The sequence below is a fragment of the Acanthochromis polyacanthus genome, chromosome 19, assembly GCF_021347895.1.
Source record: "Acanthochromis polyacanthus isolate Apoly-LR-REF ecotype Palm Island chromosome 19, KAUST_Apoly_ChrSc, whole genome shotgun sequence".
NCBI classification, from domain to species: domain Eukaryota; kingdom Metazoa; phylum Chordata; class Actinopteri; family Pomacentridae; genus Acanthochromis; species Acanthochromis polyacanthus.
The window spans coordinates 14456478-14575309 of NC_067131.1; the positions used below are offsets into that span (position 1 = coordinate 14456478).

At 40.0% G+C, this 118832-nt stretch overlaps 8 protein-coding genes and 1 long non-coding RNA gene across 13 annotated transcripts; 6 read left to right on the plus strand and 3 right to left on the minus strand.

Annotated features, from left to right (window-relative positions):
- Positions 1-4766: 4766 nt before the first annotated feature.
- On the minus strand, positions 4767-27737 carry LOC110970061 (alpha-1,6-mannosylglycoprotein 6-beta-N-acetylglucosaminyltransferase B-like). Its single transcript, XM_051939860.1, has 18 exons — positions 27344-27737; positions 26832-26887; positions 23787-23902; positions 20150-20279; positions 19257-19405; positions 14635-14699; positions 13066-13239; positions 12802-12969; positions 12482-12651; positions 12089-12220; positions 11860-11993; positions 9970-10112; positions 9648-9803; positions 8573-8719; positions 8337-8453; positions 8141-8215; positions 7575-7735; positions 4767-6788 (listed from the first exon to the last, which is right to left on the minus strand). Exons 2-18 carry the CDS (start codon positions 26855-26857, stop codon positions 6590-6592), a joined length of 2262 nt encoding a protein of 753 aa, XP_051795820.1. The 5' UTR covers positions 26858-26887; positions 27344-27737; the 3' UTR covers positions 4767-6589.
- A 3048-nt stretch (positions 27738-30785) lies between these two features.
- On the plus strand, positions 30786-43835 carry tbc1d24 (TBC1 domain family, member 24). The gene is made up of 7 exons (XM_022220286.2): positions 30786-30895; positions 33336-34449; positions 35490-35648; positions 35928-35991; positions 38394-38489; positions 42047-42293; positions 42569-43835. The coding sequence occupies exons 2-7, from the start codon at positions 33461-33463 to the stop codon at positions 42721-42723; spliced, it is 1710 nt and encodes a 569-aa protein (XP_022075978.2). The 5' UTR covers positions 30786-30895; positions 33336-33460; the 3' UTR covers positions 42724-43835.
- Positions 43836-48238: 4403 nt separating this feature from the next.
- Positions 48239-56750, plus strand: atp6v0cb (ATPase H+ transporting V0 subunit cb). The gene is made up of 3 exons (XM_022220309.2): positions 48239-48529; positions 54001-54184; positions 55235-56750. The coding sequence occupies exons 1-3, from the start codon at positions 48460-48462 to the stop codon at positions 55440-55442; spliced, it is 462 nt and encodes a 153-aa protein (XP_022076001.1). The 5' UTR covers positions 48239-48459; the 3' UTR covers positions 55443-56750.
- A 271-nt stretch (positions 56751-57021) lies between these two features.
- Positions 57022-63122, minus strand: nubp2 (nucleotide binding protein 2 (MinD homolog, E. coli)). Its single transcript, XM_022220297.2, has 7 exons — positions 63042-63122; positions 61647-61762; positions 59483-59681; positions 58784-58938; positions 57952-58062; positions 57742-57811; positions 57022-57260 (listed from the first exon to the last, which is right to left on the minus strand). Exons 1-7 carry the CDS (start codon positions 63055-63057, stop codon positions 57121-57123), a joined length of 807 nt encoding a protein of 268 aa, XP_022075989.1. The 5' UTR covers positions 63058-63122; the 3' UTR covers positions 57022-57120.
- spsb3b (splA/ryanodine receptor domain and SOCS box containing 3b) lies at positions 63096-73361 on the plus strand. Its single transcript, XM_022220320.2, is given in 9 exon segments — positions 63096-63146; positions 66518-66558; positions 68519-68624; positions 68626-68655; positions 69296-69476; positions 71523-71710; positions 71864-71966; positions 72055-72180; positions 72269-73361. Coding segments are annotated over 9 exon segments (1374 nt in total). The 3' UTR covers positions 72817-73361.
- LOC110970111 (probable crossover junction endonuclease EME2) lies at positions 73360-77442 on the minus strand. 2 transcript variants are annotated; one of them, XM_022220337.2, is made up of 8 exons: positions 76904-77442; positions 76070-76191; positions 75741-75833; positions 75223-75347; positions 74986-75064; positions 74159-74274; positions 73896-74085; positions 73360-73821 (listed from the first exon to the last, which is right to left on the minus strand). In XM_022220337.2, exons 1-8 carry the CDS (start codon positions 77328-77330, stop codon positions 73666-73668), a joined length of 1308 nt encoding a protein of 435 aa, XP_022076029.2. In that variant the 5' UTR covers positions 77331-77442; the 3' UTR covers positions 73360-73665. The 2 variants fall into 2 exon arrangements, with proteins under 2 accessions (XP_022076029.2, XP_022076023.2); XM_022220331.2 differs by having other exon boundaries at positions 75741-75836; positions 76904-77441.
- A 3581-nt stretch (positions 77443-81023) lies between these two features.
- On the plus strand, positions 81024-86248 carry mfsd1l (major facilitator superfamily domain containing 1-like). The gene is made up of 13 exons (XM_022220347.2): positions 81024-81209; positions 82538-82638; positions 82811-82920; positions 83016-83071; positions 83165-83308; positions 83394-83552; positions 83651-83766; positions 83878-83978; positions 84940-85051; positions 85149-85286; positions 85576-85715; positions 85814-85925; positions 86023-86248. Exons 1-13 carry the CDS (start codon positions 81188-81190, stop codon positions 86164-86166), a joined length of 1455 nt encoding a protein of 484 aa, XP_022076039.2. The 5' UTR covers positions 81024-81187; the 3' UTR covers positions 86167-86248.
- Positions 86249-91441: 5193 nt separating this feature from the next.
- On the plus strand, positions 91442-113349 carry LOC110970139 (actin-binding LIM protein 1-like). 4 transcript variants are annotated; one of them, XM_051939731.1, is made up of 18 exons: positions 91442-91551; positions 92011-92141; positions 95754-95897; positions 100412-100595; positions 100692-100801; positions 101397-101523; positions 101667-101760; positions 102220-102307; positions 105671-105729; positions 107323-107400; positions 108196-108366; positions 108974-109003; positions 110228-110351; positions 110505-110594; positions 112016-112066; positions 112560-112624; positions 112803-112842; positions 112965-113349. In XM_051939731.1, coding segments are annotated over exons 2-18 (1482 nt in total). In that variant the 5' UTR covers positions 91442-91551; positions 92011-92140; the 3' UTR covers positions 112991-113349. The 4 variants fall into 4 exon arrangements, with proteins under 4 accessions (XP_051795691.1, XP_051795690.1, XP_051795692.1 ...); XM_051939730.1 differs by lacking the exon at positions 92011-92141 and having other exon boundaries at positions 91446-91551; XM_051939732.1 differs by lacking the exons at positions 92011-92141; positions 110505-110594 and having other exon boundaries at positions 91446-91551.
- Positions 113350-114473: 1124 nt separating this feature from the next.
- Positions 114474-117075, plus strand: LOC127531140 (uncharacterized). Its single transcript, XR_007938118.1, has 2 exons — positions 114474-114560; positions 114877-117075. It is a non-coding gene; the product is annotated as an uncharacterized LOC127531140 (long non-coding RNA).
- The last annotated feature ends 1757 nt before the right edge of the window (positions 117076-118832 follow it).

The window sequence follows — 118832 nt, forward strand, 5'->3', positions numbered from 1 at the left end:
AGCTTGTTGAATCACAAACTTAAAAATCTTAAAAATAACTAGCTGTCAAATAACTGTAGAGTAGAAAGTAGAATTACACTCAACAAAAATATAAGCGCAACACTTTTGTTTTTGCTCCCATTTTTTATGAGATGAACTCAAAGATGTAAAACTTTTTCCACATACACAATATCAGCATTTCTCTAAAATATTGTTGACAAATCTGTCTAAATCTGTGATAGTGAGCACTTCTCCTTTGCTGAGATAATCCATCCCACCTCACAGGTGTGCCATATCAAGATGCTGATTAGACACCATGATTAGTGCACAGGTGTACCTTAGATTGCCCACAATAAAAGGACACTCTGAAAGGTACAGTTATGTTTTTTTTTTTTTTGGGGGGGGGGGGGGGAGGGGGTGTCACACCAGATACTGACTGGTTTCTGAGTCCTGAGTCCTGAGTCCCGAGTCCCCAGACACCCCCCCCCCCCAGTAAAACAAAACTGCACCTTTCAGAGTGGCGTTTATTGTGGGCAGTCTAATGCACACCTGTGCACTAATCATGGTGTCTAATCAGCATCTTGATATGGCACACCTGTGAGGTGGGATGGATTATCTCAGCAAGTGTCACTTGTCACTTATCCTCTCCAGACAGAAAAAACATTACCGGTTAAAAAAGATGATCCGTGTTATTCACTTCACCTGTCGCTGGTTAGAATGTTGTGGCTGTGTATGTTGGCCAGTTTGGCCTGTCACAGATATTGCCGTATTTATTGTTGCTGTTTATTAAAATCCAGAACGCAGGGCCGAAATAAAAGTGGTTATCTAGAAATTGTTGCAATATGCAGTTTGTCCAAAAGACTCCATGCTTTACTCTCAGTACTGTTTGCAGCACATGCAGCAGAGTAAAACACACACGGAGTTGCTAATTGTTTGTGAAATGCATTCCTGGAAACTTATAAGCACCCTACAGTAAGATCCCATCATTTGTCAGTTTCACCAATGCTCTGACACATATATTTAAATATCTAACAATAATAGTGGATCACATATTTAAATTACAGAATATTTTACTCTGCAATTAAAAATCTGTATTGGCCCCAAAAAATCCAGTATCGGTCAGACTTTATAAACAAGCACAAGTACCTCAAAATTGTACTCAAGTATAATATGGGAGTAAAAGTGCTTTCCATTATTGCTTACACAAGGCACTGGCAAATGAAACTGTTTATACCAAGACTATCACTTCTCCTTGTCACCAACACTTCAGTAATTAAAAGATTTTTTAAAAACTGCAGGTTGGCAAAGTTGCTTTTAAAACACAAAAATTAAGAGTGAAGCCTGGAAAATGTCAAAATCCATTGTCACATGGGAAAATAATAAGAACAAAGATGCAATGAAGAAGAAGAGACGAGCATAAGAGCCAAAGAGATGTGAAGAAAAGTGGGCAGAAGAAAAAAAAAGTAAAACACGAGAAAGAGGAGGTATTCATTCAGTCTGAAGTGGTGTTTGACTGGACGCCATAATAGTGCTGCAAAATACATGAAGTGTAAACCGTGTGATTGATGGTACACAATCATACAAATATAATACAGCAATAAAATCTTGGCAGTTACAACGTTTTCCAGTAACTCTCAGGAATAAAAAGAAACATGTAAAAGTCCTGTGTATAATGTCTTTCTGGTTATGCAGCTTGAATTGATATTGACCCTGATACAGTGTATTTATTTTGGACAAAATGTAAATTTATTTCTAATTTTGCACTTTGCGATTCATAACTCAAATTAATTATGTGAGGGACATAATAAAATCTTTCTAAAAAGAGGAAATTATCCCAGTTCTTTACAGCATGTGCTTTCTCAGAATAAATATTTCTCTCGTATAGAAACACAGGTGTGACAAAGGTTGAAAGTTTGAATCAAAGTGAAATTCTCCCGCATTGCTTTCTTCTGTAAGATCTTTCATTTTTCTTGGCAGTGAAGTCTGAATTGCCACCACATTCCACAGTTAAAAGGTAAAGGAGAAAGAGTCCCTGTGTGACTAAGGAGTTCCTGTCTCTCATGTAAAATTAAAAAGCACTCAGATAAACATTATTGAATCTCTACTGGAGCATGAACATTCCATGATGTCTTACTGACCCTGACACAGGTTCATGTTTCCTCTCTACGTTTCTCTGGAGGGGTTCATTTTTTTTTCTTTCTTCTCCATCAATCATCCCTTATTTTATTTTCGAACCGTCTAATCCTTATTTTAATGGGAAGAGGTGGCATGCGGCAGGCAAGTGCAGAGTCCAACGGGTGGTCAAGCACTTGTGTGAATGTGGGAACAAGCAAGTGGTAGTAGTGCAATTTCAAGGTAATTGTGTTTTACTTGAGTATTTCCATTTTATCCAGTTTTATACTTATATTGCGCTGCATTTGTCTGACAGCTTTAGTTTCAATTTACTCTTCAGATTTCAGTTTATCATACTCCTCCTGTCCAAACCAAATGTTTTAGTCAAATCCAAATGTGTCCAAATTTGGTGAAATTCTCAACCCACAAAGTAACACTTAATCCTTCAGTTTATCACAATGTCTCATTTCTTAAGCTAAATAAACTATTTAATAACTCTCTTGGATTAGTTGAAGATATATTATCACAAAGATGAGAGCATGACTGCTTTTCTGAGCTCATGGAAAACTGACTTTTTGGTTCGGAATGGGAAGTCACACTTAAAATGTATGATGAGCTGAATATGATGCATGGCTGTAGACTGAACTACTGAACAGTATATAAAGTATAGCTCAACCTGAAATATCTACAGCAGCAAATGGCATCATCCATCCATCCATCATCTATACACCCCTTAATCCTCATTAGGGTCGTGTCAGGGCTGGAGTCTATCCTGACTTAGGGTGAAGGCAAGGGACACCCTGGACATGTCACCAGTCCATCACAGGACTACATACAGAGACAAACAATCACACTCATATTCACACCTATGGACAATTTAGAATGTAGGAGGAGTGCCCAAAGAAAACCCACCCATGCACAGGGAAAACATGCAAACTCCATGCAGAAAGATCCCAGGATGTGAACCGGGGATCTTGTAACGACAGTGCTAACCACTGAGCCACTGTGGAGTCCGCTGAATTGCAGATAACACCGACAGAGACCATTTTACTCACTTCGTTTTCACGATTACATACTCATAAGTACTTTTTGCTGAAAAGTTGCATGACTTCTACTTCTAGTGCAATATTTTCATGATGTGGTATTACTACTAAAGTAAAGGATCTGAGTGCATCTTTCACTGCTGCAACCCATTTATTTTTAGGTTTTAAAACCAGTGATTTGCAGAGTCAGTCTATTTGTTTGTTCAAAACTGTGGTCTGTCAGTAGTCGGTGAAAAATACCAGAATTTCTCTGAAAAATGTCTGCATTTTTCTGATCCTTACGCCATTCATTATCCATACTAAGGATCTTTATAGACGTTGTTAAATGCTGTACAGACTGTATATAAATGAACTTGACTTGACCTGATCCTGTATGACTTCAGGACCACCAGCGCAGCCTGTGGGGATGAGCACACGGTTGTCAAAAATTGTAGTTTCTCAAAAGTGAGTAGACGCTCATGAAAACTCCATGGTGAAAATGTTAACAGAAATAAACATGTTTTCAGCCTGGTACAAACGTGCCTTTGGTCTCTGTAGCTGATTTCCTATTAATGACAACTGTACAAGGGATAGATTTTTATTTGCCTCACTGGTTTAAAGTTATGCATAATTAAGAGCGTGGCTACTTAATTATGGCTAGTTAATGTTGTCAAAAGACAGTCCATGGCCTGCCTCAGCTTTATTTATGCTTCAACCTCTTCACTTCTTTTTGGATTAGCCAGGAGTTAGGAGGAGTCAGGTACTGCCGAAATGCTGGCCGCCAATGCCGACACTGTCCTTCAAAAGCTTTGAAACTTTGGGGTGACATCACAGGCGGTTCATCCATCTCTATGTTAAGCCTATGTTGCCACCGCGAGCTTGATATTTGAGGCTTTCAATGAAATGTCTAAACTTTTGGATGCATTATGAAGAAATTTTGTACAAGCATTTATGTTTCAAGTGAGCTTTAATCGGTTTGCTGATATGCTCAGTGCCAACATTATCGTAACTTTAACATATACTTAGGTTTATGATTGAATTCCTGTAAAATAGTTGACATTCTCATTAACTTAGGTTTGAAACTTGTGCAAAGAATTACAGAGCTGCTGTGCAGATTGCAAGATTTTTAGTCATCCATCATGTGAATCCATAGTGCCAGCAACAGCCACAGTAAAGGCCCAACAACATCAATCATGGTTTGTGGTGAGTCCAATTAAAGCGAACAAATTATCAACTTACTTGTCTTCAATCTCGAAATTGAACTCGAGGTATGAAACAGCAATAACCACTGACCCCAAATGACTACAATTACATAGATGATCCAAATCACTGTCGTCTCAAACCCTATCACGCTGCCTATCACCTTCAAATGGGCTTCTGACAAACATATGGACCTTGTCAATTCGGCACTCACATTCAGCATGAGGTCAGTAGGCAGTCGTGTGGAACACTAAAACCTTTGTCCACATTCGCACATTTGCTCCATATATACTCGGGCCTGTTTTTGAACCCTTAGTTTGAACCCTCTGCTATCAGCCCCCTGGGAAGTGAGTGACAGCTTTTATATGCCATAACATATGTAACTGATAAGAATTAATGTGACTCATCCAGAAATGACACATCAGTTTCCAGAAAATTGTTTCAGCAACGTCCCTTTGTGTCAAAAGCAGCCTTTATTTTCTTTCGTTCCGAAAAGCTTCTTTGACATCAACACAAGTTCATTTCCATCATCTTTGGACCATTCAGTTGCCAATCAAGCAAAAGTCCCATTCGACGGAGCCAAATGAATTCACCAAAATCCACCAAAGTCATCACAAATGTTGTTTTCATGGACCATTTCACAGCCATTTACTAGTCAATCACATTGTCAGCCGGTCTTGTTGTCGCAGCCCTGAGCGGTCTGTTCCCTGAGTGACAACATGTTCTGGTCGCATGGAGTGTATTGAGGCAGAAACGGTCTCTTTTTCTGCCAGTGAACATTTACCGGTGTATCGCTTCCAAGAAAAACGGTCACATCAATCAAATTCAGAGTAGCAGCTTGTTGCCGTTGTTGGAGCTATCTTCGCTAACAGCTGTGCCACGTAAGTGCAGCACCCCATCACTGACACCACCGACTGTGGACTGTAGTTTGGCCTTTAGTTGTTATCATTTCTTTCACATGTTGTTGTGCAGGAGGGGGATGACGAGATAAGCCTGTGTGATTCTTTGAGGTTTCCAAAGTGGAAATGTAAAACCTCTCCAAATCACTATGTATACCGTATGTAAAGTTTCCACTTTTGCTCATATCAACCTGAGTTGCAAAATACCCTTGAGGGGGGTAGGGGGGCTCTGCACAATCTGTAGTACATGAGGCAATCAGAGAATACTGTAATACTGGAGCAAAACACAGGAACTCTGGGCAAAATGAGTCATTTGTTATGATCAAAACCATTTTAAGGTGTTATTTCTAGTAAAATATCTCAAGAAAACACAATTAATCCCGTCTTCTGTGCCTTTTTTCCCCGCTCTAAATGACGCAAAATATGTGTTTGAAAGACAAACAATGAGGTTCTGCGTATACTGGTGGGGGGCATGGATTTTAACAGAGCGGCGGGGGTTTCCAAAGTCAAAGACGGTTGGGAACCAATGGTTTATATGACAGTATAATCATGGTCATATGGCTGTGACCTCCCAATGGGATTCAAAGGTTATCCATGATTCACTCAGATAATGAGCCTCATCACTTAGGCTGTCACCCACTCTCCTTTGAGGCCCGGGCTAATATTTGCAGCCAGCAAAGCATTAAGGAACTACATGAGTTGCAATCCCATGCAACACTGACCAGTGTGATATATTACTGTAATGCAATGAATAATTAGCTAATTATTTAGCATAATGCTGAAGTTCACTGTGCTGTGTGTGATCTGGAGAAGGAGAAGAGAAGCTAAACACTGTGAACTGAACCGCTTCAAACTCACTGTTGCCAATTCCCAACTAATTTAAATACATCTAAAGGAATTTTCCCTAAAGTGCATCATAGCTATTGTTAATGACTATTTGCTTAAGGGATCAAGAAAAAGCTGCAGGCAACAAGAGGGATTTCATTTGGCCTGGCCTTGAATTCATCAACCTTCAACATTTCAAATACTTCTGAAATGAAAATCAATCATATTTGCTTCCTGAGTAATGAACGTCATTTTTAAAAAAAACAAAAAACAAACAAACTATTGTCCAAACAATTGCATAGGACAACTCTAGCAATGCAAAAAGTAAAAATAATTGTTGCGGGTGCTGAGTGAAAGGATTTAAATTTCTGCATGTGAATATAATTAAAGTATCTTCAACTTTATGACATCCACAAACAAGCTTTCATTAGCTTTGGCAGGACAGCTGGCTCCCTTTGGCTGAGAATCTTTACCTGTACAGTATGCACTGCAGATGGTGCTCTTTGGTGCCGTCTTTACCTATTTTCTCCCTGAGTTCTTACGTGATGTTGCTTAGAGGCAGTCAGGGCAGAGTGCCACCTGTCCAGGTAGGTGTGCTCTGCAGGGACACAGTCTACGGTGTAAAGGGTCAGAACCAGCACAACTGAACAGCAGAGGCTCCTGTTGAAGGCCACAGTGACGACCCCAGGGGCTGTAGGAAGGAAACAGGTGGTTGACCTCCTGCACCGTGCTGGAGCATCCAAGTCCCAGACTGCAAAATGGAAAATAGCGATAGTTTTATTTGCATAGAGTGCATCTGTGAATTTACCAGAGCATCTTGTAGTATTTGCCTAACATTCAGGACCACTGGATGCAGCAAGGGCACCCAATTCTCAGACCAAAACAAACAAGGAAAGGAGTGGACTGGTGTGGAACATAAACTGTATTGTAAGGAAACAGATACATAAAGACAGAAGTAGAAAGGACAAAGCGAAGCAGAGGAGATCCACTAACAGCAGAGAAAACTTACACACTGAGCTGAAGTTAAAGTACATTTAAGTTAGCTAAGTGAACATTAATGCATGTGAGTTCCTCCATTTCAAATTGCTTACCCTCCTGGCACTAATAATGCGGTCTAGGGGTGCAAGCTGAACACTGGATTGCACTTTCGCTTTTATGATGCAGTGTGGGAGGTCACTCTTGGCTTGTTTAAGCTTGAGAAGGGCACAAAGTTTCAAAGTGAGGGACTCACATGCACTAATATTTAAGCATGGCCAAAACAGCTATCAAAACATAGAAAAGAAAAACTCATAACACAAATGGTGGGAGAGTGACTTTCCTCTGCCTCTGTTTTTGCATAGCTGAAAGTAGCTTACTGCTATATTAATGCTATATTTATGTTCAGATCTTGCATCCTGCACCTTTAACCACCAACGCTCCTATCTATGACCCTAAAGTAAAGACAATATGCTGTTTATGTCTTCTTCTTGGCCTCTCTCCAGATGGGAACATGTATGGTGTATAATGTGTCTGCAGTAGGTGTATGCCGACTTCTCACCTGGTAAACGCAGCTAGAGTGTTGAGGTGGTGAAACAGAGCGGGTTCACACAACAGGGAGGAGCGTCGACACACACTCACACAGGACTGACCCAGTGGACCCAGGTGCACCCTGAGAGCACTTTCCGGCGGCCAAGTCGGGGCAGATTTACTGCAGAAGTTCTTGAGCAATTTATAAGAAAAAGAAAGTCAACCATGATAAGAGTTTGAACTGAATTGTTTCGCTTATATCTAAGGAGTACAGCAGACTGTAAATGCCGTGAGTCAGATATGGTAATTTTTTTTTATCTTAATGTAACTATTACATACTGTACACATTTACCTTTGGAATAAAGAATTATAAAACTATAGCTGCTGCAAATTTAATTAGAGGTGTAGTCCAGGATTAGCATTCATCATACCATTTTAGAGGTTCATAACACGTTTCATAAAATGCTAATACCAAACTATTGCACTGGTAAAACTTCACATTACACACTTCATTGCAGTTTGCATAAAACGTGACTCAAATTTAGCAGGGAGCACCCAGTCGGTAATATTATGCCAGCTTTCCCTAGTTCTCTGTACCTGGTGAGTGATGTAACCATGAACCCGCTCCAACATTCCCATACAAGTGAACTCTTGAGGAGTGAAAGACTTCACCTGCAAAAACATTCACAAACACTTTTATTCAGTGCTACTGTAAGTGGAATCTGGGGAAAATGAGGTGTGTGCCTGCATTTCTACAGTTGAGCTGTAATTCTGTTTGTTCAGTGGAATCTACCTCGGTGCTTAGAATAGCTCTGACTGCCTCCCGTATATCGGTGCTGTTGGTCACATCTACTGTCCACACATACGGTTTACCAATGAACTCTTCAGCATAAGGGTGCTGTGAGGAGATCTAAGACACAAAATTATTTGCAGTAATTCAGATTGCACATTCAATAATATTGCTTCTAATGTGCAACATTTATTTTTAATTCCCATGCAGCTTTTTTTTCAGTTTAAGGAGTGGCCTACCTGTCTCGTCGTGGGCTTCCCTTTGTAGAAGTCATTGTTCTCTGATGAGTGTGGAGGGTCAAATCGTGGCTGAAGGAAGATGCACCCTAGAGCTATTGCTTCAATAGGAGCTGGACCCTCATAGGGAAACCCAAGACCCACAAACAGCTGCAAGGATAGAGGGAAGATGTGGTATTTACTTAAAGGTCCCATATTGTGTTCCTTTTCAGTACCTCACTGAAAGATTTTCATGTTCCCAGAAGTCTTTTTTTTAAGCTAAAACTACTGCAAGGATGGTACATTTTACCATGACTGCATAACCCCTGTTTTTACTACGGCTCTAAACAGGCTGCTTCAGTATCTGTTGCTTTGAATGTAGGTAAGCTGCTAAAATCCACGCCCCGTTCAGGAAGAAGACTCTCTCTGCGTCTGCGATTGATAGTGCGGAGCAAAACTGTTGACCATATTACAACCAACACAGATTTCAAAGGACGCATTCTATCACTCCTAACTTTCTCTATGAGTGATAACGTTACATAAAAATACTGACACAATGAGAGCACAGCCACTGTTTTTAACTTATGTTTTGCCAGACAACTTTCCGGTCATAAAATTAATATTTTAGCAGTGCAGAGCAGCAGCTGGGAAAATTCTGACTCTTAAGTCACTGCTAGTTAACATGTAGTGTGAATTGCTGCATTTCAGTCACCATTTCATGCTCATACTGTTGTCTGACAACAGAAACAGAAAAAGACATACATTAGGGCAGCTTTGTTGGATATCTGGTTGTATTAAAATGCACAGAGCAAAAGAGAAGCAAAAGGATGTAAAAGACTGGCAGAAAGTGAGTCTATCTTAAGGCAAAATGAAAGCGCAGTAACCCACCTGGTCCTTGTTTGTTACTTTAAAATGTGTCTTAAGATTTCCATATGGGACCTTTAATGAGGTCCTATCATTAAAATCTGAACAAAATATGCAGTAATAATGATCCATAATTCTCCTTCTTCACATTCTCTGCAAAAATTTAAACACAGTTAGTGCACTTTAGTGATTTTCTGGCTTCCCAGTATTATTCTGTGATTGACTCCTGTCTGACCTTAGCCCTGCGGAGAAGTCGTAGGAAGTGTTCCTGAGTCAGCAGTCCGTGGTTTCTGATGAAACTGGGCAGATTTGAGGCGTGTCCTGGTGGCTGGTAGACTGTGGCATGAGTCTCCAGTTCCTCGCTGATCACCTTCACATATTCAGATTTACCCTGTCAACCACAAACAGAATACTGAGTATGTGGACTTTCATTCACAAAAACTCTACTATTTTAGTAAAATCTTTAACGTGATTGTACAACAGTGGTTTTTTGACATGTAAATAACAAACTTGCAGTCTTTCTGCACACATGCTCATTTCTGTTTTGGCCATTATACCTGCCACATGTAGTCCTGTTTTCCATACACGACTGCTATCCTTTCTTTCCTGTCGCTCTCTGGCTCAAGCTCATCCTCCCTCACCTCCTTTCTCACTGCCTCTTCACTCACAAAGCCCAGGAAGGAATTATCAGGAGTATGAGCTGGAAACAACAGAACATATCAAAGTTAGATTATATGTAAAAAATAACTAGCAACCATTCACAACGGGGGCTAAAATTAAAGTGGCAAGTGTGTGCACATTTAGATTTTTTGTGGATTTTTCTCTTGTAACTTGTGTCGTTAATTGACTACTTTTTTACCAAGCCATGATTAAAAATGGTGAACACCACTGAAGACAACATTAAAAAATACACTGAGTGCAGAAAACGCGATTGAGGGATCGCAAAATGACATTTGGCCACCAGTACCGACAACACATACCAAGACTGCAGACGAATAACAGCTTATAATAAAAATTCTGTGAGAGAGGAAAAACATAGTGGGCTGTATAAATCATCTTGTAAAGGAAATGAGGACTCTACATATATGAGAGGGCTTAGCTGTTTGGATAGGCAGCTGCCACCCTGCTGCCCTCTGACACCCTGAGGAAGGTGTGAGAGATGAGTATTTACTTTAGTAGGAATGTGCCGGCAAAGGTGTGTGTTCAAGCATCGATTTGAGTTCTGTAACATGTGTGTGTATGTGTGTGTTGTGCTCTCTCCTTCTCAAGGTAGTTGTTTAAAAGACTTTTGCCAAATCTCCTCTTATTCACCCCGGACAGAATTTCCTGCTGGCTCCTTTTCAGCTCCACTCGTCTCCGACGCCTGTCTAGGTTCACCACTTCACACACCTATCAGATTAGCAGTGACACGCGATGAAACACTGGCGTGATCATGCAGCATCTGCAGCTTTGGGGAAAAGCTAAGAATTGATGAAGTATCTTTAGTTTCTTGGATACAGTTTTTGCAGCTCTGCTCCATCTGCTTGTCTGTTAACTCAATCCCTTAGTCGACTGTCTTCCTGTGCTGCTTTGCAAAACAGGAGCATAAACACTCGCCCGTTCTTTTCTCAAGCTTCTCTCTTTCTTCCTGAGTCTTTCTTTGGTTTTGTTTCCTATCTTTCTTTTTCCTTCTCACATCCTCAACTAACAGCCGTCTCTCTCTTTCTCCCCACAGCAGGACAAATAAACAGTGTTCCAGGCTGAGGGATGAAGAGTGGCTCCCGGCCCAGTGCTTCCAGCTTGTCTCCATCTCCCGGCAGGGTGGGAAAGATGACAGGGAGAGGTGTTGGAATGAAAGCTCTGTCTGGGCACCAAGTTCATTTACGCTCAGCTATTAATCCTCTCACTGTGGGGACACTTACAGGGGTGTGCGTGAAAGATACATATATATGTATACACAGGCACAATATTAAAACCACAGACAGGTCAAGTGAATAACATCGATCATCTTGCTACATCTCAGCCTTGCAATGTTGGGTTTAGAAGACTGTACTGTAGCAACATGAGCATACAATTTAGTGCATGTAAAAGCTATTTTGTCTTTATGCAAAAACAGAACTTGAGGAACATGATCAAGAGCCAAAAGTGTTGACTCGACCTCCAAACTCCAATTGAGCATCAGTGGAGTGTGCCAGAACAAGCTGGGTCCTTGAAGGCCCGACCCCACAAGGTGCAGAAATCAGAGGGTCAACTGTCAATGTCCCAATGTCAGACATCACAGGACACCCCCAGAGGTTGAATGTCTGTATTCTGATGGGTCACAGCTGTTTTGGACAAGGGGGGCCTCCACAATATTGGGCAGGTTGTGGATGATTCTTATGTATGCGTATTCTGTCTATGAGACACACATGCATAGAAACACACATACAAATAGATACAAATTCACACATACACACACTTAGACTTACGGAACATGGTCATGTACTGCAGAGGTTGGAGACCCCAGCTGCCCCACAGTGTTTTATATCCGTGGCTACGGGCATAACTCGCCAAGTTGAAGACTGGTTCGGTGCCAAACGAGTCCAAGATTCTGAAGCGGCACCTGGAGTGAATTTTTGTACTATTTTACCATAACATTTCTGATACATTCCTGAGACCATTTAGGCATAATTATGTATTAGAAAACTGTGGTCGTACTGGTAATGCTGGAAAGCGAGTCCCATGGCTCCCTGGAGGTGAGCAAGGCCATGGTAGTCGGTGTAGACGAGGTCAAAGGTGATGGGCCTTTGGATTGGACAACTGCCTCGACCTGGGGCAGCACCTATCAGGCTGGGCCAGTTACAGAAAACACACAACAGGTTCAAGAAAGAGCACCATGAATTCTGTCTGCGTTGCTCACCACTGCGATATAAAGTGACAGACCAGCTGGTTAGATAAATTATAATAAACAGAGTTGCCAACAAACATGTACACACTGGCTTTATCACCAACTAATATATTAGATATCAGTGTGGTCACACAATCTAATTATCTAGTGAAATATTGTCCAAAACAACATAATGGTTGGTGGTTCAAGACAGTGGTAGTAACCTGTAGAGTTGGCGCTGTGAGGTGCTGAAGGTCACGTTGTGGCCCAGGATTGTCAAACAGGCACTAAGGTCGGCCCACTGGACCAGCTCTCCCAGAGGACCTCCTCTCTCCACCATGGCTTCAAAACGTTGGCCAACACTACCAGCTAGAGCCCCGGGGTAAAGCAGCACCTAAAGGACAGGAGTTTGTAACAACATGTAACCTGGCAAACACAGGCAAATCACAAAAGGTTGTGATTTGGTCAAAGTTCTGTAGACTATGATGCAAGGTGTAAAAATCTAATTTACTAACTATTTATTGACGTTGTGAGCGTAAAATACCCTAAGCTGGGCTGAGATGGTTCTGTTGCTGCTCTGCTTCATTCTCACACCAGCCTGTGTCCACCGTTCAGACATTCTTTCCACTCTGGACCGGATGAACTTCATTGCCGACCCGCTGTTGTTGCTGATCGCCTCATAGAGTGGCCTCAGAGTTGTACGTATCTCAGCCTGTGTGCGAGCATAGAGTGAGATCCTAGAAGACTAAAACTCGAACTGAATCATTCTACAGTAATAACAACAACATAGTCACAGTCAAGAAGATACCTTTTGTGTATAAGAGGGAGGTTTCTGATGCCATGGCAGAGCAGTGTGGTTCCTTCCAAGACGAGGGGGGCAGAAGTCTTCTACTTGGCTGAGGTAAGTCAAGATGGAGCAAATGGTGCCATCCACCCCATAAAAAGCATAGCATGGATCTGACTGCCAACGAGCCTGAAGGAACTGCCAGAAAAACCAACAAGTCCTCAAATTCATACAACCGCATCGGCCGATTGCACCGTGCACCGGAATACGACCTATGCGGTCGTATGAACGTTTGCGCCCCTACAGGGAAAACGAACGTATTACGGGATTTAATTCGCGAAATGGCTTTTCCGTCGCAAAACAGCTTTTTTCTCACTTTCCCAACACATTTTTAGGGTTATGGTTAAGGTTAGGGTTAGGGATAGGGACGGGGATCGTGTTAGATAAAAGTTTGTTCATGATGATGTTTCACCTGCGACTCCAGAGTGTCGATATTTACTCAACCGCTAGAGGTCGCATACGTCAAAACGTAACACTGGGTCATAATACGGGCGTGTACAGACGACCTATGTGGTCGTTTTTTGTTTGAGGACAGGCTGGAAAAACGAATGTCTGATTAACTCACTATTCCCAAATCCCACTGGCAGGTATGGAAAGCATGGCATCTTTAGAAAAATAGCAAAAATTACATGATTTATCAGAGCCACAACTTTTCAGCTTTCTGACGGTCCCTAAAGTAATGGAGCAGTTTCATTGGAAAAACTAACTAATCTGCATTATCTGAACTAATCTGAACTTAAACCTGTGATATTTCATCAAAATAACTTTCTATGTGCCTCATTCAAAGATTAAACATTTACACTACTTAGAATCTGTAAAAACACAATAAACATTTAGGATTTCTCAGCACAACCAAAAAGCTGTTTGTGACTGAACTGCAACCAACAGTCACATGGAAAAAAAGTGTAGGGCCTTCTCAGTTTAACTGCAGGCTGTGTTTATACATAACAGATGGGAAACACGTATGAAATAAAAAATGTAAGCAGTAAAATATCTTCAACATGTAGAGATTTCAGTTTTTTCCCCAGTGTTGATAATACCATGGACACTTAGAAAAACGGTATGCATGGTACAGGTATTAAAGGTTTTTTTTTTTTAATTTTGTAAAGCAAATAATCAAAGAAATTCCCCTTGTTTTTTTTTTTTTAATAGAATGGTTTATGTCATTATAACTTCATCATAGAGAGCTTTGATTTTTCTCTACTTCTAATCATGTTTGTGCTTTTTCCATTATATATATTGCAATGAAAAATGAGCAGTGAGTAAAAATGTATCAAGAGCAGAAAACACCGAAACTGCTCGAGGATCAAATTGTTTAAGCGACGATCTTTTGGTTACATAAACTAACTAATTACGCAGATTAGCTCAGAGACTCTACAATAAAGTGCACATACTATACTGTATTTCCACACCCACCTCCAACTCCCTCATATACTTGGAAATACTAAACTTAAAACTTTAAATCAAGGTAAGTACTTCAATGCAACCATAACCATGAGGTTTATGCTACCACACACACTTTCACTTTCTCACCTCCACCTTCTGTGCACACACAGGATATGCAGGATCCATTGGCACCTCACACTTCTCACTGGGCCCTGTGGGTAAGATATTAACCGCCCGTCACACAGTTTTTCTTTGTGTGGCCGCTTTTAATGCATCATTATTTTACAATTCGGTAACAAGAAGTACATTCAACACAGTTAATGAAGAACAGTGGACAATAACTTTGATATATGGCCTCTCGACTGCAATGTGCACGATGAATAGCAGCTACCAGCGTGGTGTGTAGTGCTGCCGAGCCTGGACAGACTAGAGGCAGTGTGTTCTCAGAGGCCCTTTCCCGTAAGCCCCCCCACCATCTCTAGCCAATGTCAATCAACTGGAATGAACACACACACACACACCTGACCGGCCTGCCTCCTACCAAACATTCTCATTTACAATGCCAGCCCTTGCCAAAATACACAGTCCTTAACTGTGTAAAACAACCTAGTAAAAAGGGGAAAGAGAGAGGGGAAAAAAAGATAAGAAAACTGCAAGCGGTGCAGAGGTGTGAACGGCTAAAAGCAGCGATATGCTATAGGAGCACAGCAAAAAAGAAAAACAAGTTCTGCAAAAACAAGAGTATGAGTAGACAAGCTGGTGAAAGGACTCCTGGGTAATTCAGTCGTATTTTATGGGTGTGAGGTAATGTGAGAGGAAGAGGGTGAGGGGCGAGTGGGCTGGTGATGGGGAAGTGTGTGTTTGCATGCAGGCGGGTGGCATGTGTGTACGAACTGTATGTGCCTGCATGTCCGCGAGTGTGTGTATGCGCACATGCATGGGGAGATGTCTGTGTGGCCCAGACGTTATGAATTCCCTTTTTCAAATATGGCACACCTACTCATCTACACACGCAGAAACACACACAAACAAGGCCTCGCGTGCCAACCAGTGTGCGTAACCCGACTCTCACCTGACACCTCACAGGAGGGTCAGAGCGTGGATGTCAACTTTTTTTCCTCCCGGTTGATCGGCTCTGGCTCTGTGGGACTTGTTAAACCCCTATTCAAGGACTTCATCCCCCATAACCACCTGTACCCACTGCCCTTTAACCCCCCTATTCACACCCTCTATTATCACAGCTTGTTAATTTCACTGTGTGGTTAACCTTTACTAAGACTATGAACCGTGCTTTTGGCTTGGAGTATCACACTACCGCAGCAGGCAACCGCAGAGAAGTTTGCAACCAGTCAATTATAGGAGCTGGCGACATGCAGGGAGGAATATATGGTGTAGGGCGAATGTAAAAGCGCATTCTATTCGCAGCAAACCCTAAAATCTTCGCTTAACTTGAAGAATGAGCTGCTTTAAGCAAAAGTTAATTGGAAAATTAACCCTTTGATGCCTGAATTTCTTTACAATTATTTAAAAACTATAATGATTTGTGTTTTTGCTTTCCAGCTGATGCTAAATTAAGTGGAGATTGTTATTCGTCTATTACACATGAACAGCCATCCATTTTCTATACACCGCTTTATCTTCACTAGGGTCGCGAAGGGTGCTGGAGCCTATCCCAGCTGACTTGGGCGAAGGCAGGGGACACCCTGGACAGGTCGCCAGTCTGTCGCAGGGCTACATATACAGACAAACAATCACACTCACATTCACACCTATGGGCAATTTAGAGTCATCAATTAAGCTCAGCATATTTTTGGACTGTGGGAGGAAGCCGGAGTACCCAGAGAAAACCCGCGCATGCACAGGGAGAACATGCAAACTCCATGCAGAAAGATCCCAGGCCCAGGCAGGGATTTGAACCGGGGATCTTCTTGCTGCCAGGCAAAGTGCTCACCACTACCCCACTGTGCAGCCCACACATAGAACAGATATATAATAATAACAGCATATAATAATTCAGGTCCCACTCTAAGCAGTCCTACAAGAAACCAGTGCTTGCAAAAGGTTCTGAGGTATGTATTGAATACACTCAAAACATGCTATCTCGGCTGCAGTCTGAATGAAAGTGGTATGATGCGAATTCACGACAATAGGCGTCAAGGGGTTAAAGCTAAGCTCTATTTGTAACTCTCCACTTCTGTCTGCCTAAATCTCACTGAACACAGTCTGCTGGCATCAAATTTTTTGCTAAAAGAGGCAAATGAAGTTATTATTATTAGTAGTAGCATTTTTATTTTTTTAGCAGGTAAAATTCTTTGTATTCTCTATTTAGTCATTTTTCCTATTATTCCATGGAAGTTGCTTCAACTTCTGAGCTAATTTTAGGTATTGACCAGCCGATTATGGCTGATTCGATGCCAGTCAGATTCAGCAGTCTTCTGGTTATCTGTATTGTTTTTTTTTAAAAATTCTCAATAAAGGAAATCAATTAAAAACACCACTACTTTTACTCTCTATATTTAGTCAACTGATTGGTTACACGTTGCAAATAATGCCCTACCAGTTACTGCAGAATAAAATGTTGAAAAGTTCTTTTTTGATTAAATATACATTACACATAAATGAACAAAGCAGTTTGTGTTATTCTAAATTTTGACACAAAGATTTTTTTCATTGCAAATATAGGTCAGCTCCAAATATCTGCCTCCTTGATTACTAACAATTGATATTAGTATTGAACCTGAAAGAACCATCTATGTAGAGTCCTAGTTGTTGTGTTTTCTGCACATGCAGCATGTTTAAAACCTCATGCCAGGTTTCCAATATTGTTAAAGTGAGGGAACTGTGGGGGACATACTAAAAGCTTCAGTTTGAAGTAGTTCATGTTTCTTGTGCCACTGGGCTCCACCACATACTAAACAGTTGGTGAGGTATTATTTTCATCTGCAATTCTGCTCCTTTTTTTTTTTTTTTATCCAAACATACTTTTGGTGATTGTGGCCAAAGAGTTCAATTTGAACTTCATCCGTCCACAACATTTGTGACTCTGATTTGTCCAAATGTTGTTTTACAGTGTTCAGACTTTTGTAATGAGGTTTTAGATACAGTTTATTTCTGAGGATTCTTGTGTGCGCCCAGCTAGCAGGGAATGTTCTGACACCATCGATTAACATCACCTACAAGTTGGAAACAGCACTCTAAAGTTTCAACCAAGTGTTTAAAGAATGTTTTTAAGGATATTACTTTTTTCAAACAATGTTCCTACAAGATTAAAAGTTAACTAAGACACTGCATTTCACAGGATGTTTGGAAGAAGTTGTCAGGACCACAGATTATGTTACATAATCACAATAGAAAAAAACTTTTAAGTCAAAATTCAGAAAGTTGTCCACATGTAATTGAAGCTGTAAATGATTTTGTTGTTTTTTTTCAGTCAAATGTTTCCTGTAATGTGATATATTAACAATGGTGGAACTTTATTCCCGCAAAATTTGGATTGTGTTTCGAGGATGTTGTTGAGGTAACACACTGCAGAATGTTCTACTGTAAAACATACCCACAATGTGTCAATGCAACATTTAGAAAACATTTTAAGAATGTTAGAGCGGAAACATCTAACAATCTTATCAGCAAGAATTTGTTAAAATGTCTTCAATTAAGAAGAACCTTTAGGGAGTACATTTTGGGAACTATGAAAAAAATTCCCACTACAAACTTTACAGAAACCTTTAAATTTGTGACATTTCTTCACAATCACTTTATTCTACAGTTTTCTCCAACTAGATTCTGTACAAAACTAAAAATCAGTTCTCCTGGGTGCAATAGTGAAGCCATTAGTGACTCAGCTGCAACCAGCTGTTGGGATTTTTAGCTGAACTGCAGGCTGTGTAGTCATATAATATAAGCAGTAGAATATCTATTGATTGTAGAGTCACCATTCTTATTTCCAGTTTGCTAGCACCTGTTCATGTCAAAAATATAGCCTGTGATGATTCCCATTTTTTAAAAGTAATTCTTGCAAAATAAAAACTGAACTATCTTTCTTTGTTCTCGCTTATACAACAAATACATTCTAGCTGGGTTCGCTTTCTCTTTATGCTCAGCAGAAGTGCAGATTTGTCTTCCAGATCTTGTCTTGACTACCACATTTCCTAATGAAATTGCACACACGGGAAGTTGCAAGTTGGAAGCCCGTTTTTTTTAGAGACTCTACATGCTTTGCAGGCAATTGCTTCATTTTCACATCCTCATTCAGCTGCTTAGAGGAGCCAACAGTCACCACAAAGTTTGAAGAGTCTGAGAATGTATCAGCTTTGAAACTGCCATTAGCTGACAGTTCCAAATGACAAGTATTGGGGCCTCTTCAGTGCAGTTATACTTTTGAGCTCAATTTAAATGTCAGATTTATTAAAAATGTGGTGCCCAAACTCCTAAAGGTTAACACCTACAGAAAATTAAAAATGCAAACCAAAGAGTGAAACTGAAAAAAGTTTCACCTTTTTCATTTCCTTCATATCATACATCAGGTTTGGTAATTACTGAATAATACAGTTCAGATTCCTCTGACATAAACACGGTTAAAGTTTTGAAAATGTGTACTCTAAGATGGAATACCACAGTTGTTCTCACCATTTACTCATTTAACATGATGTCATGAGTCCTCTTGGACAAATCAAGTGAGTCCTAACAAGGTAAAACCAATCCAGATCCTCAAAAAGTAACAACACCAGTCAGTTAAGACAAATTACATCTGATAAAAGTCTGGGCTTCACCTGTGTGTGGTCTCTGGTCGTCATGTGGTGTTGGTGTTTGAGGCTGATGGTGATGGTGGTGATGACGGCTGAGCTGATCAAGCCTCTGGGACACTCTCTTCAGCTCTCTTTCTACCAGGTGGGCCAGGCCTTGCTGGTCCTGTCTAAAGCTGGAAGACAAACAGAAACCCACATGTAGCCACACTCTGTATACGCGAAATCGTATCGGTATTCAACCCTCTGAACCGAAAAATGTGCTAGCTGGTTTGAAAGGAATTGGAAAACAATTTATCATAGACAGGAAATCAGATTTTGAATTCAAGCTAAAACTCCACAAAAGCTCATGAACATATTATCTGTAAAATTCAGTCCCATAAGGAAAATTAATCAAAGCTAACTTTATATTCATGCTATTTCTTCAAAGTCATTTTATTCTAGATGTTTTGCTGTTTGCTTTAATTAGATTCTGGAAAAAAACAAACAAAAGCAAAATCAGTTCTTCTTGGCGCAATGGTGAAGCCATTAGTGACTCAGCTGCTACCAGGCGTTGGGATTTATGGCTAAACTGGGCTGAACTGCAGGCTGTGTAGTAGTGTAATACAGTGTAAGCAGTAAAATATCTATGGAATGTGGAATCATTTTCTTTTCAGTTTTGTTCGCACCGGTAGGCAATTATAAAATACAGTACATCTTGGTTCTATTTTTTTATATAATAAATAAAGAAATTCAACTTACTTTTTTTTCTTTTTTTAATGATTTATGGCTTTATAACTTTGTTCCACTACTCAAGGCATTTTCGAGTTTCTTCTACTTCAAGCCATGGCTACCCTGTTTCCGTACACGTGCAGGTGCTTTAGTTCAGAGGGTTAAATACGCTGAGATCCACTTATGGTAAAACAACATCGACTGAATACCTCTGCAGTATCAAGCTGAGATCATTTCTGGTCAGCTGGGTGAAATCTCTCTCTTTGCTCAGCCTCTGCACCTGAGTACTCAGAGCCTCCAAGCGAAGAGCCAATCTTCGAAAGCCAAGACCACGCTGACCTGTGACATAAAATATGATATGTATGGTATGTTATACCTCCTGTCAGAATGCTTTAGTGGCAATAATGTAGTCCTGAAATAGAAATCTGTGTATCATGAAACAGCAGCTCTTGTTCTTAATGTGATGTGCGACAGATGAAGCAATGATTTTGGTCATGCAAATTTTCCAAAATCTCCATCTAATCATGTCTACTGAGGTGGATTTCCATGAAGGACAACTTTACAAAAGATAGAGATGGCAGTGAGTCATAATTGCTGACAGCCAAATATTTATAAGTGTAACTGGACCTTTGCGGTCATGTCACGTTGCTTTGAAGGTTTCCAAAGGGCCCACACACGCGCTCATATAGACATGCTGTATGCATGTGTTTTTCTGAATGTTTCCACCTTCACGGTTGGAGGTACGCTCATAACGCTGACCTCATATGTTGTGGAAAAGTCATTTAAAGGTCATATTTCAACATGTTCTCCCAAATGAGGTGAAGCATTGTTTAGTCGGTGTGCATCCATTGACCCAGTGCTTCCTGTGCACTCCGGCTTTTGAAAAAAAAAACCCTGCAAAACAATGCCATGTGCCTCCTCACGACATGAATTTTGAGCATTTCAAACAAAAAGCATTTTTTTTCTCAACCAGAAAACCATGGGGAAATCATAATTTTATGTTAGAAATCCTATTCTGTTATTGATCTTTTGACTCTTCAGATTTATCTCAGGTTGGAAACCAAAAAAATCTAAATAAAAAATTTCAGAAGAATGAGACTTGAAACACACAAGAAGTACAATGACAATAAATTATTATAGTTTTTTTTTTTACAGAAACAAATAAAACTTAAATATGAAACCTCTCTTTTGTTTACTCTGTTGGACTATGAATCAGCAGCGGTCACGGTTAAGACCGCGTGTGTTTTTTAAGTTTGCTGGTGAAGGTTAAAGGGCTTATTTGAGAGGGCAGATTGAGGATGTCTTGACTGAATCATTTGTATACGAAGGTGGGATCAGTGTTAAAAGAGCCGTGCTGGCAGTAGGATGAGGAATATTGAGTGTTATATTGGATGCTGTCAGGATTAGGATCTCCCTGGAGATGGAGTGTTTAATATACCATAAAATCCAACAGAAAGGTGATGTCATTTCAACACTGTTTGCTCAGCTGACTGTCAACATGTCACCACCTGCAGGGGTTCACAGGGGCACAGGGGCAATGAAAGACGAATGGGAGAGAAGATGTGGGATCTTGCAAGTTACTATGTGTGATTACTACATGACTGCATCATGCCAAAACCTTGTTAAGTTGCTTCCGTTCAGCTTAAAAATCTATATGTTTGGGGATGCATATATGTATGTATGCTCACCACTAACTTGTAAGTCATAGGCATAGGCACTTTTCAAAATCAAAACAGCCACATGGAATTTAAAGGCTTATGTAGATAGTTTTATATAACAGGAAGTAATAATGGTCTACTGATATAGATTGCCTTGGCGTAAGAGTAAACAAATTTCTTTTAAGATCAAGAAAAAATGCCAGTGTAATGAGATTTGGTCATCATTGTATATCATTTCCTTCAAGTTCTTAAAGAAAAAAAAAAAAGCAGGTTATACAGGGATCGTGAGTGAACGGCCCTTTTCAAGTCCTGCCACAAATACTTGACTGCACTGAGATCTGGACTCTGACTTGGCCACATTCACCTTGTTGTCTTTAACCCATTTCTGGGTAGCTTTGGCTGTATGCTTTGGGTCATTGTCTTCACATTTTTTTCTTAAAATCTTCCCCCAAATCTCAGTTCTCAACTACATCATATGTCCTCCAGGATTTCTTTATACTTTGCTGCATTCATTTTACCGTCCAGGGCCTGCTGTAAAGAAGCATCGCCACATCATGATGCTGCCACCACCATGAATACTGTAATGATGGATAGTATTGAGTCCGACTGGCAAAAAGTTCAATTTTAGTCTCATCAGACTTCAGTTGACATCAGTCTCTCACATGCCTTCTGGTGAACTCTGATCAAGATTTAATATGAGATTCTTTTTAACTGTGGTTTTCTCTTTGTCACTCTCCTATAAACCTTTGACTGGTGAAGAACAGGCAACAGTTTTTGTATATACAGTCTTTCCCATGTCAGTCACTGAAATGTATAACTTCTTCAGAGAGCTGTCTTGGTGGCGTCCCTCACCAGTGTCTTTCTAGTAACTCAGGTTTTTGAGCACCACTTGTTTAAGCCAGATTTGCACATTTGTCATAGGTGAATACTTTTTCTGTATGTTAAGAAAATGTGCTTTTGTAATACAAGTTTTGTGAAAGTTAATGTTTACATATGTAAATGAGGTATAGATATACATTTTATATGTGCTAATTTGCAACAAAGTCCAAAAGACAAAGAAAACAAATGCTAAGAGACTATGAGACTGAAAAAAGACCTATTATGGAGCCAAAATTTCAAAATTGGCCAATGCACGGGGAAGAAAAAAGCAAAAAACAAAGAAACAAAAGAGATGTCTCGCCTTAATTGTATGCGCTCGACAACAGCCTCTCATGTTTTCCAGCACAACCACTGCTGGGTCGCTCTCTGTACACAAGTTGTGGTGGGTCCTGCAGAGCACAAAGCAATTGTGGCTGAGCGTGTCTGTGACTGAGATGCACCGGTGGGTTACATGTCTGCTAAAAACAATTTTCCTGGAATCGGAGACGAAAAGGATTGGAATGTTTGGACAAAATGTCATCTTCTGTTAATACGTTCTGAAACTGATTCACTGGTATCCACGTCGTCCAAGTTTTGAGTTTGCTCTGTCTCAAGATGAAGCCGTGTATCTGATTATTAATCTTCACAAGAGGGTTATTTTTATCAACTGTGGAATTATGTGTTGTGCAAAAATGGGTTCCTATATATGGAATCACCCACTTTTATATAACTAGCATTTGTATCTGATAAACATTTTTGTCAGGGTTAAGACTTTTGACAAAAGCACCAAAATAGAACTACTGAACTGTAAACAGAGACCTCTTGAACACTAAGTCTATTAGCAAATAGCACAGACGCACTGCCAAAATATGCTAATTTAATCATCGGGAGACGAAAAACAAAAAATATCTCCAGAGTAGACTGTTGACAACATTTGTCTCTTCCGTGTAAACCGAAAAGAAAGATTTTGCCCAAACAACCTTGTCCACCCCCCCTTTAAATGCCCTCCTTTAGAGAAACAATTTAGCAAGACAAATGAGCTTGGGTACATCTTGGTCACAAACCCACAACTGTCAGACACAAGGCAGGACCCACCGCGAATTGTGTACAAATATTCATCTAACACCAGGAAGATGGTCAGATCAGGTCTTAATCCCTGGACACAAAGAGCAGCTCTGCTCAGTGTCTACTGTTGCATAATTTGACTTGAAATTTACAGTGTTGCCTAAAACTGTGGGATGTGAATATATATATTTCACCCTATTTGGGAACTAAAAAATCTTTCATTCCAAAAAATGCACATCTAAACAAGATTGTGTTTGAATGTTACCTTGCTCCTCAGGTGATCTCCCGGCAGGTTCGTCCCTTGTCATCTCAAGTGGCACCCAGAGGCTCTGCAGTAGAAGGGTGACCACAGACAGGCACAGACAGAGCACCAGGCAACCACTAGAGGGCACAATACACAGAGAAAACCCTTTATATGGTGGAGGAAAAGACACAACAACCCAACAACCCTACCAGATGGACTCATGGACCCCATGGCACTGTCACGTCCCAAATCTGTTTATGTAAAACTTTATGTTACTTAGCATTACTTTTGTATATATTTAAGTGGGCATCCAGACCTTAGAGTGCCCAAAGCTGAACATTACACCTATTTATCCAAAACTTTTACTTTAATGTTATTCTCAGCTAACTGTTTTAAACACTTTTCCAGTACTTTTACTTATTTCAACAATTCATCCATCAATTCTACTTGCAATCTACATATTTAAGCTCTGTATTTATGACAATAAGATTCAATATTATGTGTCTGCAGCCGAGGATGCTACAATTTTCAGGACTCCAGTTGTAGGACTCCACTTCTAGGACCCTTGTTTTTATAGACAGCAACACCTACTGAACTGGATGATTCCGAAAAGGCCCAAATTATAATGTTAAAGGTTTGTTCCACCGAAATATTGGTTTTCTGTCCAAGCACTTATTGCGTCAAATGCTTATTCCACTCAAATAGCATTTTGTAATTAACAAGTTATGGTTTTAAAGGTTTATTCCACCCAAGATACAAAATTCTGTCCTGAAGTTTAGCTTGGTTGCTCAGAGCTGAACAGTTTGCGTAATTAGAAAGATACTTCTCTCTTCTGCTTCTTTCTTTGGGCCCACACAGACAGCAGTCTAGAAATGCGGTCTTACAGCTGTTGTGCTGAAACTGCAGCCTCCTATACTGCAGCTACATTCAATGTTTTGCTTCTTTTCTTTTTAAACCCAGTGTGTGAACTACAAAGGAGCCCAGGCGAACTGGTCTCCTGTAAAATGACCTGACTCCCCTAGAAAACATAATTTGTGAATTGAATTGAACATGAATGAAGGTGATTAATCTCTCATTTATTTTAATGAGGCACAGATGCTGTTCTTGCCATCATCACCATCGAAGCTTTGTGGCGCAGTGTCATAAACTCAGAGATCAAGAAGGAGAACTTTTTTTGATGCCAACTACAGCAAAACAAAAGTCAAGAGCAAATTTAATCCTCTGCAGTGCTGAAAATAGGCAGCAGTGGCGTCCTTTCATCTGTTTTCTTGATATTTTAATTTAAATTTTTAGTAATAACACAAATGACAAATGAGAGCTAAATGAAGTGTTTTATAATGTTTGACCTGTGTCATCTAACCTTGAAAAAGTGGGGAAAGGTGAGCTCCTAAAAACCATGCTGTAGTTTCAACTCTGTTTTACAATTAATTTTTGCTTGCTCATTACTTTTAGCTGACAGTTCCAAAATGTATCTGTTTTGACTAAGAGGGACTACATGGAAATGTACAAGTATATTTTCTCATCAAATTATAATTTCTTTTTCTTAAATCCATTGAGCTGCAGTCTTTCCATGTGACTCCTAATGACTGACGATTAACCCAGTAGAAATTCTTTGGTTAAAAAGCACAAAGATATGCAAAGAAAGGGTCTGAAAAGGGAAGATCAAGGCCAGTTTTTGCAGCAGGGCAAAGCACTCCAAATGGGTGATGGTTATATTTTCTTTTGCATGTATTTGACATGACATAAAAGACTGCTTTATCATTTGTGCCAGAACCAACCAGGTTAAATCTCTCACTTTATAGATTTGATTTTAATAGTAGCCTTGATGCAATAAAAACTCACAGTCTGGCTGTGCCTCCCATTAAATACATTCAGAGAATGTGGAACTAAATTCTTCCATGACTTCAAGTGGTGTGTCAAAACAAGCATCTGAAGCCTGATACGTTATAGCATGCTGCTCACATAAGCTATGAACTTCAGGTTAACTGGGGCAGTGAGAGTCGTCATTTCTCTCACACTTTCATCAGGCCAGTAAAGCCATCAGGCCTTTACCCAAAGCAACACAGTACAGCTAGGCTCAAGTACATGTACAAACATGTGCAAGGATCTCCAAGTGCCTATAAAGCCCCAGATCCAGATCAAGATAAAATTATTTCCATTCAGTCGTATTAGTCTGCATTTCATCAAAGTTGTCAGAGCAATCATCGCTACATCTCATGTCTTTGGGTGACGGCACATACAGGATGGAAAAGTGCAGGCAGGTGACAAATTAAAGGAAAAACCTGAACTCTTGCAGTGTGGAGGGGATCTGATGGCTCCATTATGCTATTGGGTTTTTTTTTTAGCTGGCATAGTTTGGCTCTATTTGTCATTGCAGATCACTACAAAGTTGTTCTGAGTGATCAAATTAATAACTGAATCTGGAATTGAGTTTTCTCTGTCTTCCAAGATGTCAATTCCATAATCCACAGAGCACATGGGCTCACTGAATGCTTTGCTGAGCATCAAAATTGTGTGAACCGTATGCTATGGCCCCTTGTATTCAGCATGTGTCAGTCCAACTGAACACATTTCACAGCTTTTTGACCGACATTTTAGATGGAACTCTCCACCATCATCATCAAAACACCAAAAGAGGCAATATCTTTCAGAAGGATGGTGCTTCACCAATCCAGTAAAGTTCCAGAGTCTTACAGAGTCAATCAATAAGAAGCGTTGAGGCAGATTTGGTGCCATGTGGTGGCCCTACAACTTACTAAGACATTTTGTACTGGCTATTCCTTTAGTTTGTCACCCATCTGTCGGTATAAAGGTGCACTGGAGAACTCATGCTAAAACAGATTACTGTGTGGTAGCTGGGCTGAGGTTGTATGCCAGGGAGATCCCATGCCACATCAAAGGAAAAATCTTTTAATTATTTGATATGCTGTGCTTTAAAAATGAAAATCACAATTTCACTGTTAAAGCTCGCATGTATAGATAAGGTTAGGTGCATTTGTCGGTTTCAACCTACATTTCTGCTTATTCTTGGCTGCTAATTAGTCATCTAATGAAACTAAGTCTTACCTTCGAGGCCGCAGTGGAACACGCATGGCCCTCTGTTTACAGGGTGCAGGATCTCACTGTCAAAACATTAAAAATATCAGTAAATGCAACATGCTGAGCAATAATTGTATAGCTATATGTTGGGCAGAGCAAAACTGCACTGCTCTATTGTTACAGTTGCATTCCCCATTCTCTTACTTGGGCTTAAGCGCCAATGATTCATTGTAGCTTCTTTTCAAATTGCAACTGAATGGTCACACGTTCCACATGAACTGCATCAATAACGTTTGTCGGCATAAATAGATGTGAGAGTAATGCTATTGCCAGCATGACTGGCCATGAAAGCCTTTTCAGTCGGTGCTCTTTCTGTGTTTGTGTTTGAACATGTTCATTAGACTGAAAAAAAACACCAAACAGAAATATAACAAAACTGCTGTCACTAACCTGTTATTGTGGGAAACAGGCACAGAGATGTGTCAACAAAACAAGCCAGCACAGGCACAACTCACACACACACGTACACACATCCTCACCTCCTTGGGTCGTCGTCCCAACCCACTGGCAACCATCAGACCAGTTTCCAAAACACAAAAACTTGAAAAAGGAAATAAAGTTGGGGCTGGGAAGTATCTTGCCTCCTTTTTTATCTCTTTTCGCTCTCTTTCCCTCCTTCTCTGGCCCAGCCTTTTCTCTGTCGCAGGGCCTATGGGTAGGCATCCTGTGGTTGTCAAGGTAACCTGACTCCCCTTTAAAGAAAACAATACCCAGAGCGCTACTTAGGCCTTTCACAGATACAATGGAGCCCACGCTATTGGATGACAGCTTCTTTCAGTCTCACCGGCTAGACTTAAGCCGTGGTTGTGAATTGATACTCAAGCAGGGAGCTCATTTAAATAGCTTAACTGGTGCAAACCTTTGGCACTGAATAGAATTATACAGACACGAGACGGAAGAAACTTAATGACAGTAATAATAGTAATGATACTGAGAGACAAAAAGAAAATGCCCTGTGTAAAGTGTATGAAGAACAAATACACGACATGCTGTTATTCTGTCTTATAGTGCTACTTACTTGCAATTCTCAAACAATTCTGGCAAAAATCAATCTACAGTATATATAAATATCTTATTTGGTTGAATACACTGTAAGTGCTAGAATGTAAATATATGAAGTTACCTAAAGGTCTTATATTGTGAAGGACAAGTACATTTCACAAAGACTTGATAGCAAATATTTTTGTCAAATTACATATCTTCATATCTTACAATGTAATGTTCAATATGTGTAAGTTGGGGTTGCAGCGAGACATTTGCAGCACTTCAGTCTAAAGACAAATTTTCCCATGGGAAGAATGAATTACACTAAACAAAAATCTAAACGCAACACTTTTGTTTTTGCTCCCATTTTTTATGAGATGAACTCAAAGATCTAAAACTTTTTCCACATACACAATATCACCATTTCTCTCAAATATTGTTTACAAATCTGTCTAAATCTGTGATAGTGAGCACTTCTCCTTTGCTGAGATAATCCATCCCACCTCACAGGTGTGCCACATCAAGATGCTGATTAGACACCATGATTAGTGCACAGGTGTGCCTTAGACTGTCCACAATAAAAGGCCACAGTATTTTTCATGTTTTCTTGGAAGCATCCACTGTAATATGTGTCACATGTAAGTACATAAAATTCTGAACTCGCAAACATTCCTGTCAAGATTGGCCTCTTTAGAAGACTAATTAGTGATTCAGTCATGATTCAAAGCACATGAACTCTACAGTGGTATTGAAATTTATTTAAAATTTGCTCATGAAAACTGTGATCATGAGAATGAAGATGAAACAGCAGTTTAGGGGGACTACAGATCACAGAACTGTGCAGTGGGCCAAAAGTTTTCACACCATTTAACTAATCACCAGCATGGCATTTTGTCAGAGACAGATCAGGCACATTATGTCACTTGGAAAATGATTTTCTGATACTACAGTTTGGAAGCATATCAACGTCTTACACATTCAGCTATTAACACAATTAGCAGTACGAGTCTGTCATGAGAGGTAAACCTGGCGAGTTTTCCAGTGATGATACCAGATCAAGGGCATGCAGAAGACACTGAGCGCATCTAACAACAAATGCTGGGAAATCAGTGCATCTACAATTAGATACTATAATTCATCTGTCATTTATAATGAGTCATCTGTGACTACTGGAGATTTCAGTTTAAGCTATACACCAGGAGATGCAAAGCAGGGTGAAATTTCAAAGCAACAGCACAGAATAGACAGCTCCAGCAAACAATTATGTCAATGGCATTATTATCTATATTAAAACTAGTCAATTGTTCTATCAAATATCATTCCCTCTATGTTTGCATTTTTTTTAACCTAACCACACTGCAATTTGTTCATTTGTCTAACCAATACTGAAAAATTGAACACTAAACAAACACCAGAGGCTGTCACTGGCTGATAGGATGAATGGATTAGCAAAATTAGCATCCAGTCGTTTTTTGTGCAGCTGAAACTGTTTGCACAAGGACAGGTGTGGAGAAGCAGCACAATTGCACATTTGCGTGTACATGTGAGGTCGAGCAGAGTAGGAGGGGCCTGGACGACGGGGAAGCAAATGAATGATGTCACGCACAGTGTCAGGGCGGAAGGATCTGATGAGCATAAACCTCCATAAGCTGAAGACCTAAAGGCTTACTGGCTTTCTACCCATCTGTCTCTCTCTCTCTTATTCACTCACCCAGTCAGTCAGTTACTCATACAAACACAAACACCTACTGACATTCATCCTCACCTTTCTATGATTTTTCCTTAATTTATTGCGTAGTCACAGCCAAACATGTACATCCACACAGGAATAAGAACATAACCGATGTATACGCACACACTGCCTGTCTGTACTGTACATGCATCTCTGAGTTTGACCCAAATGTTTCAGATTGTGCATCCAAATGAAATATGAAATCATCATAATGTCACTGTCTTCATGCAGATTAAGTTGCTCTGCCTGCCTCATGTGACATGGTGTCTTTTGCCAAATAGATCAGCTATTCTGGACACCACTTTGCCTTTGTTTGACTTCAAAAGACTCAAAATACAGTCAGTGTAATCAAAACTGTGCAATGTAATGTATTCTTTGTTGGAAAATTAAATTGAGCTCAAATCCTTGGCTGAGATAATCTGTCCTGTTCTCTCAATCACGTGAGACCAGCTAACATGTGAGTGTTTAATTCTACTTGCAGTATATGTCGAAAGAGGACAAGAACTGAGGCATAAACAAGTGTAAGCACTGTTGCAGCTGACCTTAATATTAAAATTTTCACTCTTCCCTCAGTGCTAAAGTGAAAAGAAGCTCAAACCAAACGAGGACATGAAAACATCAGCTGCGTTTACACTCAGCCAAACCACATTTTACCTTGAGTCCTTCTGGAAAGCAGTGATGGTTCCGTAAATTTAATTATCAGTAATAACTGTCATGTGTTGGGGCGGTTGTGTTTTGGTGGTTGCTTTGAGTCCTGGACAAAGGCAGGGTTTGTTGCCCCTTGCAAGGGAACTTCCTGTCCTTTCCCGTCCCAGTTCTATCATTCATTTGACACAGCAAGTCTGCAAGTAAACAGGACAAATCAGATTCTAGAATCTACTGGAATCTGCCATGCAACCTCTGCATGGCCACAGCAGTGGAACTTGACTTATAAAAGTAAGCCAGAAAAGCAATAGAGAATAGGCCATTATTTATTTTAAGTTACGTTCTGGTGCAGATCAGAATATTATAGTGTTTATTATTGAGACCCTATGGTATTTCTGGATTTATGTGTAATCCATGGATTGCACAAATATGTGCATGTGAAGTGAATGTATATTTGTCTGTAGTTGGTTTCTGACATTTCTAGTCTTAAAATACTTCATTCTTCTGAATTAACATACAGAAGAGGGGCATTTGACAGTGTATACTTACCCAGCCCACCTGAGCCCCTCTCTGCAGCTGCATGCTCGGTGACCAGGATCTGAGGAACTGCGCATGCTCGAGGCAACTTAATATGAATGCTGCCTGACGTCTCAAGACATCTCACGTCCAGGTAGGAAACCGTCTTTTTATTTACTATCAGCCGATTATCATTTGCTTACCAGTCTTCGTCGTGTGCAGCAGTGGTGCGTCTCATTCCTGTCGCCGGTTTTGTCTAAATGAATCGCTTTTCTAACACAAAACAAGCTAAACGCTCCTCATACAACAAACTCCAAGACAGCCAAATTAATTTGGGGTTGGCAACATCCATGCAGCAGCGTTAGCATAACGTTTTACCTGGTTGGGTTAATGTGTCTATATACTTGCATGGTTTCCTGTCTGTTTTGCACGCTTTGTTGTCGGACAGTTAGTTATGCGTGTCGGGTTAAGCTTTCGTTAGCTGCTTGCATGAACTGACAGCAGCAGCTTGGGGCTAGCTAGCGCTAGCATTGCTAACTTGGCAACTGTGAATGGAAACGCGTCTATCAGATTTACTCCAGCGGCAACGTTAAATACCCGCTGACCTGTGGCCTCTTCAGCCGTGGTAGCTACGCTCACCTAACGTTCAAAGGTTATACGACTAAAAATATATGTCGTTTAGGCAGCTTTGCGTGCATTTGCAGCTGCGTTGAAACGATATATTGTAGTGTTTAGCCATTTCTGTGCATTTGCTACTGAGCCTCCAAGATGCAACCGAGAGCCTTTAATCGTCTACAGTAACGCTGCCTAACCTGGTCTGTCCAGTTTTTTGAGGTGCAGTGTAATAGATCAGCTCTCCTTTAAGACGAGCAGGCAGATTCTTTTTCCTATGAGCGCCTTTAAATGTCAATTTGCTGTAGAATAGTCATCTTAGAATAAAGAACATACAGCCTCAGAAACATGCACTTGCAGATTTTTTTTAGATGTATACATGAACACATGCTGATGAGAGCTGTTAGAGTACGTTCAGTGAAAAATGCATATATAATGTATGTGCCACCCCACTGTCATGTCTCACCGTCATCTGTTGGCTGGCAACACTGCTGAGTGTGCAGCAATATGGCCAAATCATATCAGTTAGTCATATTATGGCAAATGCAGTAATTATCTAAGACAGCCTTGAGGGCCAAGCCAGAATTCAGCAAGGATCTCTAATAAACCTTTCGGAGTGGGCGTAGTCCCTGCCGAGGAAACCTTAGAATACCAAATTTAGAAAATATACCTTTAAAATGGTACATGTGTAGGAATCCTTTGAATTTCAGTGTTCAGTATAAAAATCAGGAACTTTCAGACTAAACACCTGCTGTTTTTTCAGCCTGTCATTGAGGTCTCAGTCTGTGAGATATTTGGCTTTATGTTCTCAACCAAAACTCAGGACAGCTGCTTTATAAATCATGATACACAACATACATGTTTATGTAGATTCATATGAAACGTGTTGTCAACATGAGCTAATTTAAACTGAAATTATCAGCAGTAAGACATGAGGACTGACCTCTGGAACCAAATGACAGCTATGCTACTTGGCACTTTATTCAGCAGCATTTTAAATGATTTTAGCTAAAAGGCCACATCCTTTACATGTGTTCACGGAACTGATGATGTACAGAGAACTTCTGGAGAGCCTTTACAATTCTTTTGTTTGGTAAATTCAATTCCGTCTTTGTTCAGTTACAGCCAATTTCAATAGTTAAATGTCAGCATTATGGTAAGCATGCCAAACAAGTATGAGAATTAATATTTTACAGACTCACCATAAACACTTACAGTTGTACACCTAGTAATTTTTTGGTGTCACCACCATGTGACTTGTTGCACAGCATTGTGAAATGATCGGATGATTTTATGGCTGTTGTTTTCAATGTATTGCAAGTAATCTTTGGACGTGAGTCTTCATGTGACATGTTGAGAAAAAAAATCGGTGTGAAACGATGGGTACTTTAACCATTCCTAGTTTAATATAAAGTGGAAATTATCTTGAGACTTGCATCTCTGTCTGTCTTGTGAGCAAGCACGGGTTAGTGTCCTAATCAGTCAGTTTGGTGCACTTTTACAGTTTTACTTGCAAATAGTTTGTATTTCCCTCGCCACCAGAGATTCCAGTAGCTAGTTCAATCTGTCCAAGATATATTTGAGCATAAAGGTAATCTGAAATTGTTTTGTGGCTTATCCTCTCACCAAGGTAGCCTTTCACTTCCTTCATTACATGGTTGGTTTACACTTTACCACACGTTTGAAATGAATTATATTTGTGCGTTTTTCTATCTTAAGATCTCGACAAGCATGAATCTGATTACTCAAATTGGCTAATGTTGTTTCACGGTACTGATTTACTGTGGCCATGCTGTAGTCAGAGTTTCTAATGAAAACAGGTATACATAAGCATATCTATTCATCCCAAGTTTATTTATCATCCTCATCTAATTAATATGCTTTCTTTAAGTAGTAGCTTAGAAATGATGTAGTTGGCAGCTTTTGGTAATACTATGAGGACGCACATTAATGTTTTCTGTCTTCCTCTGTGTGTTTTCCAGTGACCATCATGGGCAGGTAGTAAAAATACATTTGTCATCTATTGTGTGGAGGTCAGAAGGTTAGGAATACCTCAGAGCGTACCTCCTCTGTTCCCACTTGGGCTGTCCAGCAAGTTTCCAGCATCATGGCTGAAGAAGAATATGGCAGCTTTGTGGACTGGAACCAGATGGGGGACCTGGCCAAGAGCAGCGGGCCCACCAAAGTAGACTGCAAAGACCTGAAAGAGTTCAAACAAATGGCTCGACAAGGTTACTGGGCCAAGAACCACAAACTACGGGCGCAAGTCTACCAGCAGCTCATCAAAGCCATTCCCTGTCGCACAGTTACACCAGATGCTGAAGTATATCGTGATATTATGGGAAATGCAGCCACAAAGAAGCCCTCCTCCCACATCCCACTACCAGAGTTCGTGGATGGAAATCCTGTGCCACAGTATTGTCTGAAGGCGGAGGGAGTAGCCTCAGCCCATAAGATCATCAACTGTTTGGCTGGACAGTTTCCAGATATCTCCCACTGCCCAGCACTTCCAGCCATGACTTCATTGCTCCTGCACTTCAGCGTAGACGAAGCTCAATGTTTTGAGCATGTCAGCCGCATACTGGCTTGCAATGAGCCAGGCAAGCGACTGCTAGACCAGACTTTCCTGGCCTATGAGTCCAGCTGCATGACTTTCGGTGACCTGGCCAACAAGTACTGCCCGGCTGCTCACAAACTAATTGTGGCCACAGCTCAGGATGTACTGGAGGTCTATTCAGACTGGCAGCGCTGGGTGCTCGGTGACCTGCCGTTCAGCCATATGGTTAGAGTCCTGGATGTCTACCTAGTAGAGGGCTACAAGATTCTCTACCGTGTAGCTATAGCCCTGCTCAGGTTCTATCGTAAGCATAAAGCAGCCAGCCAGGGAGGCCAAGGGAGCCCACAACAACAAGATTCAAGCAAAATCAAGGCAGACATTCAAGCGTTTGTCAAAGGAGTTGCCTCCACTGTAACACCTGACAAGTTGCTTGAGAAGGCCTTTTCCCTCCGTCTGTTTAGCCGCAAGGAGATCACCCTGCTGCAGCTCACAAATGAAAAGTCCCTGCAGCAGAAAGGAATCACTGTCAAACAGAAGCGGTAAAGTCAATAGTACGATTTTTAGTGGGTGTATTGTGAGCGTCTTTTTGTTCATCTTTGTTTCCAAACCAGGCTGCTTCTAGTCGGTGTATTTGACTGTAGATATCTCACGTATTTTCTTTATCAAGTCCATGGCATTATCCGATTTGAGAAGTATTTAGTTGCTTAACTTTTTCCCAAATTTTGCAGTGGAGTATTACATAATTTTGATTCTAAACTGAAGCAAATATCTTGCCAGGAATCCATATTGGTAATTAGGTACAATGAAGCACATTAATCAACTAATATATTGGTATAAGGCCTCATAAAGACACCTTTTACGATTTATAATTCCATTTAGTTTGTCTACCCAGCCAATCTTCTGCTCCAGTTAGAATGAACATTCTTGGACTTGATCAAATAAACAACACAGTGCCTGGACCTAAAATCAAATCACAGCAGTATGCACAGAATGAGTGGCATGCGGTGTCCAAAAGTACCGAACCAGCTTAGACTGTACATTTAGCACAATCTCAATCTATGAAGTCCTCAAGCTTTTCTTTCATTGGCAGATATGTCCTGTTCTTTTACGCTAAATATTCTGGCATGCTTTGGGGTATGGTTTAAGTTGCTTTTTCCTACCTTTTCTCACTGTCTGTTCTTGTTTCCTTTTTGTTCGTCTGTGCCACCATATTCCATACACCATCCTCTGTTTCATCCGCACTCCACCCCTGTGTTCACTACATTGGTTCTTTTACAGTTCTAGGTGGGTTCTCTTCTCTGTGCTGCACTTCAGATCCATTTCTGTTGCTCATTTACACTCTGAAAATATTAGTGTTTGAATTGCAGGTTTTCGTACACTCTGATATATCAAATGTTTCTTCATTAAAACCAGACTCTCAAGTATATGCATGCTCTCCTTCACTATACCCGCTTTAGATTACTTTTAGGCTTTAAAATGTGCGCATCCCCAGCTGCGTAGTCTCGTCTTCCCTGTATGAGCCTCTAATTTTTGAACCTGTCTATCTCTTCATATGTCCAACTTCCTGGGGCGTCTCCAGGCGGAATGTGCAGCTGGCACTTAACCCTGACACATTCTCCTCTGAGATCGTCAGTGCCAAGGAGATGCGAGACATCTGGTCATGGATCCCTGAGCGCTTTGCCCTGTGCCAACCTCAACTCCTATTCACCACCTCCAACCATGGCTGCAGCCTGAACAGGTACGCTTTCCAGTGCTTGCATGAATACGGTAATCCCCACTTTTAGCTGCGGTTCACAATTTTCATTTCAAGCCTTGTTTACACAGTATTTATAGCCAAAGGTTTGAAAAGAATATAAAGATGATGTAAACATATAAAGCATAAAACATATGTCAGAAACAAACAATAAATTGCACGCTTTCAAAAATTATCGAAATATGTGATTTTTAGTTGTGTCTGTGAATATATTGTCTTATTTGGCTTTTTTTTTTTTTTTCCAACTTGTCCGTTTTTCTCCAGATTCTACCAACATTGTGAAGGCTATGAACCCACTCTGCTGCTCATCCGGACCACAGATGGCGATGTAAGCAACACGAACTTAGAGTCCCTATATTATCAGAGTATCGACATGACGGGTCCAAAAAATTTTGATCATGTGATCTATGGGCGCCATTTTGTTTCCTATTCATGAACGCCGGGTTTTCCTGTTAACGTTGTTTACACCGCAGAGAGTAATTCTAGGTCCTTTTCCGCTTCCTAAATACCTGAAAAATGACAGGCTGTTGTGCCTTTGGGTGCACAAATCGATCGGAGAAGGGATTACACGTTTAGATTTCCCAGTAATATTGAAAGAAGGAAACTGTGGGAAAATAAAGTCCGGAGAGTGGGATGGAAACCGACTTCATCATCGTTTTTGTGCCAGGTTAGTCCCATGTATGTACTTTCATGTTATGATGTATGGGTGAATGACAGATAGAAAAGTTTGATGTGATTTTAGGCAGTTGTGGTTATTTTGACTTTGATCATTTTCATGCATGGAGATGCATGAAATACGGGCGCTGAAGTTTAACGGGTTACCCCGTTAAACTTCAGCAGCCCGTATGTGCAAACATATTTTGCTAAATTGACCAAAGCTGCAAACTCAATGATAGAAACATTATACACCCATGGAAAGCTTAGATTCTCATGAATCCGCCGGTATAAACCACTTTCAGATGTGATTACCACAGCGGGTAATATAAACACATTTGTCCAACAAACAGCAAATAACGTAAACAGCACAACTCACTTTTGAAGGCTCAAAACTAGTCACAGATGAAAATATTACACAAAAAACTGCCATAATCTAACCTTGGACATCCAGACAAAACAAGCCAGTAAAATATTTTGTCCAAAACATGTCTTGAAATCAGTAAGCAATCCACAAACAGCTATTTTTCGTGAATGTGCACCTCGCGCTGCGCGTCCCATATTGAGTGAATGGAAACAAAATGGCGTCAAATCCCCAGTTGTCGCTAATCTGATAATACAGGGACTCTACACGAACTCACTCACATTTTTCCTTCTCGCATAAAATTTTAGGAGGATTTTGTTGGAGGAATCAAGGGATTGATATATCATCAGATATTTTGTCAGGATCAACACAGCTTAGATCAGTATTCAGAGTTTTTCCTCCCAGCTGTTATGGGTATCCAAATATAGTGTTAAAAGTTTTGTAACTCTTGCATGTTCTCAGTCTAATTAAGGCAGAATTATTTGAATGTCATTCTTTGGAAATTGCCTTATAAACACTTGCTCAAAAATGGGAAGGTTGTATATATTTTGCAAGAAATGCATAATAAAAACTCATGAAATACTGAGGCACAGAGTTTAGAGTCCTCCTAGAACACAGTGGATGATGTCACGCGGTTGTGAGGTTAGCTTAGCGAGCGATGTATACAACTACCAGAGTAGAGCAGATGTGGCTGCATGGCTAGCAGTTTAATATGCAGACCTGTTCTTTCATGCTAATAAAAGCAGCAAGCCTTCTGCCTCTTTCTTTCCAACACTCTCCGATCCATTCTTGTCTGCCCAAATCATCTGAACACATCAGTGGTAATGATGGAGTTTGGCATAATCCCTGTAGCCATGCTTCTGTGAAACACACCAGTACACTCATAGACGTGCCTCCAGTTGTCACCAAACGTGCTTTATTTATTCATTCATTCATTCATTCATTCATTCATTCATTGTCCTAGGATTTTAAACTTAATCCATGATGATTGAAGGAAGAAGCTGCTTAAATCTCTTTCTTGTCAATTTATTCCTCTTCCTCCACATCCTCCTTCTAATCACTTCAGCAGAAATCAGACAACCAGAGATGACCCAGCTCAAAAAGGGTCACCAGCAATAATCCAGGCAATTGTAACAAAAAATAAATAAAATACTATGGGACCAAATTGGACAACTTTAATAGGCTGCAAGCACACTCATGACAACATGCGAAGGGAATATTCCTACAATCGTCTAACTAGATTCTGCCTTCGTCACTTCCTATTTCAAATGCTTTTGGACATGAGTCAAATGGAGAAAGTAAATGTTTTTGAGTTTTTTTGTTGATAGCAGCTATGTTTATGTTAGACCTGTAAATTCCATCCTTACACTGACTATATGTGGTGCATGCTACAAATATCCCTGTACTCACTATGCATGGCAAATAGTCAGTCAGTGTTTTTCAGAGTAGCTCTCTACGTTTCAAAATAGACTCTTGTTTGTCCTCTGGGCTCTGTAAGCTAGTGTCAAAGGTTCTGATTATACAGGTGTCGCAATATTGGATTATGTTGCTCCTGAGGAATCCTGGCATGAACTTTGGCTTCTTACAGATGTCAGTGTTTCACTGGCAAGAATTTTCAAGTATTTTAGAGACCAAAGCAAATGAAGGTGAGCAAATCAAACAGAAAAATCCTAGTCATGTCATGTCATGTCATGTTGTGTGTCATCCTTCAGGTATGTGGAGCCTTTCTGTCCACAGACTGGGAGGAGCGGAAGAGAGGAGGCAACAAATTGAGCTTCTTTGGCACAGGGGAGTGTTTTGTCTTCAAGGTGAGTTCACTTTCAGTATCTTGACAAATCTACTGTATACTATTAAGTTTGTAATTTTTCGGAATCATTAGGAGGAAGGCTGTCTGTATTTTGAGCAGTGCCACACTATTTCCACCAGAGGGTACCATTCACCCTGGTTTTATTTTACATAGTCTCGATCTCGGTGTCATTGGCCTCATTCATAGAAAAGAAGCAGACATGGTCTGAACAGTGAAGGCAGTAGCAAAACGCCATATATCAGCATCCGTTTCAAACCTAGCAACTCTCCAGGCTCCAAAAAGGTCAGATTGTATGAAAGTGAATGAGAAAATGTTCCTACTTTTAATGATTTTCCTGATAAATGTATCATCTCATTTCTTCAATACAGCATGCTGTTCATTGAATAAATTATGGTTCAATTTAGAGTGAAATGGATGATAGAGGAAGATATGCTTTAAGGCTGCCTCGTGATTGTGATGAACAGTTGTTCTTTGGGTCTCAGTCAGACTCAGATCCCATCTGTCACTCTTCCTCAGCTCCACCCTCCTGTCCAAATATGGTCACCTCTGGCTCTAAAAGGGTGGAGATGGTCAAAAAGCCAAATTTGATGTTTTAAAATACCAGTCCACAAAGGTTCTAGACGCAGCCTGCACTTCTTTCATACATAACCCCAGTTGACCTGTCAGGCTCTCATTTGGAAAAGCCTGCCTAGTAGGTCAGACATTGCCATGTTTTCCTCTGCAAAAACAACTAGACATCATATACTCACACGCAAAAGAAACGCAAGTTTCTTTCACCCGATGAAAAATTAAATTTGGTTTCCCAAAACAAAAATGCATTTGGTACTTTGTGGTAGCCTAGCCGCGCTAGACAACCCACGGCAACGAATTTAATTCTCTGCCAGGGTGGGTCTAGTTACCCTCCATAAGGCTCGAGGCTGGATTCTCCTAAAACTGGCCGGACCAATCACCATGAAGTGTAGAGTCAGAAGGCGGGCGTAACGAAGTGACGACAGAGGCGTGACGATTCTGACAGAAACAACCGGCGCACAATAAACAGTTATCTTTCGACTCGGCTTTGGCCACAGCCCTTAAAGTTTTGAAGCTAAAATTCAACTTGAAAGATAAACAAAGGACGGCATTTAAGTGTTTCATTGAGAAGAAAGACGTATTTGGACTTATGCCGGCGGGATATGGCAAATCCTTAATATACCAGTTGGCTCCGCTGGTTGGGAAGCTAATGGGACTTAGCCACAATCCGCCGGTGCTCTCGGAACTACGTCAGCCTATTCGTTGCGTTGATTGGTTGTATACCTACCCAATTGCTGCAGAGTGATTTGATAGACAACCTTTTAGCTCGCCTCCCTCCCTGTCGAGCGGTCCTAGACCCTTGTGCCGTCAGAAACATGGGTATAGCATGGCTAGGCTAACTTTGTGGTGCATGGTGTGTTCTTAACATTTTCTGTTGCATTTTGTAAGGTTGGTGTGAAAACCGAAAACGGAAAACAAATCGTCGTCATACACCAGTGCATTGATGATGTGGAAATGATTCACACTTTGCACGTGCAATTGAATATGCACGATTTATCGACACCTTCAGTGGGTATAAATTTCATTCAAGATCATAGGCATTTCACTTGCTGTTTAACTATGCCACGCTTAAACCAAATTGAGAGGAACCAAGCCATCGGACGTCTGCAAGCTGGAGAGTCTGTCCGCTTCGGGGAAGGTCATTGGTGCTGTGTGTGGTGTTGTATCAACGCTGGAGACTGTAAATGGTGGTGATGTTGACTTTAAAGTGACGGGCAATGTCTCGGACAGACTCTCCAGCTTGCAGACGTCCGATGGCTTGGTTCCTCTCAATTTGGTTTAAGCGTGGCATAGTTAAACAGCAAGTGAAATGCCTATGAGCTTGAATGAAATTTATACCCACTGAAGGTGTCGATAAATCGTGCATATTCAATTGCACGTGCAAAGTGTGAATCATGTCCACATCATCAATGCATTGGTGTATTGCGACGATTCGTTTTCGGTTTTCACACCAACCTTACAAAATGCAACAGAAAATGTTAAGAACACACCATGCACCACAAAGTACCAAATGCGTTTTTGTTTTGGGAAACCAAATTTAATTTTTCATCGGGTTAAAGAAACTTGCGTTTCTTTTGCGTGTGAGTATATTATTATGGTGGCAAATGCGCATCTTCATACCACCTGAGGTAGAAATGAAAGGACAAATCAGTCTCTAATGCCTTCTGTATGAATTATTTACTTCTCTGTGTTGATGCACAGCTGTCTGAGACTAGACTCTAGCAAAACACCATCATCTCAAACACTAATACTTAAGCACACACAGATCGGAAACTCCTGTAACCTGATCCAGTAGTATCTGACCTGGTCCTCACCCGACACCACACCTGACACACATGAGGAGCAGTGAGCAGGGACTGATGTCTGTCAGATGCACTGTGAGAGTTGGAGACATAGAGGAGAAAGAGAGAGGAAGGAATCAATAGCATAGAGTCCAGACTTGGGCAGTGTCCCTCTTTTGCTCTTCTGCAGGCTCTGTACTTCACCACATTGAATCAGAAATGAGCTAATGGATGCTACATATGAGTAGGTTTACATTAGTATTAAACTGTCCAGAAGATTTATTTATTTTAACGTGTGGCACTCAAATGCCGCATGCGTAAAAGTTAAAAAAAAAAAAAAAAAGTGCGGTTACACTTTAGAAAAGCAGAAAAGATGTTTATTTAGATGGAGAGCACTGAACCTGGGTGACAAATTCATTGTAACTATTCAAATTCTTTTGGTCTTACTTTGCTAAAGGAAAATGCAAACTTAAAGGCATTATGGAGGATGTTTTTTTTTTTTGTTTAATTTGTCTGATTCACATAAATTGAATATACTGACCTTTAGTGGACTTGTATGTATGGTCTCTAAAAGAATAAAAAATTTAAAAAAATAACTGTGGACATGGCAGGACCTGAAAAACATCAGCCAATCAATGCGCTCGGACCGAGGCGTTTGGTTTGCTCCCTTTCCTGTCAATCAAAAATCTTCCGGCTCAGGCCTAGTTACGTAGATTACGTACGCCTTGGACTTGCGTGTTTTGTGTGTGTGTTGCTTTGGTATACTTTGTAGCTTCGTAGTTAGCTGGCGACTTGTTTTGCTAATCTTTTTTTACATAATGGCAGATAAAGATCCAGGGGGACCCAGCCGTAAAAGACAACTTCACAAGTCTTATGCAAGTTTCTGGAGGGGGGCATTTCTTCGTAAATGTTAAGAGGGGGAGGTTAGAGGGGGGTGTGGGAGAGGTTGTATGTGCGCATGCTACGTTCAAAGTCGTAGGAAATTAAATCTCCTCTAATGCCTTTAATGCATATGTGATTCTTTGTGTAAAGAGTCATCACATTGGTTGGATATGAAATAGTTTCATTCTGCACCATGTATATGTGCATTACTGTGAAAAAAAAATGGTATTTTATGTTACACAACGTAAAATACCATGTTTTCTCTGTTGTGTAATTGATGATGAATGCCTCATAGCCGCTGCCACTCCTTTGTTTGTTTTAATAGCTGAAGCCAGAGATGGAGCGCTACGAGTGGGTGGTGATCGGCCACCCTGAGCTCGCATCCTCCATCAAGACCCAGGTTCAGGAGGACACAGCGTCGTCTGAGGGCCAGAATGAAGACAACAACAGTTTACCGCAGCCAGAGAAACTTGCTGGAAATTTGTCACCATTTCTGTCTGCCCGCCACTTCAACCTCAACTCCAAGAATACTTCCATGTTCATGGCTGGAAACTTTGACTCCATCATTGTCGGTGGGTGGATTATTATGTATGCTGTTGCTGTGTGCGTCTCATTTCTGGACCCTTTTATGGTAGTGCTTTTCTTTAGCCGTGACGATTTGAGTTACACACACAGTGGAGCTGACAGGGGAATTATTCAACATTTTAAACATGGGATTTTAGTGTTCGTATTTCACAATGTTGAACGCTACTTGTTAACAGCATTGTAAGTAAAAGCCATGTGAAAGAAAAGTGGAGCATTTGTACTTGATGGCTTACATTGACCCTGTAATCTTGTGTTTGACCAGGGGGAGGTGATGGCAACGCGCTCTACATTGACGCTGAGCTGAACCGCGGACGCACTGGCAGGTGTACCACCTTTGACAACCCGCCCCTGTGCGCAGAGACCTTCCAGGTTTCACTGCTAGAAGTGTGGGGCTTCCAGGACACTATGGCCTCTTAATGCTGTACACGTAAACACACACTGCACCTGCTTACAAGTGCATCCATACATCATACAGACATGTAGGCAAATGAAGCACACACATTTTAACATACAGCACTTTCTCCACTTACACTTAAACGCATTAAAGCATAACTTCATGTCATATGAGTGAAACAAAGTCTTAAAATATAAAGTCAAGTGTATTAGGTAGAAAACACAGATATGCAAACAGAACAACATCCGTCCTCCAAATTTAGTTATAATTTACTATTTTTTATTTATTAATGCAGTTTCTCCAAATTTCAGCGTATGAACAAAATGAGATTTTTTTTATTGTTTTCTGTTTATTTTTGTATTTACAGCTATGTATAATGGTGTACTAATTGTGTGAAAGTGGAAATGTTAAGGATCAACTGTGTGTCCATGTTCCTGTTGAGCTAAAGCTAAAATGTAATAATTGTAATTCTAAATGTAAATTCTGTATTTTATGTTCTCTGGTTTTTCTCTCTCTGCCAAATTCATGACATGGCTTGCTCTGCAGGCCCTAGCAAATATTATTTACCAGGTCATGTTGATAAACTGAGGTTTACAACCTTAGGTGAGAAGTCAATTCTTTATCGCTCAGTAAATGTTGAAAGAACATAAAAACAAAGTAGTAAAATTGCACCAGGTCAGCTAGAACCGAAGCAGGCCTGTCACATTTTCACACACTTTTGGGTTTATTGTACACAGGTGGGAGATTTGATCAATGAAATAATCAAGTAAATGTTTGTGAATTAGTAGTGACTTCACCATTTTGCACTCCGTCAAAGCTTTCTTTTGGAATCTGTGACTGTTGCTCCTTTGTATAGTGAATGAACATTCATGTGAAAAGCAGTGCAAGCATGTTAAAAGGTAAAGGTGTTTTTTGTTTACAAGTAATGAAGATCAATGCAGTTTGTGCAACATTTTCCCTGTTACTTCCGTCCTTTACAGTATAGTAACAAAGAAAAGAGGTCGAAAATAATCTGCTGTTGGCAAAGTGTTGTTGGGATTACACATCTCGTCTCTGCGTTATGTTGCTCCAGTGAAGTGTCAGTTGGGTAACTGCAAATGTGTTGTACATGTGGAAATACAGCATTACACTTTCAGCTGAATCTCTGTTTTTTTGTTGTGTTGCTTTTATTCCTTCCAAATCTGTCACATCTGGCTTCCTGCAGAGAGGGTTACATTTTTGAGGCTGTCACAGAAATGTTTCAGATGCCTTTTAACCACAGCTGACCATGAATTTAACTACAAGATCGCCATGTTCTTGGGTTTTGCTCTGTTCTGCTAATAGCATTCTGGTTTTTTTCTGTTCCCAAAGTAATGCATCGGTTAACAAAGCTAACAAAAATTGCAAATTTAGTTTTAAGTATTGTTAAACTCGTGCCGCACAAATATTATCCTTCCTTCTGTTCACCTTTTTAGCACCAACAAGTTAGAATCATAGATTTCTTTCACATGGTTGCAACATGAAAACCACAAGGGAAATCATAATTAAAATTTTAAGATTATTTTGTTAAAATACATTTTATTACTGTGTCACAAACTGCATATCTGTACTACAGACTTTGGTCTAAACTACTAAAAATATGACTCAGACGTGCTTCTTCATGCACATGGTCTATTTTTATTTGGATGTCTCCTTTGTGGAAGCTGACAATGAACTGCATGACTGGAAAATATTCAGCAGAAATGAGTCACATATACTCATAAATATATCTGTTAAAGCTGTCTGCCTTAAATATTCAGCTGTGTTGCAGAATTCAGTTCATTGAAGTTACAATTAATAGAGACCTGGGCAATGCTCACAGGCACTGTACTTGCATTACACAATGCAGTTTCTTTTTTGTCAGATGTTTTATTAAATAGTGTGAGAATATCAATCGATGTCAGTGTATTATAGCTCCGTAGGAGCATACAGCCAATTCATTTGCAGTGGATGTGTCTCGGCCAAATGCATCTGGAGAAATGCAGCGTCTTAAATGGCAAAGTGGTGGAGTAATTCCTTTACAGTAAGTGGCATTGACTCCGTCTTGCCAAGAGTGTGCTTTTCATTCAGGATTCACACTCAGCTAATCGCACATGCACTGTTATATTTAGCTGCTCCTTTGGGTGTTGGTCTGGCGCGTCTCCTGAAAACCACGCTTTCCAGCCTCGAGGAGTAAGATGCTTAAGTGTTTAACTCTACACTGAGACTGGTCTCTCCTTGACCACCACCATCAACACCCCGCCCCCGATTTAGCAAGGGGCTGAGGACAGGGGATTAAGAGGAAGCCTAAGGAGGTCCCAAGAAATGTGGTTTTATTCCGCAAACTGGGTGTTACAGTGCGGTTATCGAGAGGGACAAGGGATTTCCACAGAATAGCTACTCGGAATACATTTTATCTGCAAAATTAGAGTCTTAAAGAGCTGATCTCACCAAACGAAGCAGCTTTACAGGATTTTAACACTGACACAATCTGATGTACGTGTCACGGCTGACTCTCATTGGCTCTGCAAGATCGTTAACGTGGATAATTTGTGACATACATTTCTGTGTCACAAAATTTTCTTCAATGCACACTTAACCTTTACACTATGTATTTACATTTTTATTTTTCTTAGAACACTGCACATTTTGCATTTTATGCTTATTCTTGTTCTATTTAAGATAATATTTTTAAAAAATATTTTTCTATTTATGTTTTTCTGTACATTTTTAGTAGCTTAAATTTTGAAGACATTGAATGGGAACAATTGCCATGTAAGCAATATCCCCTCAGGATTAAATGAAGTCTACAATTCTACAACTACAATTCTACAATTTCATTTAGCAGACGCTTTTGTCCAAAGCGACGTACAACACAAGCAAGAATTCAGACATAAGGAAAAACCTGTAGTAAGTGCAAAAAGTGCAAAAAGTGCGATTGGTCAAAGGTGTTGACCAATCCCCCCCTTTTTTTTTAATCTTTGTCAGCACTAAATAAATGCTGGGTTTTGGACCACCTGACTTATTCTACCCCTAAGGTGAAGTCAGATTAAGTGCCAAGGTGTTCTCTAAACAATTGAGTCTTCAATTGTCTCTTAAAAGTAGAAAGGGACTCAGCAGAACGCACAAAGTTTGGTAGTTTGTTCCACCATTTGAGAACAACAGAGGAAAAGAGTCTGGCTAGAGATATCGAGCCGCGCTGGGCTGGAAGCACCAGGCGTCTCTCACATGCAGAGCGAAGTGGGCGTGAAGGGGAGTAGACCTGGATCAGGGAATCCAGGTAGGCTGGGGCCGTTCTTGTAAATGTTTTGAAGTATTTCTGATTTAGATTTTTTATGTGAATCACCTATTAGAATACAAGAGAATAGAATGCAGTTTTATTGTCATTTGCAGTACAGGTAAATTGAATTTTTTTGTAATTGGAATAAAGTAAAATAAGATAATGAATAAAAAATAAATACATATATACATTATAAAAATATGAAAGATTATGAAAAGAGCACTTTATATTAATATTTAAAAAAATACATACCCATGCAAAGTAATAAAAAATTAAAGCCTGTTAATTTGCCTTGGCTAAGACACTCTCTAAAATAGACTCTTAATCTCACTAAAAATTTTCCCGTATAATTAATGAAAATATATCCTTCTAAACAATTAACGTGTTTTATTAGTTTTACATCTATCTTATTGTCGTACTGAAATCAGAGATTTCGTATTTGATGAAGAGTATTGTTCCCCAGATTCTTACTATTCTTTACTATTTTTTAAATGATTTGAAAATGACCAAGTTCTTCATCTTAGTAAGAATGAAAGAAGCTGAGTTACGCTTTCGGTAACATATGGGAACAATCCCAAATCTGAGACTAGTTTCACTCAGCAACTTCTTTTTTTTTTCAAAGAGAGGGACTGTATGTAGAAAAATATACTGGTGTAATAACATATACAGCACCAAAAAGATGAAGGACCTACAAATGTATTTAGGATTACATCATAGTATATCCCGACAATTGGAAGTTTTTGCTTTATGATGTTTCTTGGAAAGCATCTCAATTAAATCATGCCCAAGTGAGGATTTTTCACAGTCCCCCTTTCTTGAACAGCAGCTCAAAGATCAGCCACTGAAGCATGGTGTATTTCTGTCCTCTCTTTATTATTTCCACTCAAGGACAAGAGGATTCACCCAAAACAAACGTAAAACAGCGCTGTGAAGGTACATATGCTATCATATTACTGCATGCTGTTAAATGAGCTGGTTGCAAATGACCACTGCTGAGTATGCATCAGTACTCGCAACAGAAAGGCTACATCCTCAGTAAGTGTTCAGTCAGTCACCAGAGAAAGATGTGAAAATCATCTATCTGATTCACACTGACCTTTTATGTTATCGCTGCTCAGTGCTCACTAACATCATCCCTGCCTCAAAATGATTTATTCTCGGTTCACAATGCAGCTGGAGGAAGATGCTGGCCGTGTATGAAAGGAAGGAGGCCTGTGATGCTTGTGGAGAAATTGCATCACGAGTGATGGGCCTTTACAGTGATACTGGGGGAGGGGCCCTGTAGTGCTGCCTTGACAAGGCAATGCAGAGGGAGCAGGATGGAGGGATGGATGGAGGAAGAAGAGGAGGAGAAGGAGGTGGAGGCATGGGGCCTGCACGAGCTCTCTCTGAGTCACACACAGACACATTCTTCATCTTTCCCACAGGGTTTTTTGACCCTCTCCAACCCCTCCCACTTTCTGGATCTGTGAGTTTGTACTTGCTTGGGAGCTAAGAAAGTGGAATAGGGGATTCTCGGCTCCATCCCCCACCCCACACACACCGAATGATGCACACTCAGCCTCAAATTCTCTCACTCTCACGCGTCACGTAGCTGCATATCACAGTTGACTGTAAGCCTCCCTCTGCTGCATGGTAGATTCCTGGTGCAAGGTGCAGAAATGTGTTTTACCATATGACAATATGGAGGTGTCACAATCTGGAGGGGTCACTCACATCAATTAAGGGGTTCCTACTGGAGCATAGCATTAATATTACATATAATACGTTTTATATGGTTATGCCCTTAGAATTGTAAAAAAAAATAAATATATATATATATATATATATATATATATATATATATATATATATATATATATATATATATATTTATTTTGTTTATTTTTTTGTTTTATAGCTATGATATCAAAAATACTATTTATTTTCTACCAGCACTGTCTCCACACCCTCCTGCTCATCCCCATCATTTCATCCTCCTGCTTCTGAAGGGTGAATGCGTAGATATCAAAGGGAAAGCCTGCAGCGGAGCGCACCAAAGTGATGCCTGATAGGGGTGACCTTAAAAAAACAATGAATAAAAAAACACAAATTTGAGCACTTTCTTTTTACGAGATAAGTATCTTATTATTTGAAAATAATACGTCTCATTTCTTTAATGCTTTGCGAGGCACAGTACTTCTTAAATGAACTTTGTTTTACTGACTTCCCCATACCCCGTCAGTGATAGGTTTTACCGTACGGCCAGTCAGGTGACATTTTCCGCTTCGCCATTTTGTGCTGCTGCGCCGGGTATTTATCACAAGAGTCGTGACTGTTCGTTTACATTGCTAGTTAGGTGGTCAGACGGTTCTTTGTATACTCGGTCTTGCGTTGGACGCCCGTGGCCTTCGATAGGTTTCGTCAAGTGCGATTTTTTTGACTCACCAGAAATAATTAATTTTGTATATTTAGTTTATTTTTATACGTTGTGTGAGAAAGAATGGCCGGAGCTCCCGAATACGCCCCGTTCTTCGCAGTGATGGGCGCCTCTTCGGCTATGGTGTTCAGCGGTAAATATCACACCTTTTCCTATTTAATCTTTTCTTAGCTACAAAATATTCGCATGTTCGCATTCACTGCTAACCCAAATGGCTGAGACGTCTACCATGGTGCTCGCCTTGTGGCTCACTTATGAAAGACGTCCGCTAGCCTTGCTAACGTCGCAATGCTAATCTTGTGCTGTCATTTCTTTAGATTTAGCTGAGGCAGGTAATGACTTTGGATTAATGGTAACATGTCAATATCTAGGTAGTGTTTGTTATTACAGTTATAACTTCTAGCATTTATGTGAAAGCGTCAACCAGCAAAAACTAGTGGGGTCTAGTTAGCAAGGTGATGACGACTACATAAGTTAGCTTTGACGTTAGCCTCTTTCGATTTCCCAGTGTGCTTTATCTGAAGCGAGAAAGACAGGGCGGAAATTGCTCCTAAATTATCAAAAAATGTGAATTTTCCTGTTAAAGCGATGCTTTTATTGGTAACAGTAGTCTTCAGTCTTACAGTATTATAATATACTTCGTTCACAACCGACACAGCTACTCGTTAGCTTGCTGCATTTAGCAGAAGTCAGCTAAGGTTAATTCCCACCTTTCCTACAGAATACCACACGACTGCACGAAAGGTTTAAGAGTGTTAAATAATAGGTGGTTAGTTGAATACTAAATTATGTAATCCCTGAAAGCGGAGAGCTTTAACCAGTGACATTAATGTAAATAATTAAATTGATGTCGTCCTACGCAAACTGTTTGCACCTGTCAAATCAGTGGTCTTAGGTTGAAAACCACACTTTGTTAAAACTTAAATGGCAACTGGAAAGCAGGAACAGCTGGTTAACTTCCTTATTCCTCAAAGGAATGACACAAGGTCACATGATTATCACATGATGAGACTTCTGACTTGGGATTGCCATCTGGTTACTGATCTGTTAATGTTAACTAAACTCTAAAGATAATGACTTTGTAATGCATTTCTCTTTTGAGAAGTAAATCTAGTATTTTTACTGAAGATATCGGCTCAGCTGTTGTGGTATTTGGATTCAATGAAGGAAGTGATACAGAAAGTGAACTTTGAAACGGGCTCGTTTCATAATTGCTGGTGCTCATTTAATGGATTTTTTTTCTAGTTTTCTTTTTTATAGCAAGAGGTGCGTCATATGCTAGTGGTATAGCCACATGTGACTAGAATGATTACTATAATAGATGCAGCTGCAATGTAAAATCAACAAAGTAGTAATTGAAAATCTACAGAAGGCTTAACCTGCTGTGGTTAGAGGCCTTCGGCAGAACTAGCTTGTTTACTGTAATGGGTGGCACCTAGTTTTTAATGACAGGCACTGCAAATCATTGGCTATGGTGTAAGATCTTAATCTATGTAGAGGTAGCTTTTCAGACATTTTCAAATCCCAGCTTTTCAGCTTGAGATTTCGACTACTTGATCAGATCTAGTAGTAAGTGCTGTTTTAAGGCAGCACAACAAGGTAATACAAATAGTGTTATGTCCCATGGTACAACTGCAGTTTTTTTACATTAGTTTTTATGTTGTTCAACCTACCTGGAAATGAGCAGTAGCAGGATGCCAAAGCTGGCCCTGCTGGTATGATAGATCAAGTTTAATGTGTAGTGATAGGAAAGGGCAGCGTGGTGGTGGTGGCCGCCTTTGAGGCTAGACGTAATACTAGTCTGTGGTGGTGGTGGAGTGACAGCTGGGGAATTAGCTAGTAGGGAGGGGATCATGCTGGTACAAAGACGGGATGGGGTAGTGGTGGGACAAACAGGGACACTTGACGATTCGGTCTTCAGCTTACTGTGTGTTGTGGAGTCTGTGACAAGAAATTGTAGCTTGTGCTTCTTTGATGTCATACTCTGCAGCGCACACAAGGTGGAAGACTGTGGCTGCACTTAAAGTTTTTAGTGATTGACAGTCAGTGTTTCATATTTTTGGGGTCTTGATCAAACTTCCAGGCTGTAGAATATTGAAAACGATGACCCATTACTGTCACAAGTTCATTACAATGAATGGATGGATTAAAAAAAAACTCGCTTATAATCATCAAGTGAAAAGTTTTCATTTACAGTAATAGACTATTTTCTAGAACAGGATGTAAGTTGCTGTGACTCCTGGTGTCAGGTGATGTTATGTTTTTTATTAGTCTGGTGATGGTTGAGAGGACAGCCTTTAGTGATTCCTGCCTCAAAGCAGGTGACACTCACAAGGTGTCATTATCCATGGGTGTAATACCACGACTCCAGTTGATGGCTTTGCTGTGGTAACTTTTCTTTGACTTCCCTCATGACAAAAGCAATTCAAATATAATGTAGATTTATGTCCCCAACAAGTTGATTTATCAATCGGGCCAATACAAGGTTAATACATCAGCTTAGTGAGCTGATCACAAGGTAAGCAGGGCTCCAGATTTGTTTTTTTCAATGGCAGCACCAGTGCAACCAACTTTCTTGTTTGATCACACTGGGATCTTTTTTATGATCATTGCAAAAGAAGACCGCATTTTTAAGCATAAATACCACAATACGCCAAAGTATGGTGGTTATCATAGTAGCTGCCTGCACCAGTTAGTCACACCAGTACAGCTTAGTGATCAATGGGATCACTTGAAATTTTAACTGGTTCACTCTCAAAAAATTGCAATTTTAACCTTTTTGGTCGCAGTCTGGAGCCCATTTAAGATACATGTTTGCTGCTTGAAACAGCATCTTTTGCTTTGCAGTAAAGCGCCTAATCCAATATCCCGTGCAGTGGCAGGCACCCATGTCCCTCATAGCATAGCCTGCAAACAATTTGTCATCAATTCTGTATTCATTTTTTGCTTAACCACTATTAAATAGTACATCTAGTTACTTGACCTTTAATTCACATTCACATTTCTTGCTCTCCTTTTTCAATGGAAAGGTGTAACTGGTGATGGCAGCATATGTACTCAAGACATATACCAGTTTCTAATGCAATAGATTGGTCCGCGAGTATCTTAATTTCTACAGTCAATCTCATATCTTGACATATTGCACAGCTACAGTTTTGTTAACCTGGCAAATAGTTTTACAGCTACTCGTAAATGACACTATCTGCCTGATATTGTCTTTGTTTCCAATGATATTTGTTCCTTATAACCAGCGTGTCCCCATTTACCCGTCATTCAGAGCAGACCAATCTGCTGTATGTTGTGTGGGCATTTTGCATGCAAGATCATCCCTGGCTAGAGGCACCTCCTGCTCTGACATCACAAGACATCACAAGGGCATCCCATATATGAAATATTCTGCAGGGAGGAAAAAAGAAAAGGGGCAAAGCTCTCTACCTAAGCTGTGGGGATTAGGATTAAAACCCAGAGGTTGTGCCACACCGCTGTAGAAACTGCCCTGCCACACATCAGACCTTTAATCATCAGGACAGAATGACAGTGAATAAGGATTCCAGTGTTTCTCTATCAAGCCTCACCTGTCACACCTCAGTGAGGCCGAGCTCTTCAACAAGGAAGGAGTCGAAGGGTAGCATTACTGATGGTGACTTATTACACTCACCGTCAATGGATGGCTGGGTGGTTAAAAGAAACAGATGCTCAGAGGGAGACTTCTGTGTTTCTGCATATTGTCTTAGTTGTTTTCTGTATCAAAATTACAATTTGTTTGGATGAAATATCTTAACTGGGTCTTCCATATTACTCAGTTTTTATAATGAACTGCTCCAGTAGGCATAGTTTGTGTTGGATTTAAATAATTTAGTTCACCAGCAAAAATACGAAAATCTTTCTTTGGTTTTTTGGGGCTTGCGAAAATAGTGTCCAGTTGCACTTAGACACATCTCCATAGATGGACAAGAGTGATTTAACCTTTACTGATAGCATCAGTCCGGTGATAAATCAGTATGAGCAGTTGGGAACGTGGCTGGCTGCCATGAGCACATTTGAAGATTGTCCTGCATCTTTTCTCCTGTCTGCAAGATCCACTTGCCAGAAAGCCTCACAGCAAGTCTTGGAGTTAACGGGTATCGTCCGTCTCCAGGCACACTGAACACAAGAAATGAGAAAACGCGGAGGTTTAGTACGGGGCACCTCAGGCTGTATGCATAAGGCTGCCATGAGACTTTTCAGGTTTAATCATCAGTATGTTGGCTATGAAGAGCCAAAAAAATGACACTGCCAAGCATTGCCTTGTTTACACACCAATAACACGACAAGGTCAGCTTAAGATCATAGGGATCCACATAAATAGAAGGATGCAGTTTTGCACTTTACTTGTTGATATTGTCTCACATGAATGTTTTAGTTTCAGTTGCACTGGATTTACTTACAATTAGGAGTCCATGATGACTATTGTTTATAAGTAACATAGTAACAGCTGCATATGAGGACAAAGGTAATATGTAGACTTAAAGTAGCATCTGTAAATCTGAAAGTAGATGTGCTAAATAACATGTCAATATGTTCAATATTACTGCATAGTTGAAGTGAGGAAAATGATGGCCCATGTATTAGCCACGTATGCAGCAATATATCGTGCATACATGATGATGTTTCATTTTGCTGTGTGAGTGTTCACATTAATGCACAAGTGCATAGACACACCTCTGATATGAGGAAGTGTTGTCAACAGCCTGTCTCTGATTTAGGACGTGCTGCCCTGCTCTGACGGGCTTTGTTGCATATTACAAATGACTCACTCATCTCACCTGCAAGTTGTTTGTTTCTTTGTTGTCTAGCAGAATTACAACCAGCTGTTAATGGACGCCTGCTGTTCTGTCGTCCTTTTTATATTATGGTTTCTAATTTTAGAACTGTAGAATTATTGATTTTCTCTTTCACTGTTGCTCCTGCCAACAGACTTGGCTGTGTGACGCAGGTGGCACTGTGCTTTCTCCTCAGTGTCACAGACCGATGGAGCTAAAGTTGCTGATGAAGCTCTTAGTTCTCCTCCTCTTCCCCCATTTCATTACAGTGATGCTAGACACAGACTAGTATGGGCTGGATATAGCACATCCCCGGTTCCCATCCTGCACTGGTACTGTCTCTGGAGACAATCTGGTATTCTGTTTCTTTCTTGACAGCAGTTCCTGTATACTAAAACCTAATGATTTTTTTTTTTTTCAATCAGAGAGTGATTTCCAATTCTGCAGCTGTCTGGCAGAGTTAACTGAATCAGTCTGAGATGAGAGGAAGCGTGTGAAAAAGCCGCTTTTGGGTTGCCTGGCTTCTGCATGAATAGAAAGCAGCGTGACCCATTATTTCCCTTTAAACACAATAAGAATTTCCCAGGTGAAGCCATATTGGATTTTCAAGGGGAATTGAAACTGTAACAGTTGTGTCGTATTGTTGCTCCATCTCTTATTTCACTTCTGCTTCATTATTCAGTTGTGCCCTCTGGTTTCCGTCATCAGTCTGCTAGCCTATTGTAACTTGCATTGCAGCATGTGCTGTCCAGTTTGCCGTCTTGTTTAGTTAACTAATTATCTTCTCTGTTTTTCCCTCCAGCCTTGGGAGCTGCCTATGGCACAGCTAAGAGCGGTACAGGTATTGCTGCCATGTCTGTGATGAGGCCGGAGCTCATCATGAAGTCAATCATCCCTGTCGTCATGGCGGGTATTATAGCCATCTACGGCCTGGTAGTAGCAGTGCTGATTGCTAACAACACCCCAGTAGACATCTCCCTGTACAAGTGAGTTCAAATGACCACAGTCATATTTTCACACATTTCCCCTTTGTTGGTTGACACATCTCGAAAGCAACTTTTATATTTTTGGGCAATAGTGAGAAAGAGAATGTCATTTAGTCTGTTCTAAACAGTGATTTGGTCTTGCCATGTGTCAGGCTTGTCATAAGCCATTTAAAAAAAGACAAAACAATTGCACAAATGTTCAGATGACTTTACTGTTTTAATTTCAACAAATCCCCTCCACTGACCAGTACCTTTCTTTTTTCTCTACTAAAATGTTTAGTTTCTGCACTCATGGTTCTCATGTAGCTCCACTGTAAGATGGGCACATTGATCATCAACTAATAAACTAATGACAGTCATACTGATAAAATAAAATTAAAAAAAAATGTAGTTTTCATACATTACACACCAGCTGCAATTCAGTCTTGCCTCATCACCTCAGACACTCAGGATGTGGTTCCTGTGTTGGCACTGATATGCAATGCAGTCAAATAAACTTACCATCACATTGTAGCAAGCGAATAAAGGAAGTTTCATATTGGTGCCATATGAAGTCGTTGATTATCGACAGAGACGTGCAATAACACCAGTCTCATTCCTTTAACATCTTACTTCCATTTAATTTAAGAATAGGAGCACATCTGGGTATCCCGATAGCCAAGGGATTATCGATGCATACACATAGGTGCAAAGCCAGTGAGTCCCCAGTTTGATTCTCGGCCAGCTGGACATCACTGCGCATCACTTCCCTGCTCCCTCCCATATTTGTTGTATATCTTCCTGCAATAATATAGGCAACAGAACTCCATAGAAAGAGCAGCATTGCTTGGATGAGATGTTCGGTTTCTCTCTAGCAGATGTCACACAGATTCAATTAAAAGCAAGCTGCAGACTCGTTACAGCTGGAGAGCTTTTCTACACAGCTCGTTACATTCATGCATCATAGTCTCCGATTGTAGATGCTCTGTCTTTCAAATATCGTCCCTGGTTTGAATTGTTAACTGTGACTACTTGATCAAGTGTTCATCAACATCTCCGTGTTTTGTGTAGGAGCTTCCTCCACCTGGGAGCAGGGCTGAGCGTGGGCCTCAGCGGGCTGGCAGCAGGCTTCGCAATCGGCATTGTCGGCGACGCAGGCGTGAGGGGGACAGCTCAACAGCCAAGGCTTTTCGTGGGCATGATCCTCATCTTGATTTTCGCTGAGGTCTTGGGTCTCTACGGGCTCATTGTTGCCCTCATCCTCTCCACGAAGGGTTAGGGTTAACACCCAAACATCTCCACTACAAGATCAGTCCTTTATGTTGCTGCTGGAGAAAAAGTGTAAAACGAAGGGGGAAAGAAAAAAAAAAAGAGAAAAATTTCTGCCACGCAAGATGAAAGAAGTGAAGGCGGGGAAAAAATGAATTAAAATGGCTCCATAAATATGGTCTTATCTCAACAATGTGTACAGTCGTCCCAGTTTGATAGTCAACTTGTAAATGCGCAATGTAGTGATTTGTCTGTCTTTTGTGTGCGTGTGTGTGTGTGTGTGTGCGCGCGCGCGTGTGTTTAAAAACAGTTGTATGATGAAGATTCCTTTTTTCCCTCCACTTATTCAGGCTTTGAGGCCAGCTGAGGCAGCTTGGTCTCTGGTCTTAGAGAGCTGACCAAAGGGCCGCACAGCTTTTTCTCCTCCCATATCGACTCGGGAGTTGACACAATTTCTGCATTAATCTTGAGGATCTATTTGTAAAGAGAAATGTATGGACTAAAGCTTTTTTCCAACTGATTTTATTTATAGGAAATTGTTCATTGAACTGTTTAATGCAGCAAAAGTCTCTAATTCCCCGGTTATATATAAATTATATATATATACAGACATATAAATATCTATATAGATAGATTTAATGCACTGTGGGTTAATTGTGATAAGTGGTTGGATTTCCTCTGGATGTAATTCTTGGTTTAATAAGACTGCCTTTAGTATGTTGCTGGTGGAGTGGGAGTTTTGTGTGTAGCTGTATTCTAATCATTACGCAAACATTCTCAAACTTCAGTGTTTTTCCTGTAGTACTGCTGTTTGCATTAAAGGTGTGTGCGCCCCGTGTTGGGTCTCACAAGTGTAATTTTCCACATTTCATCTCCTCTCCATCTTATTCCACCCCGTCCTCTTTCATCTGTGGCTGTACTTCATCTCTTCCACATTCCAGGCATTCAAATCCTGCATGGGTTTCAGTGTTTTGTTGCTGTTGGAATATGAACCTGAAGAGCAGGCTAGTTTCAGAAGATTTAATCCAGATCCAAAAACAGTTTTGTCACATATGCCCTCCAAAAAAAATTGACACTATGGAACATATTGTTTGTAGCATGCAGTAGGAATCCAGGGAGATTAGTATGCAAGTTTGGCCTAGTTTCATGGAAGGACTGGTCCAATTTGATCTGGAGTTTATTTTCTGAAAATGGAACTGCTGCTGACGCATTTTACTGAAGCGCCAATCTACAATCCTGTATTACCACTGGTATTGAAATTATCCTGATGTGTCGACGTGAATGCTTTCACAACTGAATTAAAGAAGATTCCAACTTAGATTTGACTGGCTTCTAAACACACCAGATGTAGCATTTTCAGTGCTGTGACATTTTAAATGTCATGCAGAGAGGAGAGCATGACGTACCATTTTATTACAAAATTACAAGGAAAGATTAGCAGAGTTGCTGTTTCACTGTATTCCTCTGTCCCTGTTCCATTCTGTGGTGAGCTGACAATCTTCACAAGAACTGCAACTGCAGCACTAAAAGACAACCGCACACACAGTCTATTGTGTTATGGGGAGCGACTCATTACAACATACTCAGTAAACGGTTTTATATGATGTTTATCTATACAGGTAAAAATGCGACACATCTACAATATGACATCATTCTGCATTATGATACAAAAACAAAATAATCCTGCCTCAAGCTGTTTGGAGGCTGCTGAGCAGAGTCTGAGAAATGCTGCTAATGGCGCTGAAGGTGGCACTGTCAGGAAACGACTGTATAAAATCTTTGCCTTCTTCTATGCTGGTGCTGAGAAGAGGATCCAAGGGCACTGAACCTGAAATGAGAAGACACAGAAGGCTGTCAGATAATATCACACTTCCTACACGTCACTGGTGCCTTAAAGTAGCAGTCAAAACAGTAGAGGAGTCATGTGACTGTTCAGGGTCGCTGACTTATCAAATACAATGCTTCAAACTGATTGCTGAATGTGGTTTTCTTTGCAAGCTACAGCTGCACAGACAGTTGCCTTCTCACTGCCACGGGGTAAACTGAATTAACTGCATCATTAATCAAAACACAGATCCCCACACAAAGCGGATAAACACTCAATGATATATTCATTTAGGCATGAATTATTGATTTTTGCATATCGTAGCTTCCAACTAAACCTGACGCTGCACTGAAATCTGGATCGACCATTTTAGCAGCATGGCGGTGAAGTAAATGCCCCCAGAATAATGAATGGCTCGGGAGTGATGTGACACCTTGTGGCTGCAAGCAAACATTACAAATAAATTCACTGCCATCGAACTCGCCTAGGAATACTGATCCGGTCAGTTTAGCCAGCTCCTCACCACCACCCTTGGAGAACACGTTGCTGCATTCCTGAAAGAGAGGGTAAATTATTAAAACATACACATTCTGGCCACATTAAACTGAAAAATGAGTATTTTAGTCCATCTACAATTTCATTAGGATGTGTTCAATGACTGAAACATCCAAACATTAGCATTACAGATACTCACAGAGCAGTGTGGACAAACAAAGCCACTCATGTTCTCTATAATGCCGAGGATCCGCACTCCTGTCTTCTTACAGAAGGTGATCTCTCTTCTCACATCGCCAGTCGATACTGCCTGTAGCCAAGAAAGACACGTTTTTACAGATTTTCATGCATCTTGAAGGGGTTTCTTGCTTGTGTGTGTGTGTGTGTGTGTGTGTGTGTGTGTGTGTGTGTGTGTGTGTGTGTGTGTGTGTGTGTGTGTGTAAAACATTAAGAAGTGGTCAATCTCAGCAATTTTGAGCTGCAAAAATGAGGATTTAAACGTATCAACATCATTCAAGTAAGTGTGTTCTGGTTTTAGTCACAGCATTGTACAATTTCCTCCTTCACCTTGCTACACAAGGCAAAAGCTACAGTTATGAGCGTATTTGTCAGTGTAACAACATACTCTAGTTCCACCTTTGTTCTACTGTACATACACTACCGTTCAAAAGTTTGGAGTCACTTAGAAATGTCTTTATTTTTGAAAGAAAAGCAGTTTTTGTTAATGACGCTAACATTAAATAAATCAGAAACACAGTCCAGACATTGTTAATGTGGTAAATGACTATTCTAGCTGGAAACGCCTGACATAGGGGTACAGAGGAACATTTCCAGCAACCATCACTCCTGTGTTCTAATGCTACATTGTGTTAGCTAATGGTGTTGAAAGGCTAATTGGTGATAAGAAAACCCTTGTGCAGTTATGTTAGCACATGGATAAAAGCGTGAGTTTTCACGGAAAACATGAAATTGCCTGGCTGACCCCAGACTTTTGAACGGCAGTGTGTGTGCACTTGAGCTGCAGTGTGTACCTGAGGTGTTGTGACCAAAATGGCTCCGTCCACTCTGTGCTTTTTAAGGTTTTCCAGTACAGCCAAATGCTCGTCGGACGTCCCAGGCGGCGTGTCCACCAGCAGCACGTCCAGCTCTCCCCACGCTACATCTGACACAAACTGGCTGATCATAGCTGGAGGACAGAATATTGGGTGGAAGAATATGAGAACATGCAGGGTTTGTAGTGATGCAAACCTATATCACGATTTTTTTTAAACATTTGTATTACCTGGTGACTCTAAAATAATTTGCGAATATGCACAGATGCAGCAGAACATTCCAAACACTCACAGATGAAGGGAATAGCGTGGATTATTTTGTCAGATATGGCTCATGTTACCTTCTGGGATATGCTAGAAGGCGAGGCTTATGGGGTGGTCTGAAAGGTTCTGCTGCTACAATCTTGGTGCCAGACAGCGCACCTTTAGAGGTCTTGTGTAGCTCAGGTCTTTAAGGGTCAGAGCTTTTTTGGCAGCACATGGAGGCTCAATGGCATATTAAGCAGTAGGAGTTGTGTGTGTGTGTGTGTGTGTGTGTGTGTGTGTGTGTGTGTGTGTGTGTGTGTGTGTGTGTGTGTGTGTGTGTGTGTGTGTGTGTGTGTACCAGCACAGAACCGACCAATGCGGACATGTTAGATCTATTAAATACAGGCACAGATGAGTAGTGGATGCGTGTACCTGTTTTCTTGGGCCCCCTCCACACCACTGCTTCATCTGGGTCCTCCAGTAGGAAGCCAATGGACATGAGGGCCAGACTCTTCTGGGCGTCAGTGTAAACCGGCACCCACCCAGAGTCACACTGGTGCACGTCGGTCTGACCCACATTCAGCATGCGAGGAATACTGGGTCCACATAGATCAACATCCAGGATACCGACCTGATGAACATGAATACAAATGAAAAATACAGCATTTATTTATATTCTATCCATTCGTTCTAACACAGGGGGATAAGTATTTGTTGTTCAGATTCACAGCTTCTCTACACCAGATTGGATGTCTTGAAAGTAAAGCTGTGAAATAAGTTATGGGACATTTGGTAGACAGGATCACATAATGTCAGATTTATATAGACATGTCCACTCAGAGCATCATGTGGCAGATTATGTGTCGTACCATGTTGTCATAAACGACTTCCTAGACAACAAATGATGGTGTCTGGTTACAGCACGGACCGACACGTCAGCATCCAGCAGCCAACAGTGCATTCTCATCTTTCTGTTGTTATCTGTGGCATCGTGACATTTGACTATAGCTGCATTTTGAGGTGGCTTTTCATAGTCCTGGGTCAAAGGAGGGTTTGCATGCTGGTTAGCTTTCTGATTTAAAACCACACCGAAGTGGGGTGTGGACTAATTCAATGGTTGAAGACTTGGAACCAGTTGCACGGCTCAAAACGTTTTTGTACAGATTTCGGAGCATTTAACCCTTTTCTAACCAAAAGAGTAACATTTTACCTTTTTCCTTAGCCTAGCCGCGCTAGACAACCCACGGCAACAAATTTAATTCTCTGCCAGGGTGGGTCTAGTTACCCTCCATAAGGCTCAAGGCTGGATTCTCCTAAAACTGGCCGGACCAATCACCATGAAGTGTAGAGTCAGAAGGCGGGCGTAACGAAGTGACGACAGAGGCGTGACGAGTCTGACAGAAACAACCGGCGCACAATAAACAGTTATCTTTCGACTCGGCTTTGGCCACAGCCCTTAAAGATGTGAAGCTAAAATTCAACTTGAAAGATAAACAAAGGACGGCACTGAAGTGTTTCATTGAGAAGAAAGACGTATTTGGACTTATGCCGACGGGATATGGCAAATCCTTAATATACCAGTTGGCTCCGCTGGTTGGGAAGCTAATGGGACTTAGCCACAATCCGCTGGCGCTCTAGGAACTACGTCACCCTATTCGTTGCACTGATTGGTTGTATACCTACCCAATTGCTGCAGAGTGATTTGATAGACAACCTTTTAGCCCGCCTCCCTCCCTGTCCAGCGGCCCTAGACCCTTGTGCCTTCAGAAACATGGGTCTAGCGCGGCTAGGCTACTTTTTCCTCTAAATCAGGGAAGAACACCATTTGAATTTAGTGTTTATGTTTTTATTCAGGGTAAATTATTTATCCTCCTAAGAACTGGTGTCCACATATGCTGGCATCAAAGAGCGTATTGTTCATAATAATGATAATAATAAAAATAACAACAATATAGATGTAATATTAATATAATATGAACATAATGAAATATACACTCGACAAAAATATAAACGCAACACTTTTGTTTTTTCTCCCATTTTTTATGAGATGAACTCAAAGATCTAAAACTTTTTCCACATACACAATACCACCATTTCTCTCAAATATTGTTGACAAATCTGTCTAAATCTGTGACAGTGAGCACTTCTCCTTTGCTGAGATAATCCATTCCACCTCACAGGTGTGCCATATCAAGATGCTGATTAGACACCATGATTAGTGCACAGGTGTGCCCTTACCTTTATCAGAAAACTGCAGCTTCTGGATTGTGGATATCGCACTTATATATCACTATATTGTGATTTCAATAATATAGCGGTCTATTAATTGTTAAGCAGTGGTATGGAGGGTAACAAATCTGACAAAATCTGACAATAACAATGACTGTGACTGCTGCTGCAGCTGCTTCATAGTAAGCAACACATTGACTGTTTAATGCATGTTCTAAAGTCACGGATTTACACATGGATTACAGTCAGGTACATCTCTGTACTAATGTCCCTGTATGTTTTAATCGGATAACAGCATGTTAGCACACACTGACGCCATGCTGTGTTCTGCTGCAGGTAGAAACAACTATTCATTCACTGAGCTCACCTTCTTCCCAGCATGCCGGAGAGCCAGAGCAAGTTCTGTGGTGATGGTGCTCTTTCCAACACCTCCCTTCCCTGACAACACCAGCACAACATGCTGGACCTGGGACAAGTTTCCGTCTTGTATATATAAAAAAAGAGGAAAAAATGTGTTAAATCACCATTAGCACAACAGATAAAAAGAAAAGCTACCTATAAAGTTTAAACCTTGGTGGATTAGGACACAGCTGTCAGAAGCATAGTGGATTTCAACCTTCAAAGTAACTTAGAAGTAAGGTTCCAACCAGTGGTATTGTTAGACATGGGCACCAGAGGCTGTGGATCTACAGTCTTCTGTTTGTTTATTTTTTACATCGCTAAAAATGATTTAAAAAAAATAACAGCTCTAGATTGATTCATCTGGCATTCCAAACATGCATTAACACTCTTAAAAAATGTGATGCAGCATTTTACTGTTCAGAAAATGCAATCAAATATTGTTAACATTAAATATCTTTCTGTCATATTGAACGTTTTATTAGAGAGATTTTTCAGTGTCACAGCAGGATATATGCAGCAGTGACATTACGGTGGAAATGGATGCTTCCCACAACTACATATAGTCCGTGACCTATTTCATCCAAAGAGTAACTCTCAATATACAGAAAACAGGTAGTCAAGTAACAATGAAAACGCATATTATTGTTTTTTGTTCCTACAGTAAGATGATTAATGACTTGGCTATTAACCTTTCTTGTATTTACATAAACAGTTCAGCTCTGCATATTACCAATTATTATGTTATGGGACTTGAACTTTCTCTCCTCACCAAGACTATTTAAAAGTCACCAAAGTCACTCTCAAATAAAGTATTTCCAGGGTACACCTTTACATATAACTATAGCTGTAAGTCATCATAAATAAAAGCAGTTTGTGCCTGTGTGTTACTGAAGAAAGTGGCATGATGTAACTTCGTCTAGAGCAGTGTCTCATATTTTAAATTCATTTTACTCGGAAATATGCTGAAAATGGTTCCACTGTCAGGTTTAAAATGTAAAAACTGCTGAGTCAACCCCCCAAGTGATGACGGTCAACTTTCATCAGCCGAGGTCACAAGTTCATCATAAGTGCGTAACGGATAATTATCTAATTTAATTTTCTTACTTCTCTAAAGTTCTGAGAAACTTTAGATCAGCTACAAAGGATACTTCCATTCCTAAACGATATTAGCCTTTTAGCAGGTGACAGACTTGAATATGCCACAAAACTTAAGCAGTTAGCTTCTACTAACGAGTTAGCTCAGCCCACTGTCAGCTGCCAGCTCTTAGCTTGAAGAAGCACAGCTCACGTAAGAATTAACAACCTACAAGTAATAACAAATCCTCTGTAAGAACATTGCTGACCAGTATCTTCGACTTACCATTGCTTTGGTCCATATTTGGATTCAGGGATACAGCATGCACCCTGCGCAGGGATGAACAACTGCCGCTATCGTCACATATCACCTACCAATCACACAACACAAGTCGGATCTAAGTCCCGCCTCTCTTGTAGTGCAACCAATAGGCTATCGAAACGAATCACGGTGCATTCAAGTACACCGCCAGAAGTTAAAGGTATGTGTGAAGGTTAATGTGTGTTTGTCTTTGAGATGGTTTAATAATCATATTATTATTTAAAAATGTAAAAGATAATTAAATTGCTTAATTTAAAACAGCTTGTTCATAGGTAATCTTTGGATTGTTGAGTTTTCATGATTTTTTTTTGTCAGGTTATAACTTTAGTTCTGAATTACTCAGGTTTGTCTAATTCACATATGTCAAACTCAAGGCCCGCGGACCATATCTGGCCCGTAATGCAATTATATCCGGCCCGCGAGATTATTTTACATTGATTTATTAATATTGTTATTTATGGCCCGACGATATGAAGCGCTGACAACACACAAACTACAGATCCATAATGCAGCGCAACAGCTGCCTTGCCGAATGATAGGTTAGCTGGGAACATTTCCGTGTCATTTAAGTCAAGCGTCTGTTGTCTGCAACCCAACTGTAACGTCAAAGCTAGCCCTTTAACAATGGCGAAAAGAAAAGTTGATTCTGAAAACAGAGCTTTTCAAAGCGATGGGAGGCTGAGTTTTATGCTGTCACAGGAGTGCCAAATCAAAACATAAATAAATAAATAAATGTGGAAATATAAGATAAATAAATAAATAAATAAATAAATAAAAGGAAAAACAGAAAAGGTAAAAGCAAAGACAAAAATTTCCTTTTATTCATTAATTTATTTGTTTATCTTATATTTCCACATTTATATATTATGTATTTATTTCTCTTTATATTTCCACATTTATTTATTTATTTATTTATTTATTTATTTATTTATTTATTTCTCTTTATATTTCCACATTTATTTATTTATTTATTATATTTTGATTTGGCACTCCTGTGACTCCATAGCGTTTATGTACACTCAACAAAAATATAAACGCAACACTTTTGTTTTTGCTCCCATTTTTATGAGATGAACTCAAAGATCTAAAACTTTTTCCACATACACACATATCACCATTTCTCTCAAATATTGTTGACAAATCTGTCTAAATCTGTGATAGTGCGCACTTCTCCTTTGCTGAGATAATCCATCCCACCTCACAGGTGTGCCATATCAAGATGCTGATTAGACACCATGATTAGTGCACAGGTGTGCCTTAGACTGCCCACAATAAAAGGCCACTCTGAAATGTGCAGTTTGGTTTTATTGGGGGGTTCCACTCCTCTTCAAATGGCTGTGCGAAGTTGCTGGATATTGGCAGGAAAACTGGTACATGCTGTCGTATACGCAGATCCAGTGCATCCCAAACATGCTCAATGGGTGACATGTCCGGTGAGTATGCTGGCCATTCAAGAACTGGGCGTTTTCAGCTTCCAAGAATTGTGTACAGATCCTTCCAACATGGGGCCGTGCATTATCCTGCTGCTACATGAGGTGATGTTTCTTGGATGTATGGCAACAACAATGGGCCTCAGGATCTCGTCACGGTATCTCTGTGCATTCAAACGCATCAATAAAATGCACCCGTGTTCTTCGTCCATAACAGACGCCATCGAATATGAGCATTTGCCCTCTCAAGTTGGTTACGACGACGAACTGCAGTCAGGTCGAGACCCGATGAGGACGACGAGCATGCAGATGAGCTTCCCTGACACGGTTTCTGACAGTTTGTGCAGAAATTTCTTTGGTTATGCAAACAGATTGTTTTCAGCAGCTGTCCGAGTGGCTGGTCTCAGACATCTTGGAGGTGAACATGTGGATGTGGAGGTCCTGGCTGGTGTGGTTACACGTGGTCTGTGGTTGTGAGCTGGTTGGATGTACTGCCAAATTCTCTGAAACGCCTTTGGAGATGGTTAATGGTAGAGAAATGAACATTCGATACACCAGCAACACCTCTGGTTGACATTCCTGCTGTCAGCATGCCAATTGTGGAGCTATCTAAGATGGCACTTTGAGACAAAACATCAGGACAAGCTGAAAAAACCTGCATGCTGACCAGAAGGTACAGAAAGAAGCGTTAAAGAAGAATCTGACATCTCAGCAGATGGTTTTTCACCAGTGCGGAAACAAAGTGAAGCTTCTATGAAAGCAAGCTTTATTGTGGCAGAAGAGGGAGCCAAATCAGGCCATTTACTGAGGGAGAGTTTCTGAAGAACTGTATGCTGAAGGTGTCAACACAAAAAGCAGATGTTGGCAAATGTAAGCCTGAGTAGAAATGCAGTTGCTGATCGGGTTTGTCAGATGGCCACTGATTTAACCCATAAGAACCCATGGTGATACCAGTGTAACAAGCATTTTGAGTGCCCCAGTCTCTTCCTATTAAAGCTTTATGTCTAACCTTAACTCATTTAGTCCTTTAAGGAAAATTGGGTCTGGGTTCTTATAGGTTGAAAACACAGTTGACCGAAAGAAGCAAAAAGTTTATTGCATGTAAGTTTACTGGTCCGGCCCCTTTGAGGTCAAATTAGGCCGTATAGAGCCCCTGGACCAAAGTGAGTTTGACACCCCTGGTCTAATTAAGATCAGTAAGTGACCACTTCTAATGCTTCCTGAGCTCACATGGTGTATTATTGCATTCATCAGCTTTTGCTTACCATGGTCCTCCTGATGTCACCTTCAGTTCTTTATTTCTCAACTTTTTTTATTTTTAATTTCTAATTTTCAACCTTCAGTCTTATTCTTTAACTTTGAAACTGCCTAATTCCTTTGTCTGATATGCATCCTAATCTACCTAACTATTCAGTTAACATATTATCATTTTTACTGATTATTTTAATGTCATCTACGTTTGTCTTGTTTGCATGTTTTGACTGTCAAAGCACCTTGTGAATGCTGTTAAGACTGCTATATAAATAAAGTATTATTATTTATAATGCCAATCTTATTTCTCTACTGGAAAGCACTTTTGCTCAAAGGCTGTTACTTTAAATGGGCCTGTGTAATACTATGCAGTTTGTCTAATTATTTCAAAATATTAAGATTTCACAAAGTCATTAACAGTTAAAACACTGATGTCAATATGCATAAAATGTTTTAGGTCTCTTAAATATCACCAAATACTAATTGTTTTATGATGGCTCATCGTGTTAATAAGTCAGCAAACTTCACATGATGCCTCATTTGGAAATAGGCCAGAGTTATGATCCCATTTACCCCCAACTACGTAGGTAAAGGTAACTAAGCAAATTAACATAAACTCCTCCTCTGCACAGGTCTTATCCAATAAGCACAGGATGGAGGCGTGGAGAGGTAATGTTTACGTCTATCTGGCCTGGAAGTGGGACAGAGTGCAAACTGCAGCTGTCAGCCAGTCGGATATAGAGGCACACTGACATTCAGATGAGCCACTGCAAGACAGTGTACAGGAAGACTGCTGTAAGGTAAGAGCACAATTATTGGTAACTTTGATATAAGCTTTTTATATGGTCTGTGTAATAATGTGTCAGGATGAAGCAATAGCAAAGCAAAGTTTGGGGAACTGTAGTGGAACATTTGCTGAACATACAAACTGGAGTTGCTCAGAGGTTTACGTATCTATAAGATAATATAATCTAGAATGACTCACCGTGAGAATTACAGATGGTCTTACTACGCTGACAGTGTGAGTAGAGGAGGAGATTCTGCTGCAAGAGAATCTCAGGACACAATCAATGGTTTGATTGTACAACAGAGAGATTTGAAACATTTTTTTATTTATCAATCATAATTCATATTGCTCTCACAGTTCAATGGCAAATGCATTCTTGTCATATCCCTCAGCACCAATGGCTGATAAACTTATTCCTCGACTACTCCTTACTCCAGATGATGCAGTTACAGTATGTAGGGTAAGGCCCAATTAAAATGAGACTAGCTCCAGACTAATCTAAATTAATGGCAGTCACCTCCTGTACCTGCTTGCAAAGCAGCAACCAGCTGCTGCGTTCAGTTCTGGCATTAACCAAAATGTGTTATCAGGTCGAAATGCCATATGTTAAGGAAATAAAGACTGTAAAATAGTAAGCAGTTAAACAATGATTGGATTTTTTAAGCGTACATGTTGGCAGTTGTGCTTTTTGTCAATAAATCGGGAATGAAACCTAGAAGATGTGGCGGAGTCCCAAAAATGCCCAGCTGGGAATTAAAATAATGTCCTTGCATCAACTTTACAGTCATGAACATGCACTTTGTAGGCATGTGTTGCACTGTGTCATGATAGAACCAGCTTAACAATACTGCTTTTATTCTGAAATCTATAAGAATAATCCTAACTTTTTCTGTCACATGCTATTAAAGCAGGGTATGACATTAAAGTCAGTGGTACACATTGCAGTGAGCAAGTCAGGTGACCTTATTTGTGTCTATCTGCTGCTCAGGCTCACTGATAGACAAGCTGCCACAGTGGCCAAGCAGAGGGTTGGGTTAAAGGTGGAACAAGTCTATGCAAACACTCCCCGCTGCCAATTGCAGCATATGGGGCTGATAGAAACAGGAACGCTAACGCTCAAGGTGGGTAGAAATGTTTCCTGACAAGGATATTTTGTTGCTTCGTGCAGCGCTGAATGTTAAAGTCACTGAACTCTGCTGAGCTGACAAAAAGGCTGCAGTGAGTGTTGGCATTCACAGTTTTCGCTGACCTCAATTTCACTTGAAAGAAAAGTGGCAGCAGTGTGAGGTCCCCTTTTCTAAGTGCCTTCACAGAAAATGGAAATGCAAGGGGTTTTCATATTTTCATGTTTCTTTAAAAAAAAAGTATTGCACTGTAAAAGTAATCAGTTAAAGCTACCAACATGAAATAAGACATTCAATTTGCTCTGATGTAATTACTTTGAGACCTTATTTTGTCATATTTAGCTAAATCAGAATGCTGTTAATTCCCAGAAAACCCTCTTTAGTCTAGAATAGAATCCTCCTGTTGGATTTCTTTTTTACGCTATCAAATCAAATCAATATTTATTGTCATCATATCAGATGAGATAGTGTTCCTCCAGTATCCAAAACCAGATCAGCAGTTTAATACTCTGACTTCTTGTGGTATGAAGCTGTGTATCAGTCTGGTGGTTTGTCCTTTGATGCTCCTGAAACGTTTGCCTGGTGGCAGCAGTTCAAGTATGGTCTGGTGGAAGGCCTTCACATTACTATATAAATGCCCTGAGATGACTTACTGTTGTAAATTGGTGCTATATAAATATAACTGATCGAACTAAATTGGATATAACTTGATCAGACTGTGTCAAAAATGAATGTGATCAGATGTGAACTAGGGGTTTAACGCTGACCTTACTTGACATAAATGAACGGTGAACGGCCTCCTGTGCAGATGCAACCTGCTCATCCGGTGTTTGTGCTGTCTGTCCACAGAGCTGCCATGCTGAGGAGAGGCAGAAATGGGCGGCCTGTGCATTTGGCCTGGAGTGAACCACGGCAAGGGACAGATGCCATGGCGGCGATCCAGACGTCAGACCACAGAAGAGTGGGAGGGACAGACGAGGCCACAGGTGAGACACTGGGGTGCCTAGAGTGCAACAAATAGAAGAAAATGGGGCAAATATTAATAGCTGAAGGGAGATAGCGTCATGATAAAATGGATATGTGGTGGGACTGTGGAATGATCCACTTATTAGCACCACTTGACTGATGTTGGACAATTTAAAGAATGGTTGAATCCTGTGTTGAGACAATCAAAGAGAAGTGCGTCCATATGAAAAGGTCGTATTTGTACCTGGGTGCCAGTAGTTTTCCACTGGGACCATCCTGAATCTGAAAAGGCTGTGTGCAAGACAGGGTCAGCTCTCCAGTATTTTTGGAAGGCTTCTAATTTTACTTACTTACACATGACTTCTCTCACCAATAACACATGTGGACCTTCTAGGGGTGAGGCTATCTAGCTGAAACATGGCATACAGGCTCTCATTTGGCTCTCAAGACTGTAGAGTGCAACACGGCAAAACTGTGATTTTTTCAATCCAGACTTGGCAACGCACACTTTGGCTGCCGTTTATGAAAGGCGGAAGGGCATCACGGCTGCCAGTGGAATTGCGAAATTATTATAATACAAGCTCCTCCACTGGATCTAATTCCTACCCCTGGACCATGGCCACGTCTGTGGGCTTACACGCTGCTGTTTGTGTCAACCAGATCAGTTACTTGGAGCCTGAGGTGGATTACTTGACCGGTTCCCCGGCTGTCTCTGAGGCGGCAGCCCTGCCCGGTACCGTACCGGTGATGGGGGAGTCTTTCTGCACCTGTGACCAGCCGGAAGAGCTCAACCCAGGTTTTGGTGTCATCAGTGACTGCCTGTGTGGGGAGGAGGATGAGGGTGAGCAGAAGCTGACGAATACAATAATACACCATGTGAAAACAGCAGGGTGAATTACAAATGGGGCACAAGTGGAGTGTTCAGGCTGCAAAGACTTATAATAACATCAGGCCTTCACAGCGTTATCACAGTACATTGTACAGACTTTGTGTTTCTAAGCCAATAGCTACACATTCAGTAATAATAGCAATTTATCAGTTATCCGAGTGAAAGGGATGAACTCACATAAAAGTGACAGTACAAATGTTACCCCAAACTCAATTATTCTAACTTGCTGACAGTGGTGGAAAGTAACTAAGAACTTTTACTGTTCATAAGCGTAACTTTGAGGTAGTTGAGTATTCCTGTTTTGTTGTACTTCTCTCTTCCACTACAAATCAGAGAGAAATATTGTACTCTCTCTTACTTTTACTTTTAGGATGAAGATCTTACACAGTGGATTATATGTCAAACTAATTACAGTACATTGTAAACACTAAGCCAGTAGTTTCCAACATTTTTGGTGTGCAGTCAGAGTTACATTTCAGATGTCTGTGAGATGTTAGCAGCTCCACCAAATAGCAGTTTATCCCTCTAAACTTCTCACATGGCTTCATTTCAGTGAACTAATGCTGTATCACCAAAAATCAAAGATCAGAGAAAAAGTACAAAACCTGGAAACAGATTTGTGTATCAGATTTTTCTTCTTTCTTGTTCCATTAATCATCTTTTGACTGCTCAGCTTTATCTGCCGTCCCTGTACATACAACTGTAGTTGAAACCTGCAGCAGCTGCAACAGTAACATGCTACTGACACACTGTTGCTTTAATATTAATAATTGAATTATGTCATACATAATGATAAATGAATCAGATGAGCCTAACCAGCATGTTTACTTTACACTGTAAAAACATTTTGCTGCTAATAGTTATCCGCTTGTGCACAAGTAGATGTTTTATGCAGGACCTTACATCTAATGCAGTATTTTAACATTGCTGTATTGCTATATTTTACTAAAGTAAAGAATCTGAAGTAACGCAAAGGATCTTCCACCACTGCTTGCTGTACATGTGAAGACTTGATTTGTTTTACAACAAGCTGACTTGAATTCTTTACCCAGCAAACATCTCAGTTTCATCATGCTTGACAAACAAGTTCTGCTGATTCTATGGAAAAGGTAGTAGTAGATCGAAAGATCAACCAAAAGTCAAATGAGGTATCCTGATAACAGACATAGAAACAGGATAGACTGAGTTTCTGCAGCCACACACCAGTGATTTTAGCTAAATCCAAAAATACATACACATCAAAAAACCTCACATGCTCATGATAAGCAGATGCAATATTTACCATGAATAAGGGCTGAATGATTTGAGGAAAACATCAAACTGTGGCTTGATTTTCACCATATATATATATAATCAAAGTCACTATCAGAAATGAGATTGCCACACAAGGAGGATAGCATAAATTTGTAAAACCACTGACAGTAGTTTAAACCCCAAGTCCAACACGCTGCTCAACGTATGTTCTATATTGTAGTCTTTGCACTTTGCAAATTGCATTGCTCTGAACTGTAATCGGCTAATTGCTCAGGGTGGCATGTACAGCATTGTAATTTACTGTATTACTGCTGCACCATTAGCTAATTAGTACAGAATACAAAGTGCAGGTTGGGCTGCTGACGGTGCCATTAGGATTGATGGTATGCGGTCAAAACGAGATATTTTGACCTGATTATGGAGTTACATGAAAGTCAGAGATTCACTAACATTACTGCAATCATTCTGATAAGTTGATAACAACAACTACAAAGGTCAGCCTAATGATGGCCGTAGATGAAAAGTCATGGAATCACTAAAGTCAGTATTCATCATCCTCTGCAGGACGATAAAGTATGTGCCAAATTACATGGAAATCCATCCAGTGGTTAAGATATTTCAGTTCAGAACACAGAGCTGGACTGATTAACAACCAGAACCAGCAGTGCTTTGCTGCCAGCATATTACATATTTTAAAATCATCACCGTAGAGCTCATATAGCTATTGCTGTATGGTGTGTTCAGGTTTTGACTGGGTGTGGGACGAACACTGTAAGTCCTCTGGAGCCTTCCTCAGCTGTGACAACAGGAAGGTGAGCTTTCACTCCGACTACAGCTGTGGCACTGCTGCCATCCGCGGCACCAAGGAGCTCACAGATGGACAACACTACTGGGAGGTCAAGATGACTTCTCCCGTCTATGGAACCGACATGGTGCGTAATAGTCCTAATGATTTCTAATGATTAGTTAGAACTGGTCCAAATCTGAATGTGTCTGAAGTGATGGATGTTAAGCACACTGTAATTAAGTGAAGAGCTTTAAAAATGATCTTTTCTTGTGGTTTTGTTGTTGTTTTCCTGATGTAGATGGTGGGAATTGGAACTTCAGAGCTGAACCTGGAGAAGTTCAAATACAACTTTGGCAGCCTGCTGGGCCATGATGGAGACAGCTGGGGACTCTCCTACACAGGTTACAGCTTAAATTGTCAGAAAAATGTCTAACACTGAACGTTTTGACCTTGATAATCAACAGAAAATGTGCATTTGTGTATTTGAAGGTCTTCTCCAGCACAAAGGGGACAAAGTGAAGTTCTCCCCTCGCTTTGGTCAAGGCTCAATCATAGGAGTTCATCTGGATACGTGGCACGGTACCCTGACCTTCTACAAGAATCGCCACTGCATAGGTGTGTGTTGAACAGAAATTTAAACTTGAATTTATAGGCTGCATAAAATCCTGAAGGGTTTTCATCCTGTCACCTCTCCTGCTCACAGGTGTCGCTGCCACCACGCTGCAGAACAAGAAGTTCTACCCCATGGTTTGCTCCACAGCAGCCAAGAGCAGTATGAAGGTGATCCGTGCCTGCTGCACCCCCACCTCTCTGCAGTATCTTTGCTGTGCCCAGCTTCGCCAAACGTTACCCTCCTGTCCGGACGTACTAAACGCCCTGGAGCTGCCCCCGGGCCTGCGGGTGCTCCTCCAGTCACAGCTGGGCTGGGTCTTCACCCTCAGCAGCAGCGGCCCTGAAACCTCAGAGCAGCAGGAACACTTGCCTGAGGATTTCCAGGAGGAGATGAGCCTGCCACCAAGCCCCAGTCCGAGCCCCATCCCCAGCCCTGTATCCACCCTGAGTGCCTGCGCCTCCCCCAGCCCCTGCACCAGCCCGATTCCTGACACCGTCTCATACTGTTGCGCCTGTCAGATGTCATCTCAGACTCATTCCGGCACCTGCCATTGCCCTCCGACTCCTCCCAGCAGCGACTACGACAGCTGCTGCTCCGAGCCAGAGGATTATAAATGCAAAAGATGCCGCTGGACATGACGGCTGTTCTCTTGTTGCCATCAGTGTCAAGGGCAATCTTATCTTTTAGCCAATATTTGAATGGGTCAATGCTTCTCTTTTTTTAACCTAGCAATTTTGTTATCATCCAAATGAATGTGGAGAAAGGACTGAATATGTAGTGTGAGACTTTTAATGCAATTAGGATGAAATCTGGGCCCTTTATTTCTCAAACTCGCCTAACAAGAGTTTTTTCTGATTGTTTCATTATTAAAATGTCAGTCAGTGTCTTTGCAAGGCCAACAATATGAGCAAACTAGACTGACCAAAAAAAAAAGAATATGACTGGAAAACTTGTGAAAGTGTGCACTTGTTTTCTCAGGGATAAACTCCAGGAGGACAGGAGCTACTTTTTGATACTGTGAAACTAACTTTTTGTAAATGTAATTTTGTAATTTTGTTTGAATATCAACAGTGGTTGTGTGATTTACTACTCAGCAGTGTTTTTTTTTTTATTCACAGTTATGTTTTTGGTATTGAACTTTCTTACTAGGCAATTCCATAAAATAAAAGACAAATGAACAGTTCTGTTGCAGAATATTTTATACACCAGGTTCATACATATACAAATCTCTTATTTATTTATACTTAAAATAACAACTGTCAAGTAATTCTTTATTTTACAAAATATATCCTATGATTTATACTCTCTTCTTGCATCTGCTCAAGATCAGGTGATAAATAATGCTTTCCTGGAAAGAGAACATGATCTCTAAGATATATTTTTAGCTTGTAAACATCTACATATTAGCAGCTAAGTGGTGACCAAGTGTCATTAGAAACTGTGATTCATCCTCACTGACATCCATCCATCATTCTCAAGCACACAGATTAGTCCAGGACCAGCTGGGGGTTCTGGGCCATGAAGCAGCGGTAAACTCTGGCTGATATCTCCGGTCCAATGCGTCTCTCTTTGCCTCCACTTTTCACTAAGAGACCAGCCAGCAGCCTCTTCCTCTCCTCCTCTGACGCCAAGCTCTGGTAAGCCTGAAATCAACAGGAAAATTCAACAGTTATTGCCAGGAATGATTCTGCTCTAGTAAAGGTGCAGTCAGATCTACCTGCAGCAGCAGCTGAGGAGACGGGTAGGATGCCGTCACAGCGGAGGCCACAGCAGGGCTCACTCTGTTCAGCTGCTGGATCTGCTTGCTCCAGACCTCAGTCAGCCCTGATCCGTCCCTCTCCACCCGAACCCCACTGGCCCAGGAACCGTCCACGCAGAAAGGCAGCTCTGCTCGCTCTGTCAGGAGTCTGCAGCGAGAGGGAAAACAGTCAAGGCTTCATAGGAGACTGGCAAGTCATAGAGAATGTAATATGTACATACTTGAAAGGTCGTTTTGACAAAGCCTTGGTGAGAGCACAAACATGATCAGTGACGTCCTGCCAGCCGTCCAGGAAGACCAGTGAGATGTTTTTGCAGAGCTGTAGATACACAAGGACCTGGAAAGAAATGGAGAGTTTAAAGCGGAGGACTTAAATCCGTAAAAATCAAGTTTTCTACCTTGATAACACATGGTGGTTTTTATATGCTAGACTACATATCCTGAGCAAAAACCGCAACCAATGCTACTTTGAAATTTCAGTGTACTGACAACAGATTAAAAAACACTGATTCAGATTTCTGAATTTGTGTTTTTGTACTGAGCAATCCTCAACTGCCAATCCTGTCAGCGTACAGGGTGGGACTTCCTGTATCATTATTTTCCTCCAGAATCGGTTTCTGCTTTGAACGTGTGGCTGGATTACTGTAATATTACTTGCTACTGTATAGTGTAGAGAAGTTTTGGAGCGTTTGAACAGAGTAGCAGGTGAGCTGGTGGGGTCAAGTTGCAGCGAATGGGGAGGAATGAGTGGAGAGAGGCAGGTAGTTTGCATAATGAAGATACAGTGATGGTGTGGACTAACATCTGAGACCTTTTGATTCAGGAAGGGATCATTTTCATGCAAATATATAACTATGTATTCTGTTGCTACTTTCAAAATTGGAGTTACAAAATGGTTTACAAAAAAAGAACAATCAAGCATTAAAAGGAATTTAAGACAATTTGAGCTATCTGCTACTATCAGCCTTCTAAAATATGCGACTGAGAGGTCAAACATCTACAAAATGATCATGTATAATCGACGAGCCCTCAGACAAAGTAAACTGACCTCCTCAATGTCCAGATTCTTCAGCCCCAATTTGGATTGTGACGTCTCATCTAGTAGAGGCTCGCCACAAGCATTTGTCCTGTTGATAAAGCAAAATAATATGTTAGTCCACAATGTTGACATGAAAGCTAGCACTGCATAGAATAATCAATTAGAAGAATGAAGTACGTAATCAAAGAAGGAGCTGTGTGTTTGTGAATGAACTCTCTGTCCATCATAGGCCACAGATACACTGACCTGTAGTTGAGCTCGGAGTCGGTCACTAACAGAGTGACCACCTTCTTGGCATCACGGTTGAGACACTCCAGAAGAGGACTCAGGGAAGATCCCGTCTCCGTCTCCTCCCCTTCACTGTCTAACATCTGCAGTGGAAGAAGTACTGAGATGTTGTCATAAAAGTACAAATGCTGCAGTAGAGAAATACTCAGTTACAAGTAATGCATTGAAAGTATTAGCATCAAAAGATACCGAAAATGGTGATTATGCAGAATGCTCCATTGAAAAATAATGCATATTATATTACTGGATTCTAATTACCGATGCATTAAAACGTTCAGCACTTTAATGTTGCAGGTGGGAAAGGTGAAGTTTGTAACTAGATAGATAGATAGATAGATAGATCGATAGATGAGTAACTGACCGGTAGTGCAATGGAGACTGAGTGCAATAAAACACATGTAATTAGGCAGACTACCACTATAACGACACAGTCTATAAAGAGAACATCATGTTGTTACTACAGCTATGCTACCTACTTTTCTCACAGAGATCACTATGTCCATGAAGTCAGCCACACTCAGGACCAGAACCACCTGCTCCTCCTCCACAGAGACGGCGCCATCTTCTCCCTGCTGAGGTCAAAGCAGTAATGATTCACTGGAAAAATCTGAATATGTCATCAGAAGTACACTGAATCAAAACATCCCATTCCACTCGATCGCAAGACATGTACTCCACATATGTAAGGGAGAAGTCCAAGCTTGGATGCTAACTGTATTTAGCTTACAGATGCTGGTAACACATGGAAGAAGCAGACATTCAGCTAAATCAGGCTGCTCCGGTTTCCGAGGCTTGAACTGCTTACCTGAGGTAAGTCTCTGGACCAGGTGATGCTGTGAGAGAGCTGCTGACTCTCAATACTAAACCTCCACTCAAAGGTAGCTAAGGTGTCCAGCAAGACGTCTGATCCATCCTGCTGCAGAAGAGCTGAAGAAATAGACAGAGGAGCCTGCAGATGAACAAATCTGTGTTTGCATATGCATCGTTTTGGGATATCGTCATTATTGTGGAAGTTATAATTGGGTCAGATGAGGATTTTAGATAATAGCTCATACTTTCTGCAAACAGGACTGCAGTCACTGAAGAACAAAATGAACCCAAGCTAGCCGCTGCTCAATAACTTCTGTTGGATGGTGTTTGATTTTAAAATCTGAGTAGCAAAAGTGCCAAAAGCTGAATTTTTATTTTTGCCAGTTGCTGTTTATGTTTCAAGCTACTTGTTAATGTTTCAGCACATCAGTCTCTGTTACACTCTGTTATATATACATCAAATATCTGTACTTTGTAAATTATGTTTTTCTTTTATCTTATTTATATGCATTAAAATTATAGATTTTACAAATATCATCTTATATTTTTTATTGGTTTGACAGTTTTTGCACGCTAGAGTATTTGACTAATTTTTTAAATTAATTTTATCTAGTGCAGTTGCTGCCAAATTTTCAATTGTTTTTACAATTTTTTTGCAATGTGAATAGTTGTATTTAATCAATACATCCTTTTGTCATTTTGTTGTGATACTGCGATGTGTATGCCGTTAGTATAAAAAAAAATCAATAGTCCCAAATTGTTGACGAGTTGTCCTTTGATAATACATGAATGCAGAAATTCCGAGTGCCCCTGAAGGCAGCAGAGCTACCTGGATCTATGCGGACGGTGAGACATTTCAGGCAGTTTTCGGGCCGCAGACTCTTGAGGTTCTCGGCTTCTTCTCTCCTCCTGAGCTGCTCCTGCCTCCTCTCCTCCTTCTCGTGGGCTCTCGCTGCTCTCTGCCTCTCCCTCTCCTCCTTTCTCTCTTTAGCTTTCTGTCTGTCCGCCTCTACCTCCTCCTTTGTGCGGCGTTTTCTTCCAGGACTCGGTGTTCCTGATCCTTGTGGTCGTGGAGTACTCAGAGTTTGACCAAACTCCCTCTTTGTTGCTGTCACAGTTTTGCACTTCTCCTCTGAGCTCTGAGCCTCTTTTGTTTTTGTCACTGCCTCACTGTGGTTTAAATCAGGTTTAGCTTCAACATCGCTGCTCTCAGATTCCGATATTTCCCACGTTGTAGCTCTACGCAACACAGACATTTCACATGTTTAATCCACAATCAAATCCCACGAATACATGGTTTACAAAACACACGCAAGGAAACAGTAGTGTTTGTATGCGCGCGATGGTGTCCGCCGAGGGACAAATCATCCAAAACGCGCAACATATAATCCCATTTATCAAGGCCGGAAACCTTTAAATCCTTTTTATGTTTTGAACCCAAGCAGAGAGCAGATTAGATGTCTGCTATTGGACGCAGCAGAAGGTAGAAAGACACCAGCAGCTGTCACCAGGTGGACAGCACACCAGCTGACACAACTGCTGTTTTTAAGTGGATTAAATCTCAGTGCAAAGTCAGTGATCAGTTCAGTTCAAATGTATTGTTAATATTGCAAAACAATGGCAACAGATTTGCCAAGATAAAAACACAAATCCAAATAAAACACAAGAAAAGCAGATAAAGACAAACTTAAATATAGTCCTTTGGTAAGACAGTAATTAGTAAATGATGTGGTATGGAAGCCTGCAGCGGACTTTACTTCAGTGAGAATTTAAAACTGAAAATGCAATTTTTCATTTGTATTATCATTTCCATTTTTCACATATTGCACCTTTATGTAATATTAGCAACAGTTAAAATTAAAATACTACCATCCAGTTTGTATTTTTGTTCACACACATGGGCAAACTATGGCTACATTATAATGAAAATGAAAGGGACATTTCACATTGATTTTCAAAGATTGAAACTGCTTTACAGTGGACAGTAATTAAAAGCAAAATGACAAACAGTGCTCTCATTCTAATGCATTTAAATTTCCGTGTCAATGTGGTTCTGAGGGGTCCCAGTGAAAATGAACAGGGGACCATAATTACATGCAATAAGCCCCCAGTCTTTCACATTTACTTTTACATGTCACCACCCCCTAAGTTGAATTTAAAATCAAAATGCAGAATTCTAACAATTTAAAATTGAAAATAGCATATGTCATTTCATTTTCACAAATGTAACCTGCTCCTGAGTGGACTATATATTGAAATGCAAACAGAGAAACTGCGCTATTGCATTCATACCAAAGTGTCACTGTGTTAGTGACAGGTCACAATGGAAGTAATAATAAAATCTGTCGGTCCTCTTGTCAAGTAAAACATCACTTCCTCATTCAGTTTAGTGCATTCAAATATTGTCCACTGTACAGCAGGTTTAGTCCATGAAGATAAAATGAAATGTCAAATGCCTTTTCCATTTTTTGTTTTAATATGGTCACAGAATGCCTATGCAGGTATGTGAAAATAACAATGTAATGGGATTATAGCTATTCCATCTATTTGTTACTCAAATAACACATACATATGTGGAAAATTTAAACGCTATTGTAGAATGACATTTTCAGTTTCAAATTTAAAAGATAATTTAAATATAGTCTGCTATAGGCTTCCGTAGCTGTAAATATATCAGTACTGCAAAGAGAGACATCACTGGAGGTCAAAAGGTAGCCGGGTTCAAATGAGTGACAGCTTGGAGGAAGAAGCTGTTCCTGAGCCTGGTAGTCCAGAGTCTGAGGCTACTGCAGTGCCTCCCAGAGGACAGGAGAGAGAACAGTCCACAGATTGTGTAGGTTGTTGTCTCTGCCAGGTAGCCTAGCCGCGCTAGACAACCCACGGCAGCGAATTTAATTCTTTGCCAGGGTGGGTCTAGTTACCCTCCATAAGGCTCAAGGCTGGATTCTCCTAAAACTGGCCGGACCAATCACCATGAAGTGTAGAGTCAGAAGGCGGGCGTAACGAAGTGACGGCAGAGGCGACGATTCTGACAGAAACAACCGGCGCACAATAAACAGTTATCTTTCGACTCGGCTTTGGCCACGGCCCTTAAAGATTTGAAGCTAAAATTCAACTTGAAAGATAAACAAAGGACGGCACTTAAGTGTTTCATTGAGAAGAAAGACGTATTTGGACTTATGCCGACGGGATATGGCAAATCCTTAATATATCAGTTGGCTCCGCGGCTCCGCTGGTTGGGAAGCTAATGGGACTTAGCCACAATCCGCCGGTGCTTTCGGAACTACGTCAGCCTATTCGTTGCGTTGATTGGTTGTATACCTACCCAATTGCTGCAGAGGGATTTGATAGACAACCTTTTAGCCCGCCTCCCTCCCTGTCGAGCTTCCCTAGACCCTTGTGCCGTCAGAAACATGGGTGTAGCATGGCTAGGCTATCTGCCAGGCAGTGTTTATGCAAAACGTTTTTTTATGGATTAAAGCTGGCTACCAGTGATTTGCTGGGTCCTTGGTGGGGCTTCCTGGTTTGTTGATGTACATGTATGGTACCATATGAAATTCAGCTGGCCAAGATGCTTACAATAGAGGATTGGGGGAGATCCTCTCCAACCTCTCATCAACCTACTCATGAACTGCAGGCATTGTTAGGCATTTAAGAGTGACTGAGCCACTGCTTAACCAGTGATTGACTGTTTTCTCAGTGATTCAGTCACTGTTTTATCCAAGAGTATCATTAATTGAATGGGTAGGGTGGTCTGTTTAAAGAATCTGTACTGTATTTAACACGTTTTTAAGTAAGAATGTTTTTTAAAAGGTAGATAAGATACAATTAAATTATAGAGAATATATCATTTTAAGAATAAGTTATCATCTGTCATAAGGCTACTATATACTTTTGTGAAAATGTATTATTATGTGTGTCTAAGGTGATTAATGAATCTGAATGTCAGACTAAAGTAATAATGCACTAGTAACTTACAATATAAGTCCTATTCTTGTGTCTTTGGTTTCTACTATTATCACTATTGGAATCATTTTTTTCCATGGGTTTATTTTAGTGAATCTTTTAATAAACTGAAACCTCAGATAAATGTTGCCGAAGGGGTTTGATTAGCAAAACAGGCTCTGTTAGGAAGAAAAAAATGTGATAAACTTGGTCAGCTCCTCATTTTTTTTGTAAATACAATGACATTTTCACCACATGGTTTGCTTGCATTAATGTCATTTGAACTTCTATCATATGCAAACACAAGTAAAAAAAAATTAAATTTTACAGAAAAAATGCAGTTCAGGTTTAAATAGTACAATAAAAAATGGAAGACGTGATTCAATTGACTTAATTCAAGATTTAGTCCAACGTTTACTGTATAATAGATTAAAAACATGTAATTGAGCATTACCACATGAGACACCACTGAAAGTTTAAAAGTCACACAAGGACAACAGCAGGAATTTGTAAAATAATTGACATTTAAACTCTGAGTCCAATGTGCTGCACAATGCATTTTCTAAATTGCTAATTGCATTGTTTCATATCGTGGTTTGGATTTTAAATGAGTTAACTGGCCCTAGCATGTGGACTGCTATTTAAATCTTTCTTTTGACAGTACTATGATGTGGCTATGAGCTTGCGATTTTTATAAAAGTTCTTAAATGTGTAGATTTATTGAAGAAAATGCTACTTTGGTAATATAATCTTTAAAATAACATAATAACAAAAAACGCCAAGTTAATGAAAAACTAGATAATATAAATATCGTTTACAACTCTGACATTACTGTTGCTGTGTGGCATGTTTTTCATATAATGTTGTATTTAAATGTAGTTGTATGCAGTTAATCAATAACGTCATGTTGAAATCCAGAGAAGTTGTCAATAAAGTTTTCAAGAAATAAAAAAATCCGCGCGCAGATCTGTAAACTACGCACTGCGTCATGACGTGTACATCTGAATGGCGACGGGCTCATCCATGTAGCTGTAAGAGCTGCGGTGTGCGGACGGGGCAGCAGAGTTGTGTGGAGTTGAACGTCTCCTGCTAACCTGCTACTTGTAAACAACAGCAAAGGATGTGATTTGGACGTTTCAGTTTTTCAGCTAACACTCTATTCTTAACCATGGTGCAGCCAGCGGAGAAAGGTAAGTCACACACTGGAGCAATTTCTCAAAAAACTACCGCAATGTTTCGCTAAGCTAAATAGCAAACATCCAGACAGTACAGTTCCCTGAAAAAGTGGGCCACTGAAGGACCAACTCAGCATTTTGTGCTTTACGAGTCGTTAAAAAAGCTCATGTGACAAAAGAGGGAAGTTGCTTAACGCGCTGTTGTGTGCTTATTACGAAGAAAATGTTCAACTGCATAGTTTTTTTTTCGCTCAATCATTCACCACCACTGAGCTAATTCAGCTTTTGCTCTCACAAGCTGTGTGTTTTCCCCGAAATTTTCCACTTTACTGAGTTAAAGGGAATGTTTTCTTTAAACCTCCCAGCATACACAAGTGTGTTTCTCTTATTGAATTTGTTACCTATGCTGTATAGAATACGAATAATTAAATATCATTTAATAGTGACAGTCATATCTGACTTGTTATTGAGCTTCAGTGATTTTATTAATTAGTTGCCAACCAATGAATTAATGCCACACTATTTTGATAATACATTAATCAATTTGAGTATTTTTTAAAAGAAAAAAGTCATTCTTTCTTAAATTTGCATGTTTTCTGGTTTGGCAAACTGAATATTTGTGGGTTGTGGACAAAACAAAACATTTGAGGAATTTATATCGCGCTTTGGAAAACACTGATCAAGATTACTCATAATTTTCTTTCATTTTACATACTAAATTAGTTAATCCATAAAATAATCAGCAGTACAACTAATCTCTATTTGCAGCTCTGTTATTGAGTGTCATTTTAAGTCATAAAACCTGTCTGAAGAAGACCTTGAAAGCTTCAAAGCAAGCTGTTAAAGTCAAGCATTATCAAGAAAGTAAATTAGAGTACTCATGTATTCTTCATATTGGACAAAAGATGCTGCATAAATAGACAATTCTGTTGAGGTTTCAATAAGAGCATAATCTGAGATGCTCAACGTGAGGCTGCAAATAAGGTTTATATTCATTATTATTGATTACTGACTGTTTTCTCTATTAGTTGATTAGCTGTTTGGTCTATTAAGTGTCAGAAAATTCTGAAAAATATTACCAACGCCTTAGATGAAGCCTCAAATATGTTGTTTTTTTTCCCCCTCAATCCAAAGACATGAAGTTAAGTGTCAGGGGAGAGTAAAGAAAACAGAAAATATTAAAATGTAAGAAGCTGAAATTATTGAATGATCAAAATGTTGCAGATAAATTTATTAATTCCCAACAGTCAATTAATCATTGCAGCTCTTGCGTAAAATAATCTTTTGTGTTAATATTATTTGTCTGTTAATCACTGACGCTGTTCTCTCTGTTCTTGCTCCAGCCTATTATCGCTTCGTGGTGCTTTTCTTTAACTGTCTGCTGACATTTGGCTCCTACTTCTGCTTTGACATCCCCAGTGTTCTGCAGGATCAGTTTCAAGGGGTGAGTAAGTGGTCACAGAGGTCACTGGCTTAAAGATGCTGTCAGGATTAAATGGTTTCTCTACATCTGCTGACACGATTATTGCAGTTTGGTGTTAAAATTCCAAAGTTTATCCTACATTTGAAGCTGCTCAGATAAGAACTTTTATCATTGGCTTGTCCTCATGTGACAGAACCTGACATGTCCCAATGCGACGGTGATCAATGGGACAGTGGACTGTGTGGAGGGACTGGGGATGACCCCTCAGGAGTACAATCTTCTCTATGCCATCTATGCTTGGACGTAAGCACAGTCACACATTGTCTCCGCTGTATAAATGCTGATAAATGGCTTATCAGAGAAGAGCTACAGTTGGTGCTTCTCTCTCTTATCAACAGGAATGCAGTGGTGGTGATCATGGCTGGATTCCTGATTGACAAATTAGGAAACCGCTGTAAGTCTACATACGTCTGCCGTGCACACCCGTTCAAGCAAGCAACCGACAAAAAAGTAACGTAAATTGATTTATGTTTGCTCCTCTTTGCAGTCGGGGTGTTTCTGTTCTCCTTTCTGTGTGTTTTGGGCTCGTCCCTGTTCGCACTGGGGTCCCACTTCAAAGGAACTCCCTATCTGCTGCCACTGATGCTCACAGGCCGGCTCTTGTTTGGATCAGGCAATGGATCGCTAACCAGTAAGCCCACTTTATATATGCATATTCTTTATGATGTCATCTCTGAGAAGTGTTCCTAAACCGCTCTCCTCCTCTTCCTCATTAGTTGTTCAGAACCGCATCACAGCTTTCTGGTTCAAAGGAAAAGAGCTGGCTTTGGCTTTCGGTGTGACCCTGGCCTTCTCTCGCCTGGGTTCAGTCCTGAACTTCTTCTTCACCCAGAAATTTGAAGAAAACCATGGCATGCAGTGGACACTCTGGGGTGGTACGTCAAGAGGGGATAGTGATCTCGAAATATATGGTAGCACAGTGTTGAAGTAAGAGCTCCTCATGCCACACTGAATGTTTTCCTTTGTTTTCTAGGAGCACTGCTGTGTGTGCTGGGCTTCACCTCTGCTGTCATAGTCAGTGCGTTGGACAAGATTGGAATGAGGCAGCTGGGTCTAGATGGAGCCATCCAAGAAGAGTCCCGCAAAGTGGTATGAGCATTCTTTAATCAGAACTCAATTCCAGCCTTTTTTGCGGATGTGTGCGCACAGTATGTTGTGTAGTTTTTGCGTAGACTACATGATTTGTTTCCGTATGTGCAGAGAATTCAGGACGTGAAACTCCTGTCGCTACGATACTGGCTGCTGGTTCTCACCATCATGTTCTTTTACAACGGCATCTTCCCCTTCATCGCAGATGCCAGGTAGAGTTATCAACACAGCACACATGCATACATTTAAAATGAACGTATGAAGGCCAGTGCTGCATATATGAGTCCAAAAACATTTTAAACATAGGGGGAACACTGAGGGTGAATCGCAGCATCACTAAACAGTTAACTTGTGCTCTCTCTTCTACAAATCTGTAATAACGGTAAGCTTAGTAAGGTGTCTTGCTTGTGCCCAACCACTTCCAGACAATAATATGCATAGACGTGAAGCCACTTCTCACAGGTGCGTGACTTTAAAACAAAATGACATTTATGTAGTTTCTCATTTGAGGTTTAGTTACACTGGCATTGACATACAGGGACATAATAACCATCAGTTACTGAGCTAAGGCATAGTAGATATAGTTTTTCATATTTGAAAGTATATAATGTAGCTGATGGAATTAAAATTAATCTACTTATTCTTAAACTGAAAGGTGAAGCAAGCTGTTTCAAAAGAAGGAAGACTGAGTGGGAATGTTGAGGCGTCAGGTGTAACTGTGGCATATGGTCGAGTTAAAAAGCCATTTAGCTGAATTTTGCAGTCAAATTAACAAGATAGGCCACTTCTTCATTTCTCTTTAAACATTAGAAAAAACATCTGACTGTGAATAAATCCACAGATTTAATTATAGTGTGAAACATTGTGGTACAAATGATCAAAATTCAATCAAATTTTTTTAATCAAAGTAAGATGTTGTTTCTTGTTGTATTCCAATCTCAAAATGCTCCAAAAGCTTTACTCGTATATTAAAACCACCAAGATTTTCCTTTACCCACCTACCTGATTTCAGTTTAATAGCATGTCATCTTTTTCGCTAATCTAAATTTTGCAGATCTGAAAATATATAGAGTACATTTTGATTCTGTTTACATCAATAAATGTCATCCTACTGCATCAGTGCAGCAAGTACCATTTTAACTTACTTTCACCTGTTTGGTTTTTCCTCTCCAGCAAGTTCATTCAGGATAAGTATGACGACTACAGTCAGAAGGAGGCGGCTTACATCGCAGGGGCAGTTTATGACTGCTCCCTGGTCCTCTCAGCCGGCGTGGGCATTCTCATAGTAAGTCTCTGCACCCTGTTTTGTGTGATTTGCAAGGGTACAAACAACATACAGTTAAGCCGATTTAACCTGTGACGCTCTCTTGTGTATATTTCAGGATTATGTGGGTCTGCGGGGCATCTTTGCAGTGGCGTGTGCTGTCTTCACGCTGCCTGTGTTTGGGCTCCTGGCCTTCACATTTGTCCCTCCTCTGGTGTCCACCATCTGGCTGGGAGTCACTTATTCCTTTGCAGCTGTGAGTTTGGGTCAAACCGACCTAATTTTTACACCTAACACTTAATTATTTCTTCATATCTATTGACATAAAAGTCTTAGATGCCAACCTTGCTAAATTATTATTTATTATATGGTATGTTGTTTCTATTAGTATTTGTAATGGCTCTATAGAGGTGTCAGAATGTAGTAAATAAAACAAAATATCAACAGAAGGTGACCATTTGTGCACTTTTAGACTACTTGCACTGTGTTTTTTATTTGTTTTACCAGTATGTATGTCATGTCGAACCTTTTCCTGTCATTTCCAGGCGAGCATGTGGCCGTCTATTCCCCTCGTCGTGCCTCAGGCGACTCTGGGAACAGCCATGGGTCTGGCCACCTCTGTACAAATGATTGGCATTGGGGTGTCCAATCTAGTTGTTGGACAGATATTAGGTACCAAATCAAGGTAGGAAATGCATCGATTCGGCTCACATTGCGGTGCTCACATTCTTTGCTGTCTTTGTACTTATCCCCACATTTTCTCCATTTCTTTTCTTTTTTTAGTGAAACTAAGATTCCGTTGTGGCGTTGGCAGAGGATGATGATCTTCATGTTGGCCAACACCATCTGCTGCATTGTGACCTCAGTGCTGCTTAATATCGTGGATCGCAGACAGGTCAGATGTCCCACCGCATGAATTCTCACTTATTCTTTTTTGTAAGCTCATTGTACAGAGCAGACAGTTTGCTCAGTTAATATTTGTTTTCCTGCAGGGCGGGACCCTGAACAAGACAACCAAGAGGTCGGCACAGGCAGCAAGAGACTCAGACCGAGAACCGCTCAACCCTGGAGTGGAAGAGCAAAATGAGGATGATGATGAGGATGGTGCTGTCAGATCTCCTTCTATCAACTCATGAGTTGTTAATACTAATTACTGCTAGACCTGTGATTATCAGTTCTTCTCTTTTTAATAAATGTTACATGCAGTTGCTTTAGGAAGTTCAGGCTCCGTCACTTTTTGCACAAATGTTTGGCACCCCCCCCCCCCCCCCCCCCCCCAATCAATCTCCACTCTGTTAATAATGGCAGCGTGAAAATGTGTTTTTAGGATTTAAAAAAAAAATTAAGACAAAATGTGAAATCGCTCATTAACACAAGTACTCAGCCTTAATTTTGCTGAATCCCCTGCCTTCTTCTCGGGTAAGTCTCTACAGGCTTTGTAAACCTGAATTTGGACAGTTTATCTCTTTTTTTTCTGGCAGATTCTGTCGAGTTTGACTTGCATACGAAGATCTATAAACTGCCATCCTCAGATCTTTCCACAGATTTTCAGGGTTTCAAGTCTGGGCTTTGAGTGGACTACTCAAGAGCATCCACTTCAGTTTTGTCCTGGCTGATAGATCAACGGACACCCTCTCAGGTCAGTTACAGAGTCAACTTGGGAACCCTCAAAGTTTTAGAAATGGTTTAGTAGCCTCCCCTCATGATTGCACAGATGAAGGCAGGCTATTGGACTTCATAATTTTATGTGAACTATGGGATCTTATATGGTTGTGTGTGCCTTTTTAAAACTATGTCCAGTCACTTTAGTTTGCCACAGGTGGACTCAAACAGGGTGCATCTGATGCATTTGCAAAAATGTGTCTTTTTAAATTGAAGTAAAACATAATGAAGTATGCAAAAAGTTAAATAGTCTGAATGCTTTCTGAAGCAACTGTATGTACCAGTTTTTAGACTGTTCAGACCTCACTGAAACCACATTGTTTCTTCTTACCGTGTCATTGGTAACTACAGGGATTACCTTAAGGTGTCAAAGTAAATTCCAGTTAAGCAGTATTTGCACTCAAATTGTACATATGTGTTACACTAAATGTTCAATAGACAATATGCTTAAGTGTTACAGGTTTTTTAATTATATGGGTAAGAAGGGAAAAATCAAATGTTAGCAAAAAATCAAACTATCTTTGTAACCCTTTTTGAAGTTTTTGGTGTTTTTTTTAAACATTAAACACATTTTATCAATCTTATTGCCACTAGCTATTGACTTCACTGCCATAACTGATGGTCCTGGGATTCATGATGTCGCTTTTTAAAATGTACAATTGTTTTTTTATTATGTAAAAATGCATGATCTGAAAAAAACGTCTGTTTTTATTATAATTTTCTTCCTCTGAGTTGTTTGTAAATCTGCTTGACCTTTACAATGACTTTCAGTTTATTGTTTAGCTGCCCGTCCTGCAACTTGATCATTTTGATCCATTCTCTCAGATATATTTTCGGCCACAGCAAGCAGATATTTCCAACCAAAAAATGCTCAATAAACTTGCACAACACTATCAGCACAGCATCAGACAGCAGAACGGCATTGATCAACTAGTTTCTGAACACAGTGAAGCATTTTGCACCTAAAAAGTTCTACAAGAGGCTTAAACAAAACCTAAAGAAAGGCAATACTGAATTTGCTTTCAAAAGGTGACCATAACCACAATTCAGTGTCAGTACAGGCACAATATCTTATATTTTCCCAATTACCAATCATGTTGTCATTGAAGCAGTTGCTGTAGAAAAAAAATTCTTCAGCCGAAACTGTAGTTATTGTGATTTTAATGTCAACTTTTACCTGAAATGTGAATCTTTGCTAATCCGATCATTTTATTTATTTATAACTCTGTATTTCCTCTACCACCAGCAGGGGGAGCTCATTGCACTTCTTGCTGTGTGTTCAGTCTATAAACCACAGTATCTGCAGTGACCACAGGGTTGTCTACACTCCACCATTGTGTTTGTGTTACTGGCCTTTGCTGGAGCGCCACACATTCCCCTCCATTCCTTTGTGTAAATTCATAATAACTAGTTACGTGCACATCGGACACTTCTTTCATAACCCAGTGTGGGTGTTTTGGGGAGGTTGTCAAGATAACAGTACTTCATATCGCATCCATCATCCTGTCAGCAACCGCAAGAATGTAGCCTTCATTAAAATAGCTACAGATAAATAGCACAACACCAAAGAAGTGTCACTTCTTTTAGGCTTTCTCTTGTGCTTCTAAGCCTGTGTCTGCTAAATGATGTTTTTTTACATTAGTGACTTATCCAACAGTCAGCGTGAAATGATCTGTTGTGTAAATTGTTTGCTTTTTCACTTTTTGCATTAATATTCATTGCAGTATTTTTGTAACATAACAGTGTAGATTCTTATGTATGCTGGTGTAAAATAGTGTTTTCTGCAAAATTCTCCCAAGTTTTGATAATTTATTCCACATAATATCAAAGCAGTAATAAACCAGAAAGATGTAAGGATGATGAGTCTAGCTTAACTTTCACTTTCTGCTAGTAAAACATGCATAAAGGGCTGAAAGAACGCCTTATCTATTCTGATGAGACCAGGTGCGTTTTTATGGAAAACATTCCAGTTTTCAGTGTGACAGAACGTCACCTTCCTACAATTGCATTACTGTAAACCTTTCAATAGTTTTTGCCGTTGGAGTTCAGTGAAACACAGATTACGGAGTTTCTAAATAGATCTAATGCTGCAGTCCTCAAATAGTGCTTGTGTAGTAGTTGGATGCCAACCTTGTGTCCCTGATGCGGTGCCAGTGTTGAATGTGGTGCCCTCAGAAGACTGCAGGCTTTTTCTTTTTTTTGCAGTCTGGCAGTTTTAAAGTTCTGTGATTTTTGAGGATGAATTTTTTTTTTTGTCCAGCTGTCCTTGTGTTCAGTCATAATCCAAACCAGAACCACACAGACAGGATCTGACCTGTGCAGATAAGGTGACCTTTTCTGCAGCTTTGAATAAAAATGATTGTAACTTCATGCATAGCTGGATGATACAATACAGGGGCAGCTCATAATCTTCTTAAAATACCGTCCCAATCACCAGCTTGCTGGATGAATGCATCTCAACTGGTGACATAGTTGTGTCAAGTCAAAGTCACTGGAAAGGAGGGAAGAAGGTTACCTGATAAGGACTTCCTAGAGCTCAGATCCTCTGTTTACTGTGAAGATAAACCCTAAAAATATACCTTCTTTAATCTTCTTAAGGGGCGTGTGGTAGAAGTTAGTCTTTGCCTGTTAGACAACACACACACACACACACACACACACATACACGCTGAGTCAGTCACAACGTCTTATAGAGCAACTTAATACCTGACATTCACCAGGAAGCTTTGACATCTTCAGGTTTGCTTTATGGTTTCTCACCTGGAGTCGGTCTGCAGCCTCAACTGTTTGGCTGAAAGTCTCGACAACATGAGCGTGTCGAGCCTCCTGAACCTCAGCAGCCTGGGCAAGATCTGCGGCTCCAGCCACAGCAGTGAAATGGTCATTTTGGACCGGGTCAAGAGGAAGAACTCTGTGAGGCGCATGTCGATAATTGAAGATGGCGAAATTGCGGAGGTTCTCTACCTTATTCCAAAACAGTCCATGATGGAGCAGCTGCCCTTCATCAACCCCAACGACTACATCCTCTGTGAAAAGTTGGCATGTATTCCTGCTGAGGTATCAGGTAATGAAGAGTTTACTTCATTATGTAATTGGTGCTCTCTTTAAAGCAATAAGTTCTTGCTATACAATTTTCAGAGTTTACATTTTTTTTAAAAATATGTATGTGGTACCATAGCTCAACAACCAATTCCATGAGGGGAAATGCATAAAATGATATAATACATTTTATCATTTCAGAAGGAAACTTGAAAAAGTCTTAGGAAAATCTGAGTTATTGAAGGGTATAATGCTCAAGCTTTAAATTAAAAAAAGCACATTACTGCTCACATGTAATAGGAGTTCATCACCAGTGTGAATCATTTCTGAGATAAAGCAAATATTTGAGGTTTATGATCAATCCCACTGTAATATGGACAATATTGTGTGCTTTGCTGACTCAGTATGGACCTTTGGACTCTGACTACGCACAATACTAAGCGTGGTTTGTCCGCCTCTGCATTTTTCAGTTATTTCTGACAATCTGATAAACAAAAATATCCATTCTGCTGAAGTAATTGAAGCCCCAGTTCCGAAAACTCCTCATTTTGACCATCACAATCTTCCTTTGGGGTTGCGTAAAACCATTGTGGGTGTGTCTCAGTGAAGGAATAACGATGACATGACCAATGAGTAATCCATGTCCTTGCTGTCACCATCCAGACGAGTTAACCTCTCCAGACTTGAGCAGACATTTTGAATACTTAGCATTCTCATCTAAAACGTGAATTCTGTTTATTAAATGAAAGTCGAGAAAGTATCTGGCAGACATGACGCATCGCTTTCGTCTGTTTTGTAGTAAACTGCCCTCTTTTTTTTGCCAATATTGTGCTTCATTTAACTGAACTGTCAGCGCTGAACCTTGAGACAAAATGCAGATTTAGGTTGATATGCTCATGAAAATGTAATCCTCTCCCTTTTTTACGTGTCCATATGGTGTTCTTTATATGCTAGATAACATACCATGAGCGCAATAAGCAGTTAATCCAGTTCCTGAGTATTTTTACCTGGAAACTGCAGTGTACTGATGAGTCTCAGATTCAGACTTATTACCTCTTACATAACAAACCTAAGGAATCAATCCTGTCTGCCTGCAGGCTGGAGCTTACCATACAATTATTCTACTTCGGAACTGACTTCTGGTTCAAATACATATGGCTGAATCACTCCAGTATCACAACTGCGTTTTACAGTTTTTGAGCAAAGTTTTAGGTGAGCTGGTGTCCTTGAGCTGCCATAGGTGGGAGACGGGAGGATGGAGACTGAGCTTCACAGTCTAAAGGAGGCAATGGGTGTAGCGTTTTAGATAAGGTGTTGAAAGATCAGGGTTGAGCCTTGAAACAAAATATGTATGAAAATAGACAATATACTAGAGAGTGAGTTTTGAGAGCCAGAATACCAGCAGCAGGTCATGTAGTCATTAAATAAATATACAACCTATGTTTAGCTTGTAAAGTGCTGAATTTTTTAAAACCTGTGCAATTTTCCCCTAAAAAAGTAAAAACTATTATTTTAAAATTACACATAACTACTGTATGATAAAGCAGTGTTACATTTCAGACAAATAGACACGTTATGGCTCAGATTCTCTCCCTCTTATTCTGAATGAGCACAACGGCTTTCAGTGACACTCCTACTGTCCCCTTTCAGAACACACATACATGCACACACACTTTCTCTCTCTCTCCTGCCCTCTGTGATTTTGAACCAGCCCCTTTCCTCTTGGTCCAGCAGTCCACTTAGTTCCCCTCCTCACTCTGATCGCTGCAGTGAGCTGAGAACCACAGACCAGCAGAGAGCAACTGTCATGAAAGACAAAGGTAGACGTTTTCAACAGCGTGTGTGCGGATGAGAAAGTGTGTCACTCTTGTTTGTCTTCATGATTTTTTTTTAGCACTTTCTCTTAACTGTACCATTTGAAATCAGAAGCTTTATATGCAGTTACATTTTTAGCCATGGCGGTGACAAGTTTTTAAAAAAAAAAAAAAAAAAAAGCTAAATGCACTATTTAACACTTTGTATATTGCAAATTATCATTGACTTTTTGTGTCTTTTGATTCTTTAATGCTGCAGTAGGGGTGCAATTTTAATGTTTTAAACAGGAAAACAGGTATTACTTATGTCTGTTCTCATGTAAATTGGGCCTTAATGAATTTGTGTTACTCTCTATTGCTATTATAAATCTTTGTTAGCCTATTCTTTATTTTTTTCAGAAAAATAGCCTCGGTATGTATCCTCTGAAGACAAAATGACATTATTATTTTCTTTCCTTTTTGTAGGTTTGTTTAGTTCTGATCCTCCCAGCCCTAAAAACTACATTTGGTGATAAAAAGAACTGGAGTTGCCAAGTGGGGAAAAGTGCAAAAGTGCAAGAACAGCTGCTACAGCTAATCGTAGAACATCGTGTTGAGTAAGACCAGCATGTGATTGCAGAAATACTTCCGAATTAACACGTGTTTTGCCTTGATTATCCCATTTTGTAGCAACAGGGAGCAGACAGATGTTCTGTTGTGACTAAGATGCAGTGTTGAATCTTCAGTCAAGGTGAAGCTATGCATACTAGTAATAAGTAACATCACATAGTGGATCAGTGATTTCAGTAAATTAGTGGTTGCTTAGATACTCTTCGTTGTCCTTCAACTGAGATATAATGTGCTCAAGAAACTTCTGCTGCCAAAAAGAAGAGCTTTTATCCTCATTTTTCATCTTAAAGTAATAGAGACTTTTTAAAGTATTGCTAGACTCTGTAATGCTTGGGTGTTGTTTCAGATATCTGAAAATAGGAGACTATAAGATGATTTAAATCATTCAATATGTGGGTGCATAATGACCTCCTGCACTGTGCACACAGAAATGTAGCTTTTTAATCAAAAAAAGAACTCTTCTTTTTTTTTTTTTTACCAAAAGAGTTACTAAAGCTTTCTGCTTAAAAAATATTGCTAATGATCCACAAAACTGGTAGATATTTCATGAAGAATAAGTCATTGCTAGTAAGAATTATTACTATATATACTATGATCATATGCAGCTTGTAGAGATGAAAATTCCAGCAACATGTCTTGTATAGAAAACAACTTTAACACCAAGCATCAGTATTTAGCTGAATGTTGCTCAAAGTTTATTCTTAACTTTCCCCCTTCTTCGTCTACTGATTGCCTTCAAACTTACTCTGTTTTGTAATAAAAAGTAACAATATGACCTCATTGACAGAATAATGAGCATAACATACACTTCAGTAGTTGTTACTTATGTAAAAATAGAATGAAGCATGTTTAAACTTCTACATTAAAAAAAATAATACTTAAAATAGACATTCCGTCACTCCTCATGCACACACACACACACACAGATACAGGTTTTCATAGCTGAAGATAGTGATCTGTGTGATTAGCTGTCCGTCTCAGGTTTCTCTCCGCTTGCTGTCTTTCTAAATCTACCATTTGCTAATACTTGACACCATATCAGCTTCACATTCTGGCTCTCTGACTTTTAAAATTCTTCTCAACCTCCATTGAAACAAGAACTAAAAGCACACAAAGGGTTTACTGTACGTACGGGATAATAGCAGTCACATGTTGTACTACTGTAGATTGTGTTGTGTACACAGTTAAGTGCAGCGTAGGATAGTATATCCTGTTGTTTCTTATCTGTTAGTTTAAAAAAAAGCAAAACATTTCTGTCCTATGCTAGTAGTTTACATTTCCTCATGACAAACAGGTTGCATGAATTACTTTTGGCCATGCGTTCTCAGTGTTTTCAGGTGGGATCCAAACTGATATTGGTATCATAAGATCGCCCAAGATCGCTTTGAAAGGAGATATTGGTCCAAAAATTAACAGACTAGTGAAAATAAAGACAGGCATCAGTTTCAAAATTGACTGTTTTGTTTGAAAATGCTGCATGAAAATAAATATAGCATGCTTTTCATGTAAGCTGGAGTAGTTTTCTTATTTTGTACATTTAAAAAGCATTGCATTTTATTTCTCCATGTAGCGCCATCATGATAAGAGTAGGCATAACAGCATTTTAATAAAACTGCAGGAGACACTTGATATTCTCTGAAATTACGTGGAAAAATATGTTCATAGATTGGTAGCTACAAACTGAGTCACCCAAAATGAGTTGGAAAACTTCTTCATGTTGCATATTAGCAAAAATCAAATATCCTGCATCAGTAATTTACCGCAATTGTTGGCGATGGTGAAGCTAATGGGGAACATTACCACCAGGATTTTGCTAAGTTTGGCGCTTACATTTGTTAATGCGCTAGCACTAAAATTTCACTTATTTTCTTTCACTTTACATTCCCTAAATGCAGAAATAATCTGAAATTCCTCTAAATGTCCTTAATCCCTACAACCAAAACATTTTCTTTCTCGGTATTGACAGGTTAAGTGAACTCACTCATGTTCACAAGATTGTCTTACATTTAAATGTAAGAATTAGGTGCACAAATCCCATTGTCCTAGAAGCAGAAGTCGTTGTTTACATGTTTATCGGTCAATAGACTCGCGTCAGAACTGCATAATGCCCGCCTCACCGGTGACTTTTAAATGGTGCAGTTGGCACAGCGAACTGTCTGTTAACCTTTGAGGCATGGTCTCTTAATCTCATTGTACATGCTTATTGCCATGGTAACAAATCTCTCCCGTCTTGAGGCTGTCTTAAGGTCACATACCAAAAGTGCCTGATTCAGTTTTTGCTGAGCTGGGTTGTCAGATCAGTCGAGAAAACTTGTCACCTTAAAGCTGCTGAAATCTTTTAGTTTGGTAGAACCAATTTAGACAAACAGACAAACCTCATCCATGTTAGTGCAGCGGATATTGTCTGAGACATATTTCCAAAAAGGCTGAATTTAGTAGTAAATTCTGGATTTTGAGGGAGATGTGTGTGTATAATGGTGAACTGTACAGCGTATGAAATATGAAAAGACAAAGATTATGTGTTGGTTTCTGTGTGTGTTTGCTGGACGTGCACACTCTGGCTTAGAGAGCGTGTTCTCAGTGTGCCACATTCTTTCCCCTCTCTCCTCTGCTAATCACATTGAAGACCTTTCAAGTGGGCCGTGATTAGATTGTACAGGCATCCATTGCTTCTGCTGCCATAAAAGCATGAAAGAGATACAAAAAGAATGAAGGAGAGTGGGATTTTGTTTTTCTTTCAATCCTAAACCTCGTGCTGCAGTTTGCCTCACAAACAGGACTGCTCATTTAGAAAGAAGTAATACTGTTGTGACTTTAAACCTTTTAACTCTCAGCAGGAGAATAATGGCTTGTTTGTGAGCTCCTGTCTGTGTTTCGTGAGGTGCTACTGACTGAGAGTAGAGCCTATAAGTGTATGTATGTGTGTTTACGTGTGTTCTCCTGCCAAAGCAGAGCGTGTCTGTACATTATGCTCAGTTACATAACAAGTGAAAGGACAATTCCGAGGGATTAATGTTATTACGGGATGTCCAGGCAGAAAGAGGATAAACCTACCTTATAGAAGGAGAGGGATGATTGCTTTACACAATGCTTTGTCTTTTTCCAAGTTCATATATTGTAAAACATGGAATTATAGTTTATGTTGGATGTACATCTACTAGCTGAGCATGTCTTAGCATGACATATAAGTTGTTAAAAAGAAATATTTAGTGTCTTTATTCCACACTTTTTTGTAAAAGGATTCATGGTCTCCAGAGGATGAACCCTGTTGAACCCTTAACTTTTCCTCCTCTACCGTCATAATTATTGTCGACACGATCATGTTTGCATGTTGACTTTTGCATGTAATAAAACACATTTGCTGGTTTTCTTGCAAGAGATAAGGATTAAAATAGCAGGCACACACGACTGGAAAAGTTACCTGTAAACAATTACAGAATGTTCCTGCTTCTTTATTAGTCCCAAGACCAAAGTGACAAAAAGGGATGGTAGCAGCTATACAGGCTTTACAGCACTGATGTTTGATATTACATGCTGACAGCAAACAGATAATAATAGATAAAGGCTTAACTGATTCATTATATCTTATATCCCTCCAGTGCTACATGCCCAGAACGGCACTCACTCATGTCCTCCAGTGGGGAAGCAGGTCATCCACTGCTTCAGATGTGGGAAATCATGCAAAGGGGAGGTGCTGCGAGTCCAGGGCGGCTACTTCCACATAAAGTGTTTCATGTGCAAAGGTGAGTGCCATCAATATGTTGATGAGAACAGATAATTCTTCAAAAAAAAAAAAAACCTGCTCTAGAACATGAATGTCACCAGAGGTCTAATAATGCAGCGCTCTTTGCATTATAGCACTGTATTTATATCGCACAAATGTGCAACTTAGTACTCAGGGTACTTCGCATAGTGGTGTGAAATCTTTTATAATATTATATGATAGAAAGAAATCCAACAAATCCAAAGATTTGCCTTGTAAGAAATTTTTGTTAGAACCAGGCTCACGGAGCGCGGTTATATGCCTCAACCAATTGGGGTGAGGCTTAAGCAGAGAGAAAATAGAATAGCAGAAAGACGTAAGACGACGTGTAAGAGAATAATAAACTGGTTTGTGAGGCCGATGGCAGATCAGAAATGCATGGCTCTGGAGCCAGAGATACTTAAAGAGAGGATAAAATACAAACTACAGGAGAGAGAAGACACAAAGGTAGTGACATGCTAGTGGCGTAGATATGTGTGGACAGTCAACTCAAGCTGGAAGCAGAGGAGCCTGGTGATTGAAGCGCTCTGCCTCCCATTCTGATTTCTTAAAAGGAACAAGTAAACCTGCAGCCTCAGGGGTGAAACATAGGGATAATGTGGTGCAAGAGGTCATTATGATATGACATAGCTTGGTCATTAAGATCTTTGTATGTGAGGAGAAGGATTTTAAATTCTATTCTGGATTTTACAGGGAGCCAATAAAGAGAAGATAATATGAGAGAAATATGATCTCTTCCTGGTTCCTGTTAGAACTCTAGGAGCAGCAATGTTAACTGGAGATTTTCCAGAGAGTTATTAGGAAGTCCTGGTTAAAAGGAATTCCAACTGTCCAGCTTAGAAGTAACAATAGACCATTTTTTCATGGCATAGGATGTTCCTAATTTTGACGATATTGTGCAGATAAAAGAAGGCTGTTCTAGCGACTTTTTAATAGTTGAATTAAAAGACGTAAACTGGTAGAAAGTAACTCAAAAATTCTTTACAGTCATGGTAGAGATTAAGGCAATGCCATTCAGAGTAACTAGAAGGTTCAATAGTGGTTCTGAGAAGTTTAGTGCCAAATAACTTCAGCTTTGTCGGAATTCAGAAGAAGAAAATTACAGGTATTTTGGGCCTTTATGTCTTTAAGACATGCTTAGGTTGGACTGATTTGTCTCATTTGACTAGTTTAGTATAACTGAGGGTCATCTGCGTTGCAATGGGAATTTTTGCAGTACAGTGAACCCTCGCTATAACGCGGTTCACCTTTCACGGCTTCGCTGTTTCACGGATTTTTTTAGTGCATTGTGTTCTGCATCCTGATTGGCTCAGGGACTGACCAACGTGAACAGTCTCCGCGCCTCATCTCCTCTGCCATACAGGCCAGCGCTGCCTGCTGTGGAACGCTGGATCATTTCTCTCCTTGGTCTCCATGTAGTGAGACACGCTGAAAGACGGAGACAACGGAGCAGCCTTATTCTTTTCCCCGCCATCAACCGGACAGTAGACGTAGTCCCCAGCCGTCTGTGGCCACCGCAGCCGCGCTCCCCAGGATAAGAGCGCCGGCGCGAGCCTTCTCCACCCCCAACTGCTCCAATTGATTCAGCCGGCCAGCTCTCTGAGGCAAGAGTACCGCCGCGGCGTCCACCTGGCTGCAGCTGCAGCGCTCCCCCAAGTGTAGTATTGTATAATAACTGTAAAAAATAAAGCTGACTACTTCACGGATTTCGCCTATCGCGGGTTCTTTTTGGAACGTAACCCCCGCAATAAACGAGGGTTCACTGTATTTCTTAATAAGCTTGCTGAAAGAGTGCACACATAAGTTCAAAAGTAGTGGTCCTAGTATAGAACCTTGTAGAGCTCCATAATCAGTGGCTACATGCATGGACAAATAGTCATCAAGATGAACAAACTGGAGTCTGTATGATAAATATCGAGTCAAACCAGCCTGGTTTACTTTAATTTAATCCCAACGACATGTTCTACTATCTGAAATATAATGTGTGATGTGTCAAACATAGCATGGAGATCCAGCAGGACAAGTACAGAGACAAGTCCATGGTCATCATAGCTGTTTCCATGACATGATGTACTCCTAACCCTGACTGAAATTCTTCAAACAAATTCTCTCTGTGGAAATGGTCACATTATTGATTTGCAACATTTCTTGGATGGAGTTGATATAGATCTATAGCTGACTAAATAAATTTGGAACAGGGGTAGTCTTTCTGAGTAGAGGTTGAAATTCAGCAGTCTTTAAAGCCCATTAGATGTGATCTGTTAATAAAGTTAGACTGATTAGATCTAATAAGGCAGGAATAGAGATGACCATTTCAGCCTGACCTTGTTTAAACTGGCAGCGAGACAACATGAGGTTCCTAATTTTCCTGAAGCCAAGTTAAAATCAGTGGAAGATCATAGTGTGGCACAAGTAAACACAGAACAAAAGAACTTTTGCTTTCAAGCGTCTTTGTTACTTAATTAATCTGGGACTTAATTTGGAACATATTGAACTTGTCAGCCAACATGGAAATTAAAACATGTATTCTACATGCAGGCAGGACCGTAAATGACCTTTAAGTTGCATTTAAATACCTAATTTTCAGCATTCAATTTAAACTGAGCACAATTACTCCATAACTTATTGGTCACCTTGTGGATGCCATCAAATTAATGTTATTACAAAACAGTCTGCTAGTACAATGGGCTGTTGTAGAGAACATCCTGGGTTGTCAGAAGGTCATTCAACAAAGTTACTGTGATTCGGGGAAAACATATTTCCTTCAGCAAGCTATTGTTCCCACTAATCAGCACTGACAAGCTTCTCATGTTGATGTCCTTTCATCACATTGTAATGATGTTTACAGCACAGAGAAAACAAAGAGACTTTCAGAGAAGAGGTTGGAATATTGTAACAGTGGAAATGGACTATAATTTGATTATTAGAAATGGTAATATTAGTAATAAATAGGAATGTAAGCTGCTCAATTTCTGCCTTTATAATCATCATTGGATATTATTCTATTTTATATTTAATAAGAATTGTCTTTGTAACTTAATAGTATATAATTAAACTATTTTTGCACTTAGAGAAAAGAGAAACATGATTGTGTGTTCTTTGTTGTAGTAAAAAGTAGTAAAACTTGTCTGCATTGTGAGTGAGTCACTGTGGGACAGAAATAGAGCAGCATAAATCTGTCCTTGGCATCTCGGTGCATTCTGTCGTGGCAGCCTCAGAGTATGTTTGTGTCGTATCAAATGACTCCGAACAAGCTGACAGAAAATACTACATCCTCTCAGCAACCTGCCACTCGGCTGATCAGGACACAAACGCAATGCAAACAGATGCATGCGTACACTCAGACGCACACTAACACGTAAACACTTTGGCAAACCTGGCACACTCATACAGTCACACAGCCCAATTAGTACTTCTCTCAACCCTATGATGGATTAAGTAGATGCTGTTAAGTTACTACTGTGACAGAAGGCAGAAAGAAGCTGACAAAGCAGAGACACACTACATCAAATTTTAGACAAAAGGCAACGAAGCAAACAAATGCACATAAAAGGCAAATAACTAAGTCAGAACCTAGCCTTTTTTGAATGACGTGTGGTTAATATTGACTCAAAAGCTACTATGTGAGGAAAACAAAAGTGTCAGTTTTTGTTTTGTGAAAAAGAAGTTAGTATAGAAGCATTTAGTAGATGTGTTTGCTTTGTGAAAACTGCATAAATTGACATCTATGTATCTATATCTAAACTCTAAAAAAATCTATAGTTTTACTGAATTTTTAGTTTTCATTTTATAGATTTTAAAAAAAAAAATTAATATATCTTTTAAAAAATTACAAACATAGTTCTGCATGTTTGAAGTAAAATAGCAATTAAAAAATCTGTAATTTTGGAAAACTATAAAATTTCCATTTTTTAAAAAAATAAACTTTTCTGTCAAAGGACTGTTAATATACTTCTGTATATTTGGCATAATTTTGCAAATATTTCCCTTTTTGGTAATAGACAAAACTTTTAAGTTCAAGTGAGATACCTTAAATATGTCTCTATATATAACAGATTTTTTTCATTATTTTTACACATATAAATATTGCAAACTTCCCCATAGCTACACATGATTTCTTGTGAAATTGAGGCAAGAAAAATATTTTCATTATGTAAAATTGCTGTATTTTTATAAAGTTGTTTTTCCCCTAATTTCCCTGACAGGTGGAATATTATCTTTTTTTTGTTTTGCTGAGAACACTTCATATATACATATCATCATCTTATTAAGCTAGGAAAAATATATTTACCAAATTTTCATTTTTCATTTTGGCACTGGACAGGTAGTGTGCAGTAAGTTTATCAGAGATACAAACAATGCTGTCACCGTTAGTATTAATTATCTGTGGGTTTATACAAGCAACTCCTTATCCCATCACCTTATTCTTACCTTAATAGAAAATACTCCCATCTTTTATCATGTGGCCTTAATGTTTTCTGTATCTTTATGCAGTGTGTGGCTGCGATTTGGGTAAAAGCGGCTTCTTCATGAAGAACGGTGACTATCTCTGCCCGCTGGACTTCCAGAGGCTTCACGGCACACTGTGCAGCAACTGTGGGGAGTTTGTGGAGGGAGAAGTGGTCACGGTGTTGGGAAAGACTTACCACCCAGCCTGCTTTGTGTGCACCATTTGCAAGTAACTAAAAAAATGTTTTGGGGGTTTTAGCTTTGCAATCCTGTTTTGCAACAAGGAATTTTGTGGTAGCCTTTTATGTCCTTCTGTGTTTCTCAGACATCCTTTTCCTGCTGGGGATTGTGTCACCTTCAGTGGAAAAGACTGCCTCTGTCAGCGCTGTATCGAACCCGTGTCACCTTCTCCTAAAGACATCCGCCGCTCCAATAGTGAGTACATTCCATCACAGTCCTATCAAATATATTTATGAATGCAGCTCTCAAACGGATCAAAGACTCTGATCCCCTGCAGGCCTAATCAGATGGTGGATTATGTCCTGAACATTGGCCAGCTGTGGCTTCTGTGCCAGCTGCCCGAGTCATTCATGTTCAATTCAAACTGAATCATGTATGAGCAGACTTCCTGTCCATAACCATCAACCAGGAGATTACCTGTAATGTCTGAAAAATTTGTTTCATGTCCAAACAGGCTAGACGGTGTCCTTGATTCCTCTTGAACCTGCGGCAAAAGCTTTTTTTTCACAACACTGTGATTTGACTTTACCTTTTAAATCCAGTCACTGTCTGGAAATCCTGCCAGGTCACTGACTCACTTCGGAATAAGAGATACACTCAATTCTCTACCTCAACTTGAACTCATCCACTTAATGATCATAGATACAGCAGGGACCAATAAAGGATTCAGACTCACAAAGCCTCCCGATTAAGAGGATCTGTCTGCAGCGCTGCACAGAGAGGTCCCAAATAAAAAAGTCTGCAGGAACAAGTCTGGTTACTCTTTATATGTACTTGTGTGTGTTTTCAGATTGCACCGGCTGCAGTAGAGACATCAAGAACGGCCAGGCTCTGTTAGCTCTGGGCGGTCAGTGGCACCTCGGCTGCTTCAAGTGTAAAGCCTGCAGGAGAGTGCTGAGTGGAGAATATATCAGCAAGTAAAGACAAATTCATGATCCTCTCTCCTAGTACTATTATACTGTTACTTTTCTTAATAGGTGATGTTGGAATAACTCGAAAATATGAGATCACAACCAGAACAGAGTTGGAAAGATGTGACTTTTAAATGTGTTTCCCTCAGGGATGGTGTTCCCTACTGTGAGCGAGACTACCAGATTAAGTTTGGGGTCCAATGTCACGCATGTCACAAGTTTATAACAGGAAAAGTTCTCGAGGTAAGAAAGGTTTACTCTCAGTGAACAGTTCATACTCCTGAATTTTCTGTCTTTTGCTATTTGAATACATTTTTGTCACAAACTTTTCCTGAACTGTAAACATCACAAGTATTAACTTTCTGACTGTGGAACACTGCATTAAATCTTGGCTTGGTTTCTGATTTTCTGCCATTATTTTAACTCACAAATTAAATTTCCGTCAGAAAATGAAATGTGCGTGGCTTTCAATAACCCGCTGATGTTCGTCTCTGTAATTACAATTAATAGAAGCTGTAGATTTCTCTTTGATTTTTGATTGCTTTATAGGGATTTATGCTGTTCTGTAAATGTACAAACAAAACAAGTCCGTTTAATCAAGCTGTTGCTAAACAGATCTGATTCTTGAACCTGTATTTTTTTGTGTAGTTCTTGTATAAATGCAGCTCAACTAACTTTTGGCTTCCTCTTCATTTGCTTTAGGCAGGAGACAAACACTATCACCCCGGCTGTGCAAGATGCAGCAGATGCGACAAAATGTTCACAGAAGGAGAAGAAATGTATCTGCAAGGTCAGTTTGGGAGTATGGCATTCTGTGATCAGTGGTGGAATGTAGCTATGTACTCAAGTACTTCATTTTGATACTTCCAGTTGTAGAGGCAAATAACGTACTTTGTACTCTACTACATTTAAAAGCTTTAGTTGCACGTTCTTTTGCACATTCAAGTGTAATAAATGATGTTTTGTTATTGTAAATGAAGCTACCTAGCAGTATATAAAGTAATTAATATTAGAGGACGGTGCAACATTAAAGTGGTGTACACATTAATGACTCAGTAGTCTTAGTTCTATCATATATGGACAGTTTTAAACAAAACTTTACATATACTTGTAAAGACCATGCATGTTCTAGCAGCTTTGAGTTTCCAGTGTTTCCAACAACTCTCAGTTCTTTATGATTGAATCAATGGGATGCATACATCTTTGTCACAAAAACAATCAGGCATTTTGGCTTCGCTCAGATTTTTTACAGGTCTTCTGGTAATATGATAAAATCTGCTAGGTCAAATATATACACTGCTCAAAATAATTAAAGGAACCCTTTGAAAATACATCATATTTCAATATGGGGGGGGGGGAAACTGGATATTAGCATTGATATGGACTGGATAATGTGTTAGGAATGAAAAGTGCCACATTGTTTGATGGGAATGAAAATTATCAACCCCCCAGGAGGGTTAAATTCAAGACACCCCAAAATCAAAGTGAAAAACTGATGTGGCAGGCTGGTCCATCTTGCTGAAATTCCTTGGCAGCAACTCAAAATGGTATTCAGTAGTTTGTATGGCCTCCATGTGCTTGTATGCATGACTGACGATGCCGGGACAAGCTCTGAATGAGACGACAGATGGTGTCCTGGGGTATCTCCTCCCAGAACTGGACCAGGGCATCGCTGAGCTCCTGGACAGTCTGAGGAGCAACCTGATGGTGTTGGATGGAACAAAACATAATGTTCCAAAGGTGTTCTATTGGATTCAGGTCAGGTGAGCATGGGGGCCAGCTAATGGTATCAGTTCCTTCATCCTCCAGGAACTGCATGAGTTCTCTTACCACATAAGACTGGGCATTGTCGTGCACCAGAAGGAATCCAGGACCACTGCACCAATGTAGGGTCTGACAATGGGTCAAAGGATTTCATACTGTTACCTAATGGCAGTCAGAATGCCATTGTCCAGCCTGTAGAGGTCTGTGCGTCCCTCCATGGATATGCCTCCCCACACCATCACTGACCCACCACCAAACCGGTCATGCTGAACAATGTTACAGGCAGCATAACGTTCTCCACGGCTTCTCCAGACCCTTTCATGTCTGTCACATGTGCTCAGGGTGAACTTGCTCTCATCTGTGAAAAGCACAGGGCTCCAGTGGTGGACTTGCAAATTCCTGTGTTCTATGGCAAATGCCAGCCGAGCTCCACGGTGCCAGTCAGCGAGCACAGCGGGCACTAGAGGACGCTGGGCCCTCAGACCACTCTCATTACATCTCTTTCTGATTGTTTGATCAGAGACATTCACACCAGTGGTCTGCTGGAGCTCATTTTGTAGAGCTGTTGCAGTGCTCATCCTGTTCCTCCTTGCACAAAGGAGCAGATACCTGTCCCGCTGATCGGTTGAGGACCTTCAACAGCCCTGTCAAGCTCTCCCAGACTAACTACCTGTCTCCTGGAATCTCCTCTATGCGTTTGAGAATGTGCTGGGAGACACAGCAAACCTTCTGGCAATGGCACGCATTGATGTACCAGCCTGGAGGAGTTGGACTGTCTGTGGAACCTCTGTAGGGTCCAGGTATCGCCTCATGCTACCAGAAGTGACACTTACCCTAGCCAAATGCAAAACTATTGAAAAACTGTCAGAAAACATTAGGAAGGAAAAAAATGTCAGTGGCCTTCACCTGTAAACTCATTCCTGTTTTGGGGGTGGTCTCATTGTTACCCCTCTAGTGCATCTGTTGCTAATTTTATGAACACCAAAGCAGCTGAAACTGACTAAAAAGGCCCTCAGTTACTTACTTGACCAGATCAGTATCCCACATGTTTCACCGATTTGATGCAATACTTAGATTAAAAAGTGTTCCTTTAATTTTTTTGAGCAGTGTACATAGAGCAATGCTAATTTTTGGTTAAAGAAAAGTTCCATGGTCTATCCACATGCTTTTTCACATTTCTGGTTGTATCTCTGACTACTCCCCCTGACAGAATTGGTACAGTTCAACCAAAGTTGTTGATTTTATGACTTGTTTCTTCATCATAATCTACTGGTTCTTGATGGAGTTTAAGTCAGGACTTTAGGGAGGCTGATCTAAAACCTTCCTAAAATCTCAGATTTAGTTATTTCTTTACTACTTTTGATATGTGTTTGGGGTCATTACCTTGTTGGAACACCCATCTGCTTTCAAGACCCAACCATCTGGCTGCTGATCCTCCTCCTTTATTATTCCATTAACTTTGTGTAAAACACAAAGTTCCACAAGCAGCAAACAGCATTATAGCAAATAGCTACAAATAGCTACATTTTTTGTTTCATCAGACCACAGAATGTTCCTCCAGAAGGCCTTTTGTTTGTCAATGTGATCAGCAGCAAACTTCAGCTGAGTCTTAAGGTGCTGCTTTCAGAAGAGGAGCTTCCTTATTGCATGACAGCCTTTCAGCCGATGAACATGACAATGACATCTGTATCCCAGCAGCTTCTAAGTCATTGCTTTGACCTGCTTTTTGGTTATTCTTTGTTGACTTTTGACGAGCTGTCTCTCAGGAACAGGTGATAGTTTGTGTTTTCTTCCTGACTGCGGAAGTGATAGAACTGTATCATGCACTTTATACTTAGAATCAATTGTTTACACAGTTGGTTTTGTGATCTGCAGCTGCTTTGAAATGGCTCCAGGTGACTTTCCTGACTTGTTCAAGTCAATGATTAGCTTTTTCAGATCTGTGCTGAACGCTTTGCACTTCCCCATTGTAGTGTTTGTTGCAAAGTTCAGTGAACGCATCAAAACTGCCCCATTTAAATTGGCTTAGTGGAGTCAGCAGCTGTAGTCGATCATAATCGCCCAGGAGAAATTAAGAGGCCATGGCACAAAGAAAATGAGATTAACACAACTTTCTACATCACCAGCACTGATTATTCAAGTTGATGTATGTCTATTCTTAACCCAGCAGATTGTGTCATTGTTCCAGAAGACCTATAATAGAAATATACATGATTTGTTTTCTGTGACAAAGATTCATGTGCTTCAGTCATTTCAAAATATAAAATGAAGTGCCTAAATCCTTTCACCACCGTCTCCGAGTGTACAGTACATCACACATGGTGAGGATGTGGAAAAATGCAGTTTAAAGTTTTACAGCTGCAGTCACTGATTGTTGCTGGTTTCACAGGATCAACAATCTGGCATCCAGACTGCAGAGACAGCAGCAGGACTGAGGACAGTTACAGGGTGAGATCTCTCTAACCTAATATTCAACCTTATTTCTATATGTGACATGTAATTTAATGGAGCCATGGCATCATAGTACTTGAACAGTTTCTCATAATAAGTCCTTAATAATGAAAATGTGATCGCTGTTCTGAATAAGATCAGAATGTCATTTCTATGAAGCTGTTGCCCTACATTACAAAGACTTAGCTGCTCGATGTGTTTCTTTACACCTTGTCTTCCTTCCCAGGTCCCCAGATCAAAAACACCCTGTCTTGATTTCTTTTACCCCAAACATGAACTGAAGGTTAATATTGCGGGCAGGTCTGCTGTTTGCACTGATGGCTTTGTGGAGTGAGCAGGCTGTGATCTCAGAATTTGAGATTAACCACACTTGCTTGTTTCACATGCAATAAAACAGGCACTTTGCTCACCTGGCTGGCCAATCACATCTTGTTTGCTAATTCACATTAGCAACAAACAGCAACTGCTTTTGATTCATAGCACAAGATGCTCTCTTATTTCTGCATCCAAGAGTGAATATAAGAAGCTTTATATTGATAAGTTAGTATTAACAGAGGTTTGTTGACAGCTCTGCATGCTTGCCTGTGTTAATTTGAAATTGGTAGAAACTGTTTAAACCCTCTGAAGTACAAAAATCACTGGAGCCCAGAGCAAGAAACTGTAAAAGAAAATAGGAAGAATCGTATGATGTAAAACTTTTCAATAGCACTTAAACTACTCATCTGTATAGGGAGGTTTCATTGGGAAAATGAACCAAATCTTTGCTTAAAATCAGGATATTTCATGAAAATCACTTTATTCTAGATGTTTCACTTAAAAAGATGCAAAAAATTAATTAATTGTGCTCACCACATTCTGTAAAAAACTAAAAATGCTGTGCTCATTGGTGCACCTGAGAAGCCATAACTGTCTTAGATGCCACCAACAGTTACATGACAGAAATTCACGGATGTCTTAACTGAGCTGGACAGAACTGTAGGCTGTGTTCACACAGAACAGGAAGGAGACAAGTCAAGAAACTAATTAAAAATGTAAATGCTTAGTATCATAGTATTTAATACTAGATCTATAGTATATAGAGCCACCATTTTCCCCTAAAAAATGGTAATGCTTATGGGCACTTGGGGAAAATGTTATACTTATAGATTCCAGGTTCTTTCACTTTTTGTAAAACAGATAATCTAAGAAATTTAAATTTTGTTTTCTCTTTTTATGATTTATGGCACTATAATGGAATCACACTGCAGTGAAGACATCTTTCTGTTCTCTCTACTTCTAGCCATGGTTGTCTTGTTTCCATAGTGGTGCAAGACTTTAGGTGACAGGAGTGGAAAAAAAACCAACCAGAAACTGCTTGGGGTTCAGAGGGTTAGTTGATTCCTATACAAAACATTGCATGCATGCTTGTACCAGATCTGTGCTGTACACTTCATTGCAGAAACTGGTGCAGATACTTGCACCAAAGCTGTGTGTGCATGTAAAGAGAGCTGGAAGATACTTCAGAAGCAGTCAAAGCAGAAAGTGCCGTTTCAATCCGATTTGTTTCTGTGTTGGCCAAGCTAATGCTGCTGTCTTTTCTTAATCTCTCAGCCCACTAGATCATCGTCTGAAAGCTCCAGCTCCAGACCAGGCTCATGCACCCCGGGGAGCCCTGGTCGAAATATCTGTGTAAGTTCTGGTGCCAACATGTGCTCAGCATCTTCCCTGGTGCACAATTTGCCAGGGGTCGATTTACATTTCATTTATCCCTCTATTCATGCAGGGGAGTCACACGGACAAAGTGTCTCTCGTGCAGCGTGATTCTTTTTGACAGTAAATGAGGAAGAACTTTTAGAAACACTAGCAGAATATTACACTTCAATTAAAATTCTTTATTTTTTTCAACTTCACCTTGACTGATCGGAAGTAGTTTGATGTTGTTTGTGAGATAAAATGTAATTTCAATTGTGGTTAGATTCTAAAGCCTATTGACATTTTCTCAATTTAATCTGCCACATATTGAAGAGAACTGTATTTGCTCAATCAGTTTGAATGCATTCAGATTTAGGTTGATTATAAAGAAAAAAAAATCAAAAATGGTGCTTTCAGTGTTTCCTCCACCCAACCTCTCATCTTCCATGATTACCCTGTTGGTTTATGAGATGGAATGAACTCTACTCCCATCAAAACGCCTCAGGTTATGGGCCAAAAACTATTTACCTTATTTACATATATTTTAAAGCCTGAGAAATATATTGTATGGTAACAAAGAGACGATAGCTTTTCATATTACAGCAAATCTGTTCACTTCATGTGCCAAAGTCGGAGCGTTGTGATGTTAAATGTGGGATTAGAGTTTAATTCCTCCCTGATGTGCTACAATAGGAAACCTCCTACCTTTCACCTGACCTAACCTGTGCTGTCTCCTCCCTCTGTTGTTCTCCTCACCCCCATCCTCCCCTTTCCTCCCTCTCTTGGTCCCAGGCAAAAGTAGATAACGAGATCATTGATTACAGAGACTTAGCAGCAATTCCCAGAGTCAAGGCTATATATGATATAGAGCATCCTGATATGATATCCTATAAGTCTGTGAACGGCAACTCCTCTACTTTGGACGAAAAAGGCAACAGACAGGACAGGAAAAGTCCTACAGAGGTAACAACGCTCCAAGTTCTATCCGGTGACATGTTTTTGTGCCATTGTTTTGGTGTTTTGCCTTGGTTTGAATTACCTGTCAAACCAAGTGAAGTTTTGTTTGATTGTTCTCATATTTAACTGTGTTTGGCCCAAAATGCAAAGACATTGATTGTGAAAAAAATAATGGATGAATGTGTCTTTAAGTGTATTTTGGAGCTTGAATTTCTATGTCAATGAAGCATTCTGAACATAGACAATCATATCAGATGTAAAGGGAACTTTTAAATTTGGCTGATGATCTACAGTACAATCAGAGAATGTTTGATGATGTAAACTGATAAAAATCAAAAGTGGTGAGTTGCTATATAGTGTGTTATTGTTAGTGATTAGTGCCTAACTTTCTTACCTTTCATGTGACTGACTTCATGTGAAAACTTCAGGTTTAGGAATTTGTCTAAATTATTAAAGTATCACATTTTCCTCTTACGTAAAGTCTTGCATGTTGGTTCGGGTGAGTTCAAAGTTTTCACCTGAAGTCAGATTATGTTGTGTTGCTTTCTTTTTAATACTGAATGTAAGATTCAGTTCATGTGCTCATTTTTCTTCTTCTGTCTGCCTGATTTAGTCACCTGGAAACATTTCTGAAACCAGAGAGGTACGCTATTATGATTGTTGTTATTGTTGTTGTTATAATTATTAGCTTTTAATAGTTTCATTAGATAAGACTCATACATGCAATATGTACCAGAACCCAGTAGTAGAAGAAGTACTCAAATCTACCTCAGTAAAAGTAACACTACCACAGTGTGCAAATATAATAAAAATTTATTTTAAAAAATTGTGCTTCATTAAAGTACAGAAGTATGCGCATCACAGTGTGTACCTAAGCTAAAAGTTATCATTCTGCAACGTGGCTCATGTCAGAAAAAAATATATTATATTATTTGACATTATTGGATTATATTTCATGTGTTCATCCCTTGAAGACTTAGTGAGTTTATATGTTTTCCTCTGGGAGCAAATCACATTTGATCTCAATCTAATAATAAGGCATCACTGTGGGGTTTCCCAGCAATATTACATTCTAATGTATTTGTTGATTTTATTTTGTATTATTCAAATAATCCAGTGGCGTAAAAAGTACAGAATTGAAGTTTAAAAGACGTATTAAGTGCCAGAAAAATACAAATACTAAACTAACTGGGGTGATTAGTACCCCAAATTGTACTGTCACTATGAGTAAATGTACTAAGTTACTGTACACCACTGCCAGAACCGCATACACCCCCTGTCAAAAGTTTTAGGACACTTTCTCATTCAAATAAAGTAGAACCTGTCCTACAACCTTTGACAGGGGGTGTATCTACCAAATTTGGTACACATATGCAGCACATCAGGCTGAACAAAAAAGTCAGTGACAGCCACATTCCGAACCCAACAGGAAGTGAGCTATTTTGCGTTGAATGTCAGATTTTGCCCATTTTTCATTTTTTTCTAGAGCGAACTCCTCCTAGGGGGAAACTCCAATTCACCTCAAATTCGGCCAGTACATACAGGAGGCCTTAATGATCCAAAGCTATTAAAAAATTTTTCCAAAGTCAAAGAGCGTGTCCGTGGCGAACTCTGGAATTTTGATCCTTCGTCATGAAATTTCAAATGCTGTGTAAATGCCCTGAACATGCTCCAATCTGCCTGAAACTTTACATGTATGATCAGAGTCTTGCCATGTGATGAAATACACCCCCTGTCAAAAGTTGTAGGACAGGTTCTACTTTATTTGAATGAGACAGTGTCCTTAAACTTTTGGCAGGGGGCGTACAAATCCTATGTGTGTACTCTATGTGCATTTTTACACGATTTTTGTCTCTCCTCTTTCAAGGAGAGTTTGGAGATGAGAATACCAAAATCCCGAAGTCACGGATGTTTTGGAGTTCATGCGATGTACAACCGTCACAGCTACACTCCAACTCTGTCCAGATCGCCTCAACACTTCCACCGACCAGGTGAGAAGAGCACGCGTGAAATTAGTTCCCAATCTTAAAAACACCCTTGTAAAGGTGCTGGATAAATCCTCCGCTCACGTTGTCTCTGTTTTACCACCTTCCCTCCTTCACCTCCTCCACACTTCCTCCTTCCTCTCCCACTGGAATAACAAGGGTTGATGCTTTCTCCCTCTTTACTCTCTGGCACCAAAGACACCTGCCCCACTTCTCCTTTATGTCACCACTTTCTCTCTCAAACTAAAGGTAAGACCCCCTGCTCTGCTTCCCCCCCTCTCCCCTCTAAATATCACACTTTGTACTCCTCATTAGAATACATATTTGATAGTGAACACCATCAAAGCTACGAGGAACTGTGTTTGAATGTAATGGTGAAAGATTAATGTCTACAACATCCAAATTACGAACAATAAACTGGTTCAAGGTTCAGATTTGATATTTAAAACAGTGAGACATCTGGTGGTCAAAGTTCAGACAGCCTGCAGATGCCAAACCAATCTAGTTTACAGTCCAAATCAGCTCAGCTTTGTTTCTCATTTTGGATTTATTTCATTATTCAGAAAACCGCTGTGATTGATTGGATAAATAAATATTTCTGTGCCTCTTCCCAACTTCCCTCACACATTCCTATGTTTATTTATAGCTGTGCCGTGACTTCCTTCAGAGCCTGTTTTATCATGTGTGGATGAGATATGACAAGCTATGACCAGTAATCTCTGGCATGTGTTTTTGATATGAACTGAAGATCATCCACAAACCACAAACAACCCGCACAGGCTTAATTTATGCATACGGTTGTAGTGATTTATGTGTAGCTATTTTTGTCATTGTTATTCTGTTCATTTGAAACATGAAATCTGGTGAGTGTTAGCGAGCTAATATCATGTCTGAGATCTCAGAGCAACTTGGAATTAAACTGCATTTAACGATATTGATAAAACACACTTTAATTATATGGAATCTTTAAAAAAGAAAGTTCCAAAGTGCTTTATAATAAAAGCAGGTAAAAGCAAATAAATATGAATCAGAACTTTTGCTGTATCAGGACAAAAAATTCACAATTAGTAGTGATAAAAAAAGGAAAACAATGTGACTTCAAATCAATTCTGAGACTTATAAGTAGCCAGTAAAGGGCAGCGAGGATTAGTGTAAAGTTTTTCTCTTGGTACGAATGTGTTACAGCCTGACAGCAGAGTTTTGTATCATCTGGTGTCTTTGGATGTCTCGCCTGCAGATTAAAGTGAACCGTAACAGTCCAGTCTGGAAAAGCAAAGATAACCTATCTTTAAGTCCGTAGGAGAAAAGGATGAGCTGATCTCAGTGAGCCAACTCAGCTGGGCAGAGCAGGACATCACCGTCTGAGAAATGCTTTTTGAAGTTGCTTCTTTTCTAAATGTAAATGTTTTTTGCATTGAATGCGACAAGGCTGTTTGCCCTTTACAGAGAAAATTATACTCTGAGCCATAAAAGTGAGAAATCTGTGATGCTGTACTCCAGCTTCCATGTTAAAATGCAATTTATTTATGTTACACGCAGAGTTCAAGCAAAAATGGGACTTGAGGTTGAACCTTGGGAATATTTATTTGAGCGTGATTTGGGTCTCAACAGCATTTTGTTTAATATTTTTTATATTACTTGTCTGCTAACCCTGCACTCTTCTCTTTCAGCAGATGAAGGTTTCAATATGTACAGGAAGCCTCCAATTTATAAACAGCAAGGTAGAGTATTCAGTTAACCTTTTAAAATCTATATAAATGATCACTGAATGATAAAAAATGTTCAATTTAAAACTGAGCTGTGATCTTTTAAAGGATATATTTGTATTTTTGCATAGCTCAGTCTTAACATAAATGACTGATTTCCTTTGTTAGTCTCGATGAAACTTTTCTTCATGTTAAACATCTAGAACATAACCACAGCTACATTACAATGATGTTGACAATTTGGTGAACAGTTTTTGATTGGAATCTTGACCGTTTGGTAAAACATACATGTATAAAATATATATTTTATGGATAATGTCAAAATATAAATTGAAGAAATAGAAAACATAGAACAGCACTCTGGTAAAAACAATCAGTAAAAGGCTAAGAGAAGAACTTGGCAGTGTTCATGGCACTCTGACTCCGATCTATTTCAGTCAAAGATCTGATTCAACCTATAAGTCGTCTCACGATGAGCTGATCTGTCTGTTGTTTCTCTCTCTCTTAGATTCAAATTCATCCACATCTCCAACATCCTCTTTCCCTAGATATGGTCACAATGAACTTAATGTGGTAAGTGCGACATTACTGATATCTAAGTCTGAACAATCTCCTATAACAACACTTTTTATTGGTTTATTTTTCACTGCGTAGCTCTAAAAACACACTAAAGAAACGATATGTGGTTCATTAAACAGCTTGGGGTGTTGTTATTGTGTGAACTGTTTTTCATGTTTTTCTCCTCATTAAGCCACAATCCGATTTCTCCCACAACGACGACAGACTCAGAGGTAAATATTCAGACACTTCTGTTCTTTCAAATGGATACTGGCAATTATTGTTATTTTAACTAAATGAATGATGCCTACAACATTAATCATCTTTGTGTTTTGTCCTTTCCTTTACCTTTCAGATTTCAAGGTATGTGACAGTAATTGAATGGAGTTTTATGCAGATTCAAACTCCTCATCATCCCTGCTTTTTGAAATTGGTTTGTTGCATTTCAAAATGACTGAGCTGACCAAACTGTGCATCTGCATGTTTCAAGAAGCACACAGCAAACCCAGCTTTAATTCCCAGTCATATTTAGATGTGTCTGAATAGATTTAGATATCAACCATGTTGCGTAATCATCTCTGTAATCTCAGAAAGACACAAGTAATCTGCAAGAGATTAATCCTGCCATGATATCTTCCCATTGCATGTGTTTGCTTCATCCCATAGCTCATCCTTGACTGCCAGCATCTATTAACACGACTGGACAGAGGCGTGTCTATGCCTAATTTGCTGGAACCAAAAGCAAGTATTGTTTGTATATTGCCCTTCTTAGCTAGCCTAGCCGCACTAGACAACCCACGGCAACGAATTAATTCTCTGCCAGGGTGGGTCTAGTTACCCTCGGTAAGGCTCGAGGTTGGATGCTCCTAAAACTGGCCGACGAATCACCATGAAGTGTAGTGTCAGAAGGCGGGCGTAACTAAGTGACGACAGAGGTGCGATGATTCTGACAGAAACAACCGGAAACAACTAGCCTAGCCACACTAGACAACCCACGGCAACGAATTTAATTCTCTGCCAGGGTGGGTCTAGTTACCCTCCATAAGGCTCGAGGTTGGATGCTCCTAAAACTGGCCGACGAATCACCATGAAGTGTAGTGTCAGAAGGCGGGCGTAACTAAGTGACGACAGAGGTGCGATGATTCTGACAGAAACAACCGGAAACAACTAGCCTAGCCACGCTAGACAACCCACGGCAACGAATTTAATTCTCTGCCAGGGTCGACAACAAAAACGACAACAGTCATTGAGCTCCATTAGCACCGACTCTGAATAATATTTCTAACATGTCTGTAATATACTTGAGCTTCACCCATTGACTGTATAAATAAGGCTTCACCGAACTCCCGCATCCTCTGATTTCCAGTGCTCTAGGAACTACGTCAGCCTATTCGTTGCGCTGATTGGTTGCATACCTACCCAATTGCTGCAGAGTGATTTGAAAGAAAACCTTTTAGCCCGCCTCCCTCCCTGTCGAGAGTTCCTAGACCCTTGCGTCTTGAGACCTGGGTCTAGCGCGGCTAGGCTACTTCTTAGCTACATTTAGTTCTCCGCAAAACTGTGCACAAGAGGAGCATTTTCATCACAAAGATGTAGTATGATCTGTACATACGAGCTGTAACTCAAAATGTTGCGACAACAGTGACACATGCAAGTAATTCTACAGATTAATGCTGACAATTTCATCATCATCCATTCTACTGTGGGTGAAAGTAATTTGAAGAAAGGAGAATAGAACTGTAGACTTTGACTATGCGCAGTAGTTTTACAATACATGTATATTATACTTGCATAGTACATGATGTTCTTTCATCTCAATGGCTCATTACAAAAGATTGTATTCTCAATCTGCCTTCTTTGTTTGGTCAAGGTCTACCCATATGAAATGCTCGCAGTTACTAACAGAGGACGAGTGAAGCTTCCCAAGGATGTTGACAGAACGAGACTCGAGGTATAGTTTGAGAAAAAGCACTTTTCAGATTTTTGATGCATACAAAGCAATAATGGAAAGGATAAAGACCATGTCTTGCACATGTACTAAAGAGAGCACAAAAACAAAAAGGAATATTTTCCATTTTATTTTTTAAAGAAGTGCTCCAGCTTGTGTAAAATGCTGACACATTTTCCTCAAAAACGAGATGTGAGGCATTTTTTCAGTTAAATTTACAGTTTTAACAAGTTTTATTTAAGAATAATCAAATAGATTAACTCTGCAGGTTTTCTGTAGTAACATTATTGTTTATTCCCTCCTGCTTTTTTCTCCACAGCGTCACCTGTCTCCCGATTCATTCTTCGATTTCTTTGGCATGGAGATTCAGGAATTTGACAGACTTCCTCTTTGGAAACGTAATGACATGAAGAAGAAAGCAGACCTCTTCTAAATGATGCCATAATGCCGAGTTTAACTCCTCTGTCGTATGCAGTATATGTGTTCTGATTAATCCTATGTTTTATTTCTTTGCATTTAGCACAAAAATTAGAACTCTTTTGCCTGACAACAGGACAGGTCATACCTTTCCGGGGACACAACACTGTACTTCCCATTAGTCTCTGTAGACTGTTGCATGAAAATAGAACACAAGAACTCAACAAAGCTTTGGTAAGATATGCACGTTTTTGTGTTTCCCTGTCAGCTCTGTATCCCCAAGAATTATGTTCATATTGGACAAGTCATCTGTATATAATTATGTCCTGTGATTGTAAATGTAACAAGTAGTTTGACATTTAAGTAGCTTAGTGAGAAGTATGGAGAGAGGGCAAACAGCAATGTGTTCTTTGAGAGTTTGCATCTTGTTTCAAGCCGACAGGTAGTGTTGACTTTTATAGTATTTACCAATGAAGACAGTGTTTCCCTTCTGTTAGCTTAAATAGCCCCCTCTGGTAAAAATCTAGTTTATTTTTTTTTACCTTGTTAAAATGCCCATTTGGGACCCAACTGGGAGACATTTCAGGAGCAAAATAAGCCGCTGAGCATTTCCATCTTAAAACTACAGCATACCAATGGCAGTCTCAAAAGTAAGTACTCCCTGTGTTCTCTACGTAACAAACCCCAAGAACCAATCCTGACAAGTTTCTGCATCAATTCAATTCAATTTATGTGATGCCAATTTACAACATGTGTCATCTGAAGGCACTTCACTTCATAGGGTGAAGACCTTATGAAATTTATATGGAGAGACTCAACAAATCCAATGTTTCTTTTGGACTTTGTAACAATGGGGAGAGCCAGACTCGAATGGCAGCCGTTTGCCTCAACCAGTTGGGGTAAGGCTAAAGGAGAGAGAGAACAGGATAGCAGATGGACAAATAAGAAAGCAATAAACACTCTGAAGATCAAAGACATGTAGCTCCAGATCGCAAGACAGACACCTGCAGAGAGGACAAAACACACTACAAAAGAGAGGAGACAGAGTTTGTAACATGCAATGATGGCATATATTTGTATGTTGAGTCAGACAGGAAAGTAGAGCAGAGGTACTCAGTGCATCATGGGAAGTCAGACCCCCAGTCTCAGCCTGAAGCAATATAACTGAATGATGATTCATTATTCTTCAGAATCAGCTGTTTGGTCAAACATGTAAAGCAGATAATATTAAGAGTGGCCGTTTTGCAGCCCAGAGTTTATAGGGTTTGGGCAGAGATGCAGGTGAGCTGGTGTGCCCCAGCTGCAGCAAGCATGCAGAGGAGAGTTGTTTCTAAGTCATTTTAATACACAAAGGACCTATTTTCAAAGGAAAAATGTATAAATTTGCAACAGAGATGAGTTTTTAGGGGTTAAATCACCACCAGAGTGGGACGTTAATCTTTGCTTAACTAAAAAAATGTAATTTTGGTACGCTTTCACTCTACTCATGACATGATTATTGATCACTGTTTAGAAATGATTACGCAAAACTGCAGTTTATATGACTGCATCGCTACACAAACAAACCTAAAAGCACAATTTCATCAGTGTGCTCATTTGTTTGCTTTCCGATAAATAACCACTGACAGATTACTGACAGTAAAGTCAAAGATGTTGGATCACTAGTACGTCCCCTTTCTGAGTAATACTTGATGCATGCTGTCATGACTGTGTCCACAAAGTTCACCTAAACTTTCATCAACACGTTTCTGAGACAGGCTATTAAATGATTCACTGAGGGACTGAATGATTTTCAGTATAATGGATGACTGGTTTAATCCTATATTTTTATTCAACTGCTACTTATTTTGTTGTCTCCTGGTTACACAAACAACATCTTTGAGCGTGTAAAGAAAAAACAATTTTAAGAATTGCATTTTTGTGTTCGTGAATTTTCACTGGAATGTGCTTTATTGTAATGTTGAAGAAATTCACACTCATTTTTTGTTGTATTTCCTGCAGATTCCGCTGTGATAAACCTCACTGTTTGTGCTACCTTGACATTGCTGTTATTGTCCCACAACCATAAAGAATCCTAAATAAAATCTTTCACCTCTCACAAGCTGAATAAATACATGGATTATTATTGACAGAATAAATGAAGAGCGCATTTCTCTACCTTCATTTTCTCCCAGTCTGGAGCATCAGCTTGGAATCTGAACAACATTTTGCTTTCAAGTGCACTTCAAAGAACCTGCCGCTGATGACAGACATCCTCCCTCCGGTTTCCTCTGCTCTGCGTGGTTTCTGCTCTCTCGGTACAGTTTGCATTTCTTTAGAGTGAAATTTTTTTTCTATCTCTACCTGACTTTCCAGTCTTCCTGTGAAGATTAGAAGACTCAAAATAAACAGCTCTGGGGAGGAGCACAGCAAGAGATAACCACTTCCATCATTGCTTCCACACTCACTACATGACTTCAAATATCATCTTCTAATTTCTGCATGGAATCAGCTACAACTCATTAAAAAATAAATGTAATAATCAGCATTTTTTTAATGTAAGTGAGTTCAGTTTTGATAAGGTTTTGTACCAGAACGGTGCAAAACTTCACGGCATTTTCTTTGCATCTCGACACAAAGCAACACCTCATATTTTCACTCATAAAATCAGCTGCACATTTGAAGAAAAGCACATGACTCCCCGACGTCACCTGCTATTTGTCACTCGTAAATTCTCACTTGATGTGGTTCTGACATTTCAGTGCAAGCTGATGGAGGCAGCCATTGGAAACTTTAGTCCAACAGATGGAGCTCTAGAGCCTGGAATCAAAGTGCTTCTTTTAGATTACTGTCTGTTCAAAATAAAACCACCGGCCACACTTTAAATGAGCACTAGATTTAAGAAATGTTAGTTTTACCTTGCATTTTTCTATTTATCATTAAACAGTGATATTAGCAGTGTGATAAGCACCTCTATTATGGTCCCTTTAATTGTAGTGCACCGTATGAGCTCCACTAACAAGATGAATGTCAGAAGATGTAAATAGATGTCACCATATGAAATGCATTAGGCTAATCCTTTGCTTCTGTTATCCTCACATCTGTTCATCAAATGTGTTAACTGCACTGATTCTACTAAAGTCCAGTTTCCAGGACTATAAAGCTGTAGTGAAACACTGTTAAATGTAATAGAAACATAACCTCGGAGGTAAAAGATGACATGGCCTTTTATCAACAGCTGAAATTGGTCATTTTAAGGCCCACCCCGGGATTTGAACCAGGGATTTTCTTGCTGCAAGGCGAAAGTGTGAACCGCTACAGTGTAACCGCCTGCGTTTTAAATTGACCGAGCAAATTTAAATGTTAAAGTTAAAACTCTATGATATTATGGAGAATACAAGTATACCCGACGAAATTACATATTAGGATTGAGACATCACAATATAAGTTATTACACAAATTTACCACACGAAAATATTATTTATCATGTGAATTTACTTAGGTAATCTAAACACTTTTGTTACGACTTTACAGCATTGTAAAAAAACCCACAAATTTACCTAACTAATTTGGTTGTTAAGGTGAAGACCCTGCAAATAACATATATTGTAGAAATGTACCTGACTAATTAAAATATCAAGGTTAATATCCTACAATATCATTTATTATGTAAACCTAAATAAGCATCTGAGACAAGATAACATACAAAATACAAATTTACCAGATGAAATTACATTTCAAGGTTTAGTCCTTACAATATTAAATATAATACAAATTTACCTGATTAAATCAAATATTAAGTATGTACAAAATTAGAAATCATACTAATTTATCTGACTAATTTGTTTATAATGGTTAAGACCGTACACCAATATGTAT

Excerpts from the sequence above, each read along its gene's own strand:
- nubp2 (XM_022220297.2), bottom strand. Across the intron at positions 58,939-59,482 it reads GAGGGGGCCCAAGAAAACAG|CTATGATCAGCCAGTTTGTG; the intron begins GTACACGCATCC and ends TCTGTCCTCCAG. Across the intron at positions 57,812-57,951 it reads TTGTTTGTCCACACTGCTCT|GAATGCAGCAACGTGTTCTC; the intron begins GTGAGTATCTGT and ends CCTCTCTTTCAG.
- LOC110970111 (XM_022220331.2), bottom strand. The coding sequence starts at position 77,330 with ATGTCTGTGTTGCGTAGAGCTACAACGTGGGAAATATCGGAATCTGAG. Across the intron at positions 76,192-76,903 it reads CACCGTCCGCATAGATCCAG|CTCTTCTGCAGCAGGATGGA; the intron begins GTAGCTCTGCTG and ends CTATTTCTTCAG. Across the intron at positions 75,348-75,740 it reads TAGTGATCTCTGTGAGAAAA|ATGTTAGACAGTGAAGGGGA; the intron begins GTAGGTAGCATA and ends CTTCCACTGCAG.
- atp6v0cb (XM_022220309.2), top strand. The coding sequence starts at position 48,460 with ATGGCCGGAGCTCCCGAATACGCCCCGTTCTTCGCAGTGATGGGCGCC. Across the intron at positions 48,530-54,000 it reads TTCGGCTATGGTGTTCAGCG|CCTTGGGAGCTGCCTATGGC; the intron begins GTAAATATCACA and ends TTTTCCCTCCAG. Across the intron at positions 54,185-55,234 it reads GTAGACATCTCCCTGTACAA|GAGCTTCCTCCACCTGGGAG; the intron begins GTGAGTTCAAAT and ends TGTTTTGTGTAG.
- LOC110970139 (XM_051939730.1), top strand. Across the intron at positions 100,802-101,396 it reads AGACATCCGCCGCTCCAATA|ATTGCACCGGCTGCAGTAGA; the intron begins GTGAGTACATTC and ends GTGTGTTTTCAG. Across the intron at positions 109,004-110,227 it reads ACATTTCTGAAACCAGAGAG|GAGAGTTTGGAGATGAGAAT; the intron begins GTACGCTATTAT and ends TCCTCTTTCAAG.
- mfsd1l (XM_022220347.2), top strand. The coding sequence starts at position 81,188 with ATGGTGCAGCCAGCGGAGAAAG. Across the intron at positions 85,052-85,148 it reads CCGGCGTGGGCATTCTCATA|GATTATGTGGGTCTGCGGGG; the intron begins GTAAGTCTCTGC and ends TGTATATTTCAG. Across the intron at positions 85,926-86,022 it reads ATATCGTGGATCGCAGACAG|GGCGGGACCCTGAACAAGAC; the intron begins GTCAGATGTCCC and ends GTTTTCCTGCAG.
- LOC110970061 (XM_051939860.1), bottom strand. The coding sequence starts at position 26,857 with ATGCGTGTTCCACTGCGGCCTCGAAG. Across the intron at positions 19,406-20,149 it reads CTCAGCTTGATACTGCAGAG|CTTTAGACAGGACCAGCAAG; the intron begins GTATTCAGTCGA and ends TTTGTCTTCCAG. Across the intron at positions 8,454-8,572 it reads GGAAGCCCACGACGAGACAG|ATCTCCTCACAGCACCCTTA; the intron begins GTAGGCCACTCC and ends TTTGTGTCTTAG.
- tbc1d24 (XM_022220286.2), top strand. The coding sequence starts at position 33,461 with ATGGCTGAAGAAGAATATGGCAGCTTTGTGGACTGGAACCAGATGGGG. Across the intron at positions 35,992-38,393 it reads TCCGGACCACAGATGGCGAT|GTATGTGGAGCCTTTCTGTC; the intron begins GTAAGCAACACG and ends GTCATCCTTCAG. Across the intron at positions 42,294-42,568 it reads CTTTGACTCCATCATTGTCG|GGGGAGGTGATGGCAACGCG; the intron begins GTGGGTGGATTA and ends GTGTTTGACCAG.